The following is a 115182-nucleotide window of genomic DNA, read 5'->3' on the forward strand; positions in this document are numbered from 1 at the left end:
CGAGGACTGAAGTCATGCATTATAGGACTACAATACCAATTTTAAACTGTGCCTGACCAGTGGCTAACAAAGTATATTGAGGCGTACTGTTCATGCATATCACACCTGTGTGCAGCCCTCCGCTACAGAGTAGATAGAGCTATATGTGATGTACAAATTGTCTTTGAGGGGTTTCCCACTCATAACATATGAGTGGGAAACCCCCACCTGAAATTTACACATATTCGTAGTCTTAAAGTGGAAAAAAACAGGCAGGATTTTAATGCAGACGAGACATACTATGTCACTCCTGCATTAAGATTCCTTTACCTGCCTGAATGCCCTGTAGACTGAGCTGTGCAAGCGCAGCTCCATGTACAACAATGTCGATATGAATGAACTCCTGCATAGGGTTGACAGTCACAGTGACATCACGACCAGCCAATAAAAATGGCCGAAGATCGGTACCCCAGGAGCTGATCTGGCTGAGGATGACAGTGGCTAGCGAGGGGCTCTGGGACAGTGTATTGCTGGATACAAGGGGAGTATAGTTCCACTTTAAGTAAATATTTTGAGTCGACAGGGCTCATTCCATAGCTCAATGGGAAGAGCAATGACAAAGTGTCATCACTGCTGTTGTTGAGTTTATGCTACAGACAGTTTGAGCAACCTCAATACAGACAGTCACATATTACAACTTATTCCAGGCCGAATGGTGTAGTAACCTCTCTCACTGTGTGTGGTGTAAGGACCTGTTCATACCATTGCTCTGCAATAATTCTGAAGGGCACCCTATCGCACTTGTGCTGCTGAAAATGTTGCATGCAGCTATTTTGATGGGTTTTAGTTCATGAGGCAGCTCATTCAAATAAATAAGCTACCCCAAGATAATACGCATTGACGTGCGTGCGCTTACACAGCGCAACATTGTGAACAGGCCCTCAATGAAGGGCGAGAAACCTGATGTTGATGGAAGACATTCACATTCTGTATATTGAGGTTCATAACTGTAGGGCTGACACTATTCTCTGTAATCACCAATATCCCAGCAGCCGTGGCCACTCATTTTTCTCCAGTAAGACCCTTTTCACATTGAGGCGTTTTTCATGCGGTACATCGCTAAAAATAGCGCTGCTATACCACGTGAAAAACTCATGCCCTGCAGGCTTCAATGTGAAAGCCCGAAGGCTTTCACACTGAAGCGGTGCGGTAGCAGGAACGCTCCAAAAGTCTTGCTAGGCGCATCTTTGGAGCGGTATAGGAGCGGGGTGTTTACCGCGCCTTCCCATTGAAATTAATGGGAAACCGCGGTAATTAACCCTTTTTCGGCCGCTACCGGGGATTAAAACCTCACCGCTAGCACCCGAATATCGCGGTAAATACCGTCACCGCACCTCCGCTGCCCAATGTGAAAGCAGCCTTATGGGGACATTGGCTCTACAATTAAAACAGTAAAGTTTCATAAAGTTTAGAAAAACAAAAGATGCTGCTGGGACAACAGTGATCAACAGAATGGGGTGCCAATGAATACCTAAATATTAGATTTCAGACTAATGTTACCGACTCCACTACTGTGAGCGCCAACATTGCTAGCAAAATAGCTGCCTCTGTATGGTATTCATATATAGTTACTATGACAACATATAACATACCTTGACATTCTACTGGGAAATTTGTAAAATGATTGGTGACATTAATAAAAAAAAAAATACAAAAAAAAACAGTAAATTTAAAACATTCAGTAATTAGAATGTACGTTTTATATGCATTTTTGGTTCTGTTTCACACGCTAGTTACTAGCGGTAAATATCCTAATACATTGCTGTGTTTTACAATATTTTTCTATTGCAAAAAAAAAAGTACAGAACACAGGCGATCCTAGTTATAAGAACTGGCTCAAAGGAAAAGTTACCTTCAGTAATAGGAGTACAGCAACCCAAAAGGAAGCAATCAGGATTCAGCATCCCTTGGCATGGTTACACTAAAAGCTGATTGGTCAATATGGGTAATTGCACTTTAATGCTCTTGCTACTATACTAGTATATTAATCCTAATGGCGTTAAAAAAAAAAGTGTCCAAACAATTATTTTCAATTTTTTAAAAAAATAAATAAAAAGGGATTTGTTGACATGAGAAGTACCACTTTTTTAGTTTGAGCTAGCTTTTATAAAAAGCTTCCCTTAAAAAAAAAAAAAGGAAGAAAAAAGCATGAACTGAAGCAGGCGGTAACTAGGATTCCAATGTGGTTAATGTAAACCAGAAAAGCTTTAAAATAAACCCCAGTTTTCAATTTTCTAAAGGTAATAATTCATGAAGTATGCCTTTAGTGGTCCTAAAAAGGCAGGGACAATACGTTTTAAAAAGCTCATTTTATGTGTTAAAAAGAAGGCACTGATGCAACAAAAACTTAAATAACTAATGTTTATAAATAGAAAGACAGTAATTCATTTTCTGTCCCACGTTTTTCACCTCGGAGACAGAATAGAAATTACCTTAAATTATTATTTTTTTCTATCATGGTTTACTTATTCTTTTTAAAAGGTTTTTTTTTTTTTTTTCTTTTTTTCATTAGTGTATACTTCCTGCAGCTATCACCTCGGTATAAAGCGACATTATGCTTACTTGAAAACCATTCCATTTCTTATATTAGCAAGAGGTCATCGATTTGTATGTTACAAAGATACACAAAAAGACGACAACACAATAAAAATTGAATAAAAAAAAAAAAAAAATATGTAAGTGAAGTAGCGGATAGAAATTAAAAGTCTCATTTAATATTCACCAATTACTGGTAGAAAGGACAAAATGAAAATAGTCATTATGAGCAGCGGCCACGGAGACAATGAGCATGGTTGAAATCCAGGGCACTTGGCCCTTTGTGGGAAGATATAGGCCTATACAATGAAGCCTGACACCTTTTCCAAAGCCAATGAGGATCAACACCTACGCAGCTCTTCCTTGGAACATGACTCGATAGGAATGTATGGAGTTTCCACTGTCCAATGAATTTATATAACTAAAAGGGAACCTTTCAGGGAGGCTGTTCCCTAGCACAACCAAAGCTTCCTTCCATTACTGAAGGCTGCCACTGCCCTACTCCCAGACAGACAAGTCACTTGTGTGATACTGCAGATGCATTCCCTGCCCCAGAAGAAGCAACGTTTCCAGGAGTCAGATAATGGCTGCTCTCATCACTGGATGGAAGTTGTGGATGTGACAGAAAACAAGATGGTCTCCTCTAATTCATTTATTTTATAGTTGAGCGTTAAGCTAGCTTTAAAGTACTGACAGGGAACGATGGCATAGTTACCATAGTCACCGGATTCAGGACTGTCTGCCCAACTAACTGGGGATGGTGGACCACCTGGGTTCCTACGGTTGGCTTTGCCATAACAGCATTCTGGCCAAGGTTTGTGGTTCCATTAACTTGTGGGTGGGAGATGGTGTGAGCGATGTGGCTCATCATGGGTTGGCTGACTGCAACAGACTGCGGGTAAATGGGTAGCTGCTGGCCAAGATGGGTCATGTGATTAATGGTAGCTGGGTGCACAGTGATGTGGCCAATTGGCTGAGCAGCAGTGGTTAGCTGTACAGGGCTTGACGTGGAAGGTGCAATATGGGCAATGTGCTTGGTCTGAGGCCCTGGGATGACATGGTTTAGAGTCTGAATAACGGACGCATGAGTGGTGGCTGTGTGGGCTATCACAGTTGACTGCACTGTGGAAGCAGCCATAATATGAGTCTGTGCTGGCACTATGGCCTGAGGCTGCACCAGTGCTTGGTTGGAGAGGGTCTGTGCATGAGGAGAGGGAGCTTGTTTCTGCTGAATGGAGACATGTTGAGGCAGTACAGTGGAATGGTGATTGTGGGAAGCTGCGTTGGACGGTACCATCTTCAGAAGTTCAGGATTCTGACGTTTTGGTAATGAATGTAGAGGTCTGTCATCATCCATGTCTTCATCTATGTTATCTTCCCCCTCTGAAAGGCATAATAAAAAGAATTTAAGCAACCAAGAGAGAAAAAAAAAAGCAAAATCTGTAAATATACAGGCTGCCAGAAACGTTCTATTTAATGTGGAACTTCACTCTCTCAAATCAACATGGACTATTATGAATTCCTATTATTATTATTATACAGGATTTTTATAGCGCCAACAGTTTGCGCAGCGCTTTACAACATCAGGGAAGACAGTACAGTTACAATACAATTCAATTTAATACAGAAGGGATCAAAGGGCCCTGCTCGTTAGAGCTTACAATCTAGAAACTATGCTGCTAGATAGATAAATAGACCCCCTTCCCCTGGTTCCCGGCTGTCCCGGGCTTACCGGTGCCTGGGAACACAAATGCCAGCGAGGGGAGAGAGATTACTGTGAGACCGAGGCAAATCCATGCCTCGATCTCACATGCACGTGACATCACTTCTGGTTTCATATGCACCTTTTTCTGGCCAGTACAGCCAGGGGACACATCTAACCAGTTTAAACGGTGTGGAGGGCAGGGGAGACCCATAATGTCTCCATAAAGAGTAGCTGTCACCTGCCCAATGCTATCACACATAAATGAAGAAAAAAAAAGGAAAACCCCCCTTTGCCCCACACACCTGTGCAAAAGCAAGCCTAGAGTGTGCACGCATATGTGAATCGCGGTCGCACTACACATGACATATCGTCGCAAGCGTCAGAGTATTTTTAGCACAAGAGCTCCTAGTTAACTCTAAATTCATGAGCTGTAAAGTCTGTTAAAGCATCACCCCCTACTGTGATTTTTGGGTACCGTCGTTTTTTGGTGGTATAGCTGGGGCGCATGCAATTTTAAGACATGGAATGTTTGGTATCTAGTTACATGATGCAACCACATATTTTAACCAAAAATTGGTATTTTATGGTGTGGTCTTGCACTTAGAATTAATTTTATTATATATTTTCCGGAAAATTTCATGTGAAACTAAAATTTGCAACTATCACCTTTTTATTCTACAGGGCCTCTGCTTTCAGAGATTATAAAATGTTTTTTTATTGTCAAAAAATTTAAGATTTTTACATGTATGAGACAAATAATAAAAAAAATTGTTCTGGAGCCGAACTGGTTCCTCAAGATGGCCGCAGACAGAAATGCTAGAGGGTGTTTTTCCAAGTGATTTCTCAGCAAAAAAGCATGGAGACATGGATGGATGAATTTGCTTTGAATACCAAAAATAAATTAAATGGCGCTTTTGGTTTGTGGTGCTCAGATGCAGTGTATTTCCTCTTCAATGGATAAGGTCACCTTTCTAAACATTTTACACCCATATTTAGGGTGAACATGTAACATGTTCAGCATCTGACCCCTCTCCCCTGATCCCCCCCTCCTTGTGACAGAGAGCCGGGGATCAAGGCCTGTATTCTTTCCTAGATGTACAGAATATAACTGGGTACTAACATTTATAGGCAAAGTTGATCCAGGGAATATCCAATTACCTCACTTTTAGATAGACTTGTGTCTTTTTTCAACCTAAATAACTATGGGCCAGATTCACATAGAATTGCGTTACTCCACGGCGGCGTAACGTATCCCATTTACGTTACACCGCCGCAGGTTTACAGCGTAAGTGCCTGATTCTCAAAACTCTTACCTCTAAACTTGCGGCGGTGTAACGTAAATCCGTTCGGCGCAAGGCCGCCTAATTCAAATGGGGCGGGCACCATTTAAATTAGGCGCGTTCCCGCGCCGAACGTACTGCGCATGCTCCGTCGGGTAAATTACTCGACAGTGTAAGTCAATTACACCTGTCGGATCTTAGGGCTAGCTGTGCGTAACTGATTCTATGAATCAGCCGCATAGTTAGGATGGGCGGATCACAGAGATACGACGGCGTATAAGGAGATACGCCGTCGTATCTCTTCTGTGAATCTGGCCCTATGTAACCATCTTCTCCACGCACTCGCTGTCAATTCAAAGAGCGCTGTCATGCGGGGCTCAACCCACATCTCTGCGTCTTCGATTCACAGATCCCTCTGAATCAATACTCACAGGGGTGCCCAACCAGTGGCCCGCGGGGGCCTCTGATGTGGCCCGCAACCTCCTGCTCTGGGATCACGGGGTGTCTAGCCCACAACGCGGGTTGCCAACCTGCCATCTCAAAGTATCAGTGTTATAAATGAAGCTGGTGATAGAGGAAGCAAGCAGCTGCGGAGCATAGCCACATAAGCAGATGCTTCCGGTATAGTGCCGGCTCCTGCCACGGGTAAGGTAATACCAAATGCACTCTGCCTGAATGTTATTAAAGGTAAGTTTATTACTAAAATGACAGTCCATATGCGGTATGGGTATATCTGTTCTGCAGTGGTTACTGGGCTGCTTTCAAACTGATCCGCAGGTGTAGTGCAGTGCACCGTCGGGTTACCCGCACCGAGCCATAAACTTCTGCTGTTACCTGTGGGTTTGATGAGCTTTCAGAAAGTGCACCACACCTACAGGATAGAATAGAAGTCTATGGCAAAGTGCAGCTAACCCGCAGGAAAGCCATAGGTGCACTGCAACCGCGGTGTGGGTAAACCGCAGCACATCAATGTGAAAGCAGCATTAGGCCCCTTTCACATGATTGGTCCGACCCAATTGGACCCTCTATTGACCTCTATGGAATGGCAGATGTAAATGGACTTGTGTCCTTTACATCCATCTATCTTCACTCTGATAAAAAAGAAAAATGAAAAAACATAAGGGGATCTGTCCCCTTCCACCTGGTCAGATAGGATCAGAGGGCCCATAGAGGAGAGCGGGCTGTGTCCGTATACGCTCTGCATATGCAGAGTGGATACAGACCCGTCATCCGCACTCTCCGCTTATTGTGGCCCGCAACTGGCTACCAAGTGGCCCTCGTTCTTCAAAAGGTTGGGCATCCCTGCACTACACGTTCCAACAGCTTTTGCGGCTGATGGCTTGTAGTTCTCAATGAACCAGGGCACTGCTGTTGAGCGCTCTAGGTACTTTATTGAGCTTCCTGTCATAGTGTAACACTGTCCATATCGGGGGTAAGGACATAAAGCTACACAGACCGTCTGCAGGAGTGTGGCATTACACCCATGATCTGCTGATCATGAGTGCAATGCTCTGCAGGCTCCTAACAAAATTTTTTTTTTTTTTTTTCAAAGGTGAACTTATCCTTTAAACGTGTATGCCTAGCCATTATTTTAATTATGAAGGGGTGATTAGAACATCTTTCAATTATTTTGACAGTAAGAACAATCTCCAACAGCAATACAAACAGAACTAAAATATATTTTTTCAGTTGCATATGGAAAGGTTAGTAAATCATAGTTACATAGTTAGTTAGTCAGGTTGAAAAAAGACACAAGTCCATCCAGTTCAACCACAAAAAAAATAAACAAAATCCAGTCAGCTTTTTATTTCTGTCTCTATTGCAGATTTTCCCCTGACTTCCTACTTGGTGAAACTGTTCCTGTGCCAGATGCCCTGCTAAAGGACAGTAGTAAAAACAGAACAAAGGTTTATATTATTCCCCATTCTATCCACAGCTAAAATATATTTCTAGGTTTTACAAACATATTGAAAGACCAAAAGTACCTACCTCCTGTAACTTACAAAGCAAAAGAAACCATCTGTGTAAGAATTTGTCACTCCCAGTACAAATGGTTCTATTTACACATAATTGCTGTACCACTCTGAGGCCCCGTACACACGACCGAGGAACTCGACGTGCCAAACACATCGAGTTCCTCGTCGAGTTCAGTGTGGAAGCCGCCGAGGAGCTCGGCGGGCCGACTTTCCTCATTGAACAACGAGGAAATAGAGAACATGTTCTCTTTTCGGCCCGACGAGTTCCTCGACGGGTCCCTCGCTGAAAAGTGTACACACGACCGAGTTTCTCGGCAGAATCCAGCTCCGATCGAGTTTCTGGCTGAATTCTGCCGAGAAACTCGGTCGTGTGTACGGGGCCTTAGGCTGCTTTTACACTAAGGCGCTTTGCAGGCGCTATTGTGCTAAAAATAGCGCCTGCAAAGCGCCCTGAAAGAGCCGCTCCTTTCTATCCAGTGTGAAAGCCAGAGGGCTTTCATACTGGAGCGTTGCGCTGGCAGGATGGTAAAAAAAAGTCCTGCCATCCGCATATTTGAGGCGCGGTAGGAGCGGTGAAAATACTGCTCCTATAGCGCACCTGCCCATTGAAATCAATGGGGCAGCGAGGCCGTACCGCCTGCAAACCTGCTGCTGCAGTGGCATTTTGTGGGCTGGTTTAACCCTTTTAAGGCCGCCAACGTGGGTTAAAATATCCCCGTTAGCGGGCGAAAATCGCGGTAAACACAACGGTAAAGCGCCGCTAAAAACAGTGGCGCTTTACCGCCAGCACACCAAACGCCTCAGTGTGAAAGTACCCTCAGAACTTGTAGACATGGTGACAAAACTACTTAAAGAAACCATGTCTAGCAAACTTTGATCTGTTTTTAGTCGACAGCGGGCTAAAGTCTGTTGCCAAGTAACGTCACAGAACCGAAAGCAGCAAAAGCCTGGACCAGGCAGCTGGCTCAGCCTCTCAGCTGTGCCGCTGGGAACCTGAGCCAGACACTCCATTCCCTCTCCAATGAGTGCTGCAAAGGCAGAGCAGAATGCTGGGGACTGAGAGTCACCACTCTCTGCTCACAGCAGAGGGGAGAACTGAGAGATCAGCTGTGTTTGATCGCTCAATTCTCAGTGCAGAGGTGGCAGAGGACAGATGCAACATCAGATCGATTCTGTATCCAGCTATGTGAGTATAACCTTTTAGTTTTTTTAACCCATACATCTCTTTTAATGCCTCCGCTGTCCTTGCTAGTGAAATTCCCCTTACATTTTTGTCCTAAGGACAGGGTGTCACAGAGACTTCTGTTCGCTTCAGGGATATACACCACTGTCAGAGAAACACTTCAGGGCAGGCCTAGAGGTGTGGCTGCCTATTGGTGTCACATGGGGACTACAGGCCTGGCTGGCATATTGTGTATTGCCACGCTATCCTGCAGTGACAATGACAATGCATTGGGAAGCTGTGGATAGCATTGTCACTTATTTACAGAAAACCCAGAGAAGATCAACAGGTGTTTGCTACCACCTCTCATAAAAAAAATCAAATAAAAAGCTTGCAATGGTTTATTTAATGTATAGACAAAACATTTTTGTTTTTAGATAAAGCAGGGGGAGTTTAAAATTCAAGTTTATTTCTTACTGGCTGTTTCCCATTGGGGAGTTTTTCCCCTATACTTCGTGTCTTCGGTAGAAGAAAAAAAAAAATCTTTCCTTTTACAGTCACTGATAATGAGGATGATTGATCACGGATATAAATAATAAACATTGATACAAATGATTTTCCTGGAATTTACACAGCTCAAATTGTATTATTCAGAAACAGACTGTAGGGGGAGCTGAACTCAATATGATACACTGAGTTGAAGAATGCAACAGTGGTCAGATAAACAACTGTTGCGCTAGCTGCCGATCTTGTGACTGGTAATTTTCTGTAACAAAATCAGCCTTCCTTTTTTTTTTTCCTGTAATCTAAAACAAGGAAAAAGGTTAATTGTGTAGATTTGAAGGCCCTATAGTGGTTACCTGAAGCTGTGGAGGTTGAGGCCTGGTCATCCTCTGGCTGAACAGTTTGGCGCACAATTCGGTCAATCTCCAAAACATCCATCCACTGGCTGAGTTCATTCTTCAAGTCGGCCAATCGCTGCTGAGTAGCAATTTTCTCTCTTGCCAAACGTTCCATTTCGTGCTCGTATTCCTTTTCTTTCCTTTTGAGACTCTGAGAAAGAAGGAAAAGATCCTTTAAGTTTCCACTGACTATGCAGAACTTGCTTTTCTTGGAGGCTTCATGATTAAAATTCAAGTTCTTATTCCAGAAAAGCTGAAGTGATATCTCTGACTGGCTAACAAATGTGTGATTTATATACAGCTGAGCATTTCTTTATACAGTATGTACTAGTGCAGGGACAGTCAACCTAAGCTGTGCCAGAATGGGCATGCAATATGATTTTTATCAGCACCTGAAAGGCCGTCATTTAGCATGTACACAGGGTTTAGACTGGATTGCCAAGGGCCATAGGCTATCTTTGACAGCTCACTAGGCTGAACCCATGGCCTACCAACCTGTATGACATTACAAAGAGGCCTAATGTTAAGGCATAGGCCCTCGTGCCTGCAGATGTTTTGTTAAGAAGGCAGATTACCAACTTCCTCCTACTAATAAAACTGCCAGCTGCAGCAAGTATAAAGATAAAACCCCAGTGTTTCTGAGTGCAGGAATTGGGTCTGATCTGAGGTCTGAATGTACAGGGATTAGAGCTGATCATAGGTCTGATTGTACAAGAATTGGAGCTGATCGTAGGTTGGAAGGTACAGGAATTGGAGCTGATCGTAGGTCTGAAGGTACAGAAATTAGGTCTGGTCTGAGGTCGGAAGGTGCAGGAATTGGAGCTGATCGTAGGTCTGAAGGTACAGGAATCAGTCTGATCTGCGGTCGGAAGGTGCAGGAATTGGGTCTGGTCTGAGGTCGGAAGGTACAGAAATTGGGTCTGATCAGAGGTCGGAAGGTGCAGGAATCAGATCTGATCTGAGGTCAGAAGGTGCAGGAATCGGGTCTGGTCTGAGGTCCGAAGGTACAGAAATTGGGTCTGGTCTGAGGTCGGAAGGTGCAGGAATTGGGTCTGGTCTGAGGTCGGAAGGTGCAGGAATTGGGTCTGATCAGAGGTCAGAAGGTACAGAAATTGGGTCTGGTCTGAGGTCGGAAGGTGCAGGAATTGGGTCTGGTCTGAGGTCGGAAGGTGCAGGAATTGGGTCTGATCAGAGGTCAGAAGGTGCAGGAATCAGATCTGATCTGAGGTCAGAAGGTGCAGGAATTGGGTCTGGTCTGAGGTCCGAAGGTACAGAAATTGGGTCTGGTCTGAGGTCGGAAGGTGCAGGAATTGGGTCTGGTCTGAGGTCGGAAGGTGCAGAAATTGGGTCTGGTCTGAGGTCCGAAGGTACAGAAATTGGGTCTGGTCTGCAGTCGGAAGGTGCAGGAATTGGGTCTGGTCTGAGGTCGGAAGGTACAGAAATTGGGTCTGATCAGAGGTCTGAAGGTACTAAGGCTGCATTCACACCTCGGCGTACTGAATCGCAGCGTTTTGTCCCGCGAATTGCGGCGGCAAATAGCAGCGTTTTGTACCGCGATTCGCGGCGACAAAACGCCGCGATTGTGAATGCAGCCTCACCCCCTCTATGGAGATGGTTCACATCTCCTATGCCGAACGCCGAAAGATGCCTGAAAAAAAGGTCCGGGACCTTTTTTCAGGCGGCAGGCGTCCGGCGTGGAGATGTGAACCATCTCAATAGCCGACCATGTAAAATCACCCCTCCAGCGTATGAGGGGCGGCTGCGGCGTCGCGCTTCAGGCGTATATACGCCTAGGTGTGAATGCAGCCTTACACAGTTGTACAGGCGCCTCTCATGTACTGCTTGCTTGCTTACTCAGATTTCACTGTACACTGTGAGCTTCTCCCAGTCTGCATTAGAAGCTGCACCAAGTCAGACAGAGCCGCCTCATATGTCGGTTGAAGGTCCTTCAGGATCATCCAGCTCTTTTCTCCTCAGACTCCCTGACCCCCACCCCATTGGCGCTAGTCACAGCTGAATGCACAATCCAGAACAGCAAAAAAAGAAAATGTTCTCAATCTTAAAACTCTACAGCGCACAAGATTCTGAACATCTTCACAGTCAGTAAGTGAAGCAAAACACGTCAACAATCAGCTACTGAATGTTAGCCTGTTATCACCTTAGCCAAGTCTCCATTTAACAATGCACTCCAACAGTGACATCTAAATCCACATTATACTTGCACGCTGTCTATAATTCCAAGAAATTGCCCCTACAGTCTAAAAGGATTCTCTGGAAATGCTTTTAAATAAATTGAAAATTCCAGTTATAACAGATATATAAATATCACCTATCTAGCTACACTGTGGATGAATTAATATGAAATTCAGGACTCGGAGCAAGTCTGTCCATCTCAGGGGCCTGCAAAATATTTCATTTATTTTTTTGTGCTCAGTTCTATTGACCACAAATAGAGAAAACCTCAAAAGTTGGGTGCCACCTGTAAAAAAAAGGGGCCACTTGTACTGTCCTGACATTTGGGCCTCGAGAAATGTGATAGGCTGCCAGCCTATCAGGACTGATCAATTTTAAAATTGTACACACACATATACATATTGGCCCGGATTCACAGACAGCGGCGCACATTTATTCCGCCGTAGCGTATCTCCCGTACGCTACGCCGACGTAGCGCAGAGAGGCAAGTACTGAATTTACAAAGCCAGTGCTCCCAAAACTGAGTTGGGTTTCCTAGGTGTAAGCCGGCGTAGGTGAAAGTGGGCGTGAGCCATGCAAATGAGGCGTGACCCCATGCAAATGATGGGCTGAGCACCAGACAGATACGTATAACGAACGGCGCATGCGCCATCCCGTGCACACATCCCAGTGCGCATGCTCAGAATCACGTCGGAACTACTCCCTAAGATACGTCGGATCACTGCCTACGGCGTGAACGTAACCTACGCTCAGCCATATTCACAACCAACGTAAACTACGTAAAATACGCCGGCTTGTGTTCCCTGGTGCAGCCCTTTGCATGGATGCTGCTGAGTTATACCTTTTTTATGGGGTATAACTTTACACCGGACGTATGACTTTACGCGCACGTACGTTCGTGAATCAGCGTATCTCCCTCGTTTGCATATTTAAATAGAAAATCAATGGGGGCGCCAAATGCGTCCAGCGTAAATATGCGCCCACTCTACGCCGGCAAGTTACATCGGTGGAATGAAGCCTGTTTTTAGGCGTATCTTAGTTTTGTGGGCCCGGCGCACAGATACGACGGCGCATATTTAGGACTTACGCGGCGTATCTCGAGATACGTCGGCGCAGGTGCTTTGTGAATCCGGGCCATTATATATAGATAAAAAAGTGGTGATTAAATACCACCAAAAGAAAGCTCTATTTGGGTTCAGTGTTGCATGACCAAGCAATGGCCAGTTAAAATAACGCAGTGCTGAATAGCAAAAATATGGACTAGTCATGAAGGGGGTAAAACCTTCCGAAGTGGTTTAAAGGGTAACTCCACTTTCATGGAAAAAAAAAAAAAAAAGGCAAAGAAAAAATATATAGCAATTGCCACACAAGTCATATTGTAATCGAATGTTATTAAAAAATTACCTTTCCTTTTCAGGGGTGAACTTACCGCTGCTAATGCACTTTGCTTTAGCGGCACATTGCCGACGATATCAACCCTTTCTAGGCCGCTAGCTGGGTGCTTTTAACCCCTGCGCAAATCTGACGGTAAAATAGCGGCGTTTGACCTCCGGCGCTATGGGCGTCGGCAGTGTGAAAGGGGTCTTAGATACAAGTCAGATTTCCGGCATCCCCTGAAACATGAGATACTTCCAATACTAACACGTCTAAAGGGATGCAGACCCAGCAGCTTTCCTCATTAGTGTCCTGCAACTGATTGAAAATTATGAAATCACTCCCATTAGACCCACTTGGCCCAGAGACACAGACAAACACACATGGATTTCTTCAAAATAACAAAAAGGTAGGAATCTGCAACAAAGGTTGTTAAAATCTTTTGTAATGTCTTTTGTAATGTCCATAGATCACCCAGAGGAGAATGTTTTCTTCGCAACAAAAGTGGAGTTACGCTTTAAATGTATTTTTACACAGCGATACTTTCTGTCCAAGTGTGACAACACTGCACTGTACAGTATCAATGAAGGTGCAGTATTGTCACCGTAAGAAATAGTCACCGCAGAAGACCAATTCCCTCCATAACATAGGGAGAGGTGTTTTGTAGTCAGCAGCATGATGTCTTTTCATTGTGATCTGTTGGGACCAGGGGTGTCTGTCCTGGGCACTGTGGCATCATGTAGGTGCAGGGGCAGCAAGAGGAGATGGGGGAGTAGGAGTATTTGTGTTGAGTTTGGGAGTTTGGGGGGCAACAGGTGGCATGCATTGTTCTAGGAGGGGAAATTTGGGATGCCAAGAAAGGTGATTTGGGGGGTGTTTGTGTTGGGAGAGAGGATGGGTGAAGAGGATTTGTGCTAGAAGACGTCATATGGTCATCGGGGGATGTGATTTGTTCTAGGAGGACAATCATTTTTTTTTAGGGGGGGGTGCTAGGAGGGGGGTTGAGAGATTTGTGCTGGGAGGAGGAATTTGGAGTGGGTGGAAGTTTTGTCCTAGGAGGAGGGGGAATTCATGCTTAGGGGTAAGCATACAGATTGGTGCAATTTTTTTTCTTTTGAGGGGATTTTTGCTAAGACGTAACTTATGCATCTTGGGGAGGGGGGAGATCCATATATTGGGCACCTGTTCTTTCCCTCTTCCCCGCATCTCTACAACTCCCTGGTAAAGTCTGATTGGCATCTGAGATGGCCCCTTCTGGTCTGTTACGCATTTGTAAGTTTTAGTTATTGAATTTTAATTACAAGTTAATTATAATTTTATCTACGTGAAGGCTTTTAGACAGATTTCCTAATTATGTACGTTTCTAACATGAAGCTGGATGGAGATTTATTTTTTATACCTTTTTAACCTCTCATGGGCTTTCTATATCTTCAGATATCCTTGTGTGCTTCTCCTGAGGAAGCGAGTTCTTATCTCGTGAAACACGTAGAGAATTTAAGCACAGACCATCTTGATTGATGGAAGACATCAGCTCAGTTGTCATATGTTGATGTCAGGTCTTTTCAAACTTGAAGGTTTTTGAATACCATTTGATGTTTTTTCACTGTAATACATGTGTATAACATGTGTTTTATAATATATGTATTTTTTTCATGTAATAAATCTTATTATATTTTAATCTCGGTGTTGTGGCTCGATAAGTCCTATGGGCTTTAGATAGTTGTGGTATATGTACTAATCGGGACTGAGACACAACCGGTACCCATTTCATACCAGCGTCCTTTCTGTACAATATATATTAAAGTCCCCGCTTTTTTTGAATTGGATAGAGCAGGTAAAGCTTCCTCAGGCTGTCTGTGGAATCATGACATGTATGGTAATCTTTCCAATGGGGAAACAATTAAAGAAGGGTTTACAACTTGGATGCTTTATTGCGGTCCATACTCCCCCCCAATTCATATATTGGTGTCATGAGGACAGGAAGGATCTCCCCAAGGGGTTCAAAGGCATAAATAACCTGACACAAATACTAAGTCTCTCCCCACTTAATTTCAAAAAAATTAAAAGTGGTCTCCAGCCAAAATGTAATAGTTCTTCTCTAACTTCCTGTCCTGGTGATGTGTGGTCATAGGCAGGAAGTAAGGGCGATCCCAGAGGCCTCGTGTATCAACAAGAATTCTGATAGAAATGTTTTGCATTGTTCAGCAGAACTAAAAAAAAACCTTTCAATTGTATAATTAACAAACCAAAAATTTGCAAATAACGACAAGTTTACTGTTCAGGTTTATAGACTAATTACAACAAAACTGAGAGAAATGTCATGTGACACAGTTTCTAGAAATGACGCAGCATTGTTGTGTTAATCCTAGAAGCAAGGTTCAAGTTCAAGCCTGAAGTAAAAGGTCTTCACCGCAGCATTCACAATTTTTTCTGCTGCAAGCCGCGGCGGAATGTTGCCTTTAAGAATCACCCCCCTCCCCCTCCCTGTCTCCACAGTGGGGACAGACACACGTGTCAGCAAACACGTCATACTTCCCCTTCACAACTCCCCAGCCCTCCCTCCACCTCCTTCTCTTTTTTTGCCGGGAAATTAACTGGACTGGTGCCAACGTTGAAATCCGCCCCCTGCCAGCGTGCATGCCATTTAAGGCTTACACAAACAGCCTGCTAGCAGCTTTCCTCCATGTGCTCAGAACAGCGTGCTGTCTGGGGCCGGGAAGATGCGCACACAGACACGGGCTCCTTGGAAATGCCGCCACAGCAGACATGATCAGTCCAACATTGACAGGTGTCCAAGTTTTCAGGGACAGTTTCAGGTTGTACAAAAATTTGTCCCTGGAACATTTTGAACACTTGCACAATAACAACATAGTACTCAGAATTCCACAGTCATTTCTTATTATATATTCAGATGAGACTTGGCTAAGTGCATATTTGTCAGAGAAGTGAGTAACATATACAAGGAAAGTTATATTAATTCATAGGATAGTAGGATTTGGGGTTTCAAGCAGTGATGGATTATAAAAGGGAGAACGAGTGGCTGCCTGGGACCCCAGGGGGGTCCATTGAGATGCTACAACATTTCTGCACTTTTCATAGGACAGAACATACCTGTCTGGGGCTCTAAGACCCCTAGGGGCCCTTGGGGATGCAAAAAAAGTTCTGAAATTCTCATAGGGCAGAACAGGTCTCTCCCAGACTCCTGGGGATTCTAACTTTTCCCATGCACTTTTCATGAAACAGAATAAATCTGGTTAGTAAGAGGGACCTTAAGAGGATTAGGGTGCATTCACACCTGCTCATGCATCCACATAGCAATTACTTGCAAGAACCCCAGCAGGGGTTTCCGCAATTAGTTGCAATAGGCAGCACCATTGGAAGCAATGGGAGTCTGCTGGCCCCCACAACTAATCGCACCCACATGTGAGTGATCAGCCCTGGACACTGACAACTTGCATCCTGGGCCAATCACTTGCATGCGATTGCTGCATAAACGATTAGGCCTTGTACACACGGTCGGACCGAACCGATGAGAATGGTCCGACGGACCATTTTCATCGGTTCACCGCAGAAGTGGCCTGATGTGTGTACACACCATCAGTTCAAAATCCGAGCGGGTCAGAACGCGGTGACGTAAAACACACGACGTGCTGAAAAAAAACGAAGTTCAATGCTTCCAAGCATGCGTCGACTTGATTCTGAGCATGCGCAGGTTTTGAACCGATGCTTTTCTGTACAAACCATCGGTTTGGTCCGATGGGGCAGCGGTTTATCGGTTCGGTTTTGAAGCATGTTTAGAAATTTTGGACCGAAGGAAACCAGACCGATAGCCTATACACACGGTCGGTTTGGTCCGATGAAAATTAACTTAGATTCATTCTCATCGGACCAAACCGACCGTGTGTACGGGGCCTTATGTGCAAGAGTGGGCAAAATTAGCAGTGGGAGCCAGCAGCTACTTTCAATGAGGCTGCCTCTCGCAGATAATTGCGTATTCACCACAAGTGTGAATTCATCCTAATCCTCTCAAGATCCCTCATACCAACATATGATGAACTTTATATACCAAGATATTATCCAGATAACATTGGGGTACAAGGTTTGTCTGTACATGGAAATGGAAACCCCCTACAGTGAAAAATTCCTTTACCTCTCTTCTGGAGGTGGACTGCTAAATTCTCCATCTGTACAACACACAATGAAACTCAATATAAGATACTAATGCTTTTATACAGGCTCCAGCCAAATTACACACATGCAACCCATCTATTCCCGTGTTGCATCGCCAACATCTATTCACAACAGCTGTTGGCAATGCAATTACCTTGCTGGTACACTTTCCATATCTTTTGGCAATGCATTAAAATGAATGGAAGTTAGTGGTGAATTTCCTTATCAGCCATTTGGAGTCCAGTTTTCTTTGGACCCATTACACCTTCTGTTGGGGCTCCTGTTCCCAAATGCCTCTTTGTGAAGAAATGGATCTCCCATATCCGAACAGCTGTCATAAGGCTAGATCCACTACACTGGAGAACATTTATCAACGCAAAATGCACTACTGGCATTGCCTTACATTGGAGGTCAGGCGGATGGAAGACTTAACAACTAGGATTAATAAACTATGTTAACCAGTTCCTGTGGGATTATTCTCACGTGCGTTTTTTATTAAACAAATTGTTTCGTTTCTGGTACAACCAGATAGTAAATCCAGGTACACACTACTTTTTTTTTTCCGTTCAACCAAAAAACTGACAGATCACAGTGCTAAAACAAGCAATATTAGTACAGTGATCTTCCCTACTGTGCTATTGTGTTCTGACAGGGGGACCGTCCCTCCACATAACACACTGATCAGCAATCGCAGCCACTGGCGATTGTATGCTGGTTTTTCAGCATGCCCTTTGCAGAGAACACAGTCCTGGGACAGGCTTCCGTTGGACAGGGAACTGTACAAGTCAGCCAGTCCATGCCGAACTGACCACTTTGGAACAATTTTCGACCCGTGTGTACCCAGCACATGGTTTTAGTCTGCAGTTACCAGTCACAGTTCCCCATCAATACACAGATATCAGCTTGTAAATATATTTTTCACAGCCAATTCTGGGTGAAATAATTTTTAAATGGCAAGTTAACTTTGGTAATAAGCCCACTGCTGTCAAAGGTGAAAAAAAGAGACCTGTGTAAGCTCCATCTGCAGCAACTCAGAGCTTACACTTGCATGTTTCCACTCCTGTCAGGTATAAGGAGTAGAAGGGGAATGACAAAGAGGTGAATATGTGCCTCAAGGAAGGAGGGCACTAAAACAAACCTGTTTACCTTGAAGGGGAAAAGAAAGGTTTCACGGATCAAACAGAAACCCAGAAATACACGTTTTCTCTATTCCTAGTTCTATGAGGTCACAGTGACGATGATCTTTAGCTACTACTGCTTGATAGAACACCGTTGCTGGGCAGGTGCACCTAACAAACATTACATATGCAACACTGAGCAAATAGACCACACAAGCTCCTATTGTGATGGAATCCTTACTGGCCATTACAACATCAGTGAAAGGCTAACACAAGCAGCATCCAATAGAAAACCTAAAGATAAAACAGGAAAAAAAGTGTGTGTGTGTGTGTTTTCGTGTGTAATATATATAAAATGGGGATGGGCTTTACCACGATGAAGCATTTAAAGTTAACAGAGAGGTATCTAAACACGGTCACAGAATCTCAGAAGTTTACATTACTTTACACTGGTGGGAGAGGCCACATGACTGAAACAATGGAATAGGCTTGCAGCTTTGGGTGCAGCTTTAGGTCCCTTTCACACGGGGCGGATCAGTAATGATCCGCCTCTGTGTGTCCGTAAGCTCAGCGGGGATCGCTACGTATCCCCCCTATGGGGGGGATCCGATGAACACGGACCGGCGGAAGAAAAAATAGGACATTCTTCCGTCTGCAAAATCGGATGTTTGCGGAGGCGGGTGATTACGGGTGTCAGCGGATGTTTATCACACATAGGGACCAATGTATGTCCCTTTTTCATCCGCAAACGGATGGATGAAAAAGCGGACATACGGTTCGCGCGTCTGAAAGGGCCCTTAATGCTTTTGCTAAGCAGTAATGCATATTAAGCCATTTGGGACCCTTTTTGTTTATCTGTGTATACAAGACTTAAAGCGGGGGTTCACCCTTAGAGGGCACTTTTCCCCCTTAGATTCCTGCTCGTTTTTACTAGGGGAATCGGCTATTTATTTTAAAATATGTGCAGTACTTACCCGTTTACGAGATGCATCCTCTCCGTCGCTTCCGGGTATGGGCTTCGGGAATGGGCGTTCCTTCTTGATTGACAGTCTTCCGAGAGGCTTCCGACGGTCGCATCCATCGCGTCACGATTTTCCGAAAGAAGCCGAACGTCGGTGCGCAGGCGCAGTATAGAGCCGCACCGACGTTCGGCTTCTTTCGGCTACGAGTGACGCGATGGATGCGACCGTCGGAAGCCTCTCGGAAGGCTGTCACTCAAGAAGGAACGCCCGCTCCCGAAGACCCATACCCGGAAGCGACGGAAGAAGATGCAGCTCGAAAACGGGTAAGTACTGCTCATATTTTACTACAAATAGCCGATTCCCCTAGACCGAACGAGCAGGAACATTATGGGAGAAAAAAAAAAAATTCTTAAATGGGTGAACTCCCGCTTTAATAACAAACATGTCATGCCCAGGACCTCCTCTGCTCGGGTACCTCTTTGGCACTCCTTACCCCTCCCTCCTGTTGACGCGAAGGGGAGTCCCGCCCCTTCGTGTCACCGCCCCCCGGTGTTCTGGGAGAGGGGGAGGATGGCAGCAGGGGAAGTCGGGTGGCGACCTGGACAGGTAAGTGTCCATTTTTTAAAAGTCAGCAGCTGCAGTATTTGTAGCTGCTGACTTTTTTAAAAAAAAAATTCCGATGAACCCCAGCTTTAAGCTGGCTATACATTATACAATTTCCTTTAGATTTACCTTTAACTATGTAGTGCAAATTCCTGCCTGATTGCATACAAACTGAAAGTGTTTAGGTTTGACCTCATATATAGTTTTTGTAAATCTAAAATAAATTGTACAAGAAAGTTGTATAATGTATGGCTAGCCTTAATCCCAGCAGAGAATGATATTACAGTTGCACTCAAAACAAAGAATAAAAAAAAAATAAAAAAAATCTAAAAGCTAAATGTATTAATATTTTTGCGTCAGCTCATGGGGTAGCTCTAGCAGAGATGATCGATAGGGGCCTCTTTTATCCTTCTAGCTGCCCCACAGGACACAGTATGCAGAGGTTTGCTGGGCCGCTTCCAAAGGATGATTGGAAGTAGCTTCTCAAGGGAGCCTCTCTGACTTCCTGAAGTGAGATCTGCAGATTGCGTCAGAGGTTTCCCCAGCTTCCTCCGCCCGCCGATCGCATAGTGTTATGCAAGTAAAATAATGTCACGTGACCGTGATATATGGAAGCACAAAAAAAAGTGTGTGTGAGTGTATATATATATATATTTTTTTTTATCTACAGGCAGTTGGTTATTGAATTCTATTACCGTACGATACATATGAGCTAGTTGCAATGGGCTTAAAGCGGGAGTTCACCCATTTTTTTTTTTTTCTCTTTTCCCCTTAGATGGATGCTCGTTTTGTCTAGGGGAATCGGCTAGTTGTTTTAAAATATGAGCAGTACTTACCCGTTTTCGAGATGCATCTTCTCTGTCGCTTCCGGGTATGGGTCTTCGGGAGCGGGCGTTCCTTCTTGATTGACAGTCTTCCGAGAGGCTTCCGACGGTCGCATCCATCGCGTCACTAGTAGCCGAAAGAAGCCGAACGTCGGTGCGGCTCTATACTGCGCACGCGCACCGACGTTCGGCTTCTTTCGGAAAATCGTGACGCGATGGATGCGACCGTCGGAAGCCTCTCGGAAGACTGTCAATCAAAATAGGAACGCCCAGTCCCGCAGCCCATACCCGGAAGCGACAGAGAGGATGCATCTCGTAAACCGTAAGTACAGCTCATATTTTAAAACAACTAGCCAATTCCCCTAGACAAAACGAGCAGGAATCTAAGGGGAAAAAGTATATTGTACGGGTGAACCTCCGCTTTAAGGACACTGGCACATGGAAGAGAATAAGTGGTTCCGATCATTACCAAGTTGGGGTAATGCCAAGGTGAGGTCTATGCCTACCGAGAAAACAGATGTTGGCAGAGATGCTTTGTGAGGACTATTGGATTCTGGGTGCTACTGGAGGGATATATTGTGGAAAGTAATGCGCTGGCAGCTTCTGATCTCTGCTACAGCTTGGAGTTTATTTCATTAGTGTTTTCCACAGGGTCACTTTAAGCTCCAACAGCTTAATAACATTGATTGCCTATAAATCATCTAATAAATCAAATCTAAAATAAATGGTACTGTAATAAAGCATATATGTACATTCATAAACTGTTTATTACAGGCTTTTTGTACATTACATCATATTATTTTATTGTGCCAGCTAATAAAATCAAAAGAGTTTTAAATAAAAGGCAGTAGATTGTATAAACAAGCCGACTCAAAGCACAGGGCCTGTCTGCATTCCGAACACTGCGGCATGCCAAGCAGCCGGTTAGCTGGAGGTACTAATCCTGCCGCCACGTGATCGCTCCTCATTGCACGGTTTTGTAACCTATATTTTTGCTGGAGTAATTAGGGTAATCTGGTCTGTACCCGGGGGGATTTATCAAACTTGTTATAACATGCAATATCTGGCAATCGACCTATGATCTCTGACCCCGGTCTCTAAAACCACAAACAAGTCAAATGTATTAAATACACCACACTTATTCCTCCGTGTACAGGGAGAACATGGCATACAGAAACTATTGAAAAAAAAAGAATCCTGTATTTCCTTAAACACTATGGGCCAGATCCACGTACCCTGGCGCATATTTACGTCGGGCGTAGCGTTTCTCTGATACACTACGCCGCCATAACTTACAGCTTTTTTTTTTATCCTCAAAGAATTTGCGCCGTAAGTTACGGCGGTGTAGTGTAACTTTGGCGGCGTAATGGCGCGCAATTCAAATGGATGTGATGGGGGCGTGTTTTATCTTGACCCGACGTAAATGAAGTTTTTTTTTCAACTGCACATGCGCCGTCCGTGGGGGTATCCCAGTGCGCATGCTCGAAATTAAACCGGAACAAGCCAATGCTTACGACGGTGACGTCATTCTACGCAAAGCCCTATTCGCGAACGACGCAACATTTTCAAAATTTGACGCGGGAACCACGCCCATACTTAACATAGGATACGCCTCATCTAGCAGGGGTAACTATACGCCGAAAAAAGGCTTACGGAAACGTAAAAAAATGCGCCGGCCGGACGTACGTTCGTGGATCGCCGTATCTAGCTAATTTGCATACTCAGCGCGGAATTCGATGGAAATGCCACCTAGCGGCCAGCGTAAATATGCACCTACGATCCGACGGTGTACTAAGACGTACGCCTGTCGGATCGAGCCCAGATTCAGTCGTATCTTGTTTTGTGGATACAAAACACAGATACGAAGGGGCATTTTAAAAATTACGCAGCGTATCCATAGATACGCCGGCGTAATTCGTTTGTGGATCTGGCCCTATAAATTCCAAACCCAGCTGAAATATCAAACATTTCATAAAAATACAACCAGAATTATAGGTTTGTATACTGAATGGCAAACTACATTTTGGATGTGTTGTACAGGGCGAGACAGAGAAATGAAATTTAAGAGGCAATAGCCACCAGCTGTATCACGGGAGCGTGCCCGCAGGAACTCAACACCATGCATGAAGGGGTTGAGTTCTTGCAGGGGGGAGCCGAGACAGCCGCCGAGGGACCCCAGAAGACCAGGTTCGGGGACACTCTGTGCAAAATGAGCTGCACAGTGGAGGCAAGTGCAGCCCATTTAACGATAAAGGAGTTTTGTTCACAAGTAGCGTGACAGTTAAACAGGTTACAGTGCTGGACAAGTTTCTTGTCCTCGGCTACAGGCTGCTGTGCATTTGTGACACGCATCAGTAAACAGGCTATGAAAGCCAAAGAAACAATTTAAATATATATATATATGTGCGTGTGCAAAGCCAATGTTTTTGTTTAATAAAACATGAATATTGATAGCTTTATAAAACGTTCGGCTTCTGTCAGACCAGCTGACATACACACGTCGAATGTTGGACGTTTTTTATTGAACCGGCTGATGTCATCCGGCCAATGTGTACGGGGCTTTAGGCAAAGTGCAGGCCCATCAGTGTGAAAGCAGCCTGTCGGATGTTTTTTCACCCTGATGCATAGGATGCATTAGGGTGAAAAAACATTTACCTTTACAACCCCTTTAATCTTTCAATTATTTTTAAACTAGTCCAATCTGACTTATCCAACTGTACAATAGTTCAGTTTGTGATTTCATCCCAACACCGATTCCACTTTCCATTAAGGAATATGTTTGCCCTTTGTCCTTTGGCCAAGTTAAAATATAACTTCAGGCCGCCTATCAAATTGAAAAAAAACAAAAAAAAAACAATGGTTAAGCAAATGTTACCACTTTGATGCGTAACCACTTAAAGGGGTTTTCCACCCATTTTTTAAGTTTATTAAAAGTCAGCAGCTACAAAAAGTGTAGCTGCTGGCTTTTAATAAACTGACACCTGCTCCAGCATTACAGCGACGCGCCGGCCGGGGGTCCGCTCCTCCCCCCCCCTCCCCGGCCGGCGTCTTCATTGTCACTGTGGGCACCCGGCCGTGACAGCTTTCGGCTTCACGGCCGGGCACCCACTGCGCATGCGCGAGCGGCACTGCGCATGCGCAAGCGGCCCGACGCTGTTTGATTGGACAGGCGATCGCCTAGGACCTGACGTGTCCTAGGCGATCGCCTACATGGAGGGGCTGCCAAAAGGCGATTAAGCTTAATCGCCTTTGCGGCCCCTCGGCGGAAGGAGGAAGTGGGACAGGAAGTCCCCTTCTCCTGAAGCCCCCACTCCCCCCCCAAAAAATTACATGTAAGGGGGAGAGGAGTGGGTTAAGAGGAAGTTCCATTTTTGGGTGGAACTCCTCTTTAAGTACCAGCCTGGATATGCCCCTTCATGCTTCAGTTTACAGTACTGATTTTTTGACCGACAATTAATTTAATTGTTCATTTATTTTTGAGAATGACAGAGCTTTCTTTTGGTGGAATTTAATTACTATTATTTTTACTATAAAGACAACCAAAAATATGTGTTTGCTTATAATAATGTTACAAAATAAAATGTATCCCAAAATCATTGGTGATTAGTGGACTCTACCAGAGGACAGAGATGGTTCCTGCTGTGCCAGCACACTGAAGAAAGGCTATTCTATCTCTTGGGTGTAAAGCGTACCATACACCTTAGGCCACATGCACACTGTGGGGTTTATGCTTGCAAACCAAGGTTTTACTGTATCTATCTGCCTGCATTCTACTAATCTGATGTAAGTGCATTACCTTTTATTAAATTCAAGGCTGATACAGTATCATACTATGTGGAATCTTTTGTTCCATATATACTTCAGCTAGCTGATCTACTGATGGTTTTTGCCACTACTTCCTGATCTGTTGAGAGCCTTTTGGTTTACCAATTAAGGACAAATGAGAGAGCACCCTAAGCTTTTTATTCAGTGGATCAGAGATCCAGCCAAGCTTTGTATGACCTCCCTGAGCCTAGGGGTCGCAGGCTTTCTGCTAAGCCTCCATTTTTTACTTTGGTGATGGGTGTCATACAGCTGGGTGTTTTGATCATCATTGCAACACGGTTTAGCAATGGAATTTAAGCCAGGTTCACACTGTGCTGCGGGAATTTAAGCCAGGTTCACACTGTGCTGCGGGAATAAAGCCATGCGGGTTCATGTCATTCCCGATCTCGGCCGCAATTTCAGAGACATCTGTGCAGGTTTCTGCACATTTAAATGTAAATCACAGCCTGAAATCGCCAAAGGTAGTACAGAAACTACTTTTTAAAAATCTGTGTGGCGCCGCAAAGGCAACGGCGCACCGATTAGGACGGGGCCATTGCCGCTGATTTGACATGTCAAAACGTACCAATGTGAACCAGGGCTGACACATGGACTTTTTTTGCAGAGCTCTGTACCCTTTTTATATAGTGCACTGGTATTTATGTTTGAAAGTCATCTCTAGCTGAAATTTAGGTTTTTATTGCACTTTAATTAGTACGTTTTTATTATTTTTTGATTTGTTTTTTAATGCAATATTTTGCTATTAATTTCCTATGATGTTCATACACTATTGATTGCATGGACGCACTTTAGTAATCTTTGCACCTGTTTTATGCATTGAATTATATATTGCAAGTATGTTTTTAGCGCTGCACTTCTTATTTAAAATTAGAATATATTAACGCACATAAACATGCCAAGCAATAACAAACTTTTAGGGGTTTTCTATGTTCAAGAGCTGCTCTCCGGGTTTTTTTTTTTTTGTCTCTATGCACCCCTGCCTCTAAACTCCTGTAAACCCCTATAGTGTGCATGAACACACAGGATAGGGGTGGGCCTACCAGGACCTGTATTATAATGCAGCTCAGATTTGAAATAATCAGGACATTGCCAAGCTTTGAATTTGATCATCTCAAAGTCAGACACTTTTATTTTTCTATATACTGCAAAGATGATGTAATGTACAAGCTCAAGAATTTGAAAATGCTTTAATATTACAACACAACTGTGTCATACCTGCATACTCAGCAGGTAATCCTAAAGTAATCCTGCTCTCAAAAACTATGGGCCAGATTCAGGTAGGGAGTGCGTATTTGTGTGCGGGCGTAGCGTATCCTATTTACGCTACGCAACAGGCAAGTGCAGTATTCACAAAGCACTTGCTCCGTAAGTTGCCGCGGCGTAGCGTAAATAGGCCGGCGTGGTCGTGTTTTATGTAAATTTATTGTGACCCCACGTAAATTACGCTTTTTCCGAACGGCGCATGCGCCGTCCGTGAATGTATCCCAGTGCGCATGCTCCAAATTAACCCGCAAAAAGCCAATGCTTTCGACGTGAACGTAAATTACGCACAGCCATATTCGCGAACGACTTACGCAAACGACGTAATCTACGGAAAATTCGACGCTGGCCCGACGTCCATACTTAACATTGGCTGCGCCTCATATAGCAGGGGTAACTTTACGCCGGAAAAAGCCTTACGTAAACGGCGTATCTGTACTGCGACGGCCGTGCGTACGTTCGTGAATAGGCGTATCTAGCTGATTTACATATTCTAGGCGTAAATCAGCGTACACGCCCCTAGCGGCCAGCGTAAATATGCAGTTAAGATACGACAACGTAGGAGACTTATGCCGGTCGTATCTTAGTCAACTCTATGCATAACTGATTCTAAGAATCAGGCGCATACATATGACGCCGCACACTCAGAGATACGACGGCGTATCTGGAGATACGCCGTCGTATCTCCTACCTGAATCTGGCCCTATGTAGGCTGCCATCCAGACATCTCCTTTTGTATAAATGCTAGTTGCCCAGCTATCATTCTGATAAAATTGTTTCGATAAGTATGCAGATCAGAGTTTTGACTTCATTTGATACCTGCATGTTCCAGACAGTGACTCAAACGGTTATATTAATAATGGTCTAAACACCAAATTATAGCAATCAATAACATGAAAAAAACGTTAAATAGTCCCCCTAATGAAGTTGCACAGAAATGATTTTCAAAAGAGTAAATGTACTTGCAGACGCCACAAAATGCAAACCACAGTGGCCACACATGGATCTAAATTCACTCATCCATGCTGCATTTATGGACAAAGGGAAGAAAAAAATAAATAATTGTATGAAATGTTGTCTTTTCCATTTCTAAAGTTGGCCATACATGGATTGAAATTTGACCGATTCAGCTGAATCGATTCGATCGTTGTGGCCACTGCCTCACACTCGACAGCCCTCAATTGATACATTAACCACTTCAGCCCCGGACCATTTTGCTGGTGGTCAATGACCAGGCCACTTTTTGCGATTCGGCACTGCGTCACTTTAACTGACATTTGCACGGTCGTGTGACGTGGCTCCCAAACAAAATTGACGTCCTTTTTTTCCCACAAATAAAGCTTTCTTTTGGTGGTATTTGATCAACCATTTTCTTTTTTTTTGCGCTATAAACAAAAATAGAGCAACAATTTTGAAAAAAAAAAAAAATGAATAATTTTTACTTTAATAAATATCCCACAAAAATATATAAAAAAACTTATTTTTTTTCCTCAGTTTAGGCCGATACGTATTCTTCTACATACCGTACTTTTCATTAAAAAAAAAATCGCAATAAGCGTTTATTGATTGGTTTTCACAAAAGTTATAGTGTCTACAAAATAGGGGATAGTTTTATGGCATTTTTATTAATATATTTTTTTTTTACTAGTAATGGCAACATACATTGGTCTTGACAAGAATTGACTGAGGTACATACAGAAATATGATAAGAGGCTAGCAGTTACATGAAACACGGTGGGGAGCACAAGTTATCACAATGGTCTCAGCGGGCTGTCATTCACGGGTAGAAAGACAACGCTGGGCGCACGGTTCGGCAGGGATCCATTCACTCCGGCCGGGTGCAGGACAGCAAGATAGCGGCGGCTGGAGGCTGAGCAATCCTCCTGCTCCCGGTCGTCCACCGCAAAATCCCCACTCAAGATCCGCACAGGGCCCACCAGGGGACAGGGAGGAACAGGTAAGCAAGTTCCCGGTGACACAGCTCCCGGCGGTGATTGCGCCCGCCGGGCACTCGCATCAGCACCAGGGGCTAGCAGGGGGGCGCGCAAGTGGCCGCAATGCAAAATCACGTTATATTACGTGATTTTGCGCAGCCGACCTGTCTTCATACAAAGAGTTAATCCAGCTCTGAGCAATCCTGTTTTCTTTTTTCAGTGAGATAAACAGACAAACAGGAGAAAACTTTTGTCCGTTCTTCGACCTTGCTGTGAATGACTGGTTATTTACATATCTCATGCACTAGCCTGAGACAGGCATTCTTTTTTAATTCCCACCCCCACTCCTTTTCTGAAATCATGTGGTTACTTTTCTGTATTTTGACTGGATGTTAGTGATCATAGCAGAATTTAGTGTTAGGAATACACAGGAGAAAATGCATGTTGACAAGGGGAGTGTAGACGTGGGTGGGGAGTCTACTGACATCACGACTCCACCCACCAAGCTCCAGACAACAGACCCACCCACAGAATCTGCAGTTTTTCAGGTCTCATAACAGACAAGAGGTGAGACATTTGACAGGTAAGGATACATGCAGAAGGCATCTATATCCTTATAGATAAGCACTATGGCAGTAGTTTGGAAAGGATGAGAGTGGGTTTACATCCACTTTAAGCCTAGATTCACACTAGTGCGGTGTGGGGAACCGTATGCGATTCGGACAGGAATTGCACTGCATTCCTGTTCAAATCACACGCGATTCTTTGCAGTGCAATTTGAGCCCTTTCAATTTATATGGGCTACAATGCATCAGTACTTGGTATCGGTGAGTACTTGACCGAAAGTATTGGTACTCATACTCGCCGGTAAAAATCAGTGCAACCCTAGTACTTACCTGCAGGTATCTTACACAGGCCGTCCAGGGGTCTGCATCCCTCTGATCGTTGGTGGCTGCTGGGGAGAGGACAGGGAGGGTGTTCGTTCACCTTTTCTAAAAAAGGCGAACTTGCACTTTAAGCCTATAATTACAGGTTTTGCTTAATGTGTCACAAGTGGCAGAGTTGCCCAGATGACCACCTCCGTTAATAAAACCTTTCCCTCGCTAGACCAGAATGCAAAATTGTATTGCAAGCAATGGAGCAGCATATTGCTGGTCTGGTCAGCAAGGAAAAAAGTTAGTGGCCTTTTACAAACCCTGTCCTTGGTGTGATCGCTCAGCTGACATCAGCCGTAAGGTGACCTCTGAACCCCGACATTCCATGAAATAAATGTATTACTAGATCACATCGTAACAACTTAACCTTAAGCAGCGATTCTCACTGTTAAGCTGCATCTTTTTAGAATGACAAAATCATGTGGCCTGATTATGGATGATAAATTTAGGGTACTTTCACAATGAATTTTTGACTAAAAGTTTTCAAAAGTGTTCAGTACAGAAACTCTTACAAAAAAAATCTATTCTAGTGCCTTGACTTACAGACAGGTGTTCAGGATGTGTGCAAAAGGCTGGAAACACAATCAACAATTGTAAAAAAGTATGACCTGGCACACTACAGTTCTAGGTCATGTGACCCGAAGAGTCTGCACATTGTACCGCATGTCAACAAGCTTTGCATCATTCCTTTTTACTAACAACTTTGACATCGGCAGTCAATAGCATTACTGCTGCAGCTTCAGATCACAGAGCTTTGAAATTTGCCTTGTCTAGCCGTGTGTCAAAGGTTTCGAGTCCCATTATCCCCAACGACCACTGTTCAAGATGCCAGGAATGGGTACTGGACGGGAAATATATTTCCACACTATTTGGGTTAGAGAAAAGGAATACCCTCCAAATTTGTGGGACTTCATGAATGGCAACACAAGACAATATTGCCCCAGCAAATATCAAAAATCACAAAACTTTATTAACCAGTTAAGCCCCGGACCAATATGCAGCCTAAAGACCCAAGGTGTTTTTACAGTTCGGGACTGCGTCGCTTTAACAGACAATTGCGCGGTTGTGCGACGTGGCTCCCAAACAAAATTGGCGTCTTTTTTCCCCCCACAAATAGAGCTTTCTTTTGGTGGTATTTGATCACATCTGCGGTTTTTAGTTTTTGCGCTATAAACAAAAATAGAGCGACAATTTTGAAAAAAATGCAATATTTTTTACTTTTTGCTGTAATAAATATCCCCCAAAAACATATATAAAAACATTTTTTTTCCTCAGTTTAGTCCGATACGTATTCTTCTACCTATTTTTAGTAAAAAAAATCGCAATAAGCGTTTATCGATTGGTTTGCGCAAAATTTATAGTGTTTACAAAATAGGGGATAGTTTTATTGCATTTTTATTAATTGTTTTTTTTTTACTACTAATGGCGGCGATCAGCAATTTTTTTCGTGACTGCGACATTATGGCGGACACTTCGGACAATTTTGACACATTTTTGGGACCATTGTCATTTTCACAGCAAAAAATGCATTTAAATTGCATTCTTTATTGTGAAAATGACAGTTGCAGTTTGGGAGTTAACCACAGGTGGCGCTGTAGGAGTGCACCTAGTATGTGTTTACAACTGTAGGGGGGTGTGGCTGTAGGAATGACGTCATCGATCGTGTCTTCCCTATAAAGGGAATGACGCGATCGATGCGCCGCCATAGTGAAGGACGGGGAAGCCGTGTTTACATACGGCTCTCCCCGTTCTTCAGCTCCGGGGAGCGATCGCGACGGAGCGGCTATAAACAAATAGCCGCGCCGTGGTCCCGGATCGCTCCCCGAGCGGACCCGACCTCCGCATGTAGCGGGGGGGGTCCCGATCGGACCCCCCACCCGCTAATAGGCGAGGACGTACGTGTACGCCCATGTGCCTGTACGTGCCATATTGTGGACGTATATGTACATGCGGGGGTCGGGAACTGGTTAAACAAAAAAAAATTTTTTTTGTTAAAACATTGTGGCTAGATGCCCGAGTAAATTGGACAAAATTTAGAACATATGGCTAGAATCTCCAACCACAAATGCTAAACAATGACGCGTGGTTGGGTGGGAGGTGACTTGCATACCTCTATAAATCAGACATTTTGATAATTATCTTTTATTAAGGTTGTACACCTGTTCGGAATTTCCGATGAAAAAAGTCAGATGGAATTTTTTCAGCTGATATTCCGATCGTGTGTGGGCCCTATCTGACTTTTTTCCGTCTGAGTTTAGAAATAGAACGTTTTATTTTTTTCCGATGGAAAAAATACTTTTGGAAATTCCGATCTTCTATGTGGAACTCCGACGGAGAAAAAAAAGTCGACACATGCTCGAAAGCATTGAACTTCATTTTTCTCGGCTCGTCGTAGTGTTTTACGTCACTGCGTTTTGGACGGTCGGAATTTACAGTGTTGTATGCAAGACAGCTTGAACGGAATTCCGACGGAAAATTCCATTGGTTTTTTTCCCGTCAGAATTTCCGATCGTGTGTACAGGGCATTAGACTCTATGCATATATTTCCAGTATACCTAATGCACCTTGTCCTTGTTATGGAAAAGATTCATTGCATTGCTAGAACACAAGATTTGTAAGAGCGAGCAGTAACAACTGGATGAACTTTTTTACGCAGGTTTCAACCTGCGGGGGTCATTGCAGCGGTGTTTTATTTATTTTTGATTGTTTTTGTGTGGTTTGAGCCAGGGAATGCCCAAAGGCTCTGTATTTTCCACCTTTTTAGAAAACCAATAAAGTATTTAAAAGGAAAAAAACACTTTGTGGCTAGGAGTGATGTACAATGGTTACAGCGTAGAAATGGGAGCAAAACCTCAAACAACCAAGAAGACTACAGGAGCATCCCTTAAGAAGATATAAAAGTTTGACAAAGGCCCTTATATCCTTCCACCATACTCCTATATCACTATTTGGGTTATGGTTTCCTTAAGGGAGAGCTCTGAAGACATTGTTAGTACTATGGGTTCTCATCCTTGCTTGATGAGGGGTTGCGGGATTGTCTGGTCAGAGAGGATAGTTCGGTCAGAGAGGAGAGGACGGATTGAGAAGCCCGTAATTGGGACCTGGAATTCAGAGGTTCAGAGAAAGATTTGGAGGTTCTTTGCCACCCAAACCCTGATTACAGGGATTTTGGTCTTGAGAGGGTTAAACTGTTTGCAGCCGAGCCCAGGAAAGGAAGAGGGGGGGGGAGAAAAAAGGGCACCCGTCTGTCCGGTGGCATAGAGCAGAACACAGCCTGTGAGCAATGTGGACTAGCTTGTGGCTAAAACATGGTTGCTGAACTGTCACATCCTCCCCTCTGGGACCCCTAAGGCAGACAGGAACATTCAAAAAGCCTGTTGAGAGACGAGTGTGACTGGTGGTGAGCAACTAAGTTGTTTCAAACGCTAGTCATATACATCTACTGTAGAGTCTCACACTTAGCCTATGGCTGAACAACGGAAAAATCTATTGATTCCCTCATCCAAACTAAACCTGGTTAGGGGAATCTCCATTGGTGGCTATTGTTTACAGGCAGTCAGGGCACCCATGGCGGTCTGAATACTCAAACTAGCGGCAGCAACAGGGATTGCAGGATAAGAAGTCAGCTGAGTTATGGGTAATGCCCCCCACCCTATGGTTTTAAATATTTTTCTTTCATCTCTCCACAAACTTTTATATATTTATCCACAAAGAATGTTGAAGCCTCTTTTTACATATACCAGCTACAATTTTGGTATATGGGGCCTTGAAGTCTCTCGAGATCCTGTCAGCCTGAGGGAAGAAGGGTTCTTTTATTTCCCTGAAAGGAAACCATGGTTGACATGAAATGGTCCAAGGAAACCCAAACTGATGCACTATCTGTAAGGAACAAGTCAGCCGAGGCAGTTTCCAAGGCGATATCTCGTTTCCGTCTCCCTGGAAACGCGCTGGGATTCCTCCAATGGAATATGTAATACAACTTCATGGTCTCTATAGACGCATTGTGCGGATTTACATTTCTGCACACAAAGTCATTAGCTAAAACAAGAAGCAATTGATAGCGTAGATATTTCTCCTAGCTGTAGAATATCTCTATTTTCTTTGCCTTTGTGCACGCAAGAACATGAAAGTAACAATTTACGACGAAATGCGGGTTTGCTTTATTTCTATGTATTTTGTGTATATAATTATATATATATATTATATATAAAATATTCTGTACATCTCTACACAGAATGCAAATACAGCAAATCACGCAAACCTGATTATTTTTTAATAAATTGCTATTTTCCCATTCTCCTGTATATGCAGACTTGTGTGATCTGTGGAGAATTACCCAACTTGTGGGTCCAGATTTCGGAATGCTATTTTATCACTTATGAAATATGTTTAATAATGCAGCACTAGCATGGCCATGACATATATAAGAAGACGGTAGGGAGATTTATGGAGATGACCAGCATTTTACAATAAGACTCTGTTCGCACCACTGCAACATGGGAATCCGACTTGTGAGACCCCAAGCCAGATGAATGTCACATTTAAGGTTTCCCTATGAGAGCCATCTTAGCTGATGCCACACAAGTTGCTCTGACATTAGAAAAGGTTCCTGCACTACTTTGGTCCAACTTGGGTGCGATTTCATCCCTTGTACAGGCTCCTAAATAGCATCCAAGTCGATCAAGTTGAAAAGAAGTCACGGGCAAAGTCGTACAAATTTGCCGTTGCAGCAATGTGAATGGAGCCTAAAATAAATTTGAAAATATAGAAGAATTTTAAAGAAAAAAAGCAATTTTTTTTTTTAAATCTGTCTACATGCATCATACAGCAAGGTATAGAAAGGTGCTGATGTCACTGGAGGTCCCTACTCCAAGGCAAACGCCAAGCAGTGGTGGCACCAGACTTACTGCCAATGTAATGTAATATAATTTTAAAAGGAAAGTTTGGGAATTAAAAAAAAAAGCAAATATACTCCCCATACTCATTCTGATGCTTTATCTGTCCCCCACTGCTTTTAAGGCTGAGAACCAAACATTCAAAGACTGCTGGATTCTCAAGTCCCGGTTTTCAGAAAACATGCTCTGTCCCTCCAACACTCACTGGAGCACTGGGCTGTGCAGGTGGCGGAAGCAACTAGCCAAGGCTCTCAGCCGACTCCAGACTTAAACCTGCTGTCACTGAATTGGAGTTACAGGGATGCAGAATGAAGTCTTTGGAGACTTCTACATTCACAGAAGCCAGAAAAAGGTGAACTTGGCACACATCATTGGGGGGGGGGGGTCGTTAGGCTGGGCTGCCTGGACCAGAAGAGGCAGCCAGCGCAAATTTTGCGCAAACCAATAGATAAACGCTTATTGCGATTTTTTTTACCAAAAATAGGTTGAAGAATACATATCGACCTAAACTGAGGGAAAAAAATTATATATGTTTTTGGGGGATATTTATTATAGCAAAAAGTAAAAAATATTGCATTTTTTTCAAAATTGTCGCTCTATTTTTGTTTATAGCGCAAAAAATAAAAACCGCAGAGGTGATCAAATACCACCAAAAGAAAGCTCTATTTGTGGGGGAAAAAAGGACGTCAATTTTGTTTGGGAGCCACGTTGCACGATCGCGCCATTGTCTGTTAAAGCGACACAGTGCTGAATCGCAAAACCTGGCCTGGGCCCTTAGCTGCATTTTGGTCCGGGGCTTAAGTGGTTAAAGCATTTCATATTTTATTTTTACATATACCTGTGCGTTTGGTTTCAGAAATGAGTTCTGAAAATTATGCATGTAGCTCCAGGAAAGAAAAAAAAATGTGCCAAAGTCAGCTGGTGGATTAATCATCCCGTTGCTAAGCATCTAAACAAACACAGGGAGCTCCTGACTGGAGATGGCCTACATTGAAGATAGCTAGCTACACTTGTTTGCCTAGCACAGCAACACTTTCACAACTCTTGTGGCACCAATAGCTGCCGCCCTCTATTCCAAGTATACTCGACAGTTAACAACAAAACATGAATCTAACTTACTGCTATTTATTTATTTTGACACATGAAAAACGTTGCTCCTGATGGCAGAACCGATCAAATCTACCCATAATGTCCCCTAAGTTCACCATATATAAGCACCGAAAAGACCGATCCGAATACGTCTGGAATCGCATTCAAGTAGGACGTCTGGACAGAATTTTAAGGGCTTTTAAATAAAATAAGTTGACTCAATGGTGGCAAAATTGAATACTCAGAGGAGCATTTTTTCTGAATTGCCATACAAACATTTAAGAAGAAAAAAAACCTTTACTGGTGTATATCTGTCTATGTATGGCGGAGGACAACTTGCCATCTCTTGACCTTTATCGATCTATTAAAGCGAATTTCCACCCATTTTTTATGATTGATGTCACTTGCATACCCATTGATCATGCTTTTACTAATTGAAATAGTTTTGTTTTTTTCTGGCATTTAAATACCTTTTAATTTAGTGTTTGACCTGCACTTTTGGCATTTCCCCGTCTAGGGGAAATGGGATAGCGGCGTCAAGTATCCCAGGAGTCCTTGCGTTATTTACAGACAGCAAATGACACAAACGTGTCTGATTGACAGGTTGCTATAGCAATGGGGCGGGAACTTCCGCCGACACTGATATAGCTTTAGCATATCAGTGAGGAAATCCTGGAAATGAAGACAGGAGGGCTTCAGATGCCCACAGATTAAATGAAACCTGCCTGCTTCCAAGATCAGTAGGTACAAACTATTTTTAAAGAAAGCAAAATTGCAACACATATGCCACGTTGCAATTATTAATGTGCATGTTTAGACAAATGCAGAGCAGTTTTTTTTTTAAAGCGGTGGTTCTGCTGGGAATCGTTTTTTTTTTTTAACACTACTCTGCTGCTATTCAAATAAACAGTTCTTGACTTACTATAGAGTTTGGTTGCTGTGATCTGATTGGCCTACACGTCACTGCAACAGAACATAGCAAACAGCGCCCACAATGCACAGCGCCGTCGGGGAAAGTAGCGAAACGCCCACTCCCCGCTGGGATAGAAACCAGGAAGCACATCTAAATACAGGTAACGGACCATTAACAAAAAAATTGGACAACGCTATGATGCTTACATTTGATGTAGGTTAAGGATGCTGGAAGGTTGATTTGGAGGGTGAACCTCCGCTTTAAGTGTTTGGGGGCCTGGAACTGCTTTAACACCCAAACCTAGGACCAAAAATTCCATAAGTTGACCATGCTTTTTGTAAGACCCCTTTCACACTGGGGCGTTTTTCAGGCGCTTTGGCGGTAAAAAAAAGCCTGTAAAGCACCTGGAAGAAGCCTCATCTGAAATCTCAATGTGAAAGCCTGAGTGCTTTCAGAACCCTTTCACACTGCTAGCGCCCAAAAAACGCTGGTAAAGCTCCACACTGGGGCGTTTTTCTGGCGCTTTGGCGTTAAAAAAAAGAGCCTTAATGGGAAGGGGCGCTTTAGGAACGGTGTATTCAATGTTCCTAAAGAGCTGCAAAACGCTAAGACCCCTTTCACACTGGGGCGTTTTTCAGGCGCTTTAGTGTGAAAGCACTCTGGCTTTCACATTGGGATTGCAGATGCAGCTTATTTCAGGCGCTTTTTTAACGGTAAAGCGCATGAAAAAGGCCCCAGTGTGAAAGGGGTCTAAACACTGCTTTTTCCACACAGGAATGTGCATTGTTAGCCAGATTCACGTAGGCGGGGCGCAACTTTAGGCAGGCGTAGCGTATGGCATATACGCTACGCCGCCGTAAGTTAGAGAGGCAAGTGCTGTATTTACAAAGCACTTGCCTCCTAAGTTACGGCGGCGTAGCGTAAATGGGCCGGCCTAAGCGCGGCAAATTCAAATGTGGAACAGGGGGGCGTGTTTTATGTAAATGATTGGTGACCCGACGTGATTGACGGTTTAACGAACGCCGCATGCGCCGTCCGTGGACATATCCCAGTGTGCATTGCTCCAAAGTACGCCGTTTCGACGTGAATGTAAATTACGTCAAGCCCGATTCACGTACGACTTACGCAAACGACGTAAAAAGATAGGCCTGTTCCGACGTCCATACCTTGCATGGGATGCGCCACCTAGGGAGCAGCTTTATCCTTACGCCGGCATATCTCTAACGTAAACGGCGTAACTAATTGCGACGGGCGCACGTACGTTTGTGAATCGGCGTATCTAGTCATTTGCATATTCTACGCCAAACTCAACGGAAGCGCCACCTAGCGGCCAGCGTAAATATGCACCCTAAGATACGACGGCGTAGGGGACTTACGCCGCTCGTATCTTAGCCTAATTTAAGCGTATCTGGTTTCCAGAATACGCTTAAATTTGGGACCGCGTAGATTCAGAGTTACGACGGCGTATCTACTGATACGCCGGCGTAACTTTCTGTGAATCTACCTATGTGTGTATAAACCGAAACATCAGCTGGAGGAATTTTTCACCTGTTAGGGTGTAAATCACCTTGGTGCATCTACAGATAAATTAAAGATCAAGTGCGTCTTATGGTGTAGAATGCGGACTGCTATATCTACTTCTACAATGTAATAAGATTTATATAATGTACTCTGGGATTAATGAAAAGCTTAAGAACTTTCCTAACCAGCAACACGTTTTAATTTGTGCCCCAGGTGGTGGCTATTTTTTCTTCATTCTAGATAATTCTGGAGGTACTTTCACATTTAATTTTTGTGCTTTAGAATACAGATTTTTCTATTTAAAGTGTAAGTAAACCACACCTTAAAAAAAAAAAAAACTGGCCATTCGGGCACTGGAGCCCCCACAATGAGCGGTCTGCACTCAGCCACCTGGAGAGATGCCCACGGACCCCGTTCCATAGAGGGAAACTGGACCATCTCTAGCATTGTCCAGGGTGGAAGCGGAAACACAGAGAGCTGCTCCGGCATCGACCAGTCCAGGGCTGGACAGCAAAACAAGGATCCCGCCCTCCTCGCGGCTTTCTTGCGTGTGCCTGTTGTCAACAGTAAGTCCCCGAGTTGTTACATGTGAACCTCGCAGGCTACCATTACCAACAGCTCTGTGTGATCTAGCAGCGCTCCTCTCTCTAATCCCCCCTGCACTAGAGAGGCTGCGCTGATGGGCACTGGAGAGGCTGCGCTGATGGGCACTGGAGAGGCTGTGCTGATGGGCACTGGAGAGGCTGCGCTGATGGGCACTGGAGAGGCTGCGCTGATGGGTACCACTGATCCGGCCCCCCAACAGACTGAGGGACAGTGAACTGGCCCCATTTGAAAAGTTTGAGGACTCCTGTACTAAACAGTGCAAGTTTAGGAGATATTCACTGTATCTACAGGTACATTTTATTATAGGCTTACCTGCAAGTACAAGAAAAAAAGGTACCACGTTAAAAGGTTCATTTGAGAAAATAGGGTGGGTTATTTCTGAAATGAAAGACATGCTGCTTTGGTATCGACCAACAGAGCCGACTCCAACCTTGCTAGGTAAATGAGAATAGATCTTTTCTCAGCTTTGCGATGTAGAACTAGGCCACTTGCAGCCAGGGAGAGCTTTTCTGTACTACCTATTGTAGTATACTGTTACAGCAACGTCCTCTTTTCTTCCGCCCTGGTCTTGTTACTATAAACCAACTATTTGCAATGTTTTAGCCTACAAGGACAACAAAGTGAGCAAACTGTATGCAAAAAGTATAGTGCTGTGATAAAACTAACTAGAACATAAAAGTTTACCTTATCGTAGGGTGAAAATTTGTGCCTTTAAAAAAAAAAAAAAAAAAAAAAGATCTGCACATCCTTGATTGGCTGTGCCATACAAAAAAAATGTCAAAATCATTCTGCACAGAGCTACCGACTCTCCTTGAGCCCAGGTTCACACTGGGCTACGGGAGTATACATAAACATGCCTGCTTGGAAGATAAGAGTGTTCCAGAGTGCAATGTTTCAGACTACAATATCACTTTCACTATTGTTTAGGGTTTGAAAGACCTAAAAGAGGGCTGATCTATATTTAATAATTTCACAGCTATACATGCCCTAGCTTCGTCATTACCGAAAGCAACACACACACACACATATATATACCGTATTTATCGGCGTATACCGCGCACTTTTTTGCCCTGAAAATCAGGGCAAAATCGTGGGTGCGCGATATACGCCGATACCTGCGCCGAGTTTGGATATTGCGCCGGCATATACCGAGCGCAGTACACTCGTGTATAGTCGGGCAGGCTCAGCTCCTCTCGCGCTCACGTTCTGGACGTACAGGATGTGAGCGCGAGAGTAGTCGAGCCTGCCCGACTATACACGAGTGTACTGCGCTCGGTATATGCCGGCGCAGTATTCAAACTCGGCGCGGGAAAGCGGGGATCGAGCGGGGAGGATGCCACAGGAGGACGCCGGACCCGACGAAGAGGACACCAGAAGCCGCAGACGGACGCCGGACCCGACGAGGCCGCCGCGCAAGACACCAAAACTGTAAGTACAAAAATCTTTTTTCCACAGGAATACACACAATCAATATATATTATACAGTGGCAGAGCAAGGAGGGACGCAGAGCCAAACTGATGCCTCATTGAACGTGTCTCCAGAGTCAGCGTGGCTTTGGCTCTTTGGCCCCCTTGGGAATGACTGCATCTAAGGTTGTAGTTCTAAACGGGATCGCAGACATAATGGAGCCGGACCAGTCAAACACGTTACCTCTAATTTCAAAGACATTCAGTGTCTGTCTGTTTTCTATTTGCTCTACAAATCCTCCCTTGAGTGATGCCAGATACTACACAGAGCAGTGATCGCCTGGTACTGCAGCGATAAGAAGCAGAAGCTGCAGCAGTGGAGAATCCCGTTTGTTAAATCTCCCTTTACTCTCCCCATGGCCATTCACGAAACGCAAGGCATTCTATGAATGGACAAGGTGAAAGGTGGCGCAAATGAACAAAAAGGATCTCACTGTGCATTCTGTGAACAAAATGCAAGGGGGTGGATTCAAGAAGCAATTGCGCCTGTGTAACCATAGGTTACACAGCGCAATTGCTTACTTCCCCCGGCGTAACGAGTGCTCCTGATTCAGGAACCTCGTTACGCCGACTGCAGCCTAAGATCTGTGCGGCATAAGGCTCTTATGCCCGCATATCTTAAGCTGCATTCTTGCGATGGGCGCTAGGTGGCGTTGCCGTTGTGCTCAGCGTATAGTATGCAAATTGCATACTAACGCCGATTCACAATGTTGCGCGAGCCCTGCGTACGCAATTTACGTTGTTTACGTACGTAGGTTTTCGCGCAAGGCTGCCCCTGCTATTAGCAGGGGCAGCCCATGTTACGTATACCCGTCGTGAAATTTGAATTTTACGTCGTTTGCGTAAGTGAGGTCTACAGTAATTTGCATCCTGCCAGACATTGGATACTCTTCATTAGAGGTCATTTGTTTGGTGCTGTATCCAAACAATTACTACAGCTTTACATTTCTAGTTAGGAATATTTTTTTTAAAGTTTAAAAGATTGTTTGTTTAACCCCCCCCCTAGAAAAAAGACCTTAAAACATTTATAACATGTAAACTATTTCACCTGACCCAAGGCAATAAATGCGACTTCCAGATGCCCCCCCCCCAAAGTACAAAGAAATTCCGAATCGCCCCATCCGAAGTCATTCCCTAGACTCTGTGGTGTAAAAAGAGAAGGAGCCTGGCAGACAACCAGATATTTAATACAGCCACCCACGCGTGCGCTGAAACTTTTTACCGTTTATGCAAACAGAATGCAGACGCCATATTACACTGGGATCAGATTTTCTACTAGTAAACAGAAAGCCGAACGCCAACACTCACAGCACATGCTGCGGACCACACACGTTCACATACACAGCTGCTGCGCCACTTTAATAGTTATCACAGGAATCCTATAAATGTAAGGAAAAAATAAATAAAAAGCGATTTTAGAACATTCACTGTGGGATCCACTTATGGAAAAAGTTACACCCATTGCAAGATTTTTGCTTTCAGTTCCTAATCTGCATCAGCAGGATTCTTATTGGAATGTATTGCTTACTTTACATTGTAGCGTGTGCAAATGGTCAGACTTAAAATATATCTAAACCCAAGGCCAAAAATGTAATTTAGGACGGATTGCCAGTTCTTGGGTGTGGTGGCTGCATTTGTTTTCTTTTTTCAGGCCGAGTACACCTTCTGCAACACATTGGGCTAGATTCACATAGATCAGCGGATCTTTAGATCCGCGTGATCTATGTGATTTAAGATACGCTGCCGCAAGTTTGAGAGGCAAGTGGGTAATTCACATACCACTTACCTCTAAACTTGCGAATCGTAAATCCCCCGGCGGAATTCAAATTCCGCGGCTAGGGGGAGTGCACTATTTAAATCAGGCGCGTCCCCGCACCGATTTAAATGCATGCGCAGTCCGTGAATTTTCCCGGCGTGCATTGCTCCCACTGACGTTGCTAGGACGTCAGTGGTTTTGACGCTTACGTAAACAACGTCCATCCGTATTCCAGAACGACTTACGCAAACGACGTAAAAATTTCAAAATCGACGCGGGAACGACGGCTATACTTAACATTGGCTGCGCCTCATAGAAGCAGGGGTAAGTATACGCCGGGAAAGCCGCTACGGAAACGTCGTAACAACACTGCGTCGGGTCCGCGTACGTTCGTGAATTGGCGTATCTCGCTGATTTACACATTTCTCATCGTAAATCAGCGGGAACGCCCCCCGCGCCATTTTTAAATTGCAGATAAGATCCGACGGTGTAACACAGTTACACCTGTCGGATCTTAGTCATATCTATGCGTAACTGATTCTATGAATCAGGCGCATAGATACGACCAGTGTAAGTCAGAGATACGACGGAGTATCTGGCGATACACCGTTGTATCTCTTTGTGAATCTGGTCCATTGGCTTTTACCAGAGTTTAGAAGCTGCTGTTAGGGGAGGTTCAACCTCCCTCTCTTGAACGCGGAAGAATCGGGTTCAGGATAGGAATATTTTGGCTGCAGGCTGCAAAATTGCAGTAAAATCGCGGCCCATTTTTTTCCGCATTTTGAGTTTTCCTGCAGCCGGCGATCACTATATCTGTGTGTACATGAGCCCTATGTGTATTACTGGCAGGGTCACCTAAGGGGGAAAAGGGCCAGAAGAAAAATTTAATAAAAAAGGATCCAGCCACTACATCTAAGGATTGGTAAGCTGCAAAATATCACATTTTTGTTATAGAGGTGAATACACTTTAACCGCTTCCCGACCGCCGCACACACATATGCGTCGACACAATGGCACTCCTGGGCAGAAGGACGTATATATACATCCCCTTTAAGGAAGCGCCATTGTACACGCGTGCACCACAGGTCCCGCAGACTCGATCGCTGCGGGGATAACTGCGATCGTCTCACGGTGAGATAGAGCGAGGAGATGCTGATGTAAACAAGCATCTCTCCGCTCTGCCTAGTGACAATGATTGTGTAATCGGAGCGGAGATCAGTGTCATGTCACACACAGCCCATCCCCCTACAGTAAGAAACACTCACTAGGGCACACTTAACCCCTACAGCGCCACCTAGTTGTTAATCCCTTCACTTCCAGTGTCATTTTCACAGTAATCAGTGCATTTTTATAGCACTGATCGCTGTAAAAATGACAATGGTTCCAAAAATGTGTCAAGTGTCCGACATAATGTCGCAGTCACGATAAAAAAAAAAAAAATCGCTGATCGCCGCCATTACTAATAAAAAAAAAAAAAAAAAAAAAGTAAAAAAAATGCCATAAAACTATGCCCTATTTTGTAGACGCTATAACTTTTGCGCAAACCAATCAATAAACGGTTATTGCGATTTTTTTTTTTTACCAAAAATATGTAGAAGAATACACATCGGCCTAAACTGAGGAAACATTTTTTTTATATATATATATTTTTGGGGGATATTTATTATAGCAAAAAGTAAAAAATATTGAATTTTTTTCAAAATTGTTGCTTTATTTTTGTTTATAGCGCAAAAAATAAAAAACGCAGAGGTGATCAAATACCACCAAAAGAAAGCTCTATTTGTGGGGAAAAAAGGACGTCGATTTTGTTTGGGAGCCACGTCGCACGACCGTGCAATTGTCTGTTAAAGCGACGCAGTGCCGAATCGCAAAAGGTGGCCCGGTCATTTAGCGACAAAATGGTCCGGGGGCTTAAGTAGTTAAAGGGGCTGTAAAGGCAGAAGGTTTTTTATCTTAATGCATTAAGATAAAAAGCCTTCTGTGCGCAGCAGCCCCCCTAACACTTACCTGACTTATCTGTCCAGCGATGTCCACGAGTGTCTCAGCCATCCGAGATTCTCCTTCCTGATTGGCTAAGACACAGTAGCGGCACCATTGGCTTCCACTACTGTCAATCAAAGTCAGCTAGCCAATCAGGGAAGAGAGGGGACGGGGTGCCGTGTCTGAATGGACACAAGGAGCTGGGCTGCCCCCATAGCAAGCTGCTAATATACAACACTATGGCGATCATTTCTTCTTCAGGTTACTAGAACCAAAGAACTGAAAGACTGTGATTGGCTGTCACGAGTTACTTTACTTAAAGTGGAGGTTCACCCTAAAAACGAATTTTTAACATTAGAGCCAGCATAGTAAGGGCATATACTTTCGGCAGTTTTTTTTTTTTTTCTCCGTACTTACCTTTATATTCTGATTTGGTCCAGGGCTTCCGCGTTCTGATGACTCCGGGGACTGGGCGTTCCTATCCCTGCCTCAGGGTTCCAATGACTGCGGGACTGGGCGTTCCTATCCTTCGGTTCGATGATTGACGGCTCGTGAAACAGGTGACCCGTCGCACAACGCGCTTCACCAGATTTCCGGAAATAGCCGAGCTGCGAGTCGGCACTATACGGCGCCTGCCGTGTAGAGCTGACTGCGCAGGCGCCGTACAGTGCCGACTCGCAGCTCGGCTATTTCCCGACATCTGGTGACAGGTCACCTGTTTCACAAGCCGTCAATCATCGAACGGAAGGATAGGAACACCCAGTCCCGCAGTCATCGGAACCCGGAAGCCCTGGACAAAAACAGAATATAAAAGTATGTACGGAGAAAAAAAACAAAAAACCCCCGCCGAAAGTAAATGCCCTTACTATGCTGGCTCTGCTATATGTAATATTAAAAAAAAAAAATTGGGTGAACCCCCGCTTTAAATTGGAACCAAAGTCATTAAAGACAAAACATGCAAAGTCTCTTCTGTTTTGCAGAAATCAATCTCACTAAACAGCCGGTTCTATGAATCCCCTCCCACTGGCTGTATACATATAGGTGACAGCATAGCAGCGGTGGGATGGTCACAATGCAGGGGGTGCCGAGTGTGCACTCTGCCAAAACACTGACGCCAACGCTATGCAGCAGCTCAATGTTAAGGGTGCATTCACACCCAATGCTGATTAGATACGGTTCCCCAGGATTAGCTGCGGGAGACAGCCTCATTAAAAGCAATGGGAGATTGCGGACTCCGGCAGCTAATAATGGGCACACGCGTGTCACCACTCATGCAGCAATTACATGCAAGTGATCAGCCCTGGACAAAGGCCACCCAGGACCAATCACTTGCATGCGATCATTGCATGAGCGATTATATGCAAGCAGTCATGATTAACTGTGGGAGCCGGCAGCCTCCCATTGCTTTTAATAGGGTTGCCTCCTGCGGCTAATCTTTGGGGTTCCGGCATCCAATTAATGTAGGTTGCATTCGCAGGTGTGATCGCACCCTTGGCGCCGAGTTGCCACATATATGCAGTCAGTGTTTTAGGAGCGTGCTCACTCAGCATTGTGACCATAGCGCCATTCCCAGCTGCTTTTTACAATTGGGACAGATGCCACTCACATGACCACTGTGGCAGCCAATCATGTAATGATTCCGCTGTTAGAAACACTTACAGGGCTGGCTCCTGCTACCTGAAGGGGTTAATAAACAATCTCTTCTTTGTTGTGTTCTACAACTTTTTCTGCAGAGCATTCAAATCTACGATTGGCATTACAAATTAAAGACGCATTTTATTTTCATTATGGATATGGTACTGATGATTTATGTAGTGCTTTATATATTCTATACTCGTATATCTAATCTCTATCCATGTGTAATATATATATATATATATACATATATATGAACATCAATACATTACAGCTTCCTCATAGCCAGTGTGAGCCGACTCTTCTCCCAGCATCCTCCAGGTGGCAGCACTGCGCCTATGCCAGCGTACAGAGAACGAGTAGCCCCGCCCACACACTGACCTCAAACACAGCAAGCACGCGCTGCGGATCTCATGCAACCGCTCGCACCAGAGAGGCTCACAGAAACACACAGGGCGGGGCTCGGAGCCCGGTGACGTCAGCAGGCTCGGGGTAGCCATGTGCTCAAGTCGCACGTGGACTTGGGCGGAGGATCCACGCACGCGCTGCGGTCCAGTCCTCGCCTCCCCCTGTCGGCCGCGCGCACTCGCGTGATAATGGGGCGGGGTCGCGGCTGAAAGAGATCCAGGAATCTAGTGTGGCGGGAGAAGAGGGGCGGGGCGTCTAGCTAGCAGTGTAATGTGGATACACAACACGCACTGTCACCGCCGCCGCCTCATAGACCAGGGCAGGGCTTAACCCTGTGTGTGCCGGTCTGAGTGCTGAGGAGACTGTAGTGGCCTGAAAATTCCTCTTGTTTTCTGTCTCTTTCTCTCTGCTACAGTGGAACTACGTGGTGGCTATAAGTGCTGGGACTTGTAGTTCCACAGAGGCACAATAATCCTTAGTAAACGGTCTAGAATAAAAACCAGCAACGTTCACATCTTATCCATCCAAGGCCACATAGAAAACAATAATTGCCTGTCACGCCATAACCCTAGGTTGGTTCAAACTGCTGCATGTGGCAAATGTGCGCATTCCTGACTCGCAGAGAAAAGAGTGCCCTTTAGCGTCGTCAATGTGACGCAATTTAAAAAAAAGGGTCAGGCATTTCTTTCCCCAAGCTTCTCTCTGGTAGGGCAGCCCACTGAAATCAAAGGTCTGTTTCTACACACAAACGTGTACACAAAGATGTGAAAGGAGCCCAACGCTGCGCTGAAGTGCGTTGTATGAAAACGCAGCAGGTCTACATTTTTAGGCAGTGAATGACCACACCTGCCGAGCACTGCAGTCCATACAACTGAATGAACTGCATTTTGTGACAAGTAACGTTTTTAGAAAGGGACGTAAACAGTGCAGTGTTGCAACAACACAATTACACAACGTGTTCTATGGCGCTGAATGTGTGCAGATGGTGTAAACGAGCCCCTGTGGAAACCAAAACACATCAAATAGCCCAGGGGAGTTATTTAGGGCCCATCAGGAAACATACATGGGTCTTACCTCAAAGTGCTTGCAGGGGTCTCAAACTGGTGGCCCTCCAGCTGATGCAAAACTACAAGTCCCAAAATGCACTGCAAGGCTGACAGTTACACGCATGACTCCCACAGGCAGAGGCATGATGGCACTTGTAGTTTAGCAACAGCTGGATGGCCGCCAGTTTGAGACCACTGGCGCAAGTTCATCTTTACAAAAAACCTGTAAGGCGAAATTACACTGGAGGCCCACCCCATCCCCCCCTCCCCAGGTCATGCTATAAACCCCCTGTGAGACACCAGGACATAGCTTGTGTTGCTTAAATATATATATATATATATATATATATATATATATATATATATATATATATATATTTTACTGAAAAGTGAGCTAATCTTTTACTACTATTCCACACTTGTTGGTGGTGTTGCTTAAAGGAGTTGTAAAGTCTCAAGCCCTGTACACACGACCGGGGAATCCCACCGGGAAAACTGAGAACCTGCTCGGTAACTTTCCCCGTGTACACACAAGGTTTTCCCGTCAGGAAAACTGCAGGGAGAGCTTTTGGCCAGGAATCCCGGCCGTGTGTATGCTCCCTCGCAGTGTTTCCCCATAGGAAAACTGCCGGGAATCCCGGCGGGAAAATAGAGAGCAGGTTCTCTATTTTCCCGCCGGGATACCTGGCAGTTTTCCTGTCAGGCACATCTTTCTATTTGTTATGTGCCCCAGTAGTGATCTGCATTTTCCTTGTGCAGAAAAACGCAGGTCACCACATTTATTGTGAATGTAACCTAAATTTGCAAATTGTGTTTCTGACCATTTGGAATCCCAATGTAAGGCTAAGCACAGGTAAAAGGACAGATATACAGGTAAAATCCAACTGCAGCAATACATTTCTAATATAAGAGCTCACCTAAAACATGGATACTCTGACTAGCTTCAGGGAAACCGATAGTCATCAATTGGAAAAAAAAAAACAGGGAAAAAAGACTCCAACAGGGAAAGTTTGGAGACTGGCTATACAATGTTCTGACATTCAAGAAGTGTACCAATAATGGCATTGTATTGGTTGGCAATATCCAATTTGAATATATATTATATATATATCACACATGTACAGTTGCAAGCTTTATGCTAGTCAACAATTCTTAATCGTAGGCCTTCTGAGAGCTCTTTTGTGCGAGGCATCATTCACATCAGGCAATGCTTCTTGTGAAAAGCAAACCCAGAACTGGTGTGTGTTTTTTATAGGGCAGGGCGGCTGTAACCAACACCTCCAATCTCATTTCATTGATTGGACTTCAGTTGGCTGACACCTCACTCCAATTAGCTTGTGGAGATGTCATTAGTCTAGGGGTTCACATACTTTTTCCACCTGCACTGTGAATGTTTACATGGTGTGTTCAATAAAAACATGGTAACATTTAATTCTTTGTGTGTTATTAGTTTAAGCAGACTGTGATTGGATCTTCATCTAAGTCACAACAATAGACAATCACATTTTATGACCAATTTGTGCAGAAATGCATTTCATTCCAAACAGGCTCACATACTTTTTCTTGCAACTGTGTGTGTGTAATTATATATATATATATATATATATATATATATATATATATATATATATAAAATCTTCAAGCAGTGCAGTCTGCGGTTCAGGGTTCAAATTGGAAATCAATATACCCTCCCTCCCCCGCAATGAGCTGTTCTGAATTTCTTTTTTCAATGAGTGGAGACTATAATAAACGCAGTAAGACCCCTTTCACACTGAATCGGTTTTACAGCGTTTTAGCGTTAAAAACGCTCATAAAACACTCTCCATGCATCTCAATGGACCCTTTCACACTAAATCTTGCAAGCAGCATCTTTGGAGCGCTGAAAAAAACGCTCCAAAAACGCCCCTCTCCATTCAAATGAATTGAAAGCGCTGTAAAAACGCCTTACCCTTTCACACTGAGGCGTTGAACTGGCGGGGCGTTGAGAAAAGTCCTGCAAGCAGCATCTTTGGAGCAGCTTTTGGGCGCTGAAAAAAACTCTCCAAAAACGCCCCCTCCATTGAAATGAATTGAACAGCGCTGTAAAAACGCCTTACCCTTTCACACCAAGGCACAAAAACGCCCTAAAACTTTAGGGTCTTAGTGGTGCTTTACCAGCACATTGGGATGGCAGATGAGGCTTCGCTGTAATAACGCTGTAATAATGCTCGAAAAACGCCCCAGTGTGAAAGGGGCCTAAAAACCAGAACCGGGGAATTAGAAGGACAATCCCCCTCCAGAATCTATCCATATAAAAGATCACATTGCTAAAAGACCACAGAAATACTGATAAATGTGTGGCCAACACCAAAGAGAAGAAAAGGAGCCGCTTACCAACCCAGTGCATTAGTATGTAGATGAATGTGGCCTCAACCAACATGGCTCCAGCCGTTATACGCGGGCCAAATCATGTCAGGGGGGCGTGGCTGGAACGGCGCCTTTTCTTCTCTTTGATAAACGCTCTTACGCCTCTGAATGGTGCACTTACGCCAGCTCCCTTCACTGCAACCGGCGGGGAGATCTCTGTCTCACCTTAGAGCGGCACTGCAAGTTTCATTTGGCCAGCACGGATTTTAAAGATTTTTGCCCCCTGGTTGCAGTGCCTACAAGAAAATGTATCTCTGTTGAATGCCAATGTAAATCTCTATTACAATGCCACTACTTGACATGCCAAAAATACTACAGACTGTGTCCAAGATCCTTTCGGCATAGTGATGACGCCTGTGTCCATCAGAGAACAAAGATCTCTGGTGTAACTGCCACTCACTGTTTCCAGGAATTCTAAACTCAGCTCCAGTAGGATGACCAGACATCAGACATTTCTTGGGATGAAACAAGAAATTCCAAATGAATCCAACTTGACTGACCGTACTCTTAGAAAATGAATCAGCTGGATTAGATATTATCACCATATGTCTATGTTCTCCAAACTGCAGCCCTTTGCACGCCCCTATCCAGCCCCTGGGGCACCATTTCTCCCACTGATACAAGGCACTCTTCCCACTGGCACCAAAGATGGGGCATTCTTCCTCCAACTGGCACCTATGATGGGGCACTATTCTTCCCTCGGACAACAATGATGGGGTACTGTTCTCTACACTGAAACCAATGAAGGGGCACTATTCCTCATACGAATAACACTGAAGGGACATCGATTACTTCCACTGACACTGGGGCATTTTCTACTCCCACTGGCCACAGTCCGGCGCCCCAAAAGTTTAAAGGACGGTAGCCTTTTGTTTAATATTTCCATACATGCACTTCATTTGTGTTGGAAGTTTGAATAGGTCCAACATACCTGTCCCTCAAACTGTTCTTCAATCATGGCTTTTATACTGACATACACCTTTACCGTAAATGGGGGACAAATAACTCTCCTTCAAATAAAAATAAAAGATGCAAACAATCGGACACCCATTCCACAAATGCACAGGTTCCTCTTGCCGTGCATGCTAATGATCGGATTTTCCTCCAGCAAAAGTCCCTTGTGAGCTTTTGAACGGAAATTCCGACCGTGTGTATGCTCCATCGGACTTTTGCTGTCGGAATTTCCGGCAGCTGGTTCTCAAATTTTCCGACTGAAAAAAATTCCTATTGGAAAATCCGATCGTCTGTAGCAATTCCGACGTGCAAAATTCTGGACACGTGCTCGCAAACAATGCGCTGCATGCTCGGAAGCATTGAACTTCATTTTCTCTGCTCGTCGTAGTGTTGCATATCACCCCGTCCTTAACCACTTGCCGCCCGTCAATGACATATTGACGGCGGCAAAGCGGTTGTAGAATCCTGACTGGACGTCATATGACGTCCTCAGGATTCTGAGCCGCTGCGCTCCCCCGGAGGCGCGCATCGCGCCGATTGTTGTTGCAGGGTGTCAGTCTGACACCCCGCAACACCGATCAAGGTAAAGAGTCTCTCATGGAGACTCTTTACCACGTGATCAGCCGTGTCCAATCATGGCTGAACACGATGTAAATAGGAAAATCCGGTAATCGGAGTAGAGGAGAGCCGATCGGCTGCTCCTGTGACAGGGGGGGGGGGGTTTGTGCTGATCGATCATCAGCACAGCCCCCCCGAGGATGCCCACTGGACCACCAGGGATGGCCATATAGACCACCATAAATAAAAAAAATAAAATAAAGGATGCCACCCTAGACCACCAGGGATGAGGAGGACACAGAAAATGGATGCCAATCAGTGCCGCAATGAATGCCAATCAGTGCCCACAATGGGCATCACTGATTGGCAGGCATTGTTTGGCACTGATTGGCATCCATTAGTACAACACATACAATAGTGCCCATCTATGCCCATCCGTGCCACCTATCAGTGCCCATCCATCCTGCCTATCAGTGCCCATTCATGCCGCTTATCCGTGCCCGTCCGTGCCGCCTATCTGTGCCACCTATCCGTGCCCATGCGTGCCACCTATCCTAGCCTATCCATGCCGCCTATCCGTGCCCATCCGTGCCGCCCATCCGTGCCGCATATTAGTGCCCATCAATGCCACCACATCAGTGCCACCTCATCCGTGCCCATCAGTGCCGCCTTATCAGTGCCCGTCAGTGCAGTACCATCAGTGCCCATCAGTGAAGGAGAAAACGTACTTATTTACAGTGTTTTATAACAGAAACAAAAAAAAACGTTTTTTTCCCCTAAATTTTCGGTCATTTTTTTGGCAGAAAATAAATATCCCAGAGGTGATCAAATACCACCAAAAGAAAGCTCTATTTGTGGGTACAAAATGATAAAAATGTAGTTTGGGTACAGTGTAGCATCACCGCGCAATTGTCATTCAAAGTGCAACAGCGCTGAAAGCTAAAAATTGGTCTGGGCAGGAAGGTGTATAAGTGCCCTGTATGGAAGTGGTTAACGGACGAATGTTCCGAAAACGTTTGTGTGACCGTGTGTATGCAAGCCAAGCTTGAGCAGAATTCCGTCGGAAAAACCATCCAAGGTTTTTCCGACGGAAAATCCGATCGTGTGTACGGGGCATAAGAGTACAGCTGCACAGATGTCTAGTGTGCTACACACATCTCTCAGAACTTGTGTTTATTAATGTGCTCATTGTGGATATCGCATTCATTTGTTTTATACTCTGAAGCTTATAAACCAGATACAGGCCAACTTTTCTTAAATATTCTGTTTAAGAATACTCTGTCTTGGAATATAAACCTTCATGCAGAATTCTTTACCAGAAGAGAGTTCATAACTTGAGATATCGTGACTCAGAAAGCATCCTTGGCTAATTAATTCCAACCCTCGCATGGCTTTATATTTAGAGAAACATGGCAATTGTCAGAACATCAGGCAGTGCTAGGTTACCTGCTTATTTTATGATTATTTTTTTTAAAGGGGGCGGACACATAAATTCAGCGTGATTATGTAGAAATTATAGTTAAAGGATAAGTTCATCTTTCGGAACAGGTTACATTTTTAGAGTGGAACATGCAGCATATTTCCACTGCTGCAGCCTCTAGTGTCAGCGAGCCAGGGATCTTCTCCTTGAACTCGCTGTCCTTATAAAAAATAAAAAAAAATGTACGGGGCTCCACCCACCCAGCTGCATCATTCATTCACAGAGTTCTGTGAATGAATAAACTACAAGTACCAACAGCCTTTGCGCCTGTCAGCTTGCAGTCCTCAATGAACTACCAGGACACTGTTAAGTGCTCAGGGTAGTTCATGGTTTCTTCTCATCAGTGCGTAACTGCCTGCTTGTATGAGGTACAAGCAGTCAGCTTACACTGACAGTCTGCAGGAGTCCTGCATTGTACCCGCATTCTGCTGATCGTGGGTACAATGCTTTGTAGGCTCCTAGTAAAAAAATAAGGTGAACTTCTCCTTTAAAGACAATGCTGTGACACGTACATCCACAAGTATTTTATTAAACTTCATATGTACTTAAGACTGGCATATACATATGTGACAAAACACAAACTGACCATAAAGCTTCATATCAGGAATTCAGTCACTTTGTCAAAAATACAGGCATAATATGAGTTTCCAATGAGGAGTATGACATCTCCTGAATTTATCTTTATTATTTATATCCGACAGTTTTATGGCTCTGCTTAGGGCTGTGACAGAGGACAGGGAGGCACATAGAGCAGCTGTGACCACCCACCTTTCCTGCTGCCCATTCAGAGAAGTCTTTGTATTTTGTGAATGAGTCAACATAATACAAAGGCTTCTGTGACTGGGCAGGAGGAAGGGAAGGGCAGGTATAGCAGCGGCACTGACTATAATGTTGAAGATGCTTAGATCATTAGCATCAGCCTCAGGTCTTCTGGGAGTGCAATAAAATTGGCCAATATAAATAGTAGCGATAAGTCTTAGAGATGTCACCCACTTCATTGGACTTAACTTTTAACAAAAGCAGCCGAGTTCTTGGAGCTCAGCATTAAAGTGGGACCAAACCCATTTATTTAACCGTTTCCCAAAACAGATAGATGCAAGGCATGCCGTGAATGATAGTTTTCACAGTTGCTTGTCCCCTTAGATCAGGGATCCTCAAACTACGGCCCTCTAGCTGTTGCGGAACTACACATCCCATGAGGCATTGTAAAGCTCTGACATTCACAGACATGACTAGGCATGATGGGAATTGTAGTTCCTGAACAACTGGAGGGCCGTAGTTTAAAGACCCCTGCCTTAGATGAACAGTCAAGCCATCAAATAACTGGTGTCATAACTGATCACATGTGTGGCACCATGGCAACTGCAGATCAGACAGAGGCCAACACTGCTTAACTGCAAAGGACAGAAGGGTTAAGTTCTGCTTTAACTAATCCATTGCATAAAGTTAAACTAAACATGGAGCTTACTGCTGTATTAATAATGTACTATACCATTTAACATCATGACCCACCGACAGTCAACAGCAACATAACTTGTATGTGTATCCAGGAGACAGGAGGTAACACATTTACAATTTATAGAACACTTTGTAAATTGGGAGGAAGTAAAAGGACGCCTTCCATAGAAAACAAATCACAGCCACCAGGACAGGAAACAAAATCAAACAACTAACAAGGATGACGCCTCCACTTCTCATTTCCTTTCTCCCCCCCCCCCTCTTTTAAATAGAATAACCAAAACCTCTGTCTCCCAACACCAAAGTGAGCACTGTCCTATCAGCCTACAAAGCATCAAGCATTTGAGATAGTTTGTAAATCCATTCCCTTTTAAGCCAAACACCCAAGAAAAAAACAGTAGTTGCAAACGGCAATAATCAAGATGATTGTAAGCTCTCTTGAGCAGAGCCCCCTAACCCTCTCATAGTTTGCACTAATATATATATATATATATATATATATATATATATATATATATATATATATATATACACACACACACACACACCCTATATACACGGTTAAAAACATATTTGCAAGAAAGACAGAACCAATGTCAACGGCGCAGGCGCACTGAGCGTGCCATTTCTGAATAGGATTGTGCCGTTCCTGATGGCTCCCGCGTGCATGCACGGGAGTGACGTCATTGCGGCTCCGGCCAGTCACAGCGCCAGAGCCGAGATACAAGGAAGTCACTCCAGGAGAGGAACGAGGACCGCTGCGGGGGCTTTGATCTCAGGTAAGTAATTCATAACGAGCTAGTATGCTATGGATACTAGCTCATTATGCATTTGTCTTGCAGGGTGTATTTTCTTTTTACCTTTTTGTGGGTTTACTTCCTCTTTAATAGCCATTCAAACCCCTTTGTGTGCATGTAATCGGGCCAAATCACCAGGGTGTGTAAACTTTTGATCAGGGTCATTTGGGGAGTTTCTATTACCATTATGATTTAAAGGGGAGTTCCAGCCAATATTTATGTTTATTAAAAGTCAGCAGCTACAAAAAGTGTAGCTGCTGGCTTTTAATAAACAGACACTTACCTGCTCCAGCGTTCCAGCGATGCGCCGGCCGGGGCGCCGCTCCTCTCCCCCCTCCCCAGCCGGCGTCTTCATGGTCACTGTGGGCACCCGGCCGTGACAGCTTTCGGCTTCACGGCCGAGCACCCACTGCGCATGCGCGAGCGGCACTGCGCATGCGCTGTTTGATTGGACAGGCGATCGCCTAGGACCTGTCACGTGTCCTAGGCGATCGCCTACAGGGAGGGGCTGCCAAAAGGCGATTAAGCTTAATCGCCTTTTCAGCCCCTCGGCGGAAGGAGGAAGTGGGACAGGAAGTCCCCTTCTCCTGAAGCCCCCACTCCCCCCCCCAAAAAAAATTACATGCCAAATGTGGCATGTAAGGGGGTGAGGAGTGGGATAATCGGAAGTTCCATTTTTGGGTGGAACTCCGCTTTAAAGAGAGTAAACACAGTTGACTGATAATAAATGGCTTCAGCCAAACACCAACCATGAGTGAAAGAAATGTTTTTGTGTTTTCATTCATATGCTCTGAAAAATAGCCAAGAAATCATAAATTCTGCCAGGGTATGTAAACTTATGAGCACAGCTGTATAAAATGCACATTTCCCCAAATTAAACCAATATGCAACCTTCTGGAAGGGGCTGCGCCTATTCCCAGCAATAGCCAAGATAAAATAACATAATTTTGGCTGAAGTTGTAGTTTAAATGGAGTAATTCTGCAATGTGCCAAAAAAGGTTTACGAAGTTTCAGATAATTATACAACGGAAACAGGACATTGCAGCATTCTATCTTTATACTGCACTTTTGCCAGTAGAAAAGTTAAGCAAAAGTAACCCCCCCCCCCCCCCCAACCCAGAACCAGATCTGCAGTGGAAACCAGGTCCCAGTTGAGCAGGCTGGAAAGGCAACGTAAGAATTCAGGCACAAATCAGACACGTTTCAAGAGGCGGAGCCAACACTCACTAGAGAAATAAACCTCACGGGCTAGAACAGGCGACCAATGAAAAGTGGCTCTCACAGCTGCTAGTTTCACCTTTAAAGAACAGAGGGCCAGATTCACAAATGAGATACGACGGCGTTTCTCCTGATACGCCGTCGTATCTCTGTTTCTATCTATGCGACTGATTTATAGAATCAGTTACGCATAGATATCCCTAAGATCCGACAGGTGTAATTGTTTTACACTGTCGGATCTTAGGATGCAATACCGCGGCCGCCGCTGGGGGGAGTTTGCGGTAGTAAACCAGCGTCGGGTATGCAAATTAGGAGTTACGGCGGATCCACAACGGATTTTCGCGTTCGCTACGTCGCCGCTAGTCTAGTTTCCCGTCGCAAAGTTAGTCGTTTTTTTTTGGTGCCCTAACTTTAGTCAGCAAGCGTATTGCTGTCTAAAGTATGGCCGTCGTTCCCGCGTCGAAATTCAAAATTTAACGTCGTTTGCGTAAGCCGTCCGGGAATACGGAAGTACGCTACGCGCGTCGCCGTTCAAAAAAATGACGTCACGGCGCGCAAAGCATGGCGGGAGTTAAGAAACGGAGCATGCGCAGTTGGTCCGGCGCGGGAGCGCGCCTAATTTAAATGGCACACGCCCATTTAAATTGGCCCGCCTTGCGCCGGAGGCCGCCGGCGTAGTTTTCATCGCAAGTGCTTGGTGAATCAGGCACTTGCGATGAAAAATTGCGGCGGTGTAACGTATCTAGGATACGTTACGCCGCCGCGATTCTACGTGAATCTGGCCCAGAGAACCTAAGCACAGCAAGATCAAACTGAAAATAAATGGTATTTTTTAGGATGTTTGATAGTCATGGTATTCATTTATCATTTCAGAAAAGAGAAGGCTCTTGCTGTTCTGCTGCAGTAAAACATCAATGTTGGCACAGCTCCAAACTGGTCATGAACTCCTAAATTCTAGATTTCTGGGTTATGCTCCCTGCTGTTAAGACTCCGTTTTACATCTTTGTGTTGTTTCTGCAGCATGTGATTTCTGAGCCAGAGGCTACGTCTCACAAGACTATTGAAAAGGTTGTGCGAGAGCAGCAGGAGACAGAAGCATTTCAAGTACTGGAGAAGGTGAATGCAGAACACACCAGCCTAGTTAGAACTAGTTAATGTGAAAAAACGCCAATAGCAATAGCAACCGAGGCCTCGCCAGATCTCCGGGTAATTGTGCGCTTAGTCATTAAATATACTGATACAGATTAGCAAACGTTGGAAAACAGCTAACTGGTTGAACAGAAACAGAGGTGAACTCCGGGGCAAGCAGCTAAATACAATGTTTAAAGCCCAACCCTATGTTTACTATTAGCTGGATTCAGGTATCCGTGCCTAACGTTAGGCAGGCGTAGCGTATCTCATATACGCTACGCCGCCATAAGTTAGAGAGGCAAGTGCTGTATTCCCAAAGCAATTGCGTCCTAAGCTACGGCGGCGTAGCGTAAATGTGCCGGCCTAAGCGCGCCTAATTCAAATTGTGAAGAGGTGGGCGTGTTTTATGCAAATTAATCGTGACCCGACGTGATTGACGTTTTTAACGAACGTCGCATGCGCCGTCCGTGGACATATCCCAGTGCGCATGCTCCAAATTACGCCGCAAAGACTTATTGGTTTCGACGTGAACGTAAATTAAGCCCAGCCTCATTCACGGACGACTTGCGCAAACGGCATAAAAATTTAAAAATTTGCTGCAGTTCCGACGTCCATACTTAACATTGGCTGCGCCATCTTTTTGGTGGAATATCTTTAGGCCTGAAAACGCCTTACGTAAACAGCGTATCTTTACTGCAACGGGCAAGCGTTCGTGAATAGGCGTATCTCGCTGATTTACGCATTCTAGGCGTAAATCAGCGTACACGCCCCTAGCGGCCGGCCTAAATAGACAGCTAAGATACGATGGCGCCGGCGGTCGTATCTTAGCTAGATTTAAGTGTATCTCAATTTGAGAATACACTTAAATTTACGACGGTGCAGATTCAGAGTTACGACGGCGTATCTACTGATACGCCGGGCGTAACTCTCTCTGAATCTGGCTATATGACTTTTTTGTCTGGGCCAAGCTGGCCCAAATGAACTATTTCCTTCAATGAAGCGGGCCACAGATGGATGGAAATTCAGTAGGTACCGATCAAATTTTGATCCATGTGTGACCACCCCCCCCCCAATGGGAATGTTGGAAAGCTTTTATCGATCAGTAGCTGCAGCCACCGATTAACGTAATCTGACAGCAGAGTTCCACTGTCAGAATACAATGTCCTGGCAGGGGGAACTCATTCATCCGCCATGCTTGTGTGGATGGATGAATCCGTTTTTTTTTTTTTTTTTAGCCTGCAGGCTCAACGTAAAATCCCTTTCTCTGAGTTCATTGATGGGCACAGATTCTTATACTCAACCAAAGGGACATCCCAAAGCAGTGCCAAAAGGAGAGAGGTGGGTAAAACCAAAGCCAAAACAGGCCACACCAAAAAACAGTTTATACAGTTCAGCGTCGGGTATGCAAATTAGCATTAACGGCGATCCACGAACCTACTCGCGTGTGTAACGTCGTTTTTTCCCGTCGCAAAGTTAAGCAATCTTTTTCATTGCTTAACTTTACACCAGCCATGTTGAAGTATGGCCGTCGTTCCCACTTAGAATTTAAAATTATTTTTTTTTTTTTCGGCGTAAGTACGTTACGCACGTCGCCATTCACAAACACGTCGGGGCGCCGTAATTTCGCGCAAAGCACGTTGGGAAAATTGCGAACGCAGCATGCGCAGAACGTTCGGCGCGGGAGCGCGCCTAATTTAGATGGTACACGCCCCATTTGAATTAGGCGGGCTTGCGCCGGACGTCTTTACGATACACCACCGCAAGTTTACAGGTAAGTGCTTTGTGAATTAGGCACTTACGCTAAAAACTTGCGGCGGTGTAACGTAAACGGGATACGTTACGCCGCCGCAGTTCTATGAGAATCTGGCCCAGTGTTTGTGGCTTTAACGCATGTATGTGAACTACTACTCCTGCCAAAGGAATTCAAATTCTACTTGGACGGTCTTGTGACCAGCACAACCAGATCCAGGACCAGGTTACACAACAGTTCAAAGAAACCTCTCATGAGAGAATGGGGAAAATATCATTACCAAGCTCTCCTTATGAAAATGCTAGGTTCCTGGCAGACATGCCCACTCTCTTGCCTCAGAGCTAGTTCATACAGGAATGTGGCACGCATTTCTGCATATTCCCGTACGGTGCAATTTTGCAGCCCATTCATTTAAAACTACTTGGAACATCAGCAATGGCTACACCTATTTTTCTCTCATGACAGGTTTACTTTACACCAGGGGACTCAAACTGGCAGCCCTGCAGCTGTTGCGCAACTACAAGTCCCAGTCATGCTTGTAACTGTCAGCCTTGCAATGCCTCATGGGAATTGTAGTTCTGCAACTGCTTGACTGGCCACCAGTTGGAGACCCCTGCTTTACACAATACAGCCCGGTTGAGAGATCACTCCAGCTTGTGACTGGTAAATGAAAAAGCAACAGTAAAATGGCGAAGTTGCGTCTTGTGCTCTCCCATACTGTGGTTACTAAGCAAAGATGGCCAAACATGTTACATTGAGATTGTAACATCTCCTTTAGATTTAGCAACAACTCAGTAGAGCCAGGACCTATCTAACGAAATAAGCATACATAGTTACTGGCGAATGTAAAGGTGATTAAGCAATCAGATTGTGATATGTGCATGATCAACTATAGCCGGACAGCTCTGAACAAAGCAACACAGTCCTGACTGGCTACAAATGCTTCCCCCTTCTTCACCCAGTCTGAGGGCTACTGTACTGGGGATCACAGGCTACTTACAGGCGCCTCGGCTGTTCACATGTACTCATTGATTTGTACAGGCTTTCTGGCTGTGCCCACCCTAGTCACAGATATACTCCAAAACTTGCTGCACCACGGCCCCAACCGGCAATGAGAATGAGGGCTATGGCATGGTTCACACCATACAGGGCAGTTGTGGGTACATGCAGCGAAAAAACACTGCTCTGTAAAGACGCACAGGGCTGCCATTCATTCTTAACGCAGCCCCCCCACGCATCTCAATTTGCAGCACTTTTGTGGGTGCAGGAACCGTAAAGAAATCGCATGGTACAAACGGCTGCTGCATTTCCAAAATGGTTCATGAATTTTTTTTTCTGCAGGCAAGGCAGCCTATTCAAAACGAATAGGCTGCCGTGCCCACGCAAACGTGGCCCACAAACCCGCACAGATGTGAAACAAGCCTAATGCCGCGTACACACGACCGTTTTTCTCGACGCGATTCTTGTCAAGCCTGCCTTGCATACACACAATCGTGAAAAAAAAAAGCGCGGTGACGTACAACACGTATGACGGCACTATAAAGGGGAAGTTCCATTCGAATGGCGCCACCCTTTTGGCTGATTATGCAAATTTCCCTTCTCATAACTTGCTTCTGAGCATGCGTGTTTTTTACCCCCGTCGTTAAAGCCTACACACGACCGTTTTTCACGACGAGAAAAACGACAACGTGAAAAACGATGAGAAAAAAACAGAGCATGTTCTAAATTTTTAATGGCCATTTTTCACGTCGAGAAAAATGCTCTGGAGCCTACACACGACTAAGGATGAGCTCCAGCGTGTTCGCATAGTACACATGCAGAACTCGCCAGAAAGTCTGCACCACGCTGCGCTAATCACAGGCAGGGAGACATTTCCCGATCTCTGCCGCTGAGCATCGGGACAATGTCTCCCTGGCTGTAATTAGCGCAGCGCCGTGCAGACGGGCTCTGCACGTGAACTATGCGAACGTGCTGGAGCTCATCCTTACACACGACCGTTTTAATGACCAATTTAAAAAATGGCATTTTTCTCGTCATGAAAAACGGTCGTTTGTAAGAGGACATATTGTAAATATACAAAAATATAAAAACAAAAGCAAAAAGCAGAATCAATAGCATTGCAAGCTACAGTTTCAAGTCATACCTGGATGTATCTCAGAGCACTTCTTAATACGCTGAGGTTTGACGTCTTCTTGTCATCTACATTTGGGATGTTCCTCTTTAAGGTTTCAAAGCATTCCTTGAGGTGTGCCCGTCTGCAGGATATAAAAGGACACCCTTTAATGGTTCAGTTCCCAAATACGCACTATACATCAAAAAAATGTAAATACTCAACGCCCTACAGACAATATGAACGGTCACTGTTAAAACTCAATGCTGGAAAATCAAGTGTAACACAGACTTGCAAGCGTACGTATCAAAAGATATAAATCCAATCCGGTTTACTTTCATTACTTTCCAAAAAACTGCGTTTTATGTTACAGAGCAAACTACAGTTGAAATTGCAAGCAACATCTTTTGGTGCCTTATTCTTTAATGTACCCACAAGCAGATTTGAATTAAGGTCAAATGATCCAAACCCCCCCCGTCCTCCGCCTCTTCTCCTTACATAGTACTGAACTGCTGCCAACGTGCCTCGTCTATCAGCCTATCAGTCTTCCCCCGTACATTAGATCATGAGGAAGATTGCCAAAAAGCCATCCTGAGAAAAGTGTTGTTTTTTATAGACTGCTGTACTGTGATGAATAATAAATGCTTTGTGGTGTAAAAAAAAAAAAAAAGAGCATTGCTTTACACATTAGTTGTAATTCCAGTATACCGTTTATGTAGAAACCAGTAACCTAACTATTCAGGGCCATTTCTACAGAGCGTTCACGCATGCATATTAACATGCAATGTGTTAAGACTGCCAGGGCCGATCCTCGCTATAGGCTCACTATGCAAGCCGCTTAGGGCCCCGCAAAGCTGCAAAGGGCCCCCCAAATTACTAGAGGCCCCGCCTGGTGAGAAGTCATTTTCGCCCCCTCACCCCGCTTTTAAACTCGCTGGCTGAGTCATTTCCGACAGCAGAACACCCCCTCCCCCCGCTTCTCAACTTTCTTTAATGTGACATGTCACTGTCGTCAGCGCCCCGCCGATTCTCATTTTTAATGTGCCATGTGATTTTGCTTAGGGCCCCAGGGAGGTCAGGATCGGCACTGAAGACTGCCCTTTTATTTACATAAATAATTTACATTCGATGCATGCGAGGGACGGCGGGCGCCTGGACATGTACGGTAGGTCTGTACTGACGACCGTACATGTCCGAGCGGGCAGGATTCCAGCGGACGGTTTTAAAACACGTCCACGAATATTTGCCCGCTGGGAAAAGGCCCGGCGGGCAAATGTTTGCTGGAATTCGGCCCGCTCGCGCCTACACACGACCAAACATGTATGCTGAAACTGGCCCGCGGACCAGTTTCAGCATACATGTTTGGTCGTGTGTACGGGGCCTTACTGTGGTGCCCGTCAATGCAGCTACCAGTGATGTATTTAGGTTTTGTGCTGCCCTAGGCCTGACTAAACTTGTGCACCCCCTAATTTAAATATGACCCACCCCTTCCTGTCAAGGCCACACCCTTTTATGTTTAAGACCCGCCCATAGGGACTTAGTTCTAAGGGCCTGGGGGGCATTGAATTCTCTTAATTTGCATAGATTTCCTCTCACTTCCTGTTTGGCTATTGGCAGGAAGTGAAGGGAAACCTCTGCAATGGGACAGGGATAGTAAACAAACTGACAGGGGCTATAACTTTCCCTTACTCTATCCAAAATAAAAATAAAAAAGTGTTGCCTATAGTTCTACTTTAAGCACAATTTTCGGATAATTTTATGGAGAGGACAAAGAAGATATAACCATACCAATGGTGCAGCAGAAAACATATAGAACAGTAAGGAAGGTTTGTGGTCCAAGATGATAGGACAGTCAAAATTAGAAGCCGCTTGCGTTACACTAACAGTGTAGCGCAAGCCGACGGGGACTCTTTCCGTGCTGCCCCCCTGCAAAGTGCTGTCCTAGGCCTGGGCCAGGATACAGCATTGGCAGCTACCATTGGGAAAGTGCTCTAAGTGCATGGCATTGCAGCAGACCCATGTGCATAATGCATGTTGTTGTGCGTTACAGCAATGCAACAATGTGCATATTGAAGTAAATGAGAAAAATAAACCTACAGCTGTACCACAGGCAGATACCAAAATTACTATTTCAGTTTATTATTTATATATTCTTAATTTATTCAAATCATTAATTTTACAGCATGTGTTGCATTATTACTATGCGTTAGGCTTCAATCACATGTGCAGACAGGGTTGGCCTGCAAAGTCTTGCGACAAGAATCAGCAGTGGTTCCCTGACAGCTGCAGCTGGGAAACCTGTACAAATGAATGACAGGAGCCGTATCGGTCTGTGGTTGTTTGCATGTTATCTCACAGCTAGCGGTTACCTATAGTTAGGGACAGGTGATTGGCTTGGAATGCGGGCAGTCCAAGGAAGGTCCCTAACTGAATCTAAACGCTGTGTAATAACATGCAAACAGCCATCGACAGATACGGCCCGTGTCATTCACCGGCTTCCTGGCCGCAGCTGTCCATTGTGATTCCACCCGCAGGCCACAGGACTTTGTATAAACAGTAAAAATATTGCTGGCGCAAGTGAAAAATATATATTATATTATGTTGTTATAGTGGGTTTGCTGCAATCAAGGAAGAAAAAGGGTCAGGGCACCTCACAGGACTTTGTAAGCTGACCCTATCTGCTTGTGTGAATGGGCCTTAAAGTGATACTAAACACACACTGTATAATTGACATTATCCCTTTTCTTTCTATATGTGGATGATGGCACTGTAATTATTTTAATAAAAAAAAAAAAACATCTAAGTACCTTTTTCCTAATCGATATACAGCTGTCAAATGACTCAGATCTTTCCCAGCCTGTCTGCAGGGAAACATAAGCAGGAGGAGCCTTAGTCCTCTGCTGCTGGTTCAAAATAAAAAAACAAAACTTTTGGAATACAAAGTAAAAATAAATAAATAAAATCAAATTGGCATACAAATATAGATTTGAAATCAAAGCTTTATTATTTTGTGGCAATAGCATGGCGTGGGCAGATTCCTGCTAGTCACGCCCCTTAAACTAAGAAGAAGGTGAAGCCTCTATTAATCTACATGCAATATCACGCCTCCATTGTTTAAAGCGGGGGTTCACCCAAAAAAAAAAAAAATTTTTATATTACATCTAGCAGAGCCAGCATAGTAAGGGCATTTACTTTCGGCGTTTTTTTTTTCTCCGTACATACCTTTATATTCTGTTTTTGTCCAGGGTTTCCGGGTTCCGATGACTGCGGGACTGGGCGTTCCTATCCTTCCGTTCGATGATTGACGGCTTGTGAAACAGGTGATCTGTCGCACAACGCGCGTCACCAGATTTCCGGAAATAGCCGAGCTGCGAGTCGGCACTATACGGCGCCTGCGCCTGCCGTGTAGAGGTGACTGCGCAGGCGCCGAAGGATAGGAACGCCCGGTCCCGCAGTCATCGGAACCCTGAGGCAGGGATAGGAACGCCCAGTCCCGGAGTCATCAGAACGTGGAAGCCCTGGACCAAATCAGAATGTAAAGGTAAGTACGGAGAAAAAAAAAAACCTGCCGAAAGTATATGCCCTTACTACGCTGGCTCTAATGTTAAAAAATAGTTTTTAGGGTGAACCTCCACTTTAACTGGTTAGTGGGCGTGGAGAGGAGGAGAGAGGGGGTGGGCTGTCATTTACCATTGTCACATAGGCTGTTTAGATGTGATAGGGAGGAAATGCCAAACATAAAAACTTCCTGAAAACTGAGCATGTGCAGAGCTGCCACCACAGCTGGAAAATCGTTAGCTGAACTGGGGACATGAACAGAAGGGGGAGATAGAGAGCAGCAGGATCAGCCAAGGTTTTGCAGAAAACAGATCTCATGGTGACCGAGTGAGTATGAACAGCATGTAATACAGCATTTATTGATAGTTTTTTATGATGTGGGTTTAGTGACACTTTAAGGCACGCTACTCTAGTCATTCATTTTGACCGCGTCTTACAGTGTACAGCACCAGTGTGCATGCAATTATAATGAGGTATCTGAATCAGTGCTAACAGAAGCCTTTTGCTATCTCCTGCACTGCAGTACTCTAGTAGTAGACCCCTAAATCCTTCAGACGCTACCGATTTGTACAATGCTATCCATCCATCACGATGAACATGCTTCCAGGAAGGTAAAGACAATGCTATCCATCCATCACGATGAACATGCTTACAGGAAGGTAAAGCACAATCAATGGCTGCTGCTCCATTTTTTTTTTTTTTTTTGTCCAACCAGCACCCTAGGGCGGGTCCCAGACTAGGCTGCATGGCCCAACCACAGTTCAGTCTGCAGAGAAGTCACAGACTTGTCAGTGTTACCTGGCAGCTGGATCACATGTCAGGTTGATCAGAATTCCAAATCCTTTGGCAGGTACAATTCATAGATGCATTTCATGTATTTCAAACAGCCAATTGATTGGAGTTCAGCTTTTAGAAATACACTTCCCAGCGTCACATACAACTAGTGTTGCAAATAGCCAAACACAACTTGCACAATCCTCAGAGAAATAAAGTGAGGGGGAAGTATTTAAAGAAACAAGGCCCGGGTTACATACACACCTGTTCTTCTCCAGCTTATTATGGACTTCTCTGGTACCAGCCCTACACGCAACAGAAAGAGAAAGCAAATAGGATGCTATTAATACAACAGAGTAAGATCTTATTAATGGAAAATTTCTAATTTGATTAAAAGGTTCTACAACCTAAAAATACTCTGTTGTATAGTGAGAAGGTTATCACTCTTAAACTGCTACGCTGTCCATGTGGGAAATTTGCTTCTGTTCAGAGGGGCCTGCTTTCACATGGCGGGCACAGGCTGGCTTTGGCACAAGACGAGCTCGCAGCCAGCTCTATGCACTTTGGTTATATAGCATGTGCTAAATGCATCTATGTTAGTGCACACAGCATTTTACAAATGTACTGTAGCTAGTGTGCGTTGCCAACAGTGGTCAGGGTATGCAGTAGTCATGTCTCATTATGCATTAAGTTCAGCAAGCCATGAGCAGACCTCGTTTTCCGAGCAGAGATGGTATGCATGGCGCAAATAGTGCACACATAGCCCAAAACTGAAAGGACTCCAATAGGAGAAGGCCAAACGTAATACAATGCCACTCTGTTTGCAAGAGGATTCTGCAAGCTGATACAGTATCACTTCAGGAAATATCCATTATAATAAAATTCATATATACACATACAGTATCTCGCAAAAGTGAGTACACCCGTCACATTTTTGTTATTATATCTTTTCATGAGACAACACTGAAGAAATGACACTTTGCTACAATGTAAAGTAGTGAGTGTACAGCTTGTATAACAGTGCAAATTTGCTGTCCCTTCAAAATATCTCAACACACAGCCATTAATGTCTAAACCGCTGGCAACAAAAGTGAGTACACCCCTTAGGCCCCTTTCACATGTAAGAATCCCGTGAGGATTCGTATATGTGTATTCGCTTGCTCAGCGGGGATCGCTCCCTTGATCCCCGCTGAGCCGGCAGATGACACGGCGGTCCCTGGGACTGCCCAGTCAGATCTCTGCTCTCCCCCATGGAGGGGGGACCGGATGAACACAGACCGTCTGTCAGTGTTCACCCGATCCGCTCTACAGACGGATGGAAAAATAGGATTTTCCTCCGTCTGCAGAATCGGAGGATTGCGGACACTGATGAGATCGGGTATCAGCGGATGTTCATCCACTGACACCGGCTATCTCATAGGGATTAATGTATGTCCCTTTTTCATCCGTAAACAGATGGATGAAAAAGTGGACATACAGTCCGCAGGTGTGAAAAGGGGCCTAAGTGAAAATGTCTGAATTGGGCCCAAAGTGTCAATATTTTGTGTGTCCACCATTATTTTCCAGCACTGCCTTATCCCTCTTGGGCATGGAGATCACCAGAGCTTTACAGGTTGCCACTGGAGTCTCCTTCCACTCCTCCATGACGACATCATGCAACTGGTGGATGTTGGAGACCTTGTGCTCCTCCACCTTCCGATTGAGGAGGCCCCACAGATGCTCAATAGGGTTTAGGTCTGGAGACATGCTTGCCAGTCCATCACCTTTATCATGAGTTTCTTTAGCAAGGCAGTGGTCATCTTGGAGGGCTGTTTGGGGTTATGTTGGAATACTGCCCTGCAGCCCAGTCTCTGAAGGGAGGAGATCATGCTCTGCTTCAGTACGTCACAGTACATGTTGGCATTCATGGTTTCCTCAATGAACTGTAGCTCCCAAGTATCGGCAGCACTCATGCATCCCCAGACCATGACACTCCCACCACCGTGCCTGACTGTAGGCAAGACACACTTGTCTTTGTACTTCTCACCTGGTTTCCGCCACACATGCTTAAAACCATCTGAACCAAATAAGTTTATCTTGGTCTCATCCGACCACGGGACATGGTTCCAGTAATCCATGTCCTTAGTCAGCAAACTGTTTGTGGGCTTTCTTGTGCATCGTCTTTAGAAGAGGCTTCCTTCTAGGACAATAGCCATGCAGACCAATTTGATGCAGTGTGAGGCGTATGGTTTAAACACTGACAGGTTGACCCCCCCACCCCTCAACCTCTGCAGCAATGCTGGCAGCACTACATCTATTTCCCAAAGACAACCTCCGGATATGACACTGAGCACTTGCACTTCTTTGGTCGACCATGGCGAGGCCTGTTCTGAGTGGAACCTGTCCTGTTAAACCGATGTATGGTCTTGGCCACCATGCTGCACCTCAGTTTCAGGGTCTTGACCATCTTCTTATAGCCTAGGCCATCTTTATGTAGAGCAACAATTCTTTTTTCATATCCTCAGAGAGTTCTATGCCAAGAGGAGACATGTTGAACTTCCAGTGACCAGTAAGAGAGAATGAGAGCGATAACACCAAATTTAACACACCTGAGACCTTGTAACACTAACGAGCCACGTTACACCAGGGACAGAAAATGGCTAATTGGGCCCAATTTGGACATTTTCACTTAGGGGTGTACCCACTTTTGTTGCCAGCAGTTTAGACATTAATGGATGTGTGTTGTTATTTTGAGGGGGACAGCAAATGTACACTGGTATACAAGCTGTACACTTACTACTTTACATTGTAGCAAAGTGTAATTTCTCCAGTGTTGTCACATGAAAAGATATAATAAAATATTTACAAAAATGTGAGGGGTGTACCTACTTTTGTGAGATACTGTATATATACACCCAGGAAAATACCAGTCTCTAAAGAGATGCAGTTTGATGCCTTCAGTATGTAAAGGACAAGTCCCATTAATCTTAATGTTCAGCTGAGTTGCTATGACGTGCATGCGAGGGGGTCAGTGCAGCAGTATATTTCAGCAGTCGTCGGGACAATCTCTTTTGTTATAGCGGAGGTGCACCTGATTGCTGACTATTTCTGTGTATGCATGGCAACCTGCATTCAGCATTAAGCTCAATAGAGGTTTTTTCTATATCATCAAATATGCCAAGGTTATAGAGTGAATAGAGGGTTTGCTATATGATCAGATATACCAAGGCTGTAGAGTCTTGTGGACATCCAAGTCCGTCTTTTCAGATGCAGGTATCTTCCTATAAGCATAAGTCATAAAAATTAAAGTGCATTCATTGTGAAGTCTCTATAGTTTGCATATGCTAAGACACATCTTTTCTCCACTCGTACACACAACAGGCAGTCTCTGCTAAACTTCCATTTTTAGTGTAAAGAATTCATATTATGCTTCTTTAAAGTGGAACTTCACTCTTCCAAGCAACATTGATTATTTTTGATCCTCATGCTGCTAGAATTAGTAAATAGAAAAGTAAAGTAAGAGTGGTCCCGTTAAGTTTCCGCACTTTTATAAATAGAACTTAGTTTTAAAAAGTGCAGAAACTTTTTGAAGAACCCTTGTGCATCATATTTACTTGTTTAAACTTTTTTTATTTCCCCCGTTACTTCCTGTTTTTTTGCATGGAGACGTGGATGGATGGGGGAGTTTGCTTTAAATATTCAAAATGAATTAAATTGTGTTTTTGGTTTTTGGTGCTCAGATGCAGTGAAGATCCACTTTAATTATCTCTGATATTATGTTTGCGCTAAAGTATCGGTGTACTTTCAATGTATAAAAGCAATTTTTTTTTCTTAAAACCTAAATAAGCACTTGAGCCAATATTGGGAAAAAACAGCACACAGTGTATTTTACACACAATGCTTATGGCACTGAAGATCATACCGGTACAAATATGATAATACTAGAAACCTATATGACTGTTTTGTAGCCCACTGCCCTGTTGGCTTCCATATCAAAGAATAGGATGCATTAAAATGACAGTACTTATTGTTCTTATGAGAGATCAGAGGACAATAATAACCTGTAACATGCTATATGTACATACAAGTTCCCTTTATATCAAGAAACCAGCTTTACTGGATCCCTGGTTCACTTCACATCTGCCTTCCAAGACAGGGAAGTACTCATATCATATGGGGAAAAGGGCATATCATATGGGGAAAGGGTCATATCATAAGGGGAGAGGGTCATATCATATGGGGAAAGGGTCATATCATATGGGGAAAGGGTCATATCATATGGGGAAAGGGTCATATCATATGGGGAAAGGGTCATATCATATGGGGAAAGGGTCATATCATATGGGAAAGAGTCATATCATATGGGGAAAGGGTCATATCATATGGGAAAGAGTCATATCATATGGGGAAAGGGTCATATCATATGGGAAAGAGTCATATCATATGGGGAAAGGGTCATATCATATGAGGAAAGGGTCATATCATATGGGGAAAGGGTCATATCATATGGGGAAAGGGTCATATCATATGGGGAAAGGGTCATATCATATGGGGAAAGGGTCATATCATATGGGGAAAGGGTCATATCATATGGGGAAAGGCTCATATCATATGGGGAAAAAGTCATATCATATGGGGAAAGGGTCATATCATATGGGAAAGAGTCATATCATATGGGAAAGAGTCATATCATATGGGGAAAGGGTCATATCATATGGGGAAAGGGTCATATCATATGGGGAAAGGGTCATATCACATGGGGAAAGGGTCATATCATATGGGGAAAAAGTCATTTCATATGAGGAAAGGGTCATATCATATGGGGAAAGGGTCATATCATATGGGGAAAGGGTCATATCATATGGGGAAAGGGTCATATCATATGGGGAAAGGGTCATATCATATGGGGAAAGAGTCATATCATATGGGGAAAGGGTCATATCATATGGGGAAAGGGTCATATCATATGGGGAAAGGGTCATATCATATGGGGAAAGGGTCATATCATATGGGGAAAGGGTCATATCATATGGGAAAAGGGTCATATCATATGGGGAAAGGGTCATATATGGGGAAAGGGTCATACAGCAATAATGCTAATCTGATGGGGCATGAAAGCTTTCAGTTATGTGAAAATGTCAGACCCCTGACCTGACTGCTGGCTCGGACATGGATGCATTTATCCAAACAATGCTATGGAAGCTCAACTAACACACTGTAACCTACAGTATAGAGGGAAGACATAAAATGGCAGAAAATGTGTAAGCTGTAGCCGCCCTAGGATCTGATCTCAGGCCTTGTTTATTCTGAGTCAATCTCTTCAGTGCACATCAGCAAAATGCAGTATAATGCAATACCAGCTAAAAATGTTATTCTTATATATGCTGGCTGCTCTGTTGCCGCACTAATGACACTTACTGTTCAATAGTTTAACTCAGTGGTCTCCAAACTGCGGCCCGGGGACCAGGTGTCACCCTTTGCATGCCTTTATCAGGCCCTTGGGGCACTATTCCTCCCACCGACAAAAACAACTTGGCACCATTCCTCCCACTGACTCCAATGATGGGGCACCATTTTTCCCAATGATAGAGCACTATTCCTTTTACAGACACCAATGATGGGGCACTATTCTTTTCACTGACACCAGTGATGGGGCACTATTCCTCTCACCGGCACCAATGATGGGGCTCTATTTCTCACACCGACACCAGTGATGGGGCACTATTCCTCTCACCGACACCAATGATGGAGCACTATTCCTCTCACAGACCCCAATGATGGAGCACTATTCCTCTAACAGACCCCAATGATGGAGCACTATACCTCTCACTGACACCAATGATGGAGCACTATTCCTCTCACAGACCCCAATGATGGAGCACTATTCCTCTCACAGACCCCCAACGATGGAGCACTATACCTCTCACCGACACCAACGATGGAGCATTATTCCTCTCACAGACCCCAACGATGGAGCACTATTCCTCTCACAGACCCCAATGATGGAGCACTATTCCACTCACAGACCCCAATGATGGAGCACTATTCCTCTCACAGACCCCAATGATGGAGCACTATACCTCTCACCGACACCAACGATGGAGCACTATTCCTCTCACCGACCCCAATGATGGAGCACTATTCCTCTCACCGACCCCAATGATGGAGCACTATTCCTCTCACCGACACCAATGATGGAGCACTATTCCTCTCACAGACCCCAATGATGGAGCACTATTCCTCTCACAGACCCCAATGATGGAGCACTATTCCACTCACAGACCCCAATGATGGAGCACTATTCCTCTCACAGACCCCAATGATGGAGCACTATTCCTCTCACAGACCCCAATGATGGAGCACTATTCCTCTCACAGACCCCAATGATGGAGCACTATTCCTCTCACAGACCCCAATGATGGAGCACTATTCCTCTCACCGACCCCAATGATGGAGCACTAGTCCTCTCACCAACCCCAATGATGGAGCACTAGTCCTCTCACCGACCCCAATGATGGAGCACTATTCCTCTCACAGACCCCAATGATGGAGCACTATACCTCTCACCGACACCAACGATGGAGCACTATTCCTCTCACAGACCCCAATGATGGAGCACTATTCCTCTCACCGACCCCAATGATGGAGCACTATTCCTCTCACCGACACCAATGATAAGGCATTTGTTACCAATGCCAGGACATTTACTGACCACAGCCTGGCCCCTCTAAAGTCTGAAGGATAATAATCTGGCCCTTTGATTTGAAAGTTTGGAGACCCCTGGTTTAACTAATGTACTCATATCAAAACAAATTTAAAAAGATTTATGGGTAAGTAGCTCTGTTCACCCCTGATTTATTTTTGTCCAAGGTCTACTTTATTAGGATTAAAAAGTATATCTATGTAAGCCAGCCGAGTAGAAAGGACAGCCTTGACCTGTCAATTCAAGAATCTAACGGCATCCTAAAAAGTAAATGTAGCTTTTTTGTGTTTATTAGCTGTAGGATAATTAATGTATGCATGAACAAGACCCTATAGATGACCCTAATCACATTATAATCAGATTCTTACCCTCCAGGCCGTCTCCTCTGCTCATTAGGTCTTCCATCGTCTGGAGACAGTCTCAGGGCACCAATTGGCTGTGGTGGAGGCTGCTGCGGGTGTGGTAGGGCTGTCGGCTGGGGCTGTATAGGCTGTTGCGGTGGCTGTTGTTGGTGCTGTTGATGTTGGTGCTGTTGCAGGAGATGGTGGTGTGCTATTGTTAGGACAGGGGCTGAGTAATGGTGCAACTGCTTGGGACTGCCAACACTTAGCTGGGCAGTTTTAATTTCTTGAAGTCCAGGGCCTACTGGTCGCTGGATGACAGGAGCCAAGGAAATGTCTTTGCTAATGACAGGTGGGTTAACAACAGGTAATTGATGCTGAACAACAGGCGGTGACAAAGATGTTGGAACTACTGGTTGGGGGGCACTGGTTACCACTGGGAGAGGAATGACAGCTACTGGAGTTGGTAAAGGAGGAGGTGGGGGTGGAGGGGGTGCAGGTGCTGGTGGAGAAGCAGGATCTGGTGGGGACTGATTTGTCGGTTCTTCTGTTTGAACTGTGCTTTTCTTGTCTTCTTCCTCCTCCTCTTCTTCCTCCTCCTCATCCTCCTCCTCTTCTTCCTCTTCCTCCTGTTTCACCAAAAGCTTATCATTTTCCTCTGTAACAGAAAAAGAAAAAAAAAAAGACTGAATGAGATCAAAGCAACCTTTGCCAGGTTACTCCTCGTCTGCTGTGCGCTTCCAACGTGACCTTTTAATAATTAAAATCAAGTACACAGCAATACCTCCTATTGTTCTGCATTTAGAACAGTGTGTTAAGGGTGCCAGCCATGCTGAAAAAAACCCATAAAATGACTATTCAAGAACAGTAAAAATCAACATCTTAGTGGCCTCGAGCAACGTTCCCAATATGACAAATCAATACTAAAATCTGCGCTACCTAAATCAGATTTCTAAATAAAAAAGACCTTTCATAGGGGGGTTATGTGTTCTGTAACCTTAGGCAGACCATACATATTATGCATGAACATGCATATTTTTGCATATTGCATATTTATTATTATTTTTTAATTTAGGGGGAAAAAAAAAGACCAAGGACCTGATTTCCCTATCCACACATTTGAGGTGGATGAAGGAATCACTCCAGCTGAGCTATTGTGTTCCGCTAATGGGGAGACTATCAGAGCTGCTGGCTATAGCACGATATACAGTGCCTTGCGAAAGTATTCGGCCCCCTTGAACTTTGCAACCTTTTGCCACATTTCAGGCTTCAAACATAAAGATATAAAACTAATTTTTTTTGAAGAATCAACAAGTGGAATGAAATTTATTGGATATTTCAAACTTTTTTAACAAATAAAAAACTGAAAAATTGGGCATGCAAAATTATTCAGCCCCTTTACTTTCAGTGCAGCAAACTCTCTCCAGAAGTTCAGTGAGGATCTCTGAATGATCCAATGTTGACCTAAATGACTAAGGATGATAAATAGAATCCACCTGTGTGTAATCAATACTCCGTATAAATGCACCTGCACTGTGATAGTCTCAGAGGTCAGTTTAAAGCGCAGAGAGCATCATGAAGAACAAGGAACACACCAGGCAGGTCTGAGATACTGTTGTGGAGAAGTTTAAAGCCGGATTTGGATACAAAAAGATTTCCCAAGCTTTAAACATCCCAAGGAGCACTGTGCAAGCGATAATATTGAAATGGAAGGAGTATCATTCCACTGCAAATCTACGAAGACCTGGTCGTCCCTCTAAACTTTCAGCTCATACAAGGAGAAGACTGATCAGAGATGCAGCCAAGAGACCCATGATCACTCTGGATGAACTGCAGAGATCTACAGCTGAGGTGGGAGACTCTGTCCATAGGACAACAATCAGTCGTATACTGCACAAATCTGGCCTTTATGGAAGAGTGGCAAGAAGAAAGCCATTTCTTAAAGATATCCATAAAAAGTGTTGTTTAAAGTTTGCCACAAGCCACCTGAGAGACACACCAAACATGTGGAAGAAGGTGCTCTGGTCAGATGAAAACAAAATCGAACTTTTTGGCAACAATGCAAAACGTTATGTTTGGCGTAAAAAAGCAACACAGCTCATCACGTCGGTATTCTCCTGTTCTTATTGCTGTGATCTGCTGTGTTCTTGCTGTTGATTTGAATAAAGACAACCCGTTTGGTTTGGAGTGCGGCTGTCCATCCCTCATCTTTATACCAAACACAGCTCATCACCCTGAACACACCATCCCCACTGTCAAACATGGTGGTGGCAGCATCATGGTTTGGGCCTGCTTTTCTTCAGCAGGGACAGGGAAGATGGTTAAAATTGATGGGAAGATGGATGGAGCCAAATACAGGACCATTCTGGAAGAAAACCATGGAGTCTTCAAAAGACCTGAGACTGGGACGGAGATTTGTCTTCCAACAAGACAATGATCCAAAACATAAAGCAAAATCTACAATGGAATGGTTCACAAATAAACATATCCAGGTGTTAGAATGGCCAAGTCAAAGTCCAGACCTGAATCCAATCGAGAATCTGTGGAAAGAACTGAAAACTGCTGTTGACAAACGCTCTCCATCCAACCTCACTGAGCTTGAGCTGTTTTGCAAGGAGGAATGGGCAAAAATTCCAGTCTCTCAATGAGCAAAACTGATAGAGACATACCCCAAGCGACTTACAGCTGTAATCGCAGCAAAAGGTGGCGCTACAAAGTATAAACTTAAGGGGGCTGAATAATTTTGCACGCCCAATTTTTCAGTTTTTTATTTGTTAAAAAAGTTTGAAATATCCCAAAAATTTCGTTCCACTTCATGATTGTGTCCCACTTGTTGTTGATTCTTCTAAAAATATTACAGTTTTATATCTTTATGTTTGAAGCCTGAAATGTGGCAAAAGGTCGCAAAGTTCAAGGGGGCCGAATACTTTCGCAAGGCACTGTAGCTGATCGTGCAGAAATTTTCCAACAGTCTGGTTGTATAGAAGTCGACAGGTGGATCAACTTCTGTACAATCAGCCTGCCCATACATGAATCGAAATTCGGGCCAGTGCCTGATAAGCCGTCAAATTTCAATTCACGTATGGCCAGCCTTGTTGGTCTTTGCTACATGAGCCAATTCTGAACCATGCTTCTTTTTATCCGAGATTTTTCTCTGACCCAAACACATTCTAATCTCCAAAGACGATTTTGACATTTCTTAATTGTAGTAAGTAACTGAGGTCCTTTAATCCTCTGTAGTAAGATTATCATCATTGTTGATATTGTAAAGGTATACGACATACTACTGTGGCAGAGTGCGGTATACAACCAAATAAAACGGAAACGTCCCTTTCCACCACACCAAAACCATAAATTCATTTTAAATAAATGAATATCTACTTTACATTATTGGATTTTCAGCCACTATAACAAAAAAATGATATTACAGTCATATTTACCATCCTGAGGTCACTACAGGCGGTCCCCCTAGTTACAAACATCTGACTTACAAACGACTCCTACTTACAAACGGAGACAGACAACAGGAAGTGAGAAGAAATCTAACCCATAGGAAGAGAAATTCACTCCTGTAATGCCTTGTACACACAACCGGTTTTCCCAATCGGGAAAACTGCCAGTAAAAAAAAAAGAAGAACCAGCTCTCTTTTTTCCCGCCGTTTTTAACCCGGCAGTTTTCCTATGGGAAACACTGCGATGGAGCATACACACGGCCGGGATTCCCGACCAAAGCTCTCATGGTATTTTTCCTGTCGGGAAAACCGGTTGTGTGTAGGGGAAAAAGTTATCGAGCAGGTTCTTCGTTTTCCCCTCGGATTTCCAGGTGGACTTTTTACCGCCAGGAATCCCGTACGTGTGTACGAGGCTTAAGAGTTATTATGGGAAAACGGTGTCTCCACAGATGCTTTATCACCAAGGCTTATTCCACAACAACCCAACATTTTCAAAATCCAATTGTCATTGGGACAGAGAGTGAGGTGAAATCTTCTGAACAGGGCACAGACCGCAAAACATATATTACAGGTGTAAACCCTTCCTTATGCTATCCAAAAAGCTTTTGGATGGAGCTATACGGTACTTAAAAAAATTAAAATAAAATGTACCTGTTCATTAAGAACAAACCTACAACACCCTTTGTTTGTAACCTGGAGATCCCTGTATAACTATGGGCGGTCCGCCACATATGCCAGGAAGAACTTATGCCACTCAACAACTACTAGAATTCGAATTTTGCTACCAGAATCCTATCACACATAACATGCAGAAAGGGCTTATAGAAATACCGACTTCCTCAAAGTCTGTATTTGCATATGACTAGGCAAGCTCTTAACCCTCCATGAACAGTGCTCGGACACCACGCATTGCATTGTGGGAGGTAAATGGAATGTCACATGGACAAGATCAAGGAAATAATAATTCTGATTGCTAAGCATTACCACAGTTTGAAGTTTAGTCTACTGTTTACACCTAATTAGGTTAACTGGGTGCTTTGCCACCACAATTGTCAATAAGTGCCTTTCACATTCCCTAGCTGTAGGGACTCTCCATAGTGTTTGCCAACTACAGCTACAAAAAAGTCACTTTTCACTTAAAGCAGTGAACTACAATTCCCATCAAGCCTAGTCATGTCTATAAATGTCGGTTTTACAATGCCTCATGGGACGTGTAGTTTCGCAACAGTTGGAGGCCCGTAGTTTGGAGATCCCTGTCTTAAAGTACTGCTCAATCTGGGTAAATATGTGGCAGTGCTCAAAGGTTTTTGTCCACTCACAACTGTCATTTCAGTTTTGGGCGGATGCCAGCAATCTGAATCACCGAACGATAACCTGTAAAGTCCTGGTACTCTAGAGAGAGCTAAGCACCTACAGTGGCCTCTGAAGCTCATACACATGAGGACTCAAAAAAAGGGGGCTTGCCAGGCAGTTTGGATGCCGACCAAGCAGCCCCAAAAAGTAAAATCTGGAAGACTGTATTGCCTCGTACACACGACCGGTTTTCCCGATGAGAAAACTGCAGTTTTTTAGATTTGACGGGAAAACCGGTTGTGTGTATGCTCCATAGCAGTTTTCTTGACGAGAAAACTGCCCGCAAAAAAATTAGAACCTGCTCCATTTTTTTCCCGTCGTGCTTCCCATCAGTCTTTTTCTCGTCGTGAAAACCACTCGTGTGTATGCTTTTCCAAGGGGAAAAAAACGTGCATGCTCAGAATTAAGTATGAGCGCTCGTCCTGGTAAAACCAGCATTCGTGATGGGGATTGCACATTCGTCACGCTGTAACGGACTGAAAAGCACGAATCGTCTCTCACCAAACTTTTACTAACACAAGGATCAGCAAAAGCAGCCCAAAGGGTGGCGCCATTTGAACGGAACGTCCCGTTTATAGTGCCGTCGTACGTGTTGGAAGTCACCGCGCTTTGGTCGAGCGGTTTTTTGACTGAATGTGTGTATGCAAGGCAGGCTTGAGAGGAATCACGTTGGGTTTTTGGCATGTCAGGAAAACCGGTCGTGTGTACAGGGCATATGTATCAATCAGCACGGACCACATCCCGGGTATTTTCAATGCACTAACTCACCAGGTCTGCCTGAATCACATGCAAAGTTTTGGCCATCCAAGGTCATGGAATTTCAGAGCAGGGCAGACACATTGTGTCTATTGAGTCCTGCCCATAGCACAGTTTTTAGTGAACAACGTGGAACCCCGATGTCTACGCCTAGTGTGTAGTAACAGTAGAAATATCCCATCTGTCTTATTTTCCCCCCTTCGCTATTTTAACAGTTAATACACAGGGCTTATTTAAATAGGTTGAGCTCCACTTCAGAAAGCTCTTAGTCATTGGCATAGTAACCGTGATGTGGTGGGAGGACCCGTTTTAGAGATTCCCTTCTGTCTCTCAGCTAATACATAACACATGCTTCTCTCATAGAAAAATGGAGCGCTTTGCCAGCAAAGCCATTTGTAGCTGTTCGTTCACATGCAATCTGTAAATGGTTTGTGCACGGGTAAGCAGCATGAACCGGCATTGCCAGCATGTGTGGCTTTCCAACACAGCAGTATATCTGCAAGGAGTAACAAGGTGATTTTTATCAACTAAGGCTGCATTCACATTGTAACGCCGCGATGCGGCGTATTTTGCCGCGATTTGTGTAACTTTTTTTTTCACAAATCATTTCCATTGCTGTCTATGGCCGAACGCCAATGCCGCCTGAAAAAAAGGGTCCGGGACTTGTTTTCAGGCGTTTCGGCGTTCGGCATGAGATGTGAACCATCTCATAGACAGCAATGGAAATTCGCCCCTCCAGCGTATCGAGCGTCGGGCGTTTTGTCGCCTAGGTGTGAATGGAGCCTAAGGGTCCGAGTGAGATCCAGTAAATGCGGGCTCCTTCATAAAATGTACCTGCATGTCATCATTCTAATTACGGTAAATGAAGAGCAATGTGAAAGGTGCAGCTCAGAGCAACCAAACAAGAGTCATCTTTTAAATATATGGTTGCAGTAAGCCAAAAGCAGGTTGGCTGCCATGGAGTACTGCTTCATGTGCTGTTGCACATAAAGCAGTAAAAAAATAAAAATAAAATAAAAAGCTGCTTGATGGGGCTCATGTATAAAAAGTGTGAAGTTGCAAACATTTTCGCACAGAGCAATCAATCGGCTACAGATCATCATTGCTGCAGCCCACCATCTGAAAATAGGATTCTGACTGCTACAGACAAGCGGGAACATTTTGATGGTACTCAAGGGTTCTGCCACAAATCAACATTGTGGCGGAGGTATACCGCCCAATTAGAGCTGCACAAGTTTGGCTAAAATTATAGTCTGTGGGCCGGATTCAGAAAAGAGATACGACGGCGTATCTCCTGATACGCCGTCGTATCTCTGAGTGCGGTCGGTCGTATCTATGCGCCTGATTCAGAGAATCAGTTACGCATAGATATCCCTAAAACCCGACTGGTGTGTCTTACACCGTCGTATCTTAGGCTGCATATTCACGCTGGCCGCTAGGTGGCGCTTCCGTATAGTTACGCGAGGAATATGCAAATGAGCTAGATACGCCAATTCAGAAACATACGTCCCGCCGGCGCATTTTTTTACGTCGTTTACGTTAGTCTTTTTTCGGCGTATAGTTACCCCTGCTATATGAGGTGTAGCTAATGTTAAGTATGGGCGTCGTTCCCGCGCCGAGTTTTGAATTTGTTACGTTGTTTGCGTAAGTCGTTCACGAATAGGGCTGGACGTAATTTACGCTCACGTCGAAAGCATGACGATTTGCCGACGTCATTTGGAGCATGCGCACAGGGATACGTCCACGGACGGCGCATGCGCCGTTGGTTAAAAACGTCAAAAACGTGGGGTCACTACTATTTTGAATTAGGCGGGCTTACGCCGGCCCAGTTACACTGCGTCGCCGTAAGTTTCAGCGCAAGTTCTATGTGAATACACAACTTGCTGCTCAAACTTACGGCGGCGTAGTGTATCTGAGATACGCTACGCCCGCCTAAAGATAGGCGAAGCTCTCTGAATCTGGCCCACTATATTTTTGCTTAGTGTAAAGATTCTCGTGGCGTAACATCTTCTTTCCTATTGTACAAAAAATATTGGGCTAACTTTACGGTTTAGTCTTTTTTAGATTCATTAAAGTGTATTTTTTTCCCCCAAAAAAATTGCTTTTGAAAGACCGCTGCGCAAATACAGTGGGACATAAAATATTGCAACAATCGCCATTTTATTCTCTAGGGTCACTGCTAAAATATATAATATTTGGGGGTTCCAAGTAATTTTTAAGCAAAAAATACAGATTTTAACTTGTAAGCAACAAGTGTCAGAAAAGGGTTTAGTCTTTAAAGGGGTTGTAAAGGTACAATTTTTTTTTCCTAAATAGCTTCATTTACCTTAGTGCAGTCCTCCTTCACTTACCTCATCCTTCAATTTTGCTTTTAAATGTCCTTATTTCTTTTGAGAAATCCTCACTTCCTGTTTTTTTGTCTGTAACTACACACAGTAATGCAAAGCTTTCTCCCTGGTGTGGAGAGTCGCGCTCGCCCCCTCCCTTAGACTACAGGAGAGTCAGGCCGCCCACTAACCCAGCTCCTTTCTCTATCTGCAAGGTAGAGAGCGTCCAGATTCTCCTGTAGTCCAAGGGAGGGGGCGAGCACGACACTCCACACCAGGGAGAAAGCCTTGCATTACTGTGTGGAGTTACAGACAGAAGAACAGGAAGTGAAGATTTCTCAGAAGAAATAAGGACATTTAAAAGCAAAATCGAAGGATGAGGTAAGTGAAGGAGGACTGCACGAAGGTAAAGGAAGCTAATTCCGAAAAAAAAATTGTACCTTTGCAACCCCTTTAAGCGGTTAAACTGGCCTATTTTACAGACCAAGGTTCATCCCTTTGATCTAAAAGAAGTAAATGTTACAATGTTTTTCTTTATCTCTGCCTAAGCAATGTTGTGATAAACTTGTTGCCTGTTTTTCAGTTTTTTTTGTTTTTTTTTTGACAGCTGTGAGCAGAGAATGGCTCTGCACTGAATCACCCCCATCAAATTATTCCTGCATCCATTACCCTTTGTTCCTCCACCCCCTCCCTTTAGAATGGAAGCTCTATGAGCAGGGCCCCTCTGTATCGAACTGTATTGTATTTGTGCTGTCCTCCATCTACATTGTAAAGCGCTGTGTAAACTGTTGGCGCTATATACATCGTGTATAATAATAAATAATAATAATCCCTGCAGTGCCCAGTGGAAGACCAAATGCAGACCCTTTGTTTCAATGAGTCAACAGCCAGGCAACTAGCATTTTAAGGAAGAGCTCAAAAATCTCCTATAGATTTCTCATGACAGTAGGCTTTGAGAGTTAGGTTTGTTCGAGAAAAGATCTGCTAAAAGGATTAAAGCGGCTCTGAAGTCTAAAAGTAAATCATGCATAGTTCCATGGGTGGCCCCATAACAAAGCCAAGAAGATCATGCCAAAAACAACTCCTAAAGTCTCCGCACACCGCCAGCATGCGTTCCTTTGAGTAGATCAGATTTATCTACTTTTAAGACATTCAATATTTTTTTTCCCCTTACAAAACTACAAAATCGCATGTACAAATCTTTCTCATAAATGACCGTATTATAAAAATACGTACTACAACCCAACTATTCGAAGACATTTTCTGCCGCATTGTATCCTTCCATCAATCATACTGTATGATTGTACTTTATCAAAACCCTTCGCCGGCATACACTATGAGATAAGGGAGATGTCTTTACATCAAGGGGCATAGCATCAGAATACAATGGCCCAGATTCAAGTAGAATTGCGCGATATTTGCGGGGGAGCAGGGCAACGATTTTGCCCTGCGCCCCCGCAAATATTTTGCGCTGCCCTCGATTCACGGAGCAGTAGCTCCGTGAATTGCGAGGGCGCGCCGGCAAATTTGCCCGGCGTAAGCGCGCGCAAGTTAAATGATCCCGCCGGGGGCGAGAATCATTTAAATTAGGCGCGCTCCCGCGCCGAGCGTACAGCGCATGCTCCGTCGGGAAACTTTCCCGACGTGCATTGCGGCAAATGACGTCGCAAGGACGTCATTTGCTTCTAAGTGAACGTGAATGGCGTCCAGCGCCATTCACGTTTCACTTACGCAAATGCCGTGAAATTCAAATTTCACGGCGCGGGAAGGCCGGCTATACTTTAGCATTGGCTGCCCCTACTATTAGAAGGGGCAGCCTTGCGCTAAAAGTAGCCGTACGGAAACTCCGTACCTGGCTTGCGCGGGGCCCGCGCAAGCTTGTGAATCAGTGGTAGTATGCAATTTGCATACTACATGCTGATACACAATGGGAGCGGCCCCCGCAAGAATGCAGCCTAAAATCTGCGAGGCATAAGAGCCTTATGCCGCGCAGATTTTAGCCTGCAGTCGGTGTAACGAGGTTCCTGAATCAGGAGCACTCGTTACACCGGAGCAAGTAAGCACTTGCGCTGCGTAACCTATGGTTGCGCGGGCGCAAGTGCTTCTTGAATCTGGGCCAATGTTATCTAGTTGGCTTCACGGGCATTATGGGGGGGGTTTACTAAAGCTGGAGAGTGACAAATCTAGTGCTGCTGTAAACAGAAACCAATCAGCTTCCAGGTTTTATTGTCAACGCTTTATTGAACAAGCTGAAGTTAGAAGCGAATTGGCTACCATGCAGAGCTGCACCAGATTTTGAATGCTCCAGTTTTAGTAAATTTCCCTTTATGTGTGCTTGGCAATCGTTCCCTCCCTATAACTGACCTGAATGAATCTTTGAGCGAGCAAACTCCAGGGATGTGTCTATTATGTCATAATTGAGGTGTTGTCCCAAACTAAATCATGTCCTTAAGAGTTCCACACCCTGCCACATCAGATTTCTCGCTCTTCAAATGTATTATAAAACATCTTGCATAATAAAGGTCTAGTTCATGCCGAGGATTACATTTGGCATCCTAGATATACCTGGGATCATTCCCCATTCTTCATGTTCAGACATTCTAATGGGTACTTTCTTCAATAAAAATATTGCAAGAGGATAAAGGTTTAGGGCCAGATTCACAGCCAGGCGGCGCAGCGTAACGTAACCGATTTAGGTTACACCGCCGCAAATTTTCTGGCTAAGTGCCCGATCCACAAAGCACTTACCTGGAAATTTGCGGCGGTGTATCCTAAATCCGTCCGGCGCAAGGCGGGCCAATTCAAATGGGGCAGGTACCATTTAAATTAGGCGCGCTCCCACGCCGGATGTACTGCGCATGCTCCCGTCACAAATTTCCCGACTTGCTTTGCGCGAAATTACGACGCGCCAACGTTTTGTGAATCGCGACGGGTAAAAAAGACTTGCGCCGGGAAAAAGAAAAATCCCCCAAAAAATTCAAAAGTGACGCGGGAAAGACGGGTATACTTTTACATGGTGTAGCAAGTTTACACTTTGTAAAAGGTGCCCTATCTTTGGGACGGCAAACTAACACTTGCGGCGACGTAACGACGGGAAAAAGTTTCGTGGATCGCCGTAACTGCTAATTTGCATACCCGACGCTGGTTTACGACGCAAACTCCCCCCAGCGGCGGCCGCGGTACTGCATCCTAAGATCCGACAGTGTAAAACTATTACACCTGTCGGATCTTAGGGATATCTATGCGTAACTGATTCTATGAATCAGTCGCATAGATGGAAACAGGGATACAACGGCGTATCAGCAGATACGCCTACGCCGTCGTATCCCTTTTGTGAATCTGGCCCTTAGTGTGTATATATATATATAAAAAAGCAACCTCATCCCTCTGTGCTCATCCACGCATATGTAAACAGCATTCGCACCACACACGTGAGCCAGTGCAGAGAACGTCAGAGCGAAAGCAGTAATTCTAGCAATTGACCTCTTCTGCAACTCTAAACAGGTAACCCTAAACAGGTAACCCGTTAATCTCCATAGGCAACGCTTTAAAAATTTTAAGTTTAATAGTTTGTCTCTTACGCCGTCGGATCTTAAATGCAATTTTTTTTTTGTCCGCTAGGTGTCGCCTCCGCCGTTTTCCCCGTCGAGTATGCAACTTAGCTAGATACGCGAATTCCCGAACGTACGCGCAGCCGACGCAGTAAAGTTACGACGTTTACGTTAGGCTTGTCCCGGCGTAAAGTTGCCCCTGGGTCTATGAGGCGCAATCAATGTTAAGTATGGCCATCGTTCCCGCGTCAAAATTTATAAATTTACGTCGTTTGCGCAAGTCGTCCGTGAATGGGGCTGGACGCCATTTACGTTCACGTCGAAACCAATGACGTCCTTGCGACGTCATTTGGAGCAATGCACCCTGGGATATTTTACTGACGGCGCACGCGCAGTACGTTCGGTGCGGGAACGCGCTGAATTTAAATGCTACACGCCCCCTACCCGCCTAATTTGAATTAGGCAGGCTTGCGCCGGGGGATTTACGCTACGCCACCGCAACTTTACACGCAAGTGCTTTGTGAATAAAGCACTTGCATGAAAAACTTGCGGCGGCGTAACGTAAATGAGATACGTTACGCCCGCCCAAATTTACTCCATTCTGCGAGAATCTGGGCCAGTGTCTCTCCGCAGGGATGTAGTCCCAAGGCCTGGACGATTATGAGATTCACTGGATCATCTAACTGTTTTTAATAAATCTTCTGGTTGTGATGTCATTCATCCCACTTTCCAGTGGTAAATATAACATTGCTATGTTTGTAAATATCAATGCATAATATCCAATGACTTCAGTAAAACTGAGATGTTTAATATATTTATTCAGGAGCCATTCTTCCCCCTGAAGAGACCCTAAGGTCGAAACACGTCGGGGTCTACATACAGTTCGATTATATAATGTAATGCTGTATAAATCACATGGCTGCCTTGCTGTATTATGGAATGTGTACTGTATCTCTACTACCTGAATTTATATTTTAGTGATACGTGTATCCCAATATATTTCAGTTAAAGATTTTTACACAACTCTTTTACTTGGATTCATACAATTTGCTGCATTAAAGCGGAGGTTCACCCTAAAACAATTATATACCATTACACCCAGCATACTTCCGACATCTACAGTATGCTGGGTTTTTTTTGCCGTACATACCGTTTTATTGTTATTTTCCCCCTGGCTTCCGGGTTCTGGCTCCCGCGGGAGTGGGCGTTCCTATTCAGAGGTTAGATGATTGACGTCTGGTGAAAAACTTCCCCTGGCGCATCACCAGTTTTCCGTAACTAGCCGACCTGCGAGTTGGCTGTATATGGCGCCTGCACAGTCAGCTCTACACAGCGGGCGCAGGCGCCTTATAGCGCCGGATAGAGCCGACTCGCAGGTCGGCTAGTTACGGAAAACTGGTGATGCGCCTTATGCGCCAGGGGAAGTTTTTCATCAGACATCAATCATCTAACCTCTGAATAGGAACGCCCACTCCCGCGGGAGCCAGAACCCGGAAGCCGGGGGGAAAATAACAATAAAACCGTATGTACGGCAAAAAAAAAAAAAACAGCATACTGTAGATGTCAAAAGTATGCTGGATGTAATGGTATATAGATGTTTTTTAGGGTGAACCTCCGCTTTAAAACCCCTTAGGGAAACTTCCCATTAGTGGTTATTTATATTTACCACTGCATATAGACATTTAAGAATAAATTGTCTTTTTTTAAACTTTACATATTAAAGCGGGAGTTCACCCGGAAAAAAAATGTTAACATTAGATTGGGCCTAATTATGGGAAGCAGAACGATCAAATCAGGAGCGCACAGCGGTGAAAGCAGATAAAACTCATATTTATTACAATAATTAAAACCAAACAATTTTCAGTGATCCTCTCGCCCACACATGGAGACATTGGCATTTGGAGGGCAGGGGGCTGTGAGTAATGCCTGGTACACACGATAAGATTATTTTTGTGTGCATGTTAATCTCAGATCAAACCTGAAGAATTTACTAAAGTCACAAAAATTCTCGTTAGACAGAATAAAAATTCGGAAGTGATTTCATGTTGTACCGTACTGATTAAATAAAAGTCGTACGATCTGGCATCATACGAAAAAAAAAAATTGTGCATGTCCGATCAAATAATAATCGGATGAACTGTCCTGATCGGCTCTCGAAAGCTCTGTACCAACGATCATATTATTGTACGATCGCTCCGAAATCTGTATTTTCCGTACGATTTTCTGATCATGTGTATGGGGATTAAAGCAGACTTTATTTTTTGTTACTACTTTGTAGCACCTTTTTACTTGTTGTATGTATTTGTTACATTGGAGTTTATTTACTAAAGCTAGAGATTGCAAAATTAGTAACATTTCTGCATAGAAACCAATCAGCTTCTAACTTCAGCTTGTTTAATAAAACCTGGAAGCTGATTTTATATGCAGAAATGTGACTTATTTTGCACTTTCTAGCTTTAGTAAATAAACCCCATTGTATGTACTTTCCACAATAAAAAGTGGTTCTAAAAAGGCAAAAGGTTAAGGTAAAAAGTCATTAAATATAAAAAGAGAATAAAAAAAAGAAAGAAAAGTGAAAGGAAGAAGGAAGAAGGAAAAAAAAAAAAAAAAGGAGCAGGAGTCAATTCCTTTGGCCTAGGCCCCCCCGACCACCGAGTTCTGGGAACTATGGGGCTTGAATGTATTTACTGCAGGGGGCCACACCCTTTTAAATCTGGCTTGTTTGTCCCTGAGGATGCTGGTCAGTTTTTCATTTGTCGGTCTTTTTTTTAGAGTGCAAAAAATAAAAACCGCAGAGGTGATCAAATATCGCCAAAAGAAAGCTCTATTTGTAGAAAGAAAAAAAAAATAGGGCTGAGGAAAAAATCACTTTGAATCTAGAATCGAGTTGAGAGGTCAAATCGATTCAGATTTTCAGCAAATCTATATATATTTTTTTCACCAGGACCAGTGTGGACACCGCTGCGGGCAGAAGTTTTTAGGCGAGGCCGCTGCTTCGGCCTAGTCTGCGAGGCCGGACGCCGTGGACTAGGCCGAAGCCGCATCCTCGCCTAAAAACTCCTGCCCGCAGCTCCCCAGGACCGGCGCTGACACCGTGCCGGCCCTGAGGAGCTGCGGGCAGGAGTTTTTAGGCGAGGCTGGATGCCGTGGGCTAGGCCGAAGCCGCAGCCTAAAAACTCCTGCCCGCAGCTCCATAAAAAAAAAATACTTGATTCGAATCGAGTTGGCCTGCTCGTGAATTGGGGGGGGGGGGGGGGGGGGGGGGGATCTTCTGGAGGTCAAGTGGCAAGTGAAAACAATGCCCTAGCGGGTATTTTAAGGCTTCATTATTGGTTTTCGTTGGACTGTAATTTCAACCAGAACAGAAACGTTCTATTTTATCAGAAACCGTTCACATTGACTCACGTAATAAATTAGTATGACGACTGTGCAGCCTCTCCGCCTAAAGCCTGACCTGTGTACCATAATCTTTTATTTGTATTTTTATAAGCCCTTTCCTTCTTCCTCTTTCAGACTCTCTTTTCTCGGCATGGTAAGCCAGGGCCCTCCGCTCTCCTCCAGTCTTGGCAAAGAGCTCTCTGAAAGTCACACACATTCTGAGTCACTGGCTTGGCACATAAAAGTCATTCAGTCATGGTCTGGGCAGGGAACAGGGTGCACATTCTTTAATCGCTCAGCTCAACGATCAGTTTGTTAAAGAACGAGTGATGAAAATAAAAATAAAAAAGTTCACTCATTTACACACAAAAATAAAAACAAAGCAGCACCAGGAGATAACATTTGATGTTGTCCTTCTACTTCTAACGGGGGACCGGCTACATTCTCATGAACTCGTTCCAGCTAGCGAGCGCCAGCCCTTTAAAAGTCCGTAACGCCTTTGGACTTAGTCAGTCATGTGATTGCTGCAATTGTGTGGGCATGGCTACAATGGAATCATTCGCTTTTGTACGTTGTCCTGAAGTTTAACGCAGGGCTTGACAAATTTGCTTAGGAGGCAGTTTTTTAAACCAGCTGCCCAGTGCCCAGAACTGCATGTCTGGGGTGTCAGGCAATAAGAATTGCTCATGGCTTGGTGCCAAGTGAAAAAAAGACAGAAAAACAAAACAAAAAACAAGAACAAAACTTGTTTGTTTGTTATACGGTTTTGAAAATAAGTAATTTTTCTCCTTCACTGATGTGCGCTGATGAAGCTGCACCAATGGGCACGAGTGAGGCTGTGCTGATGAGCATCGATAGGCAACACTGATAGGCAACACTGAAAGGCTGCATTAATAGGAAGCACTGATGAGGCCGCGCTGAATGGGCATTGATGAGGTGGCACCGACAGGCAGCACTGATGGACCCTCACAGGTGGCCCTCCCGGCGGTTAGAAAAGGGCGACCGATCAAGCCTGCAACCTCAACCCTAGCTGTTAAACTGGGAAGATGATGTTGGAGGTGGGCGGGCAGTGTCAGCAAGCCCCGCTCATCACAGCACCGCCCACCAGAGGCAGTCCGTGTACCCGCAGGGGGCCACCAGGGAGGAATTCCCTACCACTGCTGTGGTGAAATCCAGGTGCCGGGATGCACTTTTCAGTCGCCATTGCGACCTGGCGCCTGGGTTTTGTCGAGCCCTGGTTTAAAGCATGCCCCCACCAAAGGTTAAATGATATGCACTGAATTCAAGTAAATCACATCACTTTTTGATTTACTAAAACCAGAGGAGTACAAAATTCGATGTAGCTTTGCACAGAAACCAATTAGCTTCCAGGTTTCTTTTGTCAAAGCTTTATTAACCACTTCGGCCCCTGGAAGGGTTTCCCCTCTTTAGAACCAGGCCATTTTTTTTGTGATATGACACTGCGTTCCTTTGACAATTGCGTGGTCATGCGTTGCTGAACCCAAATAAAATGTATGCCTTTCCCCCCCACAAGTAGAGCTTTCTTTTGGATAGAGCGATGTGGCAGGAGAGGCTTGGCTGCACGGGACTCTCCCTCCTCATTGGCTGAGACGGCAGTGTAGCAATATTGGCTCCCACTGCTGTCATAGTAAGTCAATGAGGAGGGGGCCGGACTGAGACGCTGCTTTGTGTCTGACTGGACACACAGAGCTATGGCTCAGCTTGGGTGCCTCCATAGCAAGCTGCTTACTGTGGGGGGCACTCATCAGGAAGGAGGAGCCAGGATCACAGAAGAGGGACCCGAGAATAGGAGGACCGGGGCTGCTCTGTGGAAAACTAATAAACAGGTCAGGTAAATGACATGATTGTTATTTTTAAGCAAAGAAAACCAAAGACTTTAGTATCACTTTAAAGTGGTTGTATAGTCCGTTTTGTAACTTTTACCTACAGGTAAGCCTACAATAATGCCGCGTACAGACGGTCGTTTTTTGTGATGAAAAAAAACGACGTTTTAAATCATGAAATAAAACAACGTTTTTGAAACTTCATTCTCAAAAACGACGTTGCCTACACACCATCGTTTTTTCAAAATGCTCTAGCAAAGAGCGGTTACTTTCAGCACTCTTTGCCATTGAAGCTTGCTTCATAACTTGCTTCTGAGCATGCGCGGGTTTAAAAACGTTGTTTTAAACATCGTTTTGCCCACGCACTATCATTTTAATTGACACAAAAAAACAAAGTTTTTTTTTTCAGAAGACATAAAACAACGTTTTCCCCACACACGGTCATTTTAAATGACGTTTTCAAAAACGTCTTTTTTTCCATCACAAAAAACGACCGTCTATACGGCTTACCTGTAGCTAAAAAGATATATATCACCTAAACCTTTACGGTTTAGGAGATATTCCCCTCGCAATGAGCCGCTGACTGCAGCGGCGCATGCGCACAAGGGATTCTCGGCTAAAGGCCCGGCAGACAGACCATGCCGGAAAGAAGTTTTCCGCGTGCATGCGCGGGAGTGACGACATCATGGCTCCAGCCACTCACAGCGCTGGAGCCGCGATACCCGGAAGACACACCGAGGCAACATGTCAGCTACTTTGGCGTGGACCAGGTAAGTTACCGATGCCTCGTTCTAAGGTAAGTATTTCATAATGAACAAAAACAAAAAACGGACAGCTCAGGTCAGAGCCACTGTTAGTACAGCGAACTCCCCTGCTGTGCTATTGTGTTCTGACACACCACACGTCGGCACACATGATCAGCGTTCTCAGCCATTGACAGATCGCTGATCGGAAGCCGATCTGCAGACCTTTATCGGTCATGCCACATTGACAGACTGTCGGACTGCCTGCCGAATGTCGGCTGGTTTCTATTGAACCAACCCGATGCCGCCCGACATTCGGCCCGTGTGTACTGGGCTTTAGTTTTTTCAGGCACACATTCAGATCCCCAGTAATGATGAAGCACATAATAAGCTCACGTTTTAACACATTTGAATTATAGGTAAAAAATGTGGAAGAAACATGTAAAAAAATAAAAAACTCCTCCAATGTTTATTCGCAAGTTGTAACACTAGACATTGGTGCCTCCAGCACAGATTGGCAATTTCTGTGCTTTACTAAAAATTCACAATATACCTCATGAGCTGCAAAATTGTGCAGAAGAATCTGAAAGGAAAGCGGAGTTCTAGAAATATTAACCTTGGTGTGTCTGCTGGAAGACACAAAGCAGATCATACAGTAAAGCAGGGCAAGCTCCCAGTGCATTGTGGGAAGGAGCTTGTTTAAATCCTGTTTAGGCCTACTAATCTATAACATGGCGAGGAAGAGAGAAACAAGAATTCAAAGTCTGTATCTGGCAGTTCATATGATGTCTTTTCTTCTTCAAGGGCCCTGTTCTATTACTATGGGTGTGCAGGGGTGTGTTTCTTTTGTTTTTTTACACTTAGCAGGTGCGTTGTCATGGCTCAACCAACATTTCCTTTGTGTTCTGAATTACATTTAAAGTGGCCAGGGTTACTAGTCTTTGACCTTGGCTTGTTAACCACTTGCTTACTGGGCACATATACCCCCTTCCTGCCCAGGCGAAATTTCAGCTTTCAGCGCTGTCACGCTTTGAATGACAATTGCACGGTCGTGCGACGTGGCTCCCAAACAAAATATACTTCTTTTTTTCCCCCCACAAATAGAGCTTTATTTTGGTGGTATTTGAATACCTCTGTTTTTTTTTTTAGCTATAAACAAAGGAATAGCAACAATTTTGAAAAAAACAAACACACTATTTTTTACTTTTTGCTATAATAAATATCCCATTTAAAAAAAACTCGATATTCATGTGATGGCCTCAGCAACGTGAACTCAAGACAGGAATTCTCAATTTCACTTTCAGTTACACAGGGTGCAGAGGGCTGGCTTATTATTATACAGGATTTATATAGCGCCAATAGTTTACGCAGCGCTTTATAATATAAAAAGCAAGACAATACAGTTGCAATACAAGAGGATTAAGAGGGCAGTGCTTAGAAGAGCTTACAATCTAATAGTTTGGGGAAGGTGGTACAAAAGGTTGTAACTGTGGGGAATGAGCTCATGGAAGTGGTAAAAGATTAATTGGAGAAGTGGTAGGCTTCCCTGAAGAGGTGAGTTTTCAGGGATCGCCTGAAGGTAGCAATAGTAGGGGATAGCCGGACAGGTTGAGGTAGAGCGTTCCAGAGGATGGGAGAGGCTCTGGAGAAATCCTGGAGACAAGCATGGGAGGAGGAGACGAGAAAGCTTGACAGTAGGAGGTCTTGAGAAGAGCAGAGAGGACGGTTTGGGTGATGTTTGGAGACAAGATTTGTGATGTAGCTTGGGGCAGAGTTGTGAATGGCTTTGTACATTGTGGTTAGCATTTTGAATTTAATTCGCTGGGCGATCGGGAGCCAGTGTAGGGATTGGGGGAGAGGTTTGGCGGACACTGAGCAGTTGGTAAGGTGGATTAGTCTGGCAGTAGCATTCATGATAGACTGAAGAGGGGATAGCCTATGGAGAGGCAGGTCAATGAGATGGAAGTTGCAATAGTCAAGGCGAGAGATAACAAGGGAGTGAATGAGGAGTTTGGTGGTTTCAATTGTTAAAAAGGGGTGAATTTACAATTGTTACAATTTATCTTATTGACACAGTTACATATATTATGTAAGATATCGAATTTGAGATGTTTGAATTTCATATTCAGACTAAGGCTGGGTTATGATCAAATCGATCAACTTGAATACAACCAGCCTGCTGGACTCTCTTGCGATTACCACTAGAGACTGCTATAGCCACTAGCGATAACCAGCTGGGAGAAGACAATGGGCCGGTAGGAGGGATTCCCGCATCCAACGCCGTCTTTTTTGATGGGAGAAATGTCCTTTTTTCAACCCGTGGTGGTTGCAGGAAAGAAATGCGTTCCGTATATGGCTGGCCCGATTCATTCTATAATAGCACAGTTCTACAGCAGCTGTTTATCAGCTTTGTGTAAGTTAGCGGAAGGCTGATCACAGAAGTAGAGTTACAGGTTATTTAGGGTTCCTCCTAATTGCTCTGACACAATTGGTTACATGCTGTCCAAACAGGGAAGTGACTGCATTTTCCTCCTATTTCTGGGCCGACCACACCTTTACCTTTCCCATTCTGAATTTATTACAACCAAACTAGGCCACATCACTAGAATGGGAGGTGTGTGGTTCCTAAACAATCACACATTAAGGGTTGTCTTTGCCCAGGAAAACAAACCCAACAAATACCATATGTACAAAATGAAGACCCATTGCAAAAACCTAAACATTTCCTTCATTTCTTTTTCTGTTCTAAAAGCTAAATCAGGAAGTAGTGTAAATGTTATTGGCAAAGGTGGACATCAGAAAAGCAAGGATGAATTAGAACAGTCCATGCAATATACTGTAATGTCTTCTTCCAAGTGTCTATGATTGACAAGCAGTCATGTTCCGTGGCAATCTTCCCTGCTCTGACACTTGGTCGCAACTTCCTGTAGGTGAGATTGCGGTCGCAGAGAGACACTGGAAATGTACAGTGAAGACACTTACAGTATTGAGAAGCTTTTTGGTGTGCTTTTTAGAACATACTGTACAGTACTGTACATCCCTGTGCACACTTGCTGTAAAGCTTTTTTGTGTGCTTTTTATCACATTCTGTATTGTACCAGACATCCAGTATGGCTCCAAAGGAAATTCAGAGCAAGCATGGTGGTAAGAAGAATGTGCAGAGCGGTAATGCAGGTGACAAGAATGTGCAGAGCGGTAGTGCGGGTGACAAAGTGTAAAGCGATAAGGCAGGTGACAAGAATGTGCAGAGCGGTAGTGCGGGTGACAAAGTGTAGAGCGGTAAGGCAGGTGACAAGAATGTGCAGTGCGGTAATGCGGGTGACAAGAATGTGTAGTGCGGTACTGCGGGTGACAAGAATGTGTAGTGCGGTACTGCGGGTGACAAGAATGTGCAGAGCGGTAGTGCGGGTGAGAAGAATGTGCAGAGCGGTAAGGCAGGTGAGAAGAATGTGCAGAGCGGTAGTGCGGGTGACAAGAATGTGCAGAGCGGTAGTGCGGGTGACAAGAATGTGCAGAGCGGTAGTGCGGGTGACAAGAATGTGCAGAGCGGTAGTGCGGGTGACAAGAATGTGCAGAGCGGTAGTGCGGGTGACAAGAATGTGCAGAGCGGTAGTGCGGGTGACAAGAATGTGCAGAGCGGTAGTGCAGGTGACAAGAATGTGCAGAGCGGTAGTGCAGGTGACAAGAATGTGCAGAGCGGTAGTGCAGGTGACAAGAATGTGCAGAGCGGTAATGAAGGGGATAAGAATGTTCCTCCACAACAGAAGTCATCTGGCAAGCTAGTGTTCTCTCTATTCATACTGTACTTTTTTTTTTTTTTTTAACCACAAAATATGAAACAAAGTTCAGAACGGATTAATCTGATTTACATTGAACCTTATGAGAAAATTTGCCTCAGTTTGCGACCAATTCGGTTCACGTCCAGAGTCGTGGAACAAATTAAAGTCGTAAACTGAGGTATCACTATAGTTGGTTTGTGTGAGCTTCGTCTGGGTGCTCTGTGTTTCTCCTGCAAGCCAAAAACATACCGGTGGGCATAATGGCTTCCCCCAGTGTGGGTGACTGCTATAGGAAAAGCTTCTTTGGGAACAGTGACTCATGCAAATGGATCAACATTTTCCCTAAACCTCTGAACTAGGTGTCAAATAATAAGGACTACAAAGTACATTTTCCTGCACAACACAGCATATAACACAACAGGGGCCCATAAACTGATTGGGGTCACAGGCAAAGGCCAGCAAATAGTGTAATTTGGACACAAAAATAAAATGTCTGTGCTGTCTAGTCATTGGCAGGTGACACAGAAGCAGTGGTGTAGCCAATGCCTCAGTGTTCCCATGCTCTCGGAAGGAATGACCCCTTGGCGTAAATCCCTATACTGCGTAGTAGGAGATCCTGATTAAACAGAATCCCAGTGTGACACTGCAGAGTCCTTGCCAGACCAAGTTGTAATCTATTCAGGTCAGCGATCAATGTTCATTCATCAGAAGCTGTCCATGAAAATGACACCCAACAACCTAAAATGACCTCTTTATAAATTTCATTCTGAAGAGAATGTAACCTAGATTGTGATTGGCTAATGCTCAGATTACACACCAGTAGGCCGAATATCATAGGGATTACGGCTTTCCAGAGGTTACAAAACGTATGAAAAAACAGGACGTCTGTGCTCGTGTGAATATTTTTTTATTTTACATTAAAACTGGGAATACTCATTAGGCTACAATACTTCAGAGGAGACGTTGGGGAAAGGTTTCCCCCTCACTTTTAAGTGGTCAACATGACAGGAAGTGAGAAGAAATAATAACAGAGACCCACACACTTTCTTTTGTAGAACTAGGAAGGATTTAAAGCTTTGATATGTTTTTGCTGCGTTCTTTGTCCGAGCCGGAGAGCCATTAACTCATTTCCTGTCCATAACGTAGTCACTGGTACAGGAAGTGATCAGAATCTCTTCAAAAGCTAAGACACGCAATGAAAAGAACGCATAGAGTTTACAGCAAAGTATGTGTGCAATAGTCAGATCGTCATCATTGGTTAATCAGACTACCTGGAATATTTCCAATCATTGTAATACTAGGACATTTTATAGGGATATCTGCTGACTAGAGCTGGGCGATTTTTCCCCCCCAAAAAATCAGCGATTAAAAAAAAAAAAAAACACTTGATTCACCATTCAAATCAAGTTTTTTTTTTTTTTATGGACACCGCACCGGTCCTGAGGAGCTGCGGGCAGGAGTCTTTAGGCGAGGCAGCGGCTTCGGCCTAGTCCGCCGTGTCTGGCCTCGCGGACTAGGACGAAGCCACGGCCTCCCCTCAAAACTCCTGCCCACAGCTCCTCAGGACTGGTGCGGTGTGAAATGTGAATTGATTTGACCTTAGAAATCGATTCACGATTCTAATCGTTTTTTTCAACAGCCCTACTGCTGACAATGTCAGAGGAGATATCACCAATATCCTGCAGATCCCATTCACGACTGACAAAATATTCAATATCTCTCTCCAATGGAAAGGTATATTACACCAAATACATTTTTACGAATGGTAGACACATCAGAGTTAAAGGGGAGTTCCACCCACAATTTCACTTTTTAAATATAAATACCCCTGTAATACACAAGCTTAATGTATTCTAGTAAAGTTAGTCTGTAAACTAAGGTCCGTTTTGTTAGGTTGTTACAGCATTTAGATAGTTTATAATCTAGAAATAGATCGTGGCCATCTTAAGTGTGGGCATCATGAAGCCAGACTGTATGACTTCCTGGATTTCAGCTTTGCATATCTCGCACATGCTCAGTGCACAAGCAATGTAATAGGTTTCAGTCAGGTTTGCAAGGACTACTGGGAAACATGATGCCTATCCCAGAAACCCTTGCAAATAGCCTAGGCAAATAAGGAGGTGGAAGTAATGAAGGACTACAAAATAAAGGTATTTACAAGCAACAAATTAAATCAAAATTGTCCATTCTGAACACTATGAGATTAGAGCATGCAGCACAGACAAACATAAAAAAATGGGTGGAACTCCACTTTAATTCTGCATTTTTTTTTTAAGTTCAACTATTTGGCTTATATTTATTGAGTTGTACTTGCAACACCCAACCTCGCAGCCATGATGGTTCAACCTTAAAGTGGATGTAAACCACTTTAAGGTTGTCATAATGTAGAGTATAGGATTTCCTATCATCTGTGCCCAGTCTTGCCATAAAAAGAGTTAATCCAGCTCTGAGCAATCCTCATCTTTTTTCAGTGGGATAAAACAGACAATAGGAGAAAACTTTGTCAGTTCTTCCCCCTTGCTGTGAGCGACAAGTATTTTACATATTTCATGCACAAGCCTGAGATGGGCATTATTTTTTAAATTCCCACTCCCACTCCTTTTCTGAAGTCATGTGGTGACTTTTCTGGGTTTTGACTGGATGTTATTGATCATAGCAGAATTTAGTGTAAGAAATACACAGGAGAAAATGCATGTTGACAAGGGGAGTGTAGAGGTGGACGGGGAGTCTACTGACATCACAACTCCACCCACAGAGCTCCAGACAACAGACCCACCCACAGAATCTGCAGTTTTTTAGTTCTCATAACAGACAGAGGGGAGACATTTGACAGGTAAGGATACATGCAGGAGACATGTATATCCTTATAGATCAGCACTATGGCCGATTCTATCTGCTAAAAATAGACAGATGGGGGATCCGTTTCCCATTCGTCTAGTGGAGCAGACATAGACCTGTCATCCACCTGCTCAGCGGGGATCAGCAGACAGACCCCCCCCCCACCCCTGTGAGCAGGAAGATTCGATGCCGTAGTCTGGCCATGTGAAAAAGAGGTCTTAGTCCTTTTCTAGTGACAACTTCAAATGTTTGATTATCTCAGTTAGAGTGGTCACCAGGGCACTTAGAGGGACGAATCACTATAGCCAGGAGACAAAAATAAAATCCTGAAAGGGGATCAAACCCTTCCCTACTCTATCCTGAACTAAAAGCCATTTAGAAACACTTTAATTTCATGCACCAGCAGATGGATATATACAGTATCTCACAAAAGTGAGTACACCCCTAAGTGAAAATGTCTAAATTGGGCCCAATTAGCCATTTTCACTCCGTATGTCATATGACTCGTAGTGATACAAGGTCTCAGGTGTGAAGGTTTAAGGGGTGGGGGGGGATCAGCCTGCCAGTGAGAGACCATACGGCGCACACTGCATCAAGTTGGTCTGCATGGCTGATGTCCCAGAAGAAAGCCTCTTCTAAAGATGATGCACAAGAAAACCCACAAACAGTTTGCTGAAGACAAGCAGACTAAGGACATGGATTACTAGAACCATGTCCTGTGGTCTGATGAGACCAAGATACATTTATTTGGTTCATATGGTGTCAAGCGGGGGCGTGGCCTGGACCGGCATGTGAGAAGCATCTTCCTCACAGAGCTCCCATCTGTTACTCTGAACTGATCCTGTTTCCGGCCACATCACGCTGCTTGAAGGCTACCAGCCGAATCCGGAACCTAGTGGGACCAAGTTGTGGTGCCTGTTTGGGCAGAATCTATGATGGTATTGCGGGGAAGAGTAAAGAAGAGGGACACCGCTCAGAAATATGGTGTCAAGCATGTGTGGCGGCAACTAGGTGAAGAGTACAAAGACAAGTGTGTCTTGCCTACAGTCAAGCATGGTGGTGGGAGTGTCATGGTCTGGGGCTGCATGAGTGCTGCCGGCAATGGGGAGCTACAGTTCATTGAGGGAACCAAGAATACCAACATGTACTGTGACATACTGAAGCAGAGCATGATCCCCTCCCTTCGGAGACTGGGCCGCAGGGCAGTATTCCAACATGATTACGACTCCAAACACACCTCCAAGACAACCACTGCCTTGCTAAAGAAGCTGAAGGTAAAGGTGATGGACTGGCCAAGCATGTCTCCAGACCTAAACCCTATTGAGCATCTGTGGGTCTTCCTCAACCGGAAGGTGGAGGAGCGCAAGGTCTCTAACATCCACCAGCTCTGTGTTGTCGTCATGGAGGAGAGGAAGAGGACTTCAGTGGCAACCTGTGAAGCTCTGCTGAACACCATGCTCAAGAGGATTAAGGCAGTGCTGGAAAATAATGGTGGCCACACATAATATTAATACTTTGGGCCCAATTTGGACATTTTCACTTAAGGGTGTATTCACTTTTGTTGCCAGCGGTTTAGACATTAATGGCTATGTGTTGAGTTATTTTAAGGTGACAGCAAATTTACACTGTTATACAAGCTGTACACTCACTACTTTACATTGTATTTCATCTATATAGGTGACACTGTCACTACGCAAGCAGTTTTTATGAAACAGCAGTTGAACCAAAATGTAACATCTGCAGAAAACATGCTGTCTCTATAATATAATAAAAGTAATACAGTCAGGGAAAATAATATTTTGTCCTTTGTAAAAAAAAAACAACAGCAGCAGCAGCATTTGGGAAATAAATAATCAATGAGACCAGCCAGGGCCGATCCGCCCTATAGGCTCACTATGCAAGCCGCTTAGGGCCCCGCAAAGCTGCAGAGGGCCCCCAAATTACTAGAGGCCCCGCCTGGTGAGAAGTAATTTTCGGCCCCTCACCCCACTTCTCAACTTGCTGGCTGCATGGGAGAAGAGGTAAGAAGTCAGCACCCCCCCCGCTCCTCACTTTAATGCAGTGTTTCTCAATTCCAGTCCTCAGGCCCCCCCAACAGGTCAGGTTTTCAGGATTTCCATTATTTTGCACAGGTGATTTGATCAGTTTCACTGCCTTAGTAATCACCACAGCCTTTTCATCTGAGGGAAATCCTGAAAACCTGACCTGTTGGGGGGGCCTGAGGACTGGAATTGAGAAACACTGCTTTAATGTAAAATTTCATTTCCCACAGCAGAACACCCCCTCCCCCCGCTTCTCAACTTTAATCTTTAATGTGACATATCATTTTGCTTAGGGCCCCAGGGAGGTCAGGATCGGCACTGAGACCAGCAGTATTAAAGATTTTACCCTCTAGAATGAGAGACTCTGGCCTGGCCATACTATGAAAAGGTCTAGTACTACAATTGTCTGCTGTGACAACTACACTAAAACACAGACGGCTTTTTGTGTGCCTTTTGCAACAAAGTGACTTCTAGGTAGTGTTGGGCGATTTTTTTTTATAAAAAAAATCCCAGATTTACAATTCAAAACGATTTTTTTCTTTTTTTTTGATGGACACCGTGCCGGTCCTGAGGAGCTGTGGGCAGGAGTTTTTAGGCGAGGCCCTGGCTTCGGCCTAGTCCGCATCGTCCAGCCTCGTGGACTAGGCCGAAGCCGCTGCCTCGCCTAAAAACTCCTGCCCACAGCTCCTCAGGACCAGCGCGGTGTCAGAGCCGGTCCTGAGGAAAAAAAATTTTTTTTTTGAAAATATGAATCGATTTGACCTACCAATCGATTTGAAAAATACGAATCTATTTTTTTACAGCCCTACTTCTTGGTTCAACACTTTTAAATGCACGTCAGCTTGAGTTTATCGTGGAACTCCAGGCAACATTTAAATGATAGAAATATGGAGGAAAGATGTAGAGCTGCACCGAAATTTCAGCTGCCGAAAATAGGGTTATCAGCGTTTTGCCGATAATGGTGCAGAAAATGTAACATGGGTGCGTTAATAATGAATTGAACACATTTATAGAAGTACAATTTTCTTGAGCTTTGCTTGTGATAATGGCTGACATTTAATTCATATTCATTTAAATTCATTATATTAATTAAAAAGTTGAATAGAATACAATATATATATATATATATATATATATATATATACATATATATATATATATATTAAAAACTGTCGTCATTTTAGGCCCCATGCACATGAGACGCTGCTAAACTCGAATTCAGAGGCATTTGGGCCTCTGAACGCATTTAATGTTATCCTATGTGTCCATGCACACGATCAAGTTTTTTGGCGTTTCAAAGCAGTTGGGTTTAGGGCCGTTTTTCCAAACCAAAATTTTGGGTTCAGAAGCTTTCAGCTTTTGCGTTTTAGATGCAAAACGCGGCACAAATAGTTCGATTCTGAGCTTGGGGAAGGTCTACAGTGTTTTGGGGATAAACGCTGACAGCCGCAAATCGCGGCAAAACGCCGCGCAATTCGCGGAAAAAACGGGCGTTTTAAATGCCGGTTTTTGCCTTTGAAAAGCTGAGATTAGAGGCGTTTGTAATAGCGTCTCGTGTGCATGGGGCCTTAGGTTTCAGCCAAGTGCATCCTGAATTTTCATTTTGGTGCATCTCTAGAAATACGAAACTGCTGACCACCTTGTAGAATTGCTAGTTTCCTGGCTTCAACATGAGTTCAACAATGGTGTGTGTAGGAACCTGTGCCTGTCACGTGTGATTAAATTCGCTGTTTCGGACAGCTTTTCTCCAATGTCTGATAGTTTCTCAACTCCAGGCACCCCAACAGGTCATGTTTTCAGGATTTTCCTCAGATGAAATGGCTGTGGTGATTACTAAGGCATTGAAACTGATCAAATCACCTGTGCAAAATAATGGAAATTCTAAAAACATGACCTGTTGGGGCGCCTTGAGGACTGGAGTTGAGAAACACTGGTCTATGAACACCTTTAGGAAAGTTCACATAGGTCCACTCCTGACCTGTCAGAAAGAAGTGAACTAAGGGGAAGTAAAAGGATACCAATCACTGCTCAGAAATAGCTGCAGGGCATGACCCACGTGAACAGATACAGACTATAGTATATTATCTGCTTCCAACCAAACAGCAAGGGTTATCAGTGTTATCAGGCAAACAGTAGAACCAAACCTGTGAAGAAGACACTTCAAGGGCTCCTTGATCTGTGTGAAATCAGATTGCTGCAGATTCACGTTAAAAGTATTCTACCCATTTGTTCCTTTGCTGCTTCCCATCTATGTGATGTGTTTTAACCGCTTGCCGACCAGCCGCCGCAGTTATACGGCGGCAGGTCGGCTCGGCTGCGCGAGATCACGTAGCTATACGTCATCTCGCGATTCAGCCAATAGGGGCGCGTGCGCCCCCCGCTCGCCCCTGGTCCCGGCGCGCGTGATCACCGCCGGGCACCCGCGATCGCTCGTTACAGAGCGAGAACCGGGAGCTGTGTGTTTACACACACAGCTCCCGGTCCTGTCAGGGGGAGAAATGCCCGATCATCTGTTCATACAATGTATGAACAGCAATCTGTCATTTCCCCAAGTCAGTCCCACCCCCCTTCAGTTAGAACACACCCAGGGAACATAATTAACCCCTTCCTCGCCCCCTAGTGTTAACCCCTTCCCTGCCAGTGGCATTTTTATAGTAATCAATGCATTTTTATAGCACTGATCGCTATAAAAATGCCAATGGTCCAAAAAATGTGTCAAAAGTGTCCGCCATAAGGTCGCACTAGCGATAAAAATGCCTAAAACTATGCCCTATTTGGTAGGGGCCCTATGCTATGTCGTCACCCAATGCTCCTGGTCACCTAGCAATGATGAGGAGCTGGCAGGATTGGCTAATGATCATATGACCAATGGTAGTCAATTTATCACATAGCTCTGATCAGAGCATACAGCATACATAGTGAGCTCAGCTCAGAGCATACAGCATACATGGTGAGCTCAGCTCAGAGCAGAGCATTCAGTAGGCATGGAGCTCACAGCAGATCAGATTGTACAACAGGCACGCAGAGGCCAGAGCAGGCCTGCAAAGCACCGATCAGAGCATAAAGCAGACACTGGAGAGCTCTGATCGGATCATACAGCAGACATGGAGAGCCCAGATCTGATCATACAGCAGACATGGAGAGCCCAGATCTGATCATACATGGAGAGCTCTGGTCTGATCATACATCAGACATGGAGAGCTCTGATCTGATCATACAGCAGACATGGAGAGCTCTGATCTGATCATACAGCAGACATGGAGAGCTCTGATCTGATCATACAGCAGACATGGAGAGCTCTGATCTGATCATACAGCAGACATGGAGAGATCTGATCATACAGCAGACATGGGGGGATCTGATCATACAGCAGACATGGGGGGATCTGATCATACAGCAGACATGGAGAGCTCTGGTCTGATCATACAGCAGACATGGAGAGCTCTGGTCTGATCATACAGCAGACATGGAGAGCTCTGGTCTGATCATACATCAGACATGGAGAGCTCTGGTCTGATCATACATCAGACATGGAGAGCTCTGATCTGATCATACAGCAGACATGGAGAGCTCTGATCTGATCATACAGCAGACATGGAGAGCTCTGATCTGATCATACAGCAGACATGGAGAGATCTGATCATACAGCAGACATGGGGGGATCTGATCATACAGCAGACATGGGGGGATCTGATCATACAGCAGACATGGAGAGCTCTGGTCTGATCATACAGCAGACATGGAGAGCTCTGGTCTGATCATACAGCAGACATGGAGAGCTCTGGTCGGATCATACAGCAGACATGGAGAGCTCTGGTCTGATCATACAGCAGACATGGAGAGCTCTGGTCTGATCATACAGCAGACATGAAGAGCTCTGATCTGATCATACAGCAGACATGAAGAGATCTGATCATACAGCAGACATGAAGAGATCTGATCATACAGCAGACATGAAGAGATCTGATCATACAGCAGACATGGAGAGCTCTGATCTGATCATACAGCAGACATGGAGAGATCTGATCATACAGCAGACATGGGGGGATCTGATCATACAGCAGACATGGAGAGCTCTGGTCTGATCATACAGCAGACATGGAGAGCTCTGGTCTGATCATACAGCAGACATGGAGAGCTCTGGTCTGATCATACATCAGACATGGAGAGCTCTGGTCTGATCATACATCAGACATGGAGAGCTCTGATCTGATCATACATCAGACATGGAGAGCTCTGATCTGATCATACAGCAGACATGGAGAGCTCTGATCTGATCATACAGCAGACATGGAGAGATCTGATCATACAGCAGACATGGGGGGATCTGATCATACAGCAGACATGGAGAGCTCTGGTCTGATCATACAGCAGACATGGAGAGCTCTGGTCTGATCATACAGCAGACATGGAGAGCTCTGGTCTGATCATACAGCAGACATGGAGAGCTCTGGTCTGATCATACAGCAGACATGGAGAGCTCTGGTCTGATCATACAGCAGACATGGAGAGCTCTGGTCTGATCATACAGCAGACATGGAGAGCTCTGGTCTGATCATACAGCAGACATGGAGAGCTCTGGTCTGATCATACAGCAGACATGGAGAGCTCTGATCTGATCATACAGCAGACATGGAGAGCTCTGGTCTGATCATACAGCAGACATGGAGAGCTCTGGTCTGATCATACATCAGACATGGAGAGCTCTGATCTGATCATACAGCAGACATGGAGAGCTCTGGTCTGATCATACAGCAGACATGGAGAGCTCTGGTCTGATCATACAGCAGACATGGAGAGCTCTGGTCTGATCATACAGCAGACATGGAGAGCTCTGGTCTGATCATACAGCAGACATGGAGAGCTCTGGTCTGATCATACAGCAGACATGGAGAGCTCTGGTCTGATCATACAGCAGACATGGAGAGCTCTGATCTGATCATACAGCAGACATGGAGAGCTCTGGTCTGATCATACAGCAGACATGGAGAGCTCTGGTCTGATCATACAGCAGACATGGAGAGCTCTGATCTGATCATACAGCAGACATGGAGAGCTCTGGTCTGATCATACAGCAGACATGGAGAGCTCTGGTCTGATCATACAGCAGACATGGAGAGCTCTGATCTGATCATACAGCAGACATGGAGAGCTCTGGTCTGATCATACAGCAGACATGGAGAGCTCTGGTCTGATCATACAGCAGACATGAAGAGCTCTGATCTGATCATACAGCAGACATGAAGAGATCTGATCTGATCATACAGCAGACATGGAGAGCTCTGGTCTGATCATACAGCAGACATGGAGAGCTCTGGTCTGATCATACAGCAGACATGGAGAGCTCTGGTCTGATCATACAGCAGACATGGAGAGCTCTGATCTGATCATACAGCAGACATGGAGAGCTCTGGTCTGATCATACAGCAGACATGGAGAGCTCTGGTCTGATCATACAGCAGACATGGAGAGCTCTGATCTGATCATACAGCAGACATGGAGAGCTCTGGTCTGATCATACAGCAGACATGGAGAGCTCTGGTCTGATCATACAGCAGACATGGAGAGCTCTGGTCTGATCATACAGCAGACATGGAGAGCTCTGGTCTGATCATACAGCAGACATGAAGAGCTCTGATCTGATCATACAGCAGACATGAAGAGATCTGATCTGATCATACAGCAGACATGAAGAGATCTGATCATACAGCAGACATGAAGAGATCTGATCATACAGCAGACATGGAGAGCTCTGATCTGATCATACAGCAGACATGGAGAGATCTGATCATACAGCAGACATGGAGAGATCTGATCATACAGCAGACATGGAGAGATCTGATCATACATCAGACATGGAGAGCCCAGATCTGATCATACAGCAGACATGGAGAGATCTGATCTGATCATACATCAGACATGGAGAGCCCAGATCTGATCATACAGCAGACATGGAGAGCTCTGATCATACAGAAAACATGGGGAGCTCTGATCATACAGCAGACATTCTCTCTCCACGATCAGGAAGTCTATGTATGTAGAAGGAAGGATTGTCCTGTAGCTCTGCCCTTCCCCCACTCCTGTGTAGTGATCAGGGCTCTCCCCAGCAGACGCCGGGGAGGGGGGGGATGCAGGCATGCCCCTCCTTATGAGCTCCCCTCCCCCATCACAACCTGGACGGTGCATATAAACAGCAGACAGATGAGTGTGCAGCACTGCGGATACAGCATGGCTAATTACCCCGGGAGGGGGAGGGGATCACATGTCCTCCCATCATAGGAGGCCGATGACCGCTGTGCGGGGAGAGGATTGTCTACATGACACGTTTATATGAGCGATCATCAGCCGGGGAATGACACCGACTATAGAGACTCCCGGGCGGGCACCTGAGACACGATCCGCCCAGTGTCTCCCCCTCCCGGAGCACAGCTCTTGTCTGCCTGCCCGGGAGGAGGATGTGACTTACGTGGAACGAGCTGTGTGCGTGCAAAACCAGCCTAACCCCGCCCCCTCAGTCTGTCTCCAGGCCCCGCCCCCTCAGTCTGTCTCCAAGTCCCGCTCAGACTCGCCCCGCCCCACCCCTTTTCCAAGGGAGTGTCCCAGATGCACGTGGGGGGAGAGGCGGTGCCTGACACGTCACTTGACACGTGTAACCCGTTCAGTCCCGTCAGCCCCCACCCAAACTGTAAGAACCGGGCGGTTTGAGGCTCGGGGGGGCTGCGGACGTCTGTCTGGGCATCGGTGAGATTCATAGAGGGAGAGGCCGGGGACAGGAGAGCGGTGGCCGGGTCTGGGAGGGATGGACGGGCCGGTCAGGAAGGGGTTAGTGGTGTAGTGTGCGGAGTCATATGACAAGCCTGTGTCAGGCTATGTAAAGTGCCGCTAAAGAGCCGCCACCGCCCTGCCAATGCGATCACCCCCTATACACCCCGATCACCCCCCATCCTTACCGGGCGTCCTCTGCTGCTGCTGGGCCTGCCATTCCAGGAAGAGGGCTGCTTGTAGCAGAGTCTCCAGGCTCATGTCTCCTGTACGGCTCCGATCAGTCACACACCGCCGTGCTCTTCTCCCTCCTCCACAGGGCGAGCCAAGCCCAGATCACACAATGCAGCCTGTCACCCCGATCCCCCCCGAGGACCTTCCAGACAAGAAAAGGGCTGCAACAAGATGGCGATGAGTAACAGAAACACAACAAGAAAAAAAAGGGACTCACGGAGCTGCGAGCTACTACACGGGCGGGGGGAAGACCCGGAGTCTGGAGGAGGCCGGCCTACGGAGCGGAGTAGTCAGGGGGCGGAGCTACAAGGCATCATAACAGCCTGCCCAGGGAACGTCCTCCCTGCTCGGCCTGTCACCGCACGTGTGACATCGTAATGACATACAGAGCGCTCTGTGTGTATGGGGGGGCTGACACACGTGTGTGTATAGAGGGCTGACATACATGTCTGTGTGTATAGGGGGGTCTGACATACGTGTGTGTATAGAGGGGCTGATATACGTGTGTGTATAGAGGGGGTGACATACGTGTGTGTGTATAGAGGGGCTGACATACAGGGTTCTCTCTGTGTGCGTGTATAAGGGGGGGGGGGTCTGACATACAAGATTCTGTGTATGGAGGGAGGAGGGCTGACATGCATGTCTCTGTGTATAGATGGGGGGTCTGACATACCGGGTTCTGTGTGTGTGTATAGGGGGGGGGGGGGGTGACAGGGTTCTCTCTGTGTGTGTGTGTATAGGGGGGGGGGGGTGACAGGGTTCTCTCTGTGTGTGTGTGTGGGGGGGGGGTGACAGGGTTCTCTGTGTGTGTGTGTATAGAGGGGGGGGGCTGACATACATGTCTGTATAGGGGGGCTGACATACATGTCTGTCTGTGTGTATAGAGGGGGGGGGGGCTGACATCAGAGTTCTCTGTGTGTGTATAGAGGGGGGGGGGGGGCTGACATCGGGGTTCTCTGTGTGTGTGTGTGTGTGTGTGTGTGTGTGTGTGTATAGAGGGGGGGGGGGGCTGACAGGGTTCTCTGTGTGTGTATAGAGGGGGGGGGGGGCTGACATCGGGGGTTCTCTCTGTATGTGTGTGTATAGGGGGGGGGGGCTGACATCAGGGTTCCCTATGTGTGTATAGGGGGGGGGGGTCTGACATACAGGGTTCTCTGTGTGTGTGTGTGTGTGTGTGTGTGTGTGTGTGTGTGTGTGTGTATAGAGGGGCTGACATCAGGGTTCTCTCTGTATGTGTGTATGTATAGAGAGGGGGGGCTGACATTGGGGTTCTCTCTGTATGTGTGTGTATAGGGGGGGGGGCTGACATCAGGGTTCCCTGTGTGTATAGGGGGGGGGGCTGACATCAGGGTTCCCTGTGTGTATAGGGGGGGGGGCTGACATCAGGGTTCCCTGTGTGTATAGGGGGGGGGGGGGGCTGACATCAGGGTTCCCTGTGTGTATAGGGGGGGGGGGGGGTGACATCAGGGTTCCCTGTGTGTATAGGGGGGGGGGGGGGGCTGACATCAGGGTTCCCTGTGTGTATAGGGGGGGGGGGGGCTGACATCAGGGTTCCCTGTGTGTGTGTATAGGGGGGGGGGGGCTGACATACAGGGTTCTGTGTGTATGAAGGGAGGGGGGCTGACATACGGAGTCGTGTGTGTGTGTGTGTATAGAGAGGGGGGGGCTGACATACAGGGTTCTGTGTGTGTGTGTGTGTGTGTGTGTGTATATATATATATATATATATATATATATATATATAGAGGGAGGGGGGGCTGACATACAGGGTTTTCTGTGTGTATAGACGTGGGGCTAACATATGGAGTTCTGTGTGTGTACATATAGAGAGGGGGCTGACATACAGGGTTCTCTGTGTGTGTGTGTATAGATGGGGGGCTGTCATACAGAGTCTTTGTGTGTATATAGAGAGGGGGGCTGACATACAGGGTTCTCTGTGTGTGTGTGTGTGTATAGATGGGGGGCTGTCATACGGAGTCTTTGTGTGTGTGTGTGTGTGTGTGTATAGAGAGGGGGGGCTGACATACAGGGTTCTCTGTGTGTGTATATAGAGAGGAGGGTGTTCTCTGTGTGTGTGTATAGGGGGGGGGGCTGACATACAGGGTTCTCTGTATAGAGGGGGGACTGACATACAGGGTTCTCTGTGTGTATAGAGGGGAGGGCTGACATATGGAGTTCTGTGTGTGTGTATGTATAGAAGGGGGCTGACATACGGAGTTCTCTGTGTGTATGTATAGAGAGGGGGCTGACATACAGAGTTCTGTGTGTGTGTGTGTATATATATATATGAGAGAGGGAGGCTGGCATACAGGGTTCTCCGTGTGTGTATAGAGGGGGGGCTGATATACAGGGTTCTCTCTGTGTGTGTGTATAGAGGGGGGGGCTGACATACATGGTTCTCTGTGTGTGTGTGTATAGAGGGGGGGCTGACATACATGGTTCTCTGTGTGTGTGTGTGTATAGAGGGGGGGGCTGACATACATGGTTCTCTGTGTGTGTGTGTATAGAGGGGGGGCTGACATACATGGTTCTCTGTGTGTGTATAGAGGGGGGGCTGACATACATGGTTCTCTGTGTATAGAGGGGGGGCTGACATACATGGTTCTCTGTGTGTGTGTGTATAGAGGGGGGGGGGGGGGGCTGACATACAGGGTTCTCTGTGTGTATAGAGGGAGGGGGGGCTGACATACATGGTTCTCTGTGTGTAAGGGGGGGCTGACATACATGGTTCTCTGTGTGTAGGGGGGGGGGGGGCTGACATACAGAGCTCTCTTTGTCATTGTATATAATAATATATGTAAATGTTATACAGCGCTGCATTATAAGGAAATAATCATATCATAAGTCCCCTCATCACATCAGATAATCCCTTCCATCACATCAGAGCCCCCCCCCCTCCATTACATCAGAGAATCCCTCAATACACATGTGTCCCCCTCAATCACATCAGAAAATTCCCCCTCATCACATCAGAGAATCCCGCCTCCATATCATTAGTCCCCTAATCATATCAGATGATCATAACATCCGATTAGTGTTCCCCTTCCATATTATATGTGCCCTTATCACATTAGAGAACCCCGACTCCCCCCCCCCCCCCCACTACACCAGAAAATTCCCCCTCATCACATCAGAGAATCCCACCTTCATATCATTAGTCCCCTAATCATATCAGAGGATCATAACATCCGATTAGTGTCCCCCTTCCATATCATATGTGCCCTCATCACATTAGAGAACCCAGATTACCCCCCCCCCCCCACTACACCAGAAAATTCCCCCTCATCACATCAGAGAATACCACCTCTATATCATTAGTCCCCTAATCATATCAGAGGATATGTGTGCCCTCATCACTTTAGAGAACACCCCCCCCCATTACATCAGACCAGAATCCCCCCTTCCATATCATATGTGCCCTCATCAGAGACCCTTTTCATGTCAGAGTCACCCCTTTAAATCAAAGGTCTCCCCATCCCATCAGAGATCCACCTTCATATCAGAGCCCCCCTCCCCCTAAATGTCAGAGTCACCCGTTAACATCAGAGGTTCCCCCATCACATCAGAATCCCCTCTTCATGTCAGTCTTCACATCACATCAGTGTTCTACCTTCATACTTCATACCAAAGCTGCCCCCTCACTTTAGAGTCACCCCATCACATCAGAGCCCCCCACTCTTCTATATCATAGGTCCCTTATCGCATCCAAGTTCTACCTTCATACCCCAGAGATCCCCACTACCCCGTTCATGTCAGAGTCTCCTTATATATCAGTGGTCTGTCCCTGCATCACATCGGATATTATTATTATACAGGATTTATATAGCGCCAACAGTTTGCGCAGCGCTTTACAACATCAAGGAAGACAGTACAGTTACAATACAATTCAATACAGGAGAGATCAAAGTGCCCTGCTCGTTAGAGCTTACAATCTAGAAGGGAGGGTCAAGTGGAACAAAGGGTAGTAGAAGTGGGGGGTGATCAGATAGACAAAATAAAAGTACAGTTGTTAGGTGTGGGTAGGATAGGCTTCTCTGAAAAGGAGGGTTTTCAGGGATCCTCTAAAAGCTAATAGAGAAGGAGATAGACGGACAGATTGGGGTAAGGAGTTCCATAGGCCCTGGAGAGGCTCTGGAAAAGTCCTGGAGACGAGCATTAGAGAGCAGGAGGTCTTGAGAAGAACGAAGAGAACGATTAGGTTGGTATTTAGAGACTAGGTCAGTGATGTAGCTGGGGGCAGAGTTGTAGATGGCTTTGTAGGTAGTAGTTAGTATTTTGAATTTAATCCGTTGGGCGAGCGGAAGCCAGTGGAGGGATTGACAGAGAGGAGCAGCAGAGACAGAGCAGTTGGTAAGGTGGATGAGTCTGGCAGCAGCATTCATGATGGACTGAAGGGGGGATAGAGTATGCAGCGGTAAGCCAATGAGAAGGGAGTTGCAGTAATCGAGGCGAGAGATGACCAGGGAGTGAATTAAGAGCTTTGTTGTGTCATTGGTTAGAAAGGGGCGTATTTTGGAGATGTTGCGGAGGTTGAGGCGGCAAGATTTGGACGTGGGGACAGTGATTGGACGATATCCCCCTCCACTGTCACATCAGAGGTTCCCCCACCACTTCAGAGTCCCTGCTTTATGTCAGAGGCCCCCCATAACATCTGAGATGTCTTATACATGAGAGTCCTCCATATCCCCTCTTCACATCACAGACCCCCCCCCCCCCCCCCCCAACTACATCAGAATCTCTTTTTCACATACAGAGTCACCCCTATGAATCCTAGGTCTCCCCATCCCATGAGAGTTCCACCCTCATACCAGAGCCCACCTACATCAGAGTCACCCGTTAACATCAGAGGTTCCCTGTTCCCTGTTTTTTCATGTCAATCACCCCATCACATCAGGGCCCCCACTATATATCCCATTCACATCAGAGGTCTCCTATGACATCAGAGTTCCCCATACATAAAAGGCCCTTCTATACACGAGTCCCTCCCAGGGGTCAAGTCCTGGGGAAAAAGTGTGGGAACTCCCACTTAAGATCCACCACCCCCCCCCCCCCCCCAAAAAAAATGATACGCTCATATGCATAATTACTAAACCGCATGTTTCTTATTTATTTTTTTATCCACTGTACCTTAGTAATCCTTTGTTACTGGCCACTTCCTGTATATGGATTCATCGGGTAGTGTGCGGGTGTATCCAGTCACTTCCTCGATGCCGCAATGTCTCCTGGGAGCTTTTGTCATTGTTTCCAGGAGACATTGCGGCATCGAGGAAGTGACGGAATACCCACACACTACCCGATGGATCCATATACAGGAAGCGGCCAGTAAAATAAAGGATTACTGACAATGACTCGAGCTGGGCATCGCCGCTTAGGCCCCTTTCACATTGGGGCGTTTTTCATGCGGTACAGCGCTAAAAATAGCGCTGCTATACCGCATGAAAAATCATGCCCTGTAGTCTTCAATGTGAAAGCCCGAAGGCTTTCACACTGAAGCGGTGCGCTAGCAGGAACGCTCCAAAAGTCCTGCTAGCCGCATCTTTACCGCGGTATAGGAGCGGTGTGTTCACCGCTCCTATACCGCGCCTTCCCATTGAAATCAATGGGAAAGCGCGGTAATACCGCGGTATTAACTCTTTTTCGGCCGATAGCGGGGGTTAAAACCTCACCGCTAGCGCCCGAATATCGCGGTAAACACGATGGTATAGCCGCGCTACAAATAGCGCGGCTATACCGTCACCGCGGCTCGACGCTGCAGTGTGAAAGCAGCCTTAGTGAAGGATCGGCTCGGCTGCTTGAGGCTGTTCTAGTCCTGCAAAGGGAACTGCGTTCCTGCTGTGAAAAAAGTGCAGGGACGCCGTTCCCACGCGTTCCCGCAGGACTTGAGCTCTGGTCCCTCCACTACATCAGTGCCCCCCAATCATATAGCCCCCGTCACCGAGTCCCACCAAACAAATCGCCAGTCCCCTCTTCACATCGGAGCTCTACTTTTGATATCAGCAGTGCAGAAGAGGGTGTGAGGTGGACTTTCATCTTCTCCTGAATGCTTGGGTTAGCCCTGCATGATGCCTGCCCTGGATCAAAGTTCTATTTTGCCATAGAGTGGGCGAAGTAGCCACCATCGCTGATACATCACCTTCTCATTCCCTGTAAATGGGCTGCACAAGCACGCCACAATAGGGTGCAAGGGCACGCAGCTGTGGCATGGCCTACTTTGCTTGTATGGGGTTGCGTTCAGCAGCAGTACTGTCTGCTGAATGTGACAGGAGGAATCATTTTTGCTGAAGAGTGTGTATACTCCCATCTCCAACATGGTGCAGGGCCCTTTTTTTTTCTGCTCCTGAATTGCATCACATGGGTGTTAACGATTCTGGCAATCCCACTGCGTTTTGCAATCTGTTTCGGGGGGTCGTTAATTTAACATTGATACCCGTAGCAGATTGCATGGACGCCGTGCGATTGCTATGCAGTGCGGTGTGGAGAAACGTGTATGTTTCCGGCAGTGCCTCACTGTGAACCAGGGTTCAAGGAGCCCTAAAGGGAGACAATATAATCGAAAACAGGAGGGTTTAGAGGGCCAGCTCCTGAGAGCTTACAATCTGAAGAGAAGGGGCAAGGGATACAAAAGGTAATACCTATGAGATATGTGCTGAAAGCAGAAGAATAGTAAAGATGACAGTGTGTATGGCCCAATCTGTTGTAGACATTAGATGATCATCTCCTAATTCTGCTGGAATGCTGTAATCAGTGCCCACCCAATCAGAATCAATCTAGTCTGTCCTGGAACCACTGAAAGAGAAGAGCGGGGATTTCCCCCCTCACCTTCCAGGACAGCTACTTGAGAGATGATTGGCTCCGCCCTCTACAGGAAACACAAATCGGATACAATTTAAAAGGCCCCTTCCTTTCCTCTGACCCTCGGTTGTTTTATGTTTCCAGATACTCCAGGAGCACCGACACGTTTTTTGTTTTTCTTGGGTCTGGTAACTGTGGTTGGTGGACCCCCCCTTCTCTGGTGTCATCCAGGACTAGTTGTGGCCTGGGTGTTTATTAGTCATGTGTCCTGGGTGTTTATTAGTCATGTACTCCCAGGAGGAGTTTTCTGTCAAGAAGGGTTCCCTATTCGGAGGTACTTGCTTACCTGGCTGAGGAAATGGTGGCAACTTCCTTCATTTTTTTTCCCCAGCTCTGCTGTGTGGAACCTTGTCCTCTTGCTTTGGCGAGGTGTACCAAGATGGCGTCGGAGGACTTCCGGTGACGCGGCAAGATGGTGCCGGAAGTCCCGTGACGCGCTTCCGGGCGCCGTTTTTTTAAGGAGCACGGCGCAATACACTGGGGACATGCTGCCTAGGGAACAGTCAGAACTTTTTTTTGTATGGACCGTTTTTTATTTATGTTTCCTGTTTCTGCTTTTTTTTTTTTTTTTTTTTTTAGACCAAACCCGTGAAGAAGAAATGCAGGAACTGTAGGGCCAGGCTCTCTAATAGTTATAAAAAAAATATTTTGTGAGGATTGTATTCCATCCAGAGACTGCCTCTTTAACCACTTAAGCCCCTGACCATTTTGTTGCTAAATGCCCAGGCCAGGTTTTGCGATTCGGCACTGCGTCGCTTTAACAGACAATTGCGCGGTCGTGCGACGTGACTCCCAAAATTGGCATCCTTTTTTCCCCACAAATATGGCTCTCTCCGTTCTTCAGCTCCGGGGAGTGATCGTGACGGAGCGGCTATAAATGAATAGCCGCGCCGTCGTCCCGGATCGCTCCCCGCGGGTATCCGACCGCCGCATGTAGCGAGGGGGGGGTCCCGATCGGACCCCCGACCCGCGGAAAGGCGGGACGTACATATACGCCCATATGCCTGTACGTGCCATTCTGTGGACGTACATATACATGCGGCGGTCGGCAAGTGGTTAAAAGAGTTATTGTCTTCTATGAAGGAGGTTGTGGCCTCCTTCCAGTCCTTTAATGATAGAGTAGCAGGGCTGGGACCTTCCTCATCTAGTTCCATAGCTCAAGAAGAGCCTTCAGCCTCGGCTAGACCCCTTCATCTGTTAGTGTCCGAAACCATTAGTTCTCACAATGCTTCTAAACTGGAAGAAAGGGAGAACCCAAGTTCTTCATCTGATGGGGATTCTGCATGAGAGGAACATACGGGTAGCTCTAAGTATCTTTTTCCAGTGGAAGATATTGACAAACTTTTAAAGTCAATATATACCTCGGAACAAATTGAGATGCCATGGCTGGTCCAATCTGTACAAGATAAAATATATAGGGGTCTACAGGGGCAGAAATCGAGAGCTTTTCCGGTGCACCAGTCACTTAAAGGGTCACTAAAGGAATTCTTTTTTTTAGCTAAATAGCTTCCTTTACCTTACTGCAGTCCTGTTTTCATGTCCTCATTGTTAGTTTTTGCTATGATGTTGCTGTAATCCTTCTCTGTTCTGAACAGTTTGTTTCCTGATGAAAAAAAATGGGAGCTTTCTCTCTGTGGCACTAATCAAGGAGGTGTGATTACTGTGTGTCTTAAACCCCTCAGAACCAATCACTTTCGTTTTACAAACCATCACTGCCCTGTATTGGCTCTGTGTCTCTGTAGTTCACAGAAGCATGAAACTAGATGCATAAACAAAACTGAAACTAAAGGTACATTATATGATTGATTTTTATCTATTTTTAATCATTTAAAAAAAAATCCTTTACAACTCCTTTAAGGATATGATTCTTGCAGTGGAAGGAACCTGAGAGGAGTTTATTCCAGTCTAAAGGGCACAAAAGGAGATTTCCTTTTCAGTCTGAATTTGAGGAGACTTTCTTTAAATGTCCTAGACTGCATGCCCCTATGTCACAGGTGTCCAAAAGGTCAGACCCGTCCTTTGAAGACTTAGGGGTCCTGAAAGATCAAATGCACAGGAGATCCGATTCCTTGCTGCGTAAGGCCTGGGATGCTTCAGATTTCTCAAAAATTCCGGGGATTTTATTCTGTTGTGGCTCTGCAAGAGAGGGTCTATTCAAGAGACCTATTAATTTTCTCAGACAATGCCACAATGGTGGCGTACCTGAACAAACAAGGGGGCACTCGTTCCAAGTCACTTCTAACGCTTACACAACAAATTCTGTCCTGGGCAGAGACCAATGTCACTTTAAACAGGGCAGTCCACATCAGGGGGTCAGAGAATGCACAGGGGACTATCTGAGCAGAGCGAGCATCAGTTCCAGCTGTTGGGAGTTACATCAAGGCACGTTCTGGGAAATTGTGAAATTGTGCTAAGATGGGGTCTTCCCACAGTGGATATTTTTGCCTCCAGTCTCAACAGAAAACTGCTGGCGTTCTTATCCCTGGAGGGAGAGACGGAGTCCTTGGGGACAGATGCTCTCTCCTTCCCGTGGGATTCCCCTCTTGCCTCTGGTAATTTGGAAGATTGTTCAAGACCGGGCAGAAGTTGTTCTGATTGCCCCCTGGTGGCCCAGGAAAGAGTTGGTTTTCCTCTCTGAAGACCCTCTCTGTGGATCTTCCCTGGCCCCTTCCAGATCGGAAGGATCTACTCCATTAGAGACCAGTGTTGCATCCAAACCCTTAGACCTTCCATTTGACAGCCTGGAGGCTGAGCGGCGCATCTTACAGTTGAGGGGGTGTTCAAAGAAGGTTATTCAAACTATCCTGAGCAGCCGTAAGTTGGTCACAAGAAGAATCTAAAGGTTCGTACACACGGTCGGACATCCAACAAAATTTCCCTTGGATTTTTGTCTTAATTGATTTGTCCGATCACACCCATAGCATACACACGCTCGGACTTTTCTGCAAACTTTTCTAACACTTTCCCAACATCACATGGTTTTACTTGCTCTTTACAGCCACCCTTTGGTTAACTTCTGCTATTGTTGGTTGAGTTTAACATTGGTTCTGAGCATGCGCATTTGTACTTTGTCCAAAAGTCCGATGGTTTGCTGTACACACGGTCGGACAAGGCACCATCAGACTTTTGTTGCCAGAAAGTTGGTCTGTTCGCAGACCCAACTTTTTGTCCGATGAAAGCCAAAAAAGTTGGTCCGATGGAACGTACAACAAATACGAAAAGTGCCGGATTTTGAAGTTGGTTGGGCAAAAGTCCGACCGTGTGTACGGGGCTTAAGGGGAAATTTGGAAAACGTTTATTTCCTGGCAAAGGAAATCCGGTTTAGAATATTTTTCCATTTCCTGCATATTGGACTTTTTGCACAGGGGAGTAGAGAAAGGACTCTGTCAGCACCCTTAGGGTTCAGGTTACGGCCCTGTCTTTGTTTTCAGATAAGAGACTAGCGGAAGATCCCTTAGTCAGGAGGTTCCTTTCAGCCAGATCTAGACAGGCGCCCAAGGTCATCAAACATATTCCTCCCTGGGATCTGTTGTTGGTGTTAAATGCTCTAACAAGGGCTCCTTTTGAGCCTTTGCATGAGGCTTCCCTGAAAAAAAAATTTCCTTAAAGATTTCCTTCCTTTTGGCTATTACATCAAGAAGAAGGATTTTTGATCTGCAGTCTCTTTCCTGTGAAGACCCCTTCCTGAGGATTCTAGAGGACAGGGTAGTGATTAGGCCTGATCCTTTCTATTTGCCCAAAGTATCTTCAAACTTTCATAGGTCTCAGGAGGTAGTCCTGCCTAGTTTATGTACCTCTCCCAAGAATGCGGAGGAGTTTTAGGCCCCATTCACACCTAGGCGTTTTTACGCCTGAAGCGCACTGCTCACAAACGCCAGAGGGGAGAATTAACATTATTCCCTATGGTGACTGTTCACACCTGAACGCCCAAACGCCTGTCG

The 115182-nt window shown here is 45.1% G+C and overlaps 1 protein-coding gene across 5 annotated transcripts; it reads right to left on the bottom strand.

The window, feature by feature from the left end:
- Positions 1-1703: 1703 nt before the first annotated feature.
- Positions 1704-104653, bottom strand: MNT (MAX network transcriptional repressor). 5 transcript variants are annotated; one of them, XM_040338440.1, is made up of 8 exons: positions 104344-104653; positions 71358-71988; positions 67511-67567; positions 64572-64613; positions 62783-62836; positions 60009-60120; positions 9558-9750; positions 1704-3957 (listed from the first exon to the last, which is right to left on the bottom strand). In XM_040338440.1, exons 1-8 carry the CDS (start codon positions 104414-104416, stop codon positions 3245-3247), a joined length of 1875 nt encoding a protein of 624 aa, XP_040194374.1. In that variant the 5' UTR covers positions 104417-104653; the 3' UTR covers positions 1704-3244. The 5 variants fall into 5 exon arrangements, with proteins under 5 accessions (XP_040194374.1, XP_040194376.1, XP_040194375.1 ...); XM_040338442.1 differs by lacking the exon at positions 67511-67567; XM_040338441.1 differs by lacking the exon at positions 62783-62836 and having other exon boundaries at positions 104344-104652.
- Between the last annotated feature and the right edge of the window lie 10529 nt (positions 104654-115182).

This window comes from Rana temporaria, chromosome 2 (assembly GCF_905171775.1).
Source record: "Rana temporaria chromosome 2, aRanTem1.1, whole genome shotgun sequence".
NCBI classification, from domain to species: Eukaryota; Metazoa; Chordata; class Amphibia; order Anura; family Ranidae; genus Rana; species Rana temporaria.

Bases quoted from the DNA above. Each gene is read 5' to 3' on its own strand.
- MNT (XM_040338440.1), bottom strand. From the start codon at position 104,416: ATGAGCCTGGAGACTCTGCTACAAGCAGCCCTCTTCCTGGAATGGCAG. The intron at 71,989-104,343 runs GTAAGGATGGGG...TTTCTGTTACAG, and splicing joins GCAGCAGCAGAGGACGCCCG to AGGAAAATGATAAGCTTTTG. The intron at 3,958-9,557 runs GTAACCACTATA...TATGCCTTTCAG, and splicing joins CTCAACCTCCACAGCTTCAG to AGGGGGAAGATAACATAGAT.